Source organism: Paralichthys olivaceus, chromosome 18 (genome assembly GCF_024713975.1).
Source record: "Paralichthys olivaceus isolate ysfri-2021 chromosome 18, ASM2471397v2, whole genome shotgun sequence".
NCBI classification, from domain to species: Eukaryota; Metazoa; Chordata; class Actinopteri; order Pleuronectiformes; family Paralichthyidae; genus Paralichthys; species Paralichthys olivaceus.
In genome coordinates, this window is record NC_091110.1 from 1,329,481 (window position 1) to 1,432,512 (window position 103,032).

A 103,032-nucleotide genomic window follows, 5' to 3' on the forward strand; every position below is an offset into this window, starting at 1 on the left:
AGCTGTGTTTGTTGACACGGAGTTTGCTGCTGCAAGTTTTGCGCAACATGGCAGAATACTTATCAGGTGCATTACAGTACACTATTTTTTGTAGGAGTGTATTTATAGTAAGCTGGTCCCGCTTTGACATAAGCCTTGTAGAGAATTATTCAAAGTATATTTTACCGTTTTGAATTTTCAGATATTATACACTGATCCATATTTGCACTGGTTGCCTAAAAATCATTATACAGCTCCAAAAGAAATGCACGAGCTAAACAACACAGAGTTAGCTTGTTGCTGATGCTGCATTGTTGGCTAACAACACGACAGTTTCACAACTGAGACCTCGTGTTAGATTGAAAAGCAGGGATTTGATCGTCTCTGCCTGAGAAGCTGCTTTGTTTTCATCCAGGTTAATTTCATGTTTGTTGATTAAACAGGAAGACAACTCGCTCTCGGTTCGAGGCTGCTTGTTAGCCCGCTCAAGTCAGCTAGCTGAAGTTAGCTAGCCTTTAACCGGGTGAATACGTCTGAGCACCAGGACACAGCTGCTTTAAAAAAATACTGTACTGTAATGCACCTGATAAGTATTCTGCCATGTTGCGCAAAACTAGCAGCAGATTGTGTGTGGATCTAAAAGCGTCCGAAGGACTCCAAGTTACTCCAAACCTTTATGGGTGAGTAGATCTACATACCATATGCTGGGAATAAGGTCCAGGTTGAAAAAAACCAAACTTCTCCTTTAAGCAACATTTCTGGTGGCCCACTATGGAGATCGACACCAAAGTCTATGTCCATGCCTGTACTGCATGTGCCAGAAGCAAGGCCTCTCACCACCCTCCTGCTGGGTTGCTCCACTCTCTTCCCATTCCTGGATGTCCTTGCTCACATATTGCTCTGGACTTTGTTATTGGACTCCCTCTCTCAGAATTTAACACCAATCCACATTCCAGCCATTGTATATTGGTTCTCTAAGGATGCCCTTTTTGACCCTGTCTAAACTTCCCTCTGCACGGGAAACTGCCGACCTCCTGCTCCATCATGTTTTGTGTCTACGTGGCATCCCTTCCAATATCATCTCTGATCGGGGCCCTCAGTTCATCTCTCAAGTGTGGAGAGCTTTTTGCCAGACTTTGGGGTCAGTTTATCTTCTGGTTTCCACCCCCAGATCAATGGGCAAACTGAAAGGTTGAACCAGGATTTGGAGGCAGCCCTTCACATCCTCCTGGAGCTCCCAGCTGGGCGCCCTGACTGACAGGGGCAGCAAAAATCAGGTCAGAATTAATATAACATTTTTAAACCATCATCAAGTATATATATATATATATATATTCAAATATAATAATAAAATGAATGATCTCTTTGTTTTTAATTGTTTTTGGCAGTAAAAGTTAAATGTCCTCATTGACCAAAAAGTAAACATCCATATTGACCGACCAGCCCCCTGTATCTGCATGGAATGGTCCTGCCTTAGGGCACTTATTGGTGCAATGTTTAGTAGCAGTCAGTAGATGCGCCAGAACTACAGTGATCGCCATGCTGCATAGTAAAATAAAATCTGGTTTTCAAAAAAGGAAAGACAGAAAAGAGAAAGAGGAAAGACAAAAGAAAGGGTGTCAATCTGTAACCCAGTTTTTCTCTAAGAGAGGTGGGTAGCTTATAGTCTGTGAGTGGTATTAACCTGTTGGCTTAATGTCCATAGTAAAATAAGATAGCTAGATACAGACTAGTGTTAGCCTACATTTCACAAACATTTAATCAGTGCAGGGAAATGTTTAGCAAGATATTCCTATTAAAGCAGTGGTCCCTGCCCCTTTTAGCAGACTTAACAACAGATGAGTCAGCAGCAGCCCTGTCTCCCCATTCCTTTACCCCTCCCTGTCCCAGTGAAGAAGGTTAGCAACACTGTGTTCAATGACATGCCAGTTAGCATCATTGTGGGGAGTCTGTGGGGATTTCTCTGTCTCTCTTGCTCTTTTTACCATTACAAAAAAGAAAACTGAATATTTATTAATTAAAGAAATTCAAACATATATTATTTTCTCACATAATGATCATTATGAAATAAAAGAAAACAGCCTACTGTCTGTACTGGAGGCTGGACAGTTGGAAACAGTGAGTAGCCTACCTCAGCCTGCATGTAAATTACAGACAATATTAAAATAATCCAGTTTGATGTTTTCATTTAGATTGATTTATGGCCGTTAAATGACATCTATAGATACAGACTTTATTATTCCCGTCATGAAGAGAAATTTATTTGAGAAGCTTGCACACACACACACACACACACACACACACACACACATGTATCTATTGTATGTAATCAAGTGGTGGTGATACAGAACTGTAGGTAATTTGGGTCAGTGTTCTATAATGTTAGTGTAATTTATTGGTATATGGCATATTTTAATATATATATATACTGTATATATCACATGCATTGTGTACATCCTACAGAGCCAGGGCAAGAGGGAAAGAAAGTTACAGTGATGATGAGGATGAGAGGTGCATGGTGGAGGTCGACAGTGATGATGAGGATGAGAGCTGCATGGTGGAAGAAGACAGTGATGATGAGGATGAAAGGTGCATGGTGGAAGAAGACAGACAAAGTCATAAAAAGGATGTTGATCCAGGTTTGTTTGAGGTATCTGAACACTTGTTTCACTGTGTTAGAAGGTTCAACTGTTGGTTCAGCAAAATGTTGGGATAATTTACTGACCACAAAGCTTATATCTAGTCGAGTGCATGCTGACAAATATATCAAACTTCCCACTGCTTCTCTTTACTTTCTTGGATCTTGCGACTTTTCAGCTTTCTCTGAATATTCAAGTTTTTATTACAATCTTGCATTCCAAATCTTTTCAATATTTTGTCCACATATCTCACTTGTGACATCTTAACTTGTCCTTCTGTTTGTTCAAAATCTATCCCTAGAAAATGTCTCAATAGTCCCAAATCTTTCATTTTGAATTTCTCAGCCAGGATATCAGTCAGAACATCCTTACTGCTGGCTGCAATGATCAGGACCTCAACCCATACAATCAGTATGACTGCCTCATTGTTTTTGTCTCTGCTGTATATGTAATGGATATAAAAAGGTGCACCCAAAGAAACAATGGTTGAGACAACAGTTAAAATGCACTCTAATGTTCTTTCTTTGATGTTTTGAGAAAATGCACTTGAATAATATTTTAAATTGCTCTTTATTTCTCCAGGTTTAATTATCAGGTGTTTGAGTTATCTGTAATCCATTATTTCAGTAGAGAGATGTGATTTGATTGATTGCTCTGGTCTTCCGGGTTCTGTAGGGGGCATATTGCTGACGGCTCATTTATAACAGTTTGAGCCTGAAGCCAGCACATCGTGTCCTGCTTCATTTCTTTCTATTTCCCCTTTCAGGTGAAGAAAATTACTGAGTATACATGTTTTCCATGTTACAATGAACACTGCTGATAAAATATCTGTCGAGAGTAACTTTAGCGAGTGAATTCAGTCAGTCTAAACCAGGGTTATTATAGTTAACAAAAACTAAAACTAAAACTAAAACTAGCAATGAAAAAATAATTTAGTTAACTGAAATAAAAAAAAACGAAAATTACAAAAAAACGAAAAACTAAATAAAAACTACAATGAACAATGCAAAACTAACTAAAACTGAACTTCGTTTTCTCCCTTGATTATTTCCTGTCCTGAAGGTGATGGTTAAAGAATGAAATTAAAGGACTTGATAAACCATATTTGGTGTCACACATTGTTCCATCCTTTTTTAGCTTCTACAAGTCAAGGCTTTCTCTTAATACCTGGAAAAACTCAAACTAAGACTAAATCTAAATAAAACTAAACTGAAACTTGTCGATTCCTCAAAATAAAAACTAAACTAAAACTACACAATCACTTGTTGAACTAACTAAAACTAAACTGAAATAAAAAAGCTAATTGAAAAACTAATGAAAATTTCAAAACTATAATAACCTAGGTCTAGACAACATGAAAATGTTCATCCTGCTTTAGCATGCTTGCTAGATTGAGTCACATAGACGTGCTCAGCGTCGTTCAGTTTATATTCATTTTGTAATGTGTGAGTAAAATAACAGTGTGAATATGTTTCAGTTGTCTGTGTTTGTTAAATGTGCATATGCTTGGTTGATATGTCGGACAAAATTAAAGCAAGAGCAAAGTGTATGTATCTTTCTAATTGTGTAGTAGGGACAGTACACATTTTGAGTTGTAGTTTATTCAAGAGAAAGTATATGTATTTTCTTTATTGTTAGCTGTTAAAAGATACAGTGCATATTTTCTATTATCTATTTTGAAAGTGAGGTGTAAACATTTGGTTGTTGCGGGTTTGATAGACATGTAATGTGTGTATTGGGTGATTCATTACAGTTTGAGCCTGAAGCCAGCAACATTGTGTCCTGCTTCATTTCTTTCTATTTCCCCTCTTAGGGGAGTAACATATAGACAAGGATCAGCAGGGTTCTGTATGAAATTGTTTTTACTCAGATATGTATGCCACAAGGCATTCCAATTTCTGCCTGACTGTTTTAAACCGTAGAGAGATTTGTGCAATGTATGAGTTTTTCGCCTGATATTGACTTTTTCCATATCCTTCTGCCTGCTCTATGTAGAGCTCACAATCAATCGGTGCATGTAAATAAACAGTTTTCACATCCATCTGGTGTAAGACCAATTTTCCTGCGCTGCTTTCTGCATTGCCACTCTTACACTTGTCATGTCAGCTGTTGGTTAGAATGTTTCCTCATAGTCTTTTCCTTGTTTTTGGCTGTAACCCTTGCCAAAGTGTCCTTGGGCAAGATACTGAACCCCAAACTGCCCAATAGAACAACAAAAAAAAGTGCTAGCTATAGAAGCACTCTATGTATGAGTGTATGGGTGAATGGAAAACTGTAGAGTAAAGCGCTTTGAGTGGTCTTCAAAGCTAGAAAAGCGCTATATAAATACAACCATTTACTATCTGTTTACCTTTTGGCAACTGGGTAAGTGTAAATGTCTTATTTACCTTTAGTGACTGCATCTCGTAATTCATGGCCTCCTTCCACTGCCTCGACTTAGATGATGCTATGGCTTCTTCATAAGTTTGAGAAATATCACATACCGCTCTGTAACATGAATCCACACATATTTGCAGTTTGTCCCCTCATCCCCAGTCTCAAAGTCATCTAAATGAGCTGGTTTTCTCTGGTTTTGGTGGATTCCTTCTCGTTACAGGCTGTTGTGCTAAAACTTCAGAAACATCAATTTGATCAGGCACATTTTCAACATTCTCATAATTTTCTTCCAACTCAATATCTCTGTCATACACCTCCCCTTCAACACATTCTATACCTGGGTCAGTTTGTGTGTTTGTCTTTTGCTGTCGTGTTCACCAACCTGTGTTTTTGTATCTTTCCTGTGTCTGGATAATACACAAGATAAGCTGGGCTTGTAACGGGTATGGTTTGAATCCAAATGCAGCACAACAAGCATGGACAGTTGGTAACTGTCTTTATTCTCAGCGTAGCTCACAGCAGATCAGGCGGCAGGCATGCAGGGTGGGAGGAAGGGCCTGAAGATGCACTTAGAATTCCTCCGAGCCGGACCAGTCCATTCCCTCAGAAGGGCTGTTGGGGGAGGCCTGGGGAGGAACCCCTCATCGTCGGATGAGGAATCCCCTGAAGAGGAGAGGGAGTCTTCCACGTCTGGAGCAGAGGGCATGGACCCAGTGGGAGCACTATGACGAGTAACCCTGGACGAGACAGCCGCCTTAGTGGGCTGGTCTGGGTGTTGTCGATGGAAGGCAGCAATGAGATAGGTCCCAGGATGTAACGGGCAAGAACCCGTGACCTCTCTTCTGGCCTGTACCCCTCCCACGTCGTCGGGAACGGATCAAACGTCGCACAGTGACAGGACCTCTATCAACAAGGCGAAGAGGCAGACTCTCTTGAACAGGCTTGACCCTGGAGATGTGGAATGTAGGATGGACCCTCATGGAGCGAGGGAGCTGGAGCCGGACCGCAGCCGGGTTGATGATCTTCTGGATCTTGAAGGGACCAATAAAACTGGGCGCTAGCTTCTTAGAGTCGAACCGTAGTGGAAGGCCATTTTGCTGAACCGGTCCACAACAGTCAGGATGGTGGTATGGCCTTGAGAAGGTGGTAGACCTGTGACAAAGTCTAGAGAGATGTGGGACCAAGGGCGATGGGGCACAGGAAGAGGTTGCAGGAGTCCAGCAGGGGCCTGATGGGAGGGTTTGTGTTGGCTACAGACCGGGCAAGCCTTGACAAATTCCCATGTGTCCTGGTCCAGAGAGGCCCACCAGAACCTCCGCTGCAGTACCTCCTTGGTCCGGCGGATCCCCGGGTGGCAGGTTAGGTGAGTGCTGCGGGCCCACTGCAGAACCTCAGCAGCCGGGACGAAGAGCTGGTCGGGAGGGCAGGTGCTGGGCCCCGGTTGGTTCTCCAAAGCTGTTTTAACTCTTTTCTTGACCCCCCAGGTGAGGGCAGCAACCAGGCGATCGGACGGAAGGATGGTGTTACAACCTGAAGCTGATTCCTCCTCTTCCTTGAGGAATTGTCGAGACAAGGTGTCAGGCTTAACATTGCGGGATTCTGGGCGGTAGGAGAGAGTAAAGTTAAACCGTGTGAAGAACAAGGAACACCGAGCCTGCCTGGAATTTAGCCTCCTGGCAGACCGAATGTACTCCAGGTACTTGTGGTCGGTCCAGACCAGGAACGGCTGCTTGGCTCCCTCCAACCAATGGCGCCGTTCCTCCAGTGCCAGCTTAACCGCTAGTAGCTTGCAGTTACCAATGTCATAATTCATCTCTGCTGGAGAGAGTCGCCGAGAGAAGAAGGCACAGGGATGGAGCTTCTGGTTGTTGGCTGTCCGCTGTGAGAGGACTGCCCCTACCCGCGCGTCAGAAGCATCCACCTCCAACACAAACTGTCTGTCAGGGTCTGGCATCCAAAGGATGGGGGCAGAGGTGAAGCGGGCTTTGAGGGCTTTGAAGGCTGCAGCGGCAGGAGAAGACCAGCTGAAGGGGATCTCGGAGGAGGTAAGGGCAGTGAGTGGGGCTGTCATCGTGCTGTACCCACGGATGAAGCGGCGGTAGAAATTGGCAAAGCCAAGGAACCTCTGTAGCTGCTTCCTGGACTCAGGGATGGGCCAGGCGGTGACAGCGGAGACCTTGCTGGGATCCATCTGGATGCTCCCCTGCTGATGACGGACCCCAGGAAGGCGACCGAGGAGGCATAGAGCTTGCGCTTCTCAGCCTTTACGAAGAGGGAGTTCTGCAGAAGTCGTTGGAGGACCGCCTGGACATGCTGGATGTGATCCTCCTTGGTTCTGGGGAAGATGAGAATGTCATCCAGGTAGACAAAGACATATTTGTTGGGCATGTCACGGAGCACATCGTTTACGAGGGCCTGGAAGAGTGAAGCGTTGGTGAGGTCAAAGGGCATGACCAGATATTCATAATGCCTGGTTGGAGTGTTGAAGTCCGTCTTCCACTCGTCCCCCTCACGGATGCGGACCAGGTAGTCAGCATTGTGGAGGTCTAGTTTAGTGAAGATGGTGGCCCCCTCCAGGAGCTTGAAGGCTGATAATATGAGAGGGAGAGGGTATCGGTTCTTCACCATGATGTCATTCGGGCCCCGATAGTCAATGCAGGGTCTCAAGGTCTTGTCCTTCTTCTCTATGAAGAAAAACCCTGCACCAGCAGGAGACGAGGACGGGCGGATGATGCCTGCTGCCAGGGAGTCATTGATGTATGCCTCCATGGCCTTTCTTTCAGGTGCATACAGGGAGTACAGACGACCTCGAGGTGGACTGGTGCCAGGCTGTAGGTCAATGGCACAGTCATAGTGACGGTGAGGGGGCAGAGAGGTGGCCTTGGCCTAACTGAAGACCTCTGGGAAGTCATGGTACTCCCAGGATGGTACTGGATGGGGCTGCAGGGCAGAGGCTTGCTTCAGGCAGACTTGATGGCACCCGGGACTCCACCCTAGGATGGACCCCGTCGCCCAGTTGATGTGGGGGTTATGACAGCGGAGCCAGGGGTACCCCAGAATGAGAGGGATGTGAGGTGACTTCAGGATGTGGAAACTGATAGTCTCATAATGGTTCCCAGAGGGGAGCATCCGCACGGGTCTAGTCTGGTGGGTGACGGTCCCCACAACATGATCGGTGTAGACTCAGCACACCCCCAGTGGAATCCGGACCCCGGGAGTACTCCCCAAATACCTTGCGGAGCTCGGTGGCGAAGGCTTGGAAGGAGATGCAGGTTGGAGTCCGACGCTCCCACTCGGCAGTTCCCCACAGGCGAGCCCTCCCAGTGAGGTGGTTGATGGTAAAAGCCACCCTGGCCTCCTCAGAAGCAAAGGTGTGTGGCTGCAGGGCAAACAGGATCAAACAGTTCGTGATGAAAGGATTACAGTTCTCAGGATCCCCTGCATAGCGTTCCTCTGGTTCGGAGTCTGCCATCATCAAGCCATGCTTTTTTCTAGCTTCCTGGATCATGTGGGTCTCGCGTGTGTTTACCAAAACTACCTTTTTGATAGGACTGTCACTGAACCAACCAAAAGATGCTGACCATGCAGCCTGCCCTGAACTAAATTGAATATACATTTGAGCAGCACACAGGTAGGAAACGCCTTTTCAATCTACTGCTGCAGCTGTAAAATTAGATTATAATGTGACTGAGTGACGACTGACCACCACTGATCTAATGTGATCGTGAAGTGAAATGTTTTATTTGTGAGTTCCGTACTCGTGTAAGTGGAGTTGCGCCAGCAGCGCCCAATAATATTAAAATAATTAATTAATTACCGTCACCGTGAGCTTTACACCACCGCAGTATACTGAAATACGGTATACCTTTTCACCCCTAACTATGACCCAAATTTTTGTAGCTTGGATACATTTGGCTGTTTTCCTGTTAACAGTATTGTTAGTTTGCCTATTGTTGCACCTGTTTCTCACATAGGCTGCAGTTTGCATAGCATATTTCCAAAACGTATCTGGTAACCTGCTTTCCAATAGCAAACATCTACTCATGTCATAGAGGGTTCGCCAACCTCTGCTGTTCCATTCTGGTGTGGTGAATAAGGTGCAGATGTCTCCTGTCTGATCTTAATCTTTCTCAACATATTCCTGAAGTCATGGTTAGTAAACTCTGTGCTGGCATTTTACTTCTCCATAAGGTGCTATGTCTGCCAGAAATTTTTCTGTGGCCTGTACTGCATCACTCAACTACTTGTAAAGGTCTCTCAGCCTTTTTGTCTGGCTCCCTTTTTCTCATCTGGGTGAATTTTCCTTGTGTACACACCTCACATAACTGAATTAATTACCAGTACTTCCTCTTATCTCCATACCTTTTACTACTTTCTGCAGCTTTTGGACGTCTTCATAATAACAGTGACCCAAGATCTAGTGCCATGTTTTCATATCATGACATACTTTGCATTGATCAATATCATTCTCAATCGGTGGCAAGTAATACAATCATGAATGTCAAACCTGAGTCCATCTTTGGTGACAATGAAACTGTCCCCCTTCTTAAAGGTGATGGTTGCTCCTCCAATTGTTGCTCTTGACACTGAGAAGATGTTGTGTGGGTATGATAGCATGTAGAGTGCCTCTCGTAACTGTGCTCTACACTGGCGTCTAGAAGGTAGATCTCTGCCGTTCCTCATTGCTGTGCCATTCTGCTGCATCTGGTTCCGTCTGCATACTCCACCGAATGTGTTGGGCCTCTGTATATCGTTGACGATATGGGATCTTGCTCCTGCGTCCACCATGATGCCTTTCACCTTTATGTTGTCGGGTGGTCTCCATCTCTGTGTGTGCTTGGCCTTGAAAAGACTGTCCTATCCTTTATCTTCTTCTTCTGAAACTTTTCTGATGCCTTCAAGTCCCTTCTTTTTCTTGCATATGGACTTGTGATGTATGTTTTTCTTGCAGTAACCGCACCATACTTGTCTTGAACACTGTCTTGCTTTGAGTCCTCTCATTCCACATCTGTAGCATGTCACTGTAGCAGACTCGTGCCACTGCGGGTTCCTCGTCACAGATGACTCAGTCAGTGTTCGGTTTTACTTTCTTTATTCGTTTTTGCTACACACATCTACACATGCATATTTCAATGCTGTTTGCTGGGCTTCCCAGGTGTCCTCCAGCTTCTCCTCCTGTGTGTGTCTGTGTGTTGGAGAGTGAGCCTCAGCACGCTACTCCTGATAAAAGGGGGGAGAGAGTCATTAGCCAACACAGTACACCTGTACACAATCAGACTCTCTCCCTGGCACCAATCCCTGAGCCACCTGCCCACTCTATCCCTCTCGCACCGACACTAACCACCCCCCACTACCACAGTCAAATTAGCATCTTCTTCCTTTATTTTGCTAAAATAGCTTTCAGTAGGACCTCTGCTTTGTTTCACACGTTTTCATCACATTATCTGAACCCTCTGTTTTGTTCATTGTCTCTGCTTCTTCATAAACTTTTAATCTTTTCTTGAAGTCTGCAAATGTAACATTATCTTCGTTTTGTGTTACATGAACTGCTAATGGCTTGAAAGAATCTGGTAGGCCGTTCAGAATCATTGCTATAATGAGTCTGTCATTCATGTTCTCACCTGCAGTGGTGTGCAGATGTCCTAGGAGTCTCGTTTCCCATAAGTCATACTTATCTTCGGATCCATCAAACATCATCTGCAGTCGCCATAATACCTGTAGCTCTGTTAGTCATCTTGCTAGCTCTATATCTTTTTTAACCTCTGCGTAATACGTTGCGTTAAAACTTTTTTTGGTAAATGGGTGTATTTATATAATGTTTTTCTAGTCTTGATGACCACTCAAAGTGCTTTACACTACACTACTTTACCCATTCACACACAACACTTTTTTGTTCTATGGGGCAATTCGGGGTTCAGCATCTTGCCCAAGGACACTTTGGCATGCAGAGGGTAAGACTGGGGATCAAACGTCCAACCTTCTGGTTGGAGGACGACCGCTCTACCCCTCAGCCACAGCCACTTGTCATCAACTCGTGGAAGTTCTGTGTAATTATTAACTTCTCTAAGATATGGACTCTCACACGTTTTAGTGCCGTTTTCTCTGGCTTTCTCAGAAGTCCCATGTAGTGCGTCACAGTGCCTTCTCCCCGGAATGCTAATGCAAAGTCTCACTCCGTCTTCTTACGGTGCCTTGTATCCTGATCTGGGCCCATAACCTGTTAAGGCGAGCGTGGCGCGGCTTTAGGCTTGCAAGAGAGACAAAGAAGTGGGTCGTTGGTCCAAATGTTAAGGCGTATTTATTCAGAATAGTACAAAAGAGTATCGGTGCCTCCTCTCACACACTGGTTGCCATAAACAAAGTTTCACATGTGTCGTAAAAGTTATATACACAACAGAATACGGTAGTGTTGTGACACACTGAGTAAGAACACTCAGCCAACACTCTCCCAAAACACAGGCTCTCTAGTGGTTCCAAGAGTCTGTAAGAGTAGAGCAGGAGGTAGAACATTTAGCTATCAGGCTCCTCTCCTGTGGAACCAGCTCCCACTCTGGGTTCGGGAGGCAGACACTGTCTCAGCATTTAAAGTAAAACTAAAAACCTTCCTCTTTGACAAAGCCTATAGTTAGGGCTGGATCAGGTGAGTCCTGAACCATCCCTTAGTTGTGATGCTATAGGTTTAGACTGCTGGGGGAACTCCCATCATGCACTGAGCACTTCTTCACTTCCCTCTGTCTCTCTGTCTCTCTGCCCCCCCACACCTCTTTATTTATTTATTCATTTATTTATTAGTTTTAACATGTCATCATGTCAAAGTGTCACTTTGGTTCTGTCCTTGGACCAATACTCTTCACCCTATATATGCTCCCCTTAGGCAACATTATCAGACAGCACCACATACAATTCCACTGCTATGCAGACGACACCCAATTGTATATTTCCATGAAGCATGATGAATCTAATCGCCTAGTTCAACTTCAGGAATGTCTCAAAGATATCAAGGCGTGGATGACCCAAAATTTTCTACTTTTAAACTCAGACAAAACTGAGGTTGTTGTAATTGGCCCTAAACATCTCAGAGAAACACTGTCTGACCAGATAGTCACTTTGGATGGTGTCAGTCTGGCTTCCAGCTCCACTGTGAGGAACCTTGGAGTGTTGTTCGACCAAGACATGTCATTTGACGCCCATATTAAACTAGTGTCTAGGACGGCTTTCTTCCATCTGCGCAATATTAACAAAATTAGAAACATCCTGTCTAAGCAGGATGCTGAAAAACTAGTCCACGCGTTTGTAACCTCTAGATTAGATTACTGCAACTCTCTATTAGCAGGATGCTCCATGAAGACTGTTAAAAGTCTCCAGTTGGTCCAAAATGCTGCAGCACGAGTGCTGACAGGAACTAGAAGGAGAGATCATATCACTCCTGTCTTAGCTTCTTTACATTGGCTCCCAGTAAAATTTAGAATAGAATTTAAGATCCTGCTCCTCACTTTTAAAGCCCTCAACAATCACGCCCCCTCATATATCAAAGAGCTGATAACACCTTATTATCCAAGTAGATCACTTCGTTCCCAAAACACAGGCTCTCTAGTGGTTCCAAGAGTCTGTAAGAGTAGAGCAGGAGGTAGAACATTTAGCTATCAGGCTCCTCTCCTGTGGAACCAGCTCCCACTCTGGGTTCGGGAGGTAGACACTGTCTCAGCATTTAAAGTAAAACTAAAAACCTTCCTCTTTGACAAAGCCTATAGTTAGGGCTGGATCAGGTGAGTCCTGAACCATCCCTTAGTTGTGCTGCTATAGGTTTAGACTGCTGGGGGAACGCCCATCATGCACTGAGCACTTCTTCACTTCCCTCTGTCTCTCTGTCTCTCTGCCCCCCCACACTCATTTATTTATTTATTTATTAGTTTTAACATGTCATCATGTCAAAGTGTCACTTTGTCCTCCCATAGTCCCTCTGGCTCTTCTCTCTATCTCGTTTCAGATAACTCCGGCACCGGGACTACAGGACCACAACGACCACCATCACCATTGTCTGCATTTATTACAAGAACTCAGCAATTCATTAATATATCTAGTCATGTTGTAGATCTATACATTGTTATTGTGGTTAGCCTTGATTTTGATGGTGCCAAATTGTTACCGGTCTCTCTCTCTCCACCTCATCTCTCTTCTCTCCCCCGCTTTCCACCCATCTCTCCTTTCCTCCCCCCTTACTTTTCTTTCCTCACCCCAACCAGTCGAGGCAGATGACCGCCCACATTGAGCCTGGTTCTGCCAGAGGTTTCTCCCTGTTAATGAGGGAGTTTTTCCTCTCCACAGTCGCCTGTGCTTGCTCATTGTGGGAACTGTTGGGTTTCTCTATGTTAATATTGTTTTAAGGTCTTGACCTTTAAATGTAAAGTGCCTTGAGATAATGTAAATTATGAATTGGCGCTATATAAATAAAATTGAATTGAATTGAATTGAATTTGTCCTCCCATAGTCCCTCTGGCTCTTCTCTCTATCTCGTTTCAGATAACTCCGGCACCGGGACTACAGGACCACAACGACCACCATCACCATTGTCTTCATTTATTACAAGAACTCAGCAATTTATTAATATTTCTAGTCATGTTGTAGATCTATACATTGTTATTGTTATGGTTAGCCTTGATTTTGATGGTGCCAAATTGTTACCGGTCTCTCTCTCTCCACCTCATCTCTCTCTTCTCTCCCCCGCTTTCCACCCATCTCTCCTTTCCTCCCCCCTTATTTTTCTTTCCTCACCCCAACCGGTCGAGGCAGATGACCGCCCACATTGAGCCTGGTTCTGCCAGAGGTTTCTCCCTGTTAATGAGGGAGTTTTTGCTCTCCACAGTCGCCTGTGCTTGCTCATTGTGGGAACTGTTGGGTTTCTCTATGTTAATATTGTTTTAAGGTCTTGACCTTTAAATGTAAAGTGCCTTGAGATAATGTAAATTATGAATTGGCGCTATATAAATAAAATTGAATTGAATTGAATTAAGAGCATCATACACGTAATAATAATAACACCGTTTTCTTTTTGGGTTTTTTTAAAATTGGTTATTAGACATTATCTTCATCACTAAGGTGTAGTCTGAAGAAATGTGTCTTTAGTCTGCGATGGAAGATGTGTAGACTTTCTGCTGTCCTGGTGTCAATGAGGAGCTCATTCCACCATTTAGGAGCCAGGACAGCAAACAGTCATGATTTTGTTGAGTGGTTAGCTAGCAGTGAGGGAGCAACAAGCCGACTGGCAGATGCAGAGCGGAGTGGACGGGCTGGGGTGTAAAGTTTGATCATGTCCTGGATGTAGACTGGAACCGATTTACTGTTCACAGCAAGTACCATGTAACCAATGGTAACCAGTGAAAGGAGCAGAAGAGCAGAGTACTTCTCAATAAAACCTCACAACTTTTCATCTTAAAGGTGTTTAGATTACACTGACCCAATATAAAGCTGATCTGATTAATCCTCCAGGAGGAGCTTGATAAAGTACACTGCATGGAAATTGGGGAAAAAAAGAAAAGTAAATTACATTGAAAATGGCTGACTTTGTGTTGGTTTTAGGCTATGAGTCATAGAGGCTTTTTTGAAAGTCTGGACATTGTACATATATCTCCCAATTTTCAGAAATGTAGATGAAACATTCCGCCATGTAATTTATTGTTGCCAGTAGGGGCCGCTATGACTATTACTGTATATTGGCATGTACTTAGAACAACAAAAAGTGCTACTCATAAATGCACTTTATGTATGAATGTGTGTGTGAATGGGTGAATGGCAAACTGTAGTGTAAAGCGCTTTGAGTGGTCATCAAGACTAGAAAAGCGCTATATAAATACAACCATTTACCATTTACTTATTAAACATGTGAAGTTTAGTGCAGATTGGATAATATACAATGAAGTTACAACAACTTACTGTTTCACAGTGAAACATTTAAATTTGACGCTGTGCTACAAAAAGTCACATACAGCACAAATTTCCATCATCAAGATGTTTGGATTGCGCTGTTGATCTGATCAATCATCGAGGAGGAGTGCATTAAAGAACAATGTGTGTGAGGACTTCCGTTTTGCAATGATATAAACTAGATAAGATGCAGGGTAAACTGCACTCCCCTATTGCAATATGCCCACCAAATAACTTGAAAAAGGTGAAAGGGATAAATGCGTTGGAGAAGAAAACCCAAGAGCCAAAAGATAGAAGAATAAATGCCAAAACCTCCAGATAAAAGCGTTAATAGCATTGTGGCAGATCACACTAGCACTCAAAGCAAGAGCAGCCCTTGATTGAGCATGAACTCCGAGGACATTAACAGGGCGATAAAGGAGCTAAAAACTGAAATGAAGGGAGACAATAATGGCCTGAGACAAGTAATGAATCACCTTGGATAAGAAATCAATGGCAAACTTGACAGCCTTGTGAAGGATATGCGGGTCTTGTCAGACTGAGTTTGAAAAGCGAAGGCTAGTGTGGAACAGGTGGAGGGATGGGCAGCGGATGCAATCCATCTGTCCAGTTACTGAGCAGGTTAGCACTTTTAAATATCTGGGAATACAGCTGGACTGTAATCTGAAATGGAGTGCCCATGTAGACTTTCTGTGTGAGAATTTAGCTCAAAGGCTGCACTTCCTACGCAGACTATGACTTTTCAGTGTGAGAACCGACGTCATTGTTGATATTTATGCTGCTGTGCTTGAAAGCAGTATTAGATATGGAATGGCTGCATGGTTTGACACTCAGCTAAAAATGACGTAATTAACATCATGTTTTAAGCCTAAATGTCTGCTGATAGCTCCGACAAGGTGCATTCAAGGACCGTCAGAAATGCTAATGTCTGCTAGCTTAGCCACCTCTGGTGGACTTTTAGTCCTAAAACACCAAGACCAACGCAGTTAGCCACTTGTGTGTTCGGGACATGCGGTTTAATTTTCTATATAGGGTTTGACGGACTCATTGGATGGGAGAGTAACAGCTTTCTGAGTCATTGGTCATCCTTCCCACTGGGCCCTCTACGTGTGAGTGGCCCCACCCTCGACAGGTACGGAGGAGAAAGGGTCTTCTCCTGGTTTGGAGGTCTGTTCACTATTGTGTTCCATAGTTACTGTTCTTGTTAATATTTTGTTTTTGATTTAGTTCTTGGAGGGTACTAGCTCATGTAACATTTGGACTGTGTATGATTGAGCCACATAACTTTAATTCAATTCAATTTATTTGTATAGGGCCAAATCATAACATACATTATCTCAAGGCACTTTACATTGAAAGTAAAGATCTTATTTTTTTTTATAGAGAAACCCAACAGTTCCCACAATGAGCAAGCATCAAACACGCAATTCAAATGAATGACAAATGTCAGAGGGAAGAAAAATAATAATTCTTTCAATCAAATTTTATTTTTATAGCCCATATATATATCACAATTTCTCTCATAGTCCTTAACCTTCACGAAGAGTAAGAAAAAACTTTTATTAACAGGGGAAAAAACATAACACCCAGGAAAGAGCCACATGTGAGAGGTCCCTCTGCCGGGATGGACAGAAGTGCAATAGATGTGAGTGCCGTGTGAAACCACATGTATCAACAAAATAACTGTTCTTACAACGTTGATTAGAAGAAACAGTTTATTAACATAATGGTATTTGTTCAGCTGGTTGCAATATGAGCTTCACCACTAGAGGCTATACACACTTAAACTTTACAAGGGTTTAAATATTGATGAAATTAATATTCATGAAAATGAATTAATATTTTGTATTTTTAACAGGACTTACATAGGTTATAAATTATTAATTAATTATTAATATATAAACATGTTTGGTATTTTATAGGAGTTTTAGGGAGTGGAAAGTTTTGAGCATGAAATTGCTGAGAAGGCAGTTTCTTTTAAAGGTCCAGTGCATAAGATTTAGGTGAAAGGGATCTATTGGAAAAAAAAATATGTAGAATAATCCTCATGATGTTTTCACTAGTTCGTTTCATCTAAATTGTATGAATTGTGGTTTTCTTTAACCCAGAAAAGGCCCTTTATATTTAAATACTTTACATTTACATCGAGGGGGTCCTCTCTATGGAGGCTGTCATCTTTTTTACAGTAGTCTAGACCAGGATTATTATAGTTAGCGAAAAACTAAGACCAAAACTAAAACTAGCAATGAAAAAATAATTTAGTTAACTGAAATAAAAATAAAAACTACAATTACAAAATAACCTAAAACTAAATAAAAACTACAATGAACAATGCAAAACTAACTAAAACTAAACTGAATTGCAGATAAATTCAGCTTCGTTTTTGTTTCTTTTCTCCCTCGATTACTGCCTGTCCTGCAGGTGATGGTTAAAGAATATAATTGATAAACCATATTTGGTGTCACACATTGTTTTATCCTTTTTCAGCTTCTACAAGTCAAGGCTTTCTCTTAATACCTGGAAAAACTAAAACTAAGACTAAAACTAGTCTATTCCTCAAAATAAAAACTACACTAAAACTACAATATCACTCGTTGAACCAACTAAAACTAAACTGAAATAAAAAAGCAAACTGAAAAACTGGTCTAGACTGGACAATCTAAACACCTTTTGAGTTTTAATGACAACTGAAGTTCACCACAGGTTCTCTTACATGTTTTGATGGGGAGGTTGAGGTGAGGGGTATTCAGCTGCAACATCCAATTTCACCACTAGATATCACAAAATTCTAAACTCTGAACCTTTAAATGTGACACACACAAAAAATAACAATGATTATCTCACATAAAGAATGGGGTCTACCATTTTTTAAACTGGCATTTAAAGGGTTAAAATACTGAAAATTAATTAAAAAAAATTATTAAGCGAAAACAATTAGTATTCATTTAGATCTAGTCTTAAAAGCTGTTTTAGGGAATTGACATATTATTCCACAAATGTGCAAAATTTAGTTTTATTATTTACACAGCCCTATGGGTTAAGTCTTGATTTTATTCATACAATTTCATCATTATACACATTGCACAATATCCAAATATTGTGCCACTTACTGTAGATGACACAAGTTCATGGGTGCAAAACTGGGTGTCAGGAACAGCTGGTGTTTAGGAAGAGGTGGGGGATGGAGGGATTTCAGGGAGTAACAGGTCTCTAACCGGCCAAGTGATGGATGTCTAACAACTAAGCTCCACACTACAAAGGACCCACCAGAGCAGCTGAAGACACTAATGAGCCTATAAATAAAACCTGGCCTGGATCCACTGGACTGCACACTATGAATACAACACAATGCCACCAGCTAATAGGTAGACAAGGACATCCAGTGGATTGAGGATTCCAATGATGAATCCAATACTCTCAGTTAAATTAGTATGTTTAAATATACTCACAATTTGTCATTCAAATCTTGCATGTTTTCTGACATTTGTCTGAACTGCTGTGTGCCGAATCTTGAATACTGAGAAAGTCAAGATCTAAAGTACTGTGTCTCTAATTATTTCTCATTTTATCCATTCTCAAAATATACAATTGGTGTCTATGCATCCATTCATTTTCTGTGTCATTCTGTTTAAGGTCATGGGAGGGCTGGGGCAAGAGGAGTGTGAGGAGTAAGACACTTGAACAGGGTTAACACATATAGACAATCACAATTCACAGTTGATTACTCAAGAACTAACAGGGAAACTGGGTTTTATTAAAGTTAAATATTAAGTAAGTTTTTATCCTTTTTATCATAATTTTATATGTGAGAACAGGAATAGTTTTGGAACTGTTATATTTAATTTGATCCTGACCTATAGTGTTTTATTATAGTTTATTATACATGCTCCAATTCACAAAGAGAGATTTGTGATTTTATTTTTTTTCTTTGAAGATGAATCTATGTAGTTGGGTTGTGCTTCTTCAGTAAATGGATGTTTTAATGTAGTTGCTTTTGCCACAAGGACAGAAGGAATTCTGCGCACGGGCATTAAATTGTTAACTGTGTCACTGCTGTTACATTGACACTTAAATAATTGTCACTGATCTAATAAGCCTTAAGTATAATATAATAAGAAATACATTTAAGATTTCAAGTTAGCTTGGTTTTCAGTGTTTCAGTCAAAAATGTAGATGTTTTCCTTTAATCTATTTACTTTGGACTATGTTTCTTTTAATACTGTCTTGTGCAATTTGTCCCTTTCCTCCTTCACTTACAATATCTAATTTCCAATATTTTGGATATATATTTCAATATAAAAGGGCTTGGAGAATGAGCATTAGCATTAGCAGGTGTTAGTCCACCTCATGTTTTGTTGTTGACTCTCTGCTCTCATGGCTGATTACACTTGCTTAGTCAAGAGCAGGGAGGGCTGTCTGTTTGAGCCCAAGCATGGGCAGTACCTAGCATGCCAGCCTCTAACCACAGGGCAACATTAATATATAATTTTGTAGTCTTTCTTATACAGGATCACAGGTTTTACCATGGAGCTGAATCTGGATCTAAAGACAGTGCTGTTGACAATGATGATGTTCAAATGGGGTAAGTATAATTAACAGTTCTGTTATTTATGTTTGTGTTTAAGAGTAGTTTGAAGTTTCAATTTGGATGATCATCTCAACTGAATGAAGCACTGAAAGAAGTGTCAGATTCTAATTCCTCATAGCAAACTCTGCAATTGCTTGTTGATTCAAGTAACAATATAATCCTCATGCACAAGAGTTCTGTACCTCACATATCCTTACAGCATGCTTATAGGTAAAACTAAACAATATGTTTTTTTAATTTAAAGGATTAGGAAAAGGAGCTTTTCCAATCTGTTACTTCTAATCTTAAACAGTTAACAGAAGCATGTCTCAGGAACGTCATCAGTGCTCTCAGAGATACTGATACTCTGGTACTCGTTTTTGAATGTGCTTCATATATTTTTTCTCTCTCTATATTAAGAAAATAGATGAAGGGGGGAAATTTCCCTTTCAACAGTGATGTGGAGATTGCTGCATTTTGACACTAATGAATCATATATACACACATATATTTAAGTGTCGCACTATCTAACCAGGTACATTTTATTTTAGAATATAGGACATAATGGTGAATATCCCTTGTATATTTGAAGGTCATCTGCAAAATCTAAGTTACCATCTGCCAGTAGATGTGAGCATGTGTGTGTTAGTGGCCAGCAGTCGACGTTAGGGACATAAAGTCAGTTGTGTACCTTAGTGTCAAGTGTTTTGGCCTTGTAATCAATGATACAGGCCAAACTTGAGGGTACACTTAGGTGAATGGCAAATCTGAGTGACTACTGGCTTGTATGGCAGTACTATGAAAGCCATGTGGCCTCCTTAGCAGATCAGACATCATTACCTCTATGCACAAGATGGAGAATATATCCCTTGTATTTTCTACCTCGCTAATTAATTCCTACCACCAGTTGATGTTAGTGGATAGTTGTGACCATCAGTGGATGTGAGGGACATATCTCCAGTTGTGTTCCTTAACGTCATCAGGTATTTCTGCCTTTTAATCAAAACTCATTCTCTTCTAAGGCAGGCCCACTACAGGTTGATCAGGCCTGGTTGCATGTCCCTAGCATCTTGGGGCCCAGTTGGGATCTTTCCTCCTGATCCAGAGCTATTGGCTGCAGCGTTCTGCATTGTGTGAGGTTTATTTTATGGTCTGATGCAGGGCTTGTCTGTGGATCCCCAGATCTTTTAGCAACCCATTTGGCTGCAAGGTAGCCCCTGCAGCCAACCTCCACAGGGCAAACTATTGCTTTCCAGCCATAATGCTCTGCTCTTAAATGCAATGTCTGGACTGTAGCCTTTTCCTCTCATTCGCTTTATCAACAGCATCTTCCCAGGGTACTGTCAGCTCTATGAAGCAGACGACGCACAGGGTATTGGACCGGAGTATCAGGTCTAAGCAGGATGCTGATCCTGCTTGCTTCAAATCCCTACAGGTTAACTTTATTTATACTGAGTGAGTGTTGATAAACATTGGCAAAATGTCAAATGCTAAATACTGTAGGTAGCTGTGCTTGCTAGCTATTTATCTTGTAAAATAAAACAACTACCAGCAATGATACCTATTTAACACAACACAATTACAAACACTACAACAATTTTTTAATAAAAACAACATTTAATAGGAAGAAAAATACTAAATAAGAATACTAATAGACATCAACTGTCACATACGATTAGTCATATGCATATGCATGCAGAAAGAACAAGGAACAGTGTCTTTCATACTATATATATCATCCAACTCGCGCAGGGTATCACCACTGAATCATTCTCAGAAAACTAAAGGTGTACATTTTTCAAAACCTCTAACAACTACTGATGACGTGTCGGGTTTTCGCAATGACTACTGATGATGTAACAGCTTCTGGAAGGGCCAATTCGTAAGGGAAGATTTCAACCACTACCCCTTATGACTCCGTTTCAAGGGGCAAGATAACCCTCAAAAACAAGGGGTAGGGGTAGGGCCAAGAGGTGAAATGAGATTGGGCCTTAGTCTGGAGCGCTATCATCATTCGATTTTTGCTTAGACATTCTTCACTTTTTAAACATTCTGTGATTTCTGTGAGTGCAGACAGCATTACAGTCTCATGCCGTTATTGGCTTTGGTGGGGCATTTATCTATGCTAATTAGGAATACCTGACACATGCTTTCAACTTAGAAAGACAATGGCATTCATCAATTTAAGAACACAAGTGTGAACAATTCTGTAGTTAGAGAATAACATTTTGAGGTTAAGGTAATCCCGGTGGACCAAAAGGCATAACTTAATACTCAAAATGCCCTACTGGGGTGTTAAATGTTCCATTTTCCCCCTCATAGCTGTATCTATTCTTAATGGTTATGGAATTGAGGCCACAGAAATTGATGCAGTGGTGAAATGGCTTATCATTTTTTGTCAACAAAAAATAACCCTGCATCTAATGGTGAGGAAGAGGAACGGATGATACCTTCAGATAGACATCATTGATGTCTTGTTCCATGGATTCACATTCAGGGTGAGACAGGTTATTTCAATGGCTAGAAGGTAGTGGAACGCCAGGAAGTTAATCAACAGGTTACTAAAGACCTCACCTAGATCCTAATAGAGGTCAGGTGTTCCTGAGACTGGTGTATTCAGACTTGCTAGAGTTTCAGGGTGCACAGACTGTAAGCAAGTAGAGGGACAATCACTTTGCCAGTTTGCCATTCAATCACTGGCTTATGGGTCTGGAGCTAGGGGAGACCAAGGATGAGTGGTGCATTAGATGAGGGCATGATATGAAACTTAATCTATTCATGGTGGTTTCCTGCAAGTAGCAGATCTAAGGATTCCATTTGGTGGGTGATAGTGGCTAGTAAGTTACATTTAATGTGTTGGATTTCATGGGTGTAGTAAGGGGAGTTGTCTTAATGTTGGATTAGATGACATTAGATGACCACAGTAGAGTCCCTCAAGGATCCTGTTGGACCATTTGCTGGGGTCAATCGACTCCGACCCAGCAGGGGTCTCTCCATTGCTGGAACTGATGGGGCAGAGGGAGATGCTAAGCTGGTGTGATTCAGAAATAGCAATGGAAATTTTGATGAGGGAGATTCTGAACTGATTGTTTAATTTAATGGCTAGGGAGATCAGTTCATTGAGCGACTTCATATCATTTCGGATCTGCTTCATTCACTACCTTTAAAGAGTTGTCATTCAATACAAACTCTTCTCCAAGTTGGTAGAATTCAATGGAATACCATTCGATGCTTAAGGATCCTTGTGTGAGCCATAATAATCAACTGTCACTAGCACTAACCATGTGATCATTTCTTCATCTCAGAAATGAGACAAACCAGAATTAGCTGAACTATTTCAAATGGCCTCTCCCTAAGTCTTTGCCCTCCTCATGAGTAAGCCAATTATGCAGGCTATTATAGAACTGTTGAATGAGTAAATTCATGATTAAATGTCTAGAGAACTACGCTCTCCTAATTTACAGTCGTAATTTTCCAGTACTGGAATGTACAGTCCTAGGGATGAGGGAGTGAGAGAGTGATGGCAGGTGGTGAAGAACTGAAAGAAGGTGCAGGTGTGGCAGTGGATCTAAGCTGAGTTTTGATCTCCATCATGCTGAGGGCGAGCCCACGTAATGCCTCGTAGACTTCTCAGAAAGCCTGTTCGTGTTAGCCCAGCATAGGGCTCTGACAACTTGCAGGACAATCAAACGGTCCGTTTAGACCTCAACAGTCAGGACACTATGCTGGGTTTTGATGAGGGTGAAGTTACATAGGTTGGTATGTGGAAGTCTTTAGTGTGGTTATTGTGCTTGGCTTGGTATGCAGCATAGTGTGGATGAGCGCAGCAGAGTTGTAGGAGTTTAAACTAGTAGAGCTTCCACAGAGTGATTGGCAGGAGACAGGCAGGAAACAGGATAAAGATGGTTTGTTTTTATATAGTGTTTTTCTAGTCTTTATTGCCACTCAAAGTACTTTACAGTACAGTTTGCCATTCACCCAATCACACACACTTTCACATTCAGTGCATCTATTAGCAGCTGTTCTATGAGGGGTCAATTCGGGGTGCCCAAGGACACTTTGGCATGCAGATGGGAAGACTGGGAATTGAACTGCCCATATGGGCAGCAGACTTGACGTGCGTGCCGATGGACAAACAAGTTAGGCAGGTGACAGGTGACAGGCAGACAGGATGAACCAGCAGGTAGGATTCAGGTGGACAGGTTGGCAAACAAACTGTCTGGCTGATTAGCATCTAAGACAGGCAGAGACAAAGAGTGTTAGAACTCATGGGAGCAGGGGCGCCGTATAGGGGAGAAAAGTTAGGACAATTCCAAGGCCCCCTGACTGACAGGGGCCCCAAAAAATAGGTCGGAATTAATATAAAGTGATTAAACCTTCATCATTGAGTATATAATTATTTGTTTTCAAATATAATAATAAAATGAATGATCTCTTTGTTTTTACTTGTTTTTGGCAGTAAAAGTTAAATGTCCTCATTGACCAAAAAGTAAACATCCATATTGACCGACCACCCCCCTGTATCGGCATGGAATGGTCTGGTCCTGCCTTAGCGCACTTACCGTTGATGGTGTTAAGTAGCAGTCAGTAGACGCGCCAGAACTACAGTGATTGCCATGCTGTCTAGTAAAATAAAATCTGGTTTTCAAAAAAGGAAAGAGAGAAAAGAGAGAGAGGAAAGACAAAAAAAAGGGTGTCAATCTGTAACCCAGTTTTTCTCTAAGCGAGGTGGGTAGCCTATAGTCTGTGAGTGGTATTAACCTGTTGGCGTAATGCCCATAGTAAAATAAGATAGCTAGCTACAGCCTAGTGTTCCCACCCGGTGAGGGGAGTTACCTGACTGCTGTTCTCGCAGTTCATTTTCATGCTGTTTCTTCCTCTTTTTTTCATTCCCCGAGGGATAACTTTGCTTCATCTTGCTGGGCTGATGCACTTTTTTTTTCACAGGGCCTCTATTAGTTTGCGGGGCCCTACGCAATGTGCATAGTTTGCGTATTGGGTGACTGGGGATAGACATTGGAGACTGCAGAGGGCAAGGATATGACAATGGGGCAAACACCTTAAATCTTGTAGGTGTGTGTGCTGCACAGACAAGCCCAGAAGTAGCAACATTTTTGGGCTGCATCAATCACCTTTACTCACTATTTAGTGCCAGCCTAAAATGCTGGGCCATCTACAAAGAGAAAACTGGTTGCTCTTTGCATCGCCTCTCAGATACCCGCTGGAGTTCAAGAATCATGGCTGTTAAAACTGTAGCACAACACCTTCCCTCTGTCATCGAGGCCCTTGACAGTATATTCACGACATGTAGTCTTACCAGCAAGGCCAGATCAGAGGCTAGTGGTCTGAAAAACTACTTCATGTCATTCAATGCTATAGTCCTACTCACTGTCTGGCTCAAAGTACTGCAGTGCATTGATGACAGGAATGCAGTTATCCAGTCTGGAAAAATCTCTCATTACACAGAGGTAGCCAGTATCAGTGCCTTACCAAAAGAGATGTTGGCTCTTAGAGATGGATGGGAGTCACTCCTGTCTGAGGCAACACTGATTGCAACACGAATAGATGTTGCACCTCAGTTTAGCAAGGAACACAGTCAGCAAAAAAAAAAAGAGATTCCATGATGAGACCTCTCAAGAGGAGACAGTACAGGACAGTGCAGAAACAGTGTTTCGGAACACAATGTTTTTTACTGCTATGGACAGCATCATAAGTGATCTGGACACCAGGTTCCACACCACTGCAGAAATAGTTGAGGAATTCTCTGCTGTTTTAAAAGTTTTGCAGATTAGTGAGGATAAAGTCCCTTCTTTGTGCCAACCACTTATCATAAAGTATTCCAGAGATCTTACGTCCAAGTTTGAAAATGAAATAAGACACCTGAACACTATATGCTGCTACTTTCCCTCCTAACTTGTCCCATCTTGGTCTGCTGAATGCAATTAACAAGATGCAACTACAAAGCATTTTTAGAGAAATCTGCATTGTTTTATGTATATTTTGTACTGTGACTGTTGCTGGTGGGGAGAGAGCTTTCAGTTAGCTAAAACTGATAAAAAACTATTTGAGGTCCACTATGTAAATTACTTTGCTAGCAAGAAGGCTCAGCGCTGGGCTCTTGGTGACGGACCCGCATCCAGTGGAATTCCGGGGTCAGGCTGAGCAAGGGCCAGTGATAGCTGTCAAATGGCATGGCTATGCAGATTAGATATTACTACAAACATAATGCCAACAGCTTAAAAAAACAAACTGAGAACAAGATGTATGCCTGGACTGCCAAAAACTTGTTGAACTGTTTTTTGAGAGAAAAGTTTGGTGTGGAAATTCCAGTTTACATGTCAACTTTATTTTCTTGTTGGCATATATGTGCAGTTAAGTTAAAAAATCTGCTGTTTTCATTATTTCGAGATGATGATGTTAATTTATTTTTGATTGAAAAGTTAATGTTTATTTAAGTTTGTTTGTTTTTCTTTTTAATCTCTCATTAATGTTAAGAGAATTTTCCATTTTGAAATTTTACAATAAAAAATACATTGAGACTATAAAAGATAGCCCTTTAGCAAATTATTTATGGTGGCTTTTAATCTTGGATCAAATAGTGAATTGCATACTGTATGCAGACTGTTGCATGTACAACTCACTAGCAGTAAATATTGTGCTAGTACTAGTATTGAACTACAAAAAGCAAGACAGTTGCAAGCCTTTAAAGTTAGAGTTACAGTATGTAAAACTTTTGATGGGTCAGTTAGGTCCTAGAGATGTGGTGACAACAGCTCCTAGAGAGGTGGTGACAACAGCTGTGCAGGGGGGGCCCAATTAGATTTTTTTGTCATGGGGCCCAAAATTCCTGGCGGTGCCCCTGCATGGGAAGCTAAAAATAAACCACAGAACGTGAGCCAATACTGTATGATACTTCCATGTTATCTGGCAATGAGTGGAGTGAAGACTAGGGTTTTTATACTTATGCAGATGATTAGTGTTTATCACTTTTCAGGAACCTAAGGGATGCCACGCGTATGTCCAAACTTGCCAAACCAATCACACACTCACTCACACATACCAATCAGTGCACATTCATTCTCATTCTCTCTAATTCAAATACATAGACGAGTAAGGGCCATCCACCATGCAGACCATGACAAAAAGAGACTTTTAAATTGTGGCTCCTAAACCTTTGAACAAGACTTAAGATCTGTGGATACTATGGACACTGTTACTGGTCTCTCTCCTCTCTCCCCTCTTTGCCACCCACCTCTCCTCTCTTCCCTAATTTTCTATGCTCACCCCAACTGGTCAAGGCCGATGACCACCCAGACTGAGTCTTGCTCTGCTAGAGGTTTCTTCCAGTGAAAGAGGGAGTTTTTTGTAGACCAACTTGTTTAGGCTTTGCTTTGCATAATTGTATCCCCTTGGTGAGGCACTTTGTGATATCACTGCTCTTGGAAAGAGAGAGAACACTTGAGCACCATCAGGTATCAGATCTGACTAGTAACTAAAAGCCTAGTTTATGCTTCTGCGTCACGTCAACGCCGTTCCTACGCCGTCCACGTGACGCCATCATTGAGCATTCAAAGTTCTGTGTCAAGGGAACACGTTGCTCTGCAATTAACCGCCATGCCACTAGGGGGGTGTGGCTGTGTGTTTGTGTGGTTTCAGGGGTTATAGCCAAATCCTTGCTTTTTCTTCCATAAAGTAAACAACAGTAAAAAATGGCGGCCGAGGTGGAGCAGCTGTATTTGGAGAATGTTGAAGCGCAGGCGACAGAGAAGACGTTTGTGGAGGTGGTCTTCTGTACGACAAGGAAGAAAGACCGGAAAAAGCAACTGCCGGAACTTACGTTCTGAGTGGACCAATCACAGCGCTTGCGGTCCGCGATAACGCGACACGTAGTTAGGATTTTTTGGAGGCGCGCGTCAGGCTACGGCGTAGGGGTCCGCGTCGAGGTGACGCAGAAGCATAAACTAGGCTTAAGGGATGGTTTAGGACTCACCTGATCCAGAACTAACTAGGCTTTATCAAAAAGGAACGTTTAAGTTTTAAATGCATAGATGGTGTCTGCCTCCTGAACCAAGAGTGTGAGCTGGTTCCACAGGAGAGGAGCCTGTTAGCTGAATGCTCTACCTCCTGTTCTACTCTTACAGACTCTTGGAACCACAAGAGAGCCCGTATTTTGTGAACAAAGTGATCTATTTGGATAATACAGTGTTATGAACTCTTTGATATATAAAGGGGCTTGATTGTTAAGGGCTTTATATGTGAAGAGCAGGATCTTGAGGCTTTTTACAGTCTTCCTGGGGCATCCTGATAATAAAGAATTACAGTAATCTAGTCTAGAGGTAACAAATGCGTGGATGTAATTTTCTTAATATTGTGCAGGTGGAAGAAAGCTGTCCTAGAGACTTGTTTTATGTGTTGGTCAAATGAGATGTCCTGGTCAAACAGAACTCCATGGTTCCTCACAGTGGAGCTGGAGGCCAAACTGACACCATCAAAGGTAACTATCTGTTCGGACAGTGATTCTCTGAGATGTTTAGGGCCAATTACAATGACCTTAGTTTTGGCTCATCCAGGCCGTGATGTTCTTGAAACATTCCTGAAGTTGAACTAAGTGATTGGATTCATCACGCTTCATAGAAATGTACAGCTGGGTGACATCTGTATGGCATAATGTGTGAGAGGTATCTAAATCCTGGGAATCCAGAGGGTAAGTCTGTGAAATATGAAGTCAAATTGACAGAAGAAGTAGATGACAGAGTAGACACATGCAAAATTGAAGCTTGAATCTATCTGTAATCTGTACAGGTACCTGGGCACCAGGAGATTAGAGGAGCAAGGGGATTGGCCTAAATAGGCCAGAGGGATTACAACATGGAAAGACTCTTGAGGTCATCCTACATTCAGCCCAACTAAAATAGGGGGAACGTAGGATGAAGAGTAGACGTAGAGGGTAGAAGAAGAGGAGGTGTGAGAATTATTTTTCAGTTTCAGATTGTTTTTTTTTTTGGGGTTCAGACTTTTGTCCCTTATCTGGCATGGGGTGGTGTGGCATACATTGAGAGAGCCTGGGATCATGAATGACAGCATAACAAAGAAGGCTGTGTTGCCCTAAGGAAAAGTTGGTATTGCGAACACTTTCTATACACCATAAAACAGGGTTGGAGAACGTACAGCCTCTGTGCCATATGAGGCCCACAACACTTTTCTGATCCAGCCCATGAGGCAATTCAGAAGTACAAACAAATCTGTGTAGAGCAACTACAAAGATTCCGTGGGTGCAAAGGGGCACCTTTCATTTGTGTGGTGTGTCTGCATGTATTTTATCGAATAGTGTCCCTGGAGACTGAGTTTACACTCACACAGGCTCCGTCCCCACTCACTCGCAAAAGGAAAAACAGACAGTGGAGAGGAGAGAGAACAATTCAGTAACATGAACATGCATCTGCTGGGTCATCTACCCTCTAAGAATTTGAAAGTCAGTTCATTTTTTCAGAAGATATCAGTTGAGAAATGGTTGATAAATGAGGCCAATCCTACTTTGGCCGTACCTATATCATAATTTCCATGCACAGATCTTCTCCAAAGTCGTATTATTATTTTATTTTATTTTAGGTTAATTATGTTGATAGACATGATTCAAATTAAATGTGAACCAGGAGTTGAGAAACAAAACATTCAGTAAAAATGTTTAGTAAAATATAATAATCAGATGTTTATAGTGGATATACATCACTATAATCTGGCATATGAACTTCCAAATATAATGTACAAATGCAAACTCTGAACCTGAGGTGTTGAGTGTAGTGTTGATACCAAGTAGCGGCCTTAGAAGATATTTCAGACTGATTGCACATGAATGCAAACACAGATATATATTTTAAAATCAATTAAATCAAATAGCGCATTTGACAGTACTTATGTTTGTTATCAAGCAAGCAAAGGATCACCTCATCACTTAATTAACATGTTTATCTGTGTCCCTTTCTTAGATCAAGAGGACTTGAACCTAATCTTAAAATCCCAGGCAGCCACCTGGTTCTCTTATAGTGTACAGGTGCCTAACACTCTTCCTGCAGCCCACCATAATCTGTTGGGTTCAAACAAAGTCAGTGTCTACAGTTCAGACTCAGGCGAGGATGCACCTCATGCACAATTGGGAATGACATCAACCGTCTGCACCAAAAAGGCAATGCTGGCCCATGGTTGTAGGGCTGGCATTAACTGGCAGGTCTGAGACCTTTTTAAATGTATGACCATTTTAAACTTTGAGGGCTATACTAATTTAAAAAAAAATCCTATATCACACTAACCTCTCAAATGGGATAGTTGAAAGTTAGTCAAAACAACTTGCTCAAAAAATCCTCACCTTTGGTAGAACCATACATAAAAATATCTTGTTGGTCTGTATTTGTTACATCTGTTGTTTTCGTCACAAGCAAGAGAGAAAAACTTGACGTTTCCTGCAGTATAACATGTAGCAAATCATTAATCTGTTCTGAGACATATCTTCAGACTGACTCTGACTCACCATAAAACATGCCTGTGTAATTGTCTTTGTCTGACTCTGGTCTTGTGAAAGCAAAGAGTTTTTCCAAGGGGAATTGGGGTGGCTGTCGATTAGGGGTTTATAGCAGTCGTCCTCTAACCAGAAGGTTGGCAGTTCGATCCCAGTCTTCCCTAGTCTGCATGCCAAAGTGTCCTTGGGCAAGATACTGAACCCCAAATTGCCTCCTCTCGTATAGAAAGTGCTGCACATAGATGCACTGTATGAATGTGTGTGAATGGGTGTAAAGCATGTAAACTGTACTGTGCTTTGAGTGGTCATCAGGACTAGAAAAGAAAGTATATAAGATATAAAGTATATAAATACAGACCATTTACATATGTCCTTGTAACTTGTTCACACTGAAGATTAATCTTTTTGATAGCTGCATATTTGTCCAAGCCAACTAGACAGCAGCTGATCTTTAAGGTCAGGATCCAGAAGTGAGTAATTGAGTCTTCTTCATATCAATGAATATATGCAGGCCATATATATCCTGAAGGACAGATGCTCCCCTCACTGATGGATATTACAACAATAATAATATTGTGCCAAAGGTGTCTTCTCAGTATTGCATTTTCTCATGTTGGGATAATTTCTCATTATAATAACAATATTATCTTTTTTTCTCCCTTAGTTATGTCACAGCGGCCATTGGCCATTACATCAAATTTGTTCTTATGATAAATTAATGATGTGACAAAGGTAGAGAATGAAAGACATGAAATAAGATAATAATAAAACATTATAGCAATAAAACAAGGCTTAAAATAAAAAAAAAACATAAATCTAGCAAAAGGTATGAAAAGAAATATAAAGACAATGGTGTTAAAATAGAAGATAAAATCAATTTCATAGAAATAGGTCAGACGTAACTTGTCTGATGTGTGGTGAGAGTTTGTTCCAAACCTTTGATGCATCAAATCAAATCAAATTTTATTTGTATTGCCCAAATTCACAAAACACATTTTGCCTCAGAGGGCTTTACAATCTGTACAGGGAGTGACACCCTCTGTCCTTAGACCCTCGGTTCGAGTGAGGAAAAACTTGCCCACAAAAAACCCTTTTAACAGGGAAAAGAAGGTGGAAGAAAGAGGGAGAGCCACAGAGGAGGGATCCATCTCCCAGGACGGACAGACATGCAATGGATGTCACGTGTACAGAACAATGCAACAAAAACATATTGTACGATTACAATGAAAAACAATGATTACAGTAGCAGTGGTGGTAATATGTAACAATGCTACAATAATAAACAAGTTAATATTAATGTCATAGAATTATGACTAATAGTAATAACAACAGTGGATGTCAGGCAGGGCCATGGCAGTAGTGGGAACCACGATCAGGGAGCAGCCATGATCCATGAGAACCTGCTGAACGAGAGAGCACAGAAACTCTTGATGCATAACAACAGAAAGCTGCTTCCCCAAAAAGAGCCATTGTAAAGATGCTAAAATGTGATCTCTTTTCCTATTTTTCATTTAAACCATGAATGCTGAATTTTGTACAAGCTGGAGTTGGTCAAGTGATTTTTTCGAAAATTCTGAATATACATTACAGTAGTCCAGGTGAGAAAGTATTACCTTTTTAGTATCTTCCAGAGTGAGGTACGGTCTTACTCTTGCAATATTTCTTCAATGATAAAAGGCAATCTTTGAGACATTGTTTATGTATGGATTAAAATCTAGTTCTGAGTCAAGTGTACTCCTGAATCCTGTAACAGGATCTGGTAACACTTTAGTTTAGGGAACACAATGTTAGCCACTAATACATGAGTAATAAGTGTATGTGTTAATGATCAATAAGATCTGCATTAAGCATCTCTACATATGTATTAGGTATTTATTCAACAATTTCTTATTCTTACTGAATAGGTCATTTATTCTTGACAAATAATAAGCAGCTAGTTAGTCTTGAGGTTAAGTTGCTGATATATAGTATGGATCAAAGTAGACTCCTAATACATTGTCGCCAATATGTTGCTACTCTGTCTCAATTGGTAGTATATTAAGACAGTGTATAAGCAGTCTATAGCCTCTTTATTTTGACCCATACTAAATACTAATAACTTGCGATCATGGCCAACTTAGTGGCCTTCTAAGGATTTACCAAGAATAAACCAGTTGTTAAGCAAAAATAAGAATGTGTTCAATTAAGACCTAATACATATATGCAGACGCTTAATAAAAACCTTACTAAGCACTAATAGATATCCTTATTAGGTATGTATTAATGACTAATATTGTGTTCTCTAAACTTAAGTGTTACCCAGGATCTTTACTTTTGATTGGCTTTGATGTGCCAGACTTCCAGGTTTGCTAATAATCTTTTGTCTCTGATCATCATTACCTATTACAAGAATTTCTGTTTATTTTGCTCATATTATATTCATATTCATTTTACTACATATAGTCATATGTATTGTATTTGTATGTATGTAACTTAATTATTGAGATTATTATTATTATTAATAATAATAAATATCGTGGGACTTAATCAATAAATTGGCAATTTTTTCCCTTATTTATAAGAGTGGTGCCCCGAGGTAGCTTTGATGTCAATTAAAGTTATGATTCCATATTAATATTATTTTAATATTAATATTCAATATTTTCCGGATAGCCACATTTATTGAATGCCCAAAGGCACACAATTTAACAATATATAAACGCTAACCAGAACAATTGTCATCCCCCACCCTGATGATGTCTCCCACAGCATCCCCATATATCTTCCTCTACTTGTGTCACCCATTCTGCACATCAATGAATGGCTAGAACTGCTGTCACTCTCTATGTTACATGTAGGTGTTACATCCTATTGGATAGTTTAGTCTAAATATGCATTCCTAAATCACATTGTGTCCTTATGTCTTGCCACTGGTGTAATACGCAAAAAGAGTTGAAGATGGTGCCTCTGTGTCTGGGGCATCTGAGTTAGATATGAAAGTCCCTAAGCGTAGACACTACAATGCACTGTTCATCTATACCCTGACCTTCTGCACTGCTGCTGAAAGAGAAGGGAGTATCTGAGGAATTAGTCAGGCACTCTTCTCTTAATGGTGTACAGATATAATGCATTATACACTATATATACCTAATACCTAATACAGTATATGGTGGCGTATACAGTGATGTGTGAGGATATACAAAAACTCCTTAACATTCATTATAAAGTTGGTATGTACTGGTTATTTATTTTTAAATATGTATGTGGGGCATCATAAACTGAGAGAGGAAGAGGGCCCAAAGAGACTGCTTGTGTATAGGGCCCAGAATCTTGTTCTATGCCCCTAGGAGTGATAGTATGGCTCTCGCAGTCAGTGCACATTGGGGTGTGCAGCTGCAGTGAAGCAGCCTATAAGACACCACTGTTCTTTTCCAGTAAAGCTATGACCTGACACTGTTCTATCTCTGTGAGTGCTGATAGGTCAACAGTAGCAATATTGTCCTGCACTGAAGTAGTTACAGCTTGGGAGAGGACTGTTGCTGACTCCTTTTTCCTCAAGACCTGTAGGTGGACTTACAAGGTGGGCATCGCTCAAGCATCCTAGAAAAGTATGAGGGTACAGTACATCATGGGTCCCTACATTGACAATCAGGATGTAAACAGTATCTGAGGAGGAAAGACTCGTGGCGGCGGGGTCTGTGTTTACATCTGTGATGCGTGGTGCCGAGACGCTGTGGTGGTATGCAAACACTGTTCACCACTGGCGGAGTTTATGATTGTAAGGTGCCATCCTTTCTATCTGCCCAGGGAGTTTTCTGTGATTTTGCTGGTCGCGGTTTACATCCCTCCCACCAACAACAACAGTGACAGGAATTCTGCACTTTGTGAACTGTACCAGGCCATCAGTGAACAACAGACAGCACACCCAGACGGTTTCACCATCCTCGTTGGAGATTTCAATCATGCTGATCTCAAGACTGTCCTCCCAAAACTCACCAGCATGTTGATTTCCCAACAAGGGGGGATAACATTTTGGACCTGGTCTACACTACGTACAAAGGAGCTTACAAAGCCACCCCGCTCCCCCACATCGGACTCTCTGATCACATCACTGTTATGCTAATCCAAGCATACAGACAGAGAGTGAAAGTCACCAAACCTGTTCAGAAGCAGGTAAGAGTGTGGCCAGAGGGGGCCTCCTCTGCTCTTCAAGACTGCTTTGACATAACAGACTGGGAAATGTTTAAGCAGGCAGCCACTTACAACAACCATACAGACATTGAGGAGTACACAGACACTGTGACCTCTTACATCACCAAGTGCATTGATGATGTGACCCACACAAAAAGCATCATCACTCTGGCTAACCAGAAGCAATGGCTGACAGGAGACATCCACAGGCTGCTGAGGGCCAGAGACAACGCTTTCAGAGCTGGGGATGAATCTGGCTTGAGAACAGCAAGAGCCAACCTGTCCCGCGGCATCAGCAAAGCAAAACAGGATTACACACAAAATATAACCTCCCACTTCAAAGACAGCAGAGAGGCACAGCAGAGAGGCAGGGCATTCAGGCCATCACGGACTACAAGCCCGCACCACAGAGCTGCGAGAGCAACACCTCTCTGCTCAACAATCTGAACAGCTTCTTTGCACGCTTTGAAGCACAAAACAACACACGCCCACAGAAGACCCCACCCCCTCCTCACGATCAGACTCTGTGCCTGTCTGCCGCCAGTGTAAAGAGGACACTCTCCGCTATCAACACCCGCAAGGCCACAGGTCCAGACAACATCCCTGGTCGTGTGCTGAAGAACTGTGCAGAGGAGCTCAAGGATGTCTTCACTGACGTCTTTAACACTTCTCTAAGGCAAGCTGTTGTTCCATCGTGTTTCAAGGCCGCCACCATCATACCTGTGCCGAAGAAATCTGCTCCATCCTGCTTCAATGACTACCGTCCTGTGGCACTGACACCCATCATCATGAAGTGCTTCGAACGGCTAGTCATGTCACACATCAGATCCATCCTCCCCCCCACCCTGGACCCCTTCCAGTTTGCATACTGAGCCAAAAGATCCACAGAGGATGCAATCTGCTCTGCCCTCCACCCAGCCCTCACCCACCTGAACAAAAATGACTCTTAAGTGAGAATGCTGTTCATAGACTTCAGTTCAGCATTCAACACCATAATCCCACAACACCTCATCTGCAAACTGGATAAACTGGGGCTCAGCACCTCCCTCTGCAACTGGCTGCTGGACTTCCTCACTCAGAGGCCACAAGCAGTACGTGTCGGCAACAACACCTCGAGCAGCATCACACTGAACACAGGGGCTCCCCAAGGCTGTGTGCTCAGCCCCCTGCTCTTCACCCTGCTGACACACGACTGCACAACATCCTACAGCACCAACCACATAGTGAAGTTTGCGGACGACACATCTCTGGTGGGTCTCATCAACAAGAGCGACGAGACTCACTACAGGAAGGAGGTCAACCTTCTGACCACTTTGTGCAGAAACAACAATCCTACTGAATGTCAGCAAGACCAGGAGATTGTTGTCAACTTCCAGAGAGGCCACACTCAACACATGCCAGTGACCATCGATGTTGCTGCTCTGGAGAGAGTGAGCAGCACCAAATTCCTGGGGGTGCACATCAGTGAGGACCTCTACTTCCTGCGCAAACTGAAGCGAGCGAGTGCACTACAACCCATCATGTGCACATTCTACCAGGGCACCATTGAGAGCATCCTTTCCAGCAACATCACTGTGTGGGGCGGGAGCTGCACTGACCACAACAAGAAAGCCCTGCAGCGCATAGTAAACACAGCTGGAAGGATCATTGGTGCACCACACCCCTCCCTACAAAACATATAAACCACCCGCCTCACGCGCAAAGCGAACACAATTGTGAGCGATGCAAGCCATCCCGCACACAACCTGTTCAGCCTCCTGCCCTCTGGGAGAAGGTATAGGAGCCTCCGAAGGTATAGGAGCCTCCGTTCCAGCACCACCAGACTCACCAAGTCTGGTGGTGCCTGGTGGTTTTATCCACCAGCCTCTTAGGATGTTAAACTCCTCCTCCCTACCTGTTACATTTGCACTAAGAACTGTCATTTTTATTCATTGTCTACTTTAGTTAGGATATGTCTGTCTTCATTTGTTGTGCCTGTGCACTTTACTGTTACTTTTGTTAGGAAATGTCTCAACTTGTCTTCACCGTGGGATACACCTTTGTATGTCCGGTATATGTGGAGAAATTGACAATAAAGCTGACTTTGATCTGGATCTACATATTCACCCTTACATTCCCTTGCGAAGTGGCCAGTACATTTTATATCTAAGGGTGAAAATCTCCAGTCAAATTCTTAGGTAGTCTTTCTCTTCCAATTCTGATTAGTAAGTAAACTTTACTTAATGATTTCCCTAATAAAAATTTCAATTTCTGTTGCTACCTAGTCACTCCATATTACTTAGTCTTTCCCTAATTGAATCATTAAAATCCAAACCAAACACTTATATTGCACAGAACAATGACCATCTTTAGACCTTCACAACCTTGGGATAATAACACTTAATAATTACATCAAATAGCACTAACACTAAAATGAATTCAAACAAAAAACAAGCTCAAACATAAAGTTAGACTGGGAATTATACTGTATATTTGGACTGAATACAAATTATTATATATAATTAATCACAAAAACATAACAGTCCTGTAAATCATGTATAATGTCTTAATTATCTAGGAATTAAAGCAACAGAAAATCACTTATTAGGCTAAAGATTCACTGTCTGATTACTAGAAATCACACTTGAGGGATTTGTCTCCAGATACAAACATACATTGATGGGGGTGAAGTCGTGCTATCTCCATCATCTTCTCAGAAAGATTAATTTAATTTACCTTCACCTTTACCTATGAAACATTCAATCAGTGTCAGGCTTTAGATCGGGTATCTCATCAGCCACACTTACATACTTGGAGGTCTGTAATCAGCGTTATTAAAAAATGGGATTAAACATCAAACTCAACATATTTTAACGGATCAAGTCAAGTCTCCTTTGTTCATCTCATCCCACTAAACCATGTTGGTGTGATTATCATCAGTCATTCTGCTTAGCAGTTCATTTAGCTCTTTTTATTCTATTTGTGTGCTCTTTGAAAAGTGTTTCTTGTGTGTGGACCATTTTAGTTACCAGAACAAGTTCCTCCTCTTGAGACCACTCATTAGGAGGATGAAGAACAACTCCCTGTCTCCCTCCATGTCACCTCTTTATGGGCATCTGGGGGAAGGGCTGGCATGTATCTTGAAGCATGGATCCATTCTGCTTTACCTTGGACCTTAAGGGCTGTTCTGGTTTTTACAGCACCTGGAACAGGCCTTTCCACCTATATGAGATGGAGAAACGAGAAACTTTTCCAGATTTGAGTAGTACTTAATCTCCTACATGACAGGCATGAATAAGTTCATCCAAAAGTTTTAACAGTCTACTTGATACCTGTAAATGAAACAGGTATGGTCTAGTTTAGTTAGTTAGTACCCATCAGTCCAAAGTAGAGACAAACTATTGTGATCTTATTATCTCATTGGACCCCCCTTTTCCCACATGTGAAGGGCCATGCGTGACAGTGGGCAACTGAAACAAAAGGGATCGTGTACAGACTGGACAACCTCATTTTTAATTTACTTAAATGAACACTAATATCATATCTAGAATCGATGTAAATGATTGCAACTTTGTTCTTTTGTCTTTTCTTCATAGGAAGAAGAGTATCTGTGTTTAGAAGTGGTGTGCGCTTTAATTTTGGGTGGGGGCTTGAGAATGATCATTTAATTGTTAGATTGACAAGCTGCTGTCTTGTACTGAATAGCAGAAATGTTCAAGATATGTAAACTGAATGGGGAAAATGAACCACAATCATGATCTTTTTTTTTCTTTAAGTCTTGAGAGCAACAGCGGCTACAGCGCTGAGATAGTCAAGAAGAACAGGAGACAAGCATGACGAGTAGTATGCAACAGGACAGTAATGAGACTTGTGTTTCTGCACCAGGATGTTTCTGTGGCAAAACTGTTCTTCTCACAAAGTTACAGGCAAAATAGCTGCCTATAGTCACGGAATCCAAGGCAGGGGGTGCTGGAGAGAGCCATTCAAAAGCTTTGTCCATCTCCTCTGTTCGTTGTGCTGTGGTCATCACAGCCTGAAGCGTGGCAGTGCACATGATGGATTTCATGGCAGCTTACTTGTAGAGTCAATGTCTAGAATAGTTTGTTATTCTCAAGAAAGAGAGCATTTCCTTTTTTTGTCTTGGAGGAGGCATATCGATAAAGTCTTATATTCTCTCTGGCAAAGAAAGCCCTGTCCATCTCTTAGCATGTTTCCCAATGTAACCTCTGGCGAGCAGATCTGCAGCTTAGCCAGGGTTGCTCTGTGATCACATTCAGGAAGTCTCTGCAACAGCAAAATAGAGTAAGAGTGACAAGTGTCCTTGGACAAGGATACTTTCAACAGGTCAGCATACAGCAGGAGTGTGTTGCCACCAGGCAGGTGCAGGTCATCAGGTCACACTTTACCACTGTTGCATACAACCCCAGACCTTCTCTGAAGAAATGTAAACACAGACAGCCCCTGGGTGGAATTAATAGAAATCTGTGCTCAAATCGACAACTGTATAATAGTGGGTGGTGGCTAACTGGAAAGTCATCTATACCTTGTGCTTTGATATTGTAAACCTTAACTCTCTGAGTGGTAAAGTAGTTGAATGCTGGTAAGATTTTACACAATGAATATACAGCACTTAGAATTATGTTTTGTTGATGCTTATGTATTTTTACTAATTTAAAGGATCTAAATACTTGATTCAGCGCTTCATAGCATATTTCATTAATTCCATCAAGCATACCACACATTATCTAATGTATCTGTAATCCTTGATTGATTTTCTTAATTTGGTAAAGAGACTAGGCTCAGTCTCAGAGGAACAGTGATAACTTCCGCTGTCAGTAGTTAATTCCTCAAAAGAACACTTACATACAGGAATGTCAACACATACACATTCAAACTGTACTGCCTATTCAGAACATCAATCTTGTAGGCATTTGTAAAAATCATTGCTCATTTTATCATCATCGTGTTTTCTTCTCTCGAACATTAATTCATCATTTATCAGGAACACTTATCACTTATATTTGCTTTACAACATCAGTGGTGGCAAACTTAAAGGATTTTGAACGAAGACTCAGAAAGTATTTGTGTATACACTCTTAAAACTATCTGCGCCTAGACCCCAGGTTCAGAAATCCAAATGGAGCCTCTACTTTTCCCAAAGGACACAGAGTAGATAATCCCCGTTACTGATTTAAACAGTACAGGCCTCTTCACACTACTTCAGAAATGTATTTTTTTATAGTTTAAACCTCAGGTGGGTCCCTCTGTGTCGAATGCAGCCCGAAGCTGTTCCGGAAAACATCCCCTCCTTTTGGGGGCTGTGGGGTTCAATTAACACACCACAATCTTTTTCTTATCTTTCCCAATGGACACAGGCTCCCAGCCAAACTTCCGATTACACCAAAGTTAGGGTGTAACCAGGTGGCGGCTTTTGCCTTTGCCGGACACGACCCGAAGTCACCCCAGGACCTACAAACCACTGGTCATTCAGTTTTGATTCAGATAGATCAATTTGGAGTCCAAGGGTCCATGAACGCACCTTGTAGGAAGATATCAGAGGACCTGCTGATGCTGTGATTATTATACCTTAAGTGTGGCACCACTAAATGTTGCACATTTGGGAATTCAATAAATTTGTCAATCAGAAATATATAGAATATTAATATTTTATTATATTAATGTTCAAATTTTTTTAATTATAAATTGAATTGAGAAAAAGTTACCTTGGGGCACCACCCTTCAAAGGAAGGGAAAAGATAGCCACTTTATTGATAAAGTCTCATGAAAGCACTAACTACAAATTGGAACTCTGATTAATAACTATAACCAAAAATACCACATCAATAGCTAGCAAAGTTGAACGATGTGGAGTTCTTGAAATTGTAGAGGTTGGCAAAATTCACACTTATGCAACATTGATGAAGACAACATGTGTGTAAAAGAAGAATATTTATTATGAAAACAATAAAAGTAAAAACACACAAACTAACTAAAGGTACTTACTGTCAGGATTCGAATGGGGGGTGACATGAGAAGGGGAGGACCAAAAAGCAGAAACTAAATAAGGTTTAACAAAAAGTGTATTTTATTTAACAGGGGTAAACTTAACAAAAGAAATCTCCAAGAAACAAAAGTCACACTCATGAAACAGGAGTGGAACACAGGAAGGACAGGAAACAAACTTACGGGGAAACGTGACGAGAGCTGACAGGATACATGAACAGACAGAACCAGAATCTCGATGACGGACAGGACCAGACCAGAAATGACGATGACGAACCAACAACCACATGGGGGAAACACAAAGACTTATATACAGACTGGAACTAATGAGTAACTGGGGACAGGTGGCACAAGACAAACAGGTGAACCTGATGAGGGCAGGAAGTAAACAGGTGAAAACACACAGGGAGCAAGGACTACAAAATAAAACAGGAAGCACTGAACAAACTTATCAACGAGAACAAAATACAATAACCAAGACAGGAATCAACACAGGAGAGGGACACAGAGCAACACAGGAGAATCACCGGGTGGAACATAGCGAGAGACGAGGGGAACACAGGAGAGGGACAATGAAAATACAAAACTGTGACACTTACTTTATGCAAGTGTATGTGAATATGTGTGTGTGTGTGTGTGAGTGCTTTCAAAATAGCGGCTGGCCACTATGAAACAAATTAGCACATGCAATGGTTAAGTTTTGGCAGATGTGTGTGACGGGTTGGTGCCAGGTTAGAGAAAGTAGTTGCATGCAAAAAAAGTCTAAATCTAAGAGCATAACAGAACTAACATTAGCTTTCAAATAACGTTATGCTATATATCGCAACAACACAAAACAAATTTATAAAACATCACGAAATAGAATTTAACAGTCCTTGGCTTAGCCTAGTGTAATTATTAAGCCCAGTTATGTTACCAGTTCATGAAAAGGGGAAAAAGGTCCTTTTTGATGTGCCGTTTGATGTCCAGTGAAGTGGTCTTGCTTTTTTGTGGCTCCGGTTGTTGTGCATCTACTGGTCAGACCTTGTGTCATGGTCAGTTGGTCGTGCTGAAGTTCTTAGGCAGTCTCTCACGTCGCTGCCTTTTGGTAGGTTTAAGCAGTCTGCTCCAGGCAGGCCTGCTTGAAGGTTTGAAGAGCTTGGATAGGGAGAGGTCTCCCTGGCTGGGTGAGCATAACAACTCTCCTCCCAGAGAAGTCAGTAGAAAAAGAGATAGCAGGTTTAACACCTAGGTGTGAAGTTGAATCACCCTGGTGGACTGAGTTCTTGAAGCTGTTCTTTGTATCAGTTTTTGGCTACAGATGTAGGCACAACAATTGTTCACAAATACTAAGTCCCAACACTGACGCTTGGATGACACCACACAAGCAGTATGGAGGCATGTTATGTTGTTTTATTACATCTAAAGAAGAGGACACCATTGACTTCAATTGGATTGGATTCTGATGCAATGCTGTTTACCCCTGGAATTCCAGAAATGTTTTGGGGACTCAAACACTTCACCAACCCCTCTATTGCGGCGAGAGAGACCGGGAACACTTGTGCACCATCAGGTATCAGCTTTGACTAGTTGAAATGTAAACAATAACAGTGTAAAGAATTGTCAAGTCAAGTCAACTTTATTATCAATAATGCCATATGTGCAGGACATACAGAGAATTGAAATTGCGTTTCCCGCTTATCCGCGGTGCAAACAGCATTAAACATGAAATATAAAATATAAAAAATAAAAGTAATTAAAAGATATAAACAGGCAGGGGCAAATCTAGAGGATATAAAGAGTACAAATATGGCAGATATAGCGGGATGAACAGAATTAACAGTATAAATATAAACAGAATTATCAGTGGAATATACATATTAATATGGCAATATGGCACTATTAACAGAATAACAGTATAAATTAAGGGAGTCAATGTTAACGCGTTAACGCGTGTGATTAATCTGGAAATCTTAATGCGTTATTTATTTTTTTACACAAATTAATCACATCACCAAATCTGACCACAATCTCCTGCCGTAGTCCTCCAGCGCGGATGTTTACCTGCCTGCAGGTGAAGAAGTAGCGAAGTGATGAGTGAGGAGACGGACCCCGGTGTGCTTAACGGCAAATTTAGATTTAAAAAGCTTCCGAATGGGAGTTTAGATAAAACCAGAGTTGTTTGTACATACTGCAGTGATGAACTGTCTTTCCACCGTGGTACAACGAGTCTGAAGTACCATCTCCGTGAAAAGCACATCTTTGCTAACACAGATGCTAACACCGAGACGAGTTCAAGCCGTGCTCGTCAAGCTACGCTGGCGGAGTGCAGCAGAGCTGGCTCTGTCAACAAGACGACAACAGCTAAGCTAACTAATGCTATCGCTAAATGGGTCGCAACGGACTGCAGACCCATCAACATCGTTGAAAACAAGGGGCTTCGAGACATTATCCAGATCGCCTCAGGGGACTCATCCTACAAAACGCCTTCGAGGGGAACTATTGTCACAAGAATCCATGAACTCTATGGAAGTGAAAAGGAAATGAAAGTGGAGCAGCTGGCACGAGCTTCATTTATTGCACTGACAGGAGACCACTGGACATCAGTAAGCAACCATAACTACCTCGGCATAACAGCTCATCTAATAGATGATAATTGGCAGCTGCACTCGTTTGCGTTAGGTGTAGTGAAAACAGAGGAGAGGCATTTCGCTGAAGCATGCGCTCGCCAGTTTCTTGACGTTGCTAAAGAGTGGGGGATAACGGACAGGGTCATCACTATTGGAACAGATAGTGCTTGTAATATGGTAGCGGCAGCCAGGAGTCTACCATTCGAGCATATGCCTTGTGTAGCGCACATTATACAGCGGTCGATCACAGTGTCTCTCCGTGACAGCGGGTTTGATGGTGCATTAGCCAAGTGCCGTAAAATAGTCGGACATTTTAAACACAGTCCTGCAAACACAGCAGAGCTGAAAGTTCTGTGGTCCTGCCTGCACTCTGCCACCTTCTGCGTACAATGGAGATTTCAGATGTTGACCCTGTCTACATAGTGCGCTTCAAGGCTGCATTCAAAGGGGACCTCAACACACGAAAGGAGAACACAAACCTGTCATGGTTAAAGCTAGCAACAGCTCTAGATCCCAGATTCAAGGACCTCAGGTGCCTGCCCAAAGCAGAGAGGGAAGAGGTGTGGCAAAAGCTGAGTCAGATGCTGAAGGACAGAGAAACTGAATCACAGTCCTGCAGCGATGAAATGGAACCAGAACCACCAAAGAAGAAAGTGGCTCTCCTACTGTTGGGGTCAGAGTCAGAGTCTGAGGAGGATGCAGATTTTAATGACAAAACTCTGGACAGGTATAGGGCAGAGCCCAGTGTCAGCATAGACACATGTCCACTTCAGTGGTGGTCAGCGCACACTGGTGCCCATGGTAGGCTGGCACATCTTGCACAAAAGTACTTGGCCACACCTGCCTCAACAGTGCCATGTGAGAGACTATTTTCTTTGGCAGGCCACATTGTACAGAAGAAGAGGTCAGCTTTGTCATCTGAAAATGTCAACAAGCTAGTTTGCCTGAGTAACTGGTTAAAAGAAAAGTAAACGATGAATTGGTTGACTGAAGTTATGTCACACAACATCTTTGCACACATTTATTGTTATTGAAATAAGTGTGTAAAAAGGACTGTTCACTTTGTTTCTTTTAAGACACTTGTGACATTCACTTTATAATTCAGCTTTCAGCCCACTCAATGTAATGTTGACTTTATTTGGGTGAAATGTTACCTCAAAGTTTACAGACAAGCTGTTTATATTGTAGCAGAAGATAACAGTTTCTCATATGCTTGTCTTCTATTTAAGCAGCTCGTTATGGATGTTGTTGGCAATGCAAAGCACTCCATGAGACTTTGTATTCATTCTAATGATGAGGCCCTTTAATCAGTCAAACCTCTATGCAGTCATAGAGTAGAGCCCAATTTCAGAGGCGTGTTTACTACAGTGGCACACAGGTGCCCGTGATGAGCAGGTTAAAAAAAAACTGATTGCATTGTATGGTTTTTGTTGCTCTGTGAATTAAGATATTCTAATTGGCTGAGATGTAAAATAAAAGTTTTAGTTTTAAAAAGCCCTAACCACTTTGTCATACATTTCTTTATTCAAACACCGTAATTGTAAATAGTAGTATTTTAATTGTGTGATTAATCATGATTAATCACAGCCTATTGACGTGATTAACTTGATTAATTTTTTTAATCGATTAACAGCCCTAGTATAAATATAAATATGGCAGATAAAAACAGGATTAAGAGAAAAAAATAAGATGTATACAGTGCAAACAGTGTTGTAAATAGTTGGTGTACAGCAGTTGACTGTACACAGTGCAATTGGTTTGCAGAGTTTATATATATATATATATATATATTTGTTTTTGTTTTTTGAGTTTATAAAAGTGGCTGGTGCCCTTTGGTTTGTGCATGGTGGTAGGTGTGGTGTCAGTGTTCTGTGTTTGTGGGGGCAGAGGTCAGAGAAGGAAGGGGGGGGGGTGCTGGGAGGGAGTTCAGCATTCTGATGGCTTGGAGGATGAAGCTGTCTCTCAGTCTAGTGCTGTTCCTTTAATCCCTACATGTTGTTCTAGTCTCTGTAGCAGAATCTTATGATCTATGGTGTCAAATGCTGCTCTAAGATCTAACAGGACAAGTACAGAGACAAGTCCATCATATGATGCCATAAAAATCCTGACTGAAATTTTTCCAGTACACCGTTACTATCTTAGTAATCACACAGCTGGTTAGCACCAACGTTTTCTAGGATTTTGGAAATGAAGGACAGGTTTGATATGGGTCTGTAATTAGCTAAATCCTCTAGATCAAGCATAGGCTTTTTAATAACAGCTACCTTAAAAGCTACAAAGACATATTAATCAGATTTAATATGGAACTGTCCATTAGGGAGAAAACTTCCTTTAAAAGTCTAGTTGGGACAGAGTCTAATAGACAAGTTGTGGGTTTTTAGATGATATAACGAATAAGGTCAGTTCAGGAAGATCAATAGAAGAAAAATGGTTCAAACATAAATCTGGTGCTATGGTGTCAGGACCAGACAATGTATCTGTGCTATTCATTTGGAGGAGGTGGTGGATTTTATCCCTGATTATAATTTTAATTTTAATTTGTAAAGAAGCTCATGACAGCGTCAAGGGTTGTTTTTAAAGAGGCTGCTGTACTATTAACAAAGCTATCAACTAATGTGGGAAAAAGGTTTCGATAACTTTCTTGTATTGTTGATCTAAACCAGTTTAGGGCAGTTCCTTTAATGCCAATTATCTGTTGTTGTTGTAATTAAAAAAGGTTCAAATCAGTGTCTCTACACACACGTCTCTTGTTCTTGGGAAATGGCCACTGATGACCAGTATTTACAACAAAAGATAAGAACAACAGTCTTCCTCACTATTTACTGTTATATTCTTTCTCTTGCTGCCCCTTTCTCCCTCATAACACTGTTTGCCGTAAATAGCTTTCCCTTCAGTGTGAGTTTAGAAATAGGAGATTGATCAAAGTGTTGGGGGTTGGGAGGCTCAGAGTGGTGGATGGGGGTGTTTGGCACAGGGTATTGAGATTGGCCTAATAAAAGGAATGCAGACTGTTTCCACAGAAACCTCTAGTATTGGCTGTTATTGTGAATCTTCACCAAACTACCCCACCTCCTTTAAAAGTGGTCACATCCATTGTGTAGACTGACAGAATGGCCCTTAAAGCATAGTTAATGGCTTATTCATGGACGATCATGCACATTTCTTTAATTCAGTCTGACAACTCACATTCAAACGTTAATTGCAAAAGAACAGGTTAGTCTTTGGCGTCTAGGCTCAGACTTAATCACTCCCGCAGATATGATTACATAGATATGATGGGAGTGATGAGCAAATACTTGGAAACCCACCGTAGGAGCCTATAGGTTAATGCTGGGGTGGTGGAGGGGCTGAAGCAGTGTTTCAAGCAAAGGAAGTGATTTTCTCTGCTTAAATAGACTGCCTTATAAGGTGGGTGTTTATTATAGATGATTTGGGAGAGTGAGGTCACATGATATACAAATATGTCACATGATTGAAGCAGTGCAGCTTGAGTTGGCTGCTTGAACTAGCTTGCAGGCGTGGCCATTCTCCATAGGCACATTGGCCTGCAAGAGAATATAGTACCTAGTGAGACTGCTATGTGTGCATAATTCTCTGCTGCAATGTGGCAATTGTCTGTAGGCGCATTGGCTTGCAGGAGAATATACTGCGATGTGTGCGCCATTCATGGGCGTGGTGTGGCCATGCCTTGTAAATATAGCACAATCAGAGTTTTGTATTTATTGCACTTTTAATAAATAGTTTAACTTTGCACATAAATACCAGTTTACACTTTGAAAACAGTATTGGCAGTTTATTAGCAGGATTTGAACAGAAAATTTTGCACGTTGCATATTTGCACATTTTTCTATCAAGTCGTTATTTATTGTTTATTGAGTTTTTGTGACTTGTTGTGGAGTAGTTTGACCAGTGATTGAGCTGTGGTCTTGCAGGGGCTCCAGTGTTTAGTCGGCACTGTCTAAAAGAAGAGGGAGTTAGAATTTTTATCCGACAACGCCAGTTATATAAACAAAGTATGAAAGTAAAATGTGTGTGCATCTGTGTGAAATTATGCTGCCTGGGCCTCCCCCAGATCCTACGGCAGCGGCACAGGTGGGACTGAAAGGAGGGGACGGAAATGTCCTCCTCCTGGGAAGGAAACAAGGGGGGTTGGAAACCATATAAAACAGTCAACGATTTCATGCCTGTTGCAGATCTGGTGAGGGAGTTATGTGCGTATTCCACCCAGGCCAAGTGGGAGCTCCATGATTAGCATTAGCTCACAGATGATAATGCTCCCCTAGCGCTTGGCAAAATGCCTTCCAAACCTGGGACGTGAACTGGGGCCCTAGGTCTGACACAATGTCCAGTGGTAGATCATGTAGCTATAGAACATGCTTGGTTAGGAGCGTGGCGGTTTCCAGGGCTGCGGGGAGCTTGGGGAGGGGTATAAAGTGCACACCTTTTGAAAAATGATCCACATGATTCACAATGATTCACAAAAACAAAGTCCATGGCGAGAAGAAGAATAAATTATAACAAAATATATTCGATTCAGTTAAAAATGTTTGGACTGATGTTGTAATTGAAAATAATATCTTTAATTGTACCTTGGTGTCATCCCTTCCCTCAAGATGGCACCACGGACGGCTGCCTCAGTACTTTGCTCTCTAGTACTTTTTACGTTTTTGTGTATTTGTTGTGTCTTTTGTGCTTCTTCTCTGGCCGCATACTCCAGAACTCATAAACAGGAACAACCACCAGTAAAGTTTTTTCATCTGCATTCATCGATCCGGAAAGTTTTCCAGAGCTACTTATTGGAGGAGCAGCAGCTCTCTATGGACTCTGCCGAGGACGAGGGCACCGGAGGAAGCAAGCCGGTGCGCTCGTCAGACTGAGGCAGCGGGGGCCTAGCAATGCGCTCCCGTCTATTCACCTGACTAATGTCCGCTCTCTGGCCAACAAGATGGATGAACTGCTACTCCTCAACACACACAACACAGAGCGGACCGCGTAACAGAGCTCACAGGGAAAACGAGGGGAGGCGGAATCTGTTTTTACGTTAACGAAGGTTGGTGTACTGATGTCACGGTTATAATCAAATCATGCAGTCCTCACCTGGAGACATTATTCATAAACTGTAAACCGTTTTATTTACCGCAGGAGTTTTCCTCGTTTATTCTGGTCGGAGTCTACATCCCTCCTCAGGCCTGTGTAGCTGAGGCATTACAACAACTGGCCGACCAGATAAACAACGTAGAGAAAAAACACCCAGACTCTCTGCTCATTGTTTTGGGGGATTTTAACAGAGCAGAGCTCAGCCATGAACTGCAAAAATATAAACAGCACATAAAGTGTCCCACCAGGGACACAAACACTCTGGACCATTGTTACACTGTTTTCATGCTTCATGCTTCAAACTCTCCACAATTATCCCGGTCCCCAAGAAACCCAATATCACAGGACTAAATGACTTCAGGCCTGTCGCCCTCACGTCTGTAGTCATGAAGTCCTTCGAGAGACTGGTATTGTTGCACCTGAAGGACATTATAGACCCCCTGCTGGACCCCCTGCAGTTTGCCTACCGGGCAAACAGGTCGGCGGATGATGCTGTCAACATGGAACTGCACTACATCCTGCAACACCTCGACTCTGCAGGGACGTACGCCAGGATCCTGTTTGTGTACTTCAGTTCGGCGTTCAATACCATTGTTCCAGACATCCTCCACACCAAGCTCACCCAGCTCACTGTGCCCTCCTCCACGTGTCAGTGGATTACAAACTTCCTGACTGACAGGAAGCAGCAGGTGAGGTTATGGAGCATCACATCCAGCACCCGGACTATCAGCACTGGCGCCCCCCAGGGTTGTGTGCTCTCCCCACTGCTCTTCTCCCTTTACACCAACGACTGTACCTCTAAAGACCCGTCTATTAAACTCCTGAAATTTGCAGACGACACAACGATCATCGGCCTCATCCAGGATGGTGACAAGTCTGCTTACAGGCGGCTGGTCTGCTGGTGTGGTCAGAACAATCTGGAGCTGAAGACACTCAAAACTGTGGAGATGACAGTGGACTTTAGCAACTCTGTGACTGCTGTTGAAAACTTCAAGTTTCTGGGCTCCACAATCTCCCGGGACCTGAAGTGGGAGACCAACACAGTCACCATAATCAAAAAGGCCCAGCAGAGGTTGTACTTCCTGCACCAGCTCAGGAAGTTCAACCTACCTGAGGAGCTGCTGTCACAATTCTACTCTGCCATCATTCAGTCTGTTCTTGGCTCCTCAATCACTGTTTGGTTTGGATCGGCCACAATACAGAATGCAACGGACAATAAGGACTCCAGAGAAAATTGTTGGTGTCAGCCTGCCCTCCATCCAGGACCTGTACCTGACCAGAGTAAGGAAACGGGCAGGTAACATCTCTGCAGACCCATCACACCCTGGATACAAACTATTTAAACTTCTCCCCTCCGGTAGACGCTACAGAACACTATACGCCAAAACATCCCGTTTTAAGAACAGCTTTTCCCCTCAGGCTGTCTCTGTGTCAAACAGCTAAAACCGGACTCAAATATCAGAAACATCACCTGTAATATATCTGTACATACAATATACTGTACAAACTGTATATATATATTTATAATTTCATCCTTGCACTATGCACCGTTTGCACCAACTATTTTGCTTTTTTGTACATGTACATAGCTTTTGTTATTGTCTTTTGTCCTTGTTCATCTCTATGTTAGTTTGATGTTTTTTAACCGTTGTACTAAGAGAACAAAGGAAAACCGGAGACAAATTCCTCGTGTGTGTTCACATACCTGGTAATAAAAGCGATTCTGATTCTGATTCTGAGCAAGTTTCTCAGCCTATTAATCACAATAATGTTTGAAGAGGCTAAAGGTAAATCTGACTGGCTACTGGCTTGTATGGCAGTGCTATCAAAGCCATGTGGACCGCTCAGTAGATCGGATGTGATTAACTCTTTTATTTTATTTATTTATCTATTTATTTTTTAAGTAAACTAAATACCTACTCTCACAGGCAGCAGTCAGAAGCTGTCATATTAAAAAACTACATAAAATGGTTGCAATAAAAATGATTAGAGGAATAAAGGACTTAAAAACAACACAGTAGTACCAGAGTTACAAATCTCATGTTAAAAATGCATTTTAAGCAGTAAGCAGATTTAAAAGTAGGTAATAATAAGGTCAAGATCTTCAATTTATAGAGAAACCCAACAGTGAGTGGGCGGCCACCTGCCTCGACCGGTTGGGGTGAGCAGAGAAAAATGGGGAAGAGAGGAGGTGGGTGGCAATGAGGGAGTAGAATAGAGAGAGTGAAATGAGGTGGTGGGGTCAGGAGAGGGGAGAGAGAGCTCGGGAACATCATACATGAACTCTATAAGTCTGATTATCGTAATGAAAGTAATAACAAGTCGCGTGTTAGAAATGCTTTCCTGTAAAAATATTTTTTGGGCAGTGATTTAAAGATTGGTAGTGAGTTTGTGAGCCTAATCTCCAGAGCCTTGGGGCCCTGACAGAAAAAGCCAGGTCACCTTGAGTAGCCAGCCTTGACCTAGGGACAACCAACAGGGATAGGCTTGCCTATCTCAGGTTACGACTGGGAGTATAGGAGTCAAGAGCTGCGAAATGTAGGTTGGGGTCAGCCCATGTTGGGCTTTAAAAGTTATTAAAAGAATCTTAAAATCAATCCTGTAGTTAACTAGTAACCAATAAATTGATGCAAGAATTGGTGTAATGTGAACCCTACAATTTGTATTTGTTAAAATACGAGCAGCAGTGTTCTGAACAAGCTGCAAACCAGTAACCATGGTTTAGCTGAGGCATGTATACAGGGCGTTGCAATAATCCAGGCAAGAGAAAAAAAAGGCATGTATTAGCTTTTCTAAATCAGAGAGAGATAGAACCGATTTGATTTTAGCAATGTTTCGTAGATGGAAGTAGCAATATTTAATGATGTGATTAACATGTGTTTTGAAGTTTAGATGGGGATCGAATGTGACGCCTAGATTTTTAGCTGTTGTTTTAATATTGGCTGCCAGGGGACTGAGAAATGATAGGGGTCTACCTGCTAGCTGGTCGGGACCGAAGATAATTATTGCAGTTTTATCTTCTTAACCACCTTTTCGAGGATTTTGGATATGAAAGGAGGTTTTGAAAAAGGCCTGTAATTTTGTGGGAGTGCTTTGTCAAGATTTGGCTTTTTTAATAAAGGCGGAATGTTGTCTTTCTTGAAATAATCAGGGACTTGGCCAGAAGAAAGGGAGCATTTAATAATTCTAAGAAGGCTCGGGCCAATAGTATTGATTACTTTTTTTAGGAGTGATGTGGGTAGGACGCCGAGAGGGCTTGAAGACGAGCACATGTGCAATACACACAGGTGAGCTTTTAGTGGTTTTAAATGTTGTTTTTGGGCAATGGGAATAGGGAGTCAAACTTAACACAGAGATGGTCAGAGACAAATACATACTCTAAGGTCTAAGAATTGATGCTCAGATCAAGGGTAAAGACTAGATCTAATGTGTGGCCACGGTTATGAGTTGGACTAGTCACATGTTGGACTAGTTTGAAAAGACTCTGTGATCTTTAAAAATTCAGTTGCAAAACCATTGCTTGGGTCATAAATGTGGATGTTAAAATCACCAACAATGATAGCTCTATCATAGTTTAAAACAAAGAAAGATAATAGTGCAGAGAATTTGGGGGCAAAATTAACATTTGGTTTGGGTGTGCGATGAACTACTAGACCAAGGACTGGAGTGGAGCTGCAAACTAACCCCTTTTCTGATGAAAAGTTTTCTGACACTTTTCATTTTAACTCTGATATGCACAGTGATGTTGAATATTTGGTGCAATCTTTCAATGAACAGTGCTCTGCAACATTGGATAAAATTGCTCCTTCTAAAGCTAGGCCTTCTCCTTTGATCAAGTCTGACCCTTGGATAAGTAGCAATATCCGCTCTCTTAAGAGAGACTTTAGGAGCGTGGAATGCCTATGGAAAGCCAGCAGACTACACATCCACTATCTTTACTTCAAATAACTTTCAATGTCCTTCAATAAAGCAGTGAAGGATGCTAGAGCAACATACTTTTCTGATCTTGTGATAGTTGGTGTAATCACAAAATTTGATTTGACACCATTAGTCAAAATCAACGTCAATTTTATTTATATAGCACATTTAAAACAACTTGGTTGACCAAAGTGCTTCACAAGTACAAGGTACAACAAGAGCACCGTAACACACAATACATCAGAGTAAAAATAGAATAAGATAGAAAGTAGAATAATAAAACATTTAAATAAAGTAAAATATGAGATATACAATAAAATAAAACAAGATCAGCTGGGATAAAAACCAACTCGAGGAGAAAGCCAAGGAGAACAGATGTGTTTTTAGTAATGATTTGAAGTGTGCTAGAGAGGGGGGCAGATCTAATGTGGAGTGGTAAGTTATTCCCTAAGTTTAGGGCAGGCAAAGGCGTGATCACCTTTGGTTATGAACCTTGTTTAAAGTCCAGGAGGATATTGTAATATTGTTACTCTTGCAATGTCTGCTGTCCCGATTTTTTCAAGTGAGGACTGTAACAAATTTCTCACTTTCTTTGTGGGCAAGATAAATAACATTAGATTGAACATTGTCCCCTCACTTTCTCTACAATCCTGGACAGTTTTTCTCCTATAACACTCCAAGATCTCACTAATTTGGTCAAACGAATGAAAATCTACTCCTGTCCCCCTTGATATCTTACCAGCATCTCAGTTTAAAAATATCATTGGCTCAATTGGTCCTGCTGTCCTCTCCATAATTAACTGCTCTTTATTATCTGGTTAAGTCCCTGCTCAATTCAAATGGGCTGTTATTCAACCTCTAAAAAACTAATACTGATTCCTCTGTACCCCCAAATTACAGGCCTATCTCCAAACTGCCCTTTCTTTAACTTTTTAGGAGAAAGTGGTAGCTAAGCAGCTCATAACTGCAATCGATGAACACAATATAATTGAACTTTAAATGCTGAGCTGGTGTTTGCCTCCCGAACCCAGAGTGGGAGCTGGTTCCACAGGATAGGAGCCTCGTAGCTGAATGCTCTACCTCCTGTTCTAATCTTACAGACTCTTGGAACCACAAGAGAGCCTGTGTTTTCTGAACGAAGTGATCTATTTGGATAATACAGTGTTGTCAGGTCTTTGATATATGAAGGGGCTTGATTGTTGAGGGCTTTAAATGTGAGGAGCAGGATTTTGAATCTATTCTGAATTTTACAGGGAGCCAATGTAGAGAAGCTAAGACAGGAGTCATATGATCTCTCCTTCTAGTTCCTGTCAGCACTCGTGCTGCGCCATTTTGGACCAACTGGAGACTTTTTTACCGATTTCCTGGGGCATCCTGATAATAAGGAATTACAGTAATCTAGTCTAGAGGTAACGAATGCGTGGATTTTTTTTCAGCATCCTTCTGAGACAGGATGTTTCTAATTTTGTTAATATTGCGCAGTTGGAAGAAAGCTGTCCTGGAGATTTGTTTTATATGTGGGTCAAATGACATGTCCTGGTCAAACATAACTCCAAGGTTCCTCACAGTTGAGCTGGAGGCCAAACTGACACCATCCAAGGTGACTATCTGTTCAGACAGTGATTCTCTAAGATGCTTAGGGCCAATTACAACGACCTCAGTTCTGTCTGAATTTACAAGTAAGAAGTTTTGGGTCATCCAGGCCTTGATGTTCTTGAGACATTCCTGAAGTTGAACTAAGTGATTAGACTCATCATGCTTCATAGAAATGTACAGCTGGATGTCATCTGCGTAACAATGGTAGTGTATGGGTGCTTTCTCATGATGTTGCCTAAGGGGAGCATATATAAGGTGAAGAGTATCTGTCCAAGGACAGAACCTTGTGGAACTCCATGACTAACTTGCATGTGCATGGAGGGGTCATTGTTGACGTTAACAAATAGAAATCTATCTGATAAATATGATTTAAACCAGCCTAGTGCAGTTCCTCTGATCCCTATATGTTGTTCTATTCTCTGTAACAAGATCCTATGATCTATGGTGTCAAATGCTGCACTAAGATCCAACAGAACAGAAAGTTCTGAGTTGGTTCTGTTAGATCTCATTGAAGCTGTTGATACTGTGTACCACCATATCTTGGTTAAGAGACTTGAGCAGTGGGTGGGTATCACTGCAGTGGTTCTCCTCTTACCTCTCTAATAGGAGTTTTTCAGGATCTGTTGGCAGTTTTTTCTCCTAGTCTGAAACTCTGTTTTGTGGTGTGCCCCAAGGTTCAGTCCTTGGCCCTATCCTGTTTGCCTTGTATATGCTTTCCCTAGAACAAAGAATAAGGCACTTTAAAGGTATTTCATATCGCTGCTACACAGATGATATTCAGTTATATATCTCTTTTAAACCACAAAACATAGCTAAACTGTCAGTTTTAAATTACAGCCTGAATGCTATAAAGAACTTGACCAATCCACTGACCAATCAATTCCTATGAAACATGACATCACCGTCCTTAGAGGATCCCATGGAGTTTCCAGATGCACCAGGCACATCCTGTCACCAGGATTCTAAATGCACACAGTCATGGTGCACGAAAGTAGGTCCATATGTTTTAATTGATTAGTAGTATGTGGCCTCAGAGTCAGTGTAGTGTGTGTCAAACTAAATCCCATTATAGAGGCTACATCATGTGTTTAAGTGAAACATTTATTCTCTCATCCAAGAGGCTTCTTCAGTTCAGTTCACCAGGTCCCATTAGTAAAGAACAGATACATAGCTCATGGCCCAGAGTTATTTATTTAATTCCCAAGCATTTTTATTTCGTGGTCACGTAATATATTCTTTTCCAAATGTCTCCAGGGGCCTCCGTAACTCACACATTTAGACAATCAGATTTTTAACCAGCTGTCTTTCCTGCATTTAGCAGTTGCTCCTCATAGTGAAAGCTCTTCTGTCAGTTCACTTGTCCATGTCGGTGGTTGGTCATACGCAGTAAACACCGCCCCTTTTATTTGCATGCACTCATATTTAGAGTGGGAAAACCTGGTTAAACTAATCAGGTTGATGTGTTGTGAGACCATTTAGCCTGCGTTTGTTTTGTTGATTTCAGCCGTATAACTGAATGATCTCCTGGGTATGTTGAACTTGCTTCATCGTCTGAGACATTCAGAAGCCTAAACACAACACAGCAGCATTTTATCTCATTGCCTTATAACAGCAAAGATATACATTTTTAGAGTTGGGAGTGATTGAGTCGGAGCCTTACGCCAAACACAAACTATGTTCTAATGCTGCAATAAACAGTTGAACGTGAGTTGTCTGACTGAACTGTTTTTACTTCCAAGATGATCAAAATTCACAGTAAATGTTACAACAATATGGCCTTTAGTTGTTGATGTTTGTTGCTGAAAGTTGGATGGACAGACAGACAGACCAGCAGCAGTTATTTTTATGTCGAAAATGTTGATAATCTAACATTTTAATTCATTATTCATATCATTATTAGAATTATTATTGGTGAAGGTCATGTACGGTTAAATACATGTTAATATTTTCGGCATTTACACATGCATCCTTACTCTTTCTATCACTTATACTCACTAACAGCACAGCCGTCAGAGGCATTTTGGATTTCAGGGTTATGCCCAGTGACACTTCGACACGCAAACTGGAGGAGCAGAGAATCAAACCATCAACAAACAACTTTAACCTCTTTAAACCTATAAGGATGTTTGTTCGTGCTATATCATGTCATATTTGAACTTTATTTATGACTTTATTTAGTTAACTGAGCTAGTTGGCAACCAGCTTCCTGGAATAGGTTATCAGGGTGGCCAATGTTAGGTTCAGTGAAGTGAGATGAGGTTTGTTTAACTCGCTTTGTAGTCCAGGCCCAGTTCCAACATTGATTTCCTTGCTTGGCCTCACAGCACACCACTGTGAGATCAACATTATTTATTCATTAAGATGTTTGATGTGAACATTAACCGACAAAGCTCATAACCTTTATCTGCAGGATTTCCCTGCTACCACAGAATTGAATTAGCACATGCATGAGATGCACACAAGTGTTCTTAATAAAGTTCTCAGCAATATATATAGATATACAAATACAGTTAGGTACACTAAAACTTGTCTGTATGTTAAGGCATATCACATAGAGTTCAGACACTGGTACTGACAGGATTTATTTTAAAGTTATGATAGCTTTGATTCTTGGTCAATGCTGGTAACATGCATTATTCAAGTCCAATATTTACTGTTTTTGTTGAAGGTGCAGGTTTCATTTTGACAGGATTTTTTTATTACTAACTTTAAATCTAATACTCTTGATGCTGTATATTAAGAAAAACAATAATGTGCCATTCATGTACTGCTCACTATGGTTATCATTGTAATTAGATAGCTTCCTAATTTCCCAGACCAGTTGCCCCTAAATTTAGAATTTGTAACTGATCTATCCGTATAACACTTCATTAGAGCATATGGTCACATATAAAGTGGTGAGTTTTTCAAAAAAATATGGGTTTTCTGTAATTACTTTATTAACAGGATAAAAGTACAGAGGGTGGGTCACACAAAAATATTCATATTTTCTAAAATTATGCTGCAGCCCATACATGATGATAGTATGATTCTTTATAGCAAATGTTCTTAAAATGATTTAATTTACAATACATTTGCTTTCTGTTTCAGGAATCCTCTGCACAGCCACATCAGACAAATGTTTGTCTGCACCCTGCCAGAATGGAGCTACCTGTGTGGACACTGTGGATGACTACGCCTGTATCTGTGCCAGAGAAGGGGTCCAATACATGGGCAAAAACTGTGATGAATTCTATGATGCCTGCTCCTTTGCACCATGTGAAGTCTGTTCCAGCACCCCTGGGACCAGAGACTATAATTGCATCTGCCCAGAAGGACTTATGGGTGATAACTGCACAGAGGAGGTGGATGAGTGTCAGAGCAGCCCCTGCTCTGAACCCCGTTCAATGTGTATAGACCAGTTGAATGGTTACTTCTGCAGATGTCCTGCTGGGTTGGGAGGACAGGTCTGCAAAACACGTGTAACTGACTGCATCGATGAACCCTGCAGGAACAATGGGACTTGTGTGTTACAAGCAGAAGGCTTCGAATGCCATTGTGCACCAGGGTTCAAGGGGAACACTTGTGAGGAAGATGTGAATGAGTGTTTATCAGAGCCTTGTCATAATGGAGCCATTTGTGTAGACGGGGTTGCAGAGTTCCACTGCTTCTGCGTGCCTGGTTTTCAGGGCTACAAGTGTGAAATAGACATCAACGAGTGTGCTTCACGACCCTGTGAGAACAATGCCACGTGTATCAATGAGAAAGACCACTATAACTGTGATTGTCTGGCAGGCTTTGCAGGTACATAACAGATACCAACATGCAAAACATAACACACAACAGAAGCAAGATCTTTGATCTGTAAAAACTATTGTATCATCATGAAACTTTGGCGGGACAATTATTAGTTATGATATATACAATAATTGGAACTTGGATGGTCCTACATTGGTGGCTACCAAATCATCATAAAAAAAAGAAAACTATTTCTTTTGGTGGCAGGCAGGTTTGGCAGTATTGCTTGAAAGAATAAGACAAAAAGAAAAATGAAAAATCACAAACAAAAGTAAAACCTATGTGTGTGTGTGTGTTTGTGTAAACACTCCACACATACGAAAAATGATACATAAATGAGAAATAAGTGCGAAAGTGTGTTTTTAACTTTTACTTACACACATGCTTACACCATGTGTCAAGGCTATTCAATTACAAATTCACTTGGGCCAGATTTTTTAAACCAAAAAAATTTACTGGGCCACATTTTCAGTGGCCAATAAGCACATTTTAACCCAACACAAATGAAAAACAAGCTATGTTAATTCATTGTTTGACTTTTAAATTTGGTTGCATCTGACACAGGCACCTAAAAAAGTGCATACAAAACAAAAGAGCTGTAATATAACAGAACTTGAGGTAGCAGCAATACGATTTTTGCTCACATCTGACACAGATGTGTCACAGATGGGCACAGATGTGCCTGTGTCAAGCATTCATTCATTCATTCATTTAACAGAATAAAAAAAAAGTATCAATGCTATCAATCTATTAGTGGCCCATAACAAGTGCTTACAGTAATTAACACACATGCGCACGTCTCCTACTGCACATTGAAGGAACAGAAATATGTTCAGTTAAATCACCACATGTGATTAGGAATGCCTTTGTTACACATCATACATTATGTTCATATATAGGCTACACTTACAATGCTGACTTTCTTGGTGGGGAAAGTGATATTTTTAGTTTGGAACGAGAGCAGTAAGACAGGTGAAGAGTACTGTCAGTCAGGAAGCATCAAAAGCTGCTTTTTAGTGCGTTCATGTGCGAAAAGCTTGATTCACATGTGCATCTCGATCCTGTTATGACCAGCTCCTTTTAGTCCACAACAATTAAGGGAGGTCTACACGGAAGTCTTGAGTTAAGCAAGAGAGCATTACTACATTGCCCTGACATTCAAAGCTCACTAAGTTTGGAGGATGTAATTAATGGATTGCCATAACTTTTTCATACTGGCGGTTCAATGTGGTTGGTCTGTTGATTTTGATTGATTTATAAGTGTTAATGTATGAATTGCTTTTCATCATCATCATCATTATTTTGTCTAAGTGTTTTCTTCTCATCCTGACTTTCCATTCACCAGGAGTCAACTGTGACATTGAAATAGACGAGTGTGAGTCCAGTCCCTGCCGCAATGGAGCCACCTGCCGTGACCTGATCGGCATGTACTCATGTGAATGTCTGCCTGGGTTTGACGGCATCGACTGTGAGGTTGATGTTGACGAGTGTGCCAGTGATCCCTGTCAGAATGTAGCTGTCTGTCATGACATGGTAAACAGGTAGGTCAGTCCTCAAGCTGAATTTAATGTCTGTAGAAGCTACAACACTAAACACTGTGATTGTGAAAATTGTGATGGATATTAGACAGATGCTTAGTAAATTCCAGTCTTGGTTATCCTATATAGCTGAGTGACACAGACCTTCTACTGACCCTGTTTGACTTTTCAGACAAATTTCCCTTCAGGGACAGCAAAAGTAATCATACCAGTAAATAATTGAAAGAGGGTCAAATAGAACTAAATAAAACATTTGATTGTATCTTTGTGACATAATGGCCAAAACTATGGGAAGACAGCCAGTTCCAATGCCACATTGGAGGCTGACCGTAAACTACCAAACCAAAATCTGTTAGTTCTACCACTCTACCTCCTTTCTTATATAAAGTAGGAAATTGTCCGGGGCAGATGTGTTCACAACAACGGGCACCAAAAATGAAAAGGAATATGTTGGAATCAAGTGATCCCCTTACACTGTTAAAGAAAATTACTGGAGTTGTGAAACCACAGAGAAAGAAGTCTACTAGGAGAGCTCCCTGCAACAACAGAGCAAACTCACCAGTGCCGGAGAAGTGCCGCATCAGAGCGCAGTGCCATTACGCGCGGCCATTCACTGTGTTTTACCTTCATTAAATCACCTGGAAACTATATCAAGCTAACCATACAGTGTCTTGGGCTCTTTCTTGTGTACTGGTGGAGATTGTACACGGGGTGTTGTGGGGCTGTCCTGTGAGGTTGAAGACATGCTGAGGTTGGCCTGATAAACAGCTGCCTGTTGTAGTAGGTCTGCCATGTTTAAAAAGGGAGCGAACTTCCTTGTCAGAAGAATGGCATTGGACGGGGGTATCGGGGGGATTTTGGGCCGTACACGCATTCGCCAGTGTGTTACTGATGTCCTCATAGTTTAATATTGCTGCAACGAGATTGTGAGTGGACTAACTCATTGTCACTCACTTTTAGCTATAGCATCCACATTACACAAGATGGCCGCAGACACTGCGGTGAAGTCTGTCATCAGTCAAGTTTCATTCCATATATTCAGACTTCATTCAATATATTCAAAGTTTCATTCCATATATTCAAAGGTTCATTCCATATATTCAGACTTCATTCAATATATTCAAAGATTCATTCAATATATTCAAGGTTCATTCAATATATTCAAAGTTTCATTCCATATATTCAAAGGTTCATTCCATATATTCAGACTTCATTCAATATGTTCAAAGATTCATTCAATATATTCAAGGTTTCATTCAATATATTCAAGGTTCATTCAATATATTCAAAGTTTCATTCAATATATTCAGACTTCATTCCATACATTCAAAGTTTCATTCCATATATTCAGACTTCATTCAATATATTCAAAGGTTTAATTTCCTGAACGGCATGCCATAATACATATATATATATATATAAAAACCCTTTAAACATATAAAAACAATGTAGAAACCGATGGAGCCGCGTGTGAGGGGTCCACCTCCCAGGATGGAGAGAGGTGCAATAGGTGCCAAATTTAGCAGAGCACCACAACAAAATAACAATATTATATAACAGGTAGCTGTATCAATGTTTAAAGCAGGGGGTCCTCAAATGGCGGCCCGCAGGCCGGAGCCTTCTGTTTGTGGCCCCTGAGCTGCGTTCAAGGTTCAAAGGTTCAAAAGTTTTATTTGTCATCTGCACAACAGATACAGCGTTGTTGGCAATGAAGATCTTAAATCCCAGGCACCTCAAGCAGCTCAACATGTAATAGTGTCAGAAGATAATAAAATAAGAGTAACTAAAAATACAAAATACCAATACACTAGTGCAAATAAACAAGAAAGTACAATGTCATTAACTAGTGCAAAAAATAAAATAAACATTAAAAGCTGCCAATAAACATTACAATAAAACATTATAAGGTGCTAAGGTGAATATAAACATGTGCAGTCATGATTTAGCAGCAGTTATGGGGAGGTATGAACAGATATGAATTATTGCACTCATTTATTTTTGTGTAGCTTAGAAATATGATGAATAGAAAGATGTAGCAGAATGAGAATTATTATAGACTAAATAAGTAAATATAGTTCTTTGTGTGTATGAATATTATAATGTTTAAATGAATATGTTGCTATAAACAGATGTAGTGACTTCCACAGAGCTCAGGAGTTCAACAGTCTTATAGCCTGTAGGATAAAACTGTCCCTGAGTCTTGTTGTCTTGGTCCGGATGCTGCGGTACCGTCTACCAGACGGCAGCAGACAGAAGAGTTTGTTGCTGGGGTGATGGGGGTCTTTTAATCCTGTGAGCCTTCTTCCTACAACGCTGGGTGTAGAGGTCCTCCATGGATGGTAGCTCCGTCCTGGTGAATTGCTGGGCAGTTTTCACCACCCTCTGTAGAGTCTTACGGTTGAGGGCGGTCCAACTGCCGTTCCAGGCCGTGATGCATCCGGTCAGGATACTCTCGATGGTGCACCTGTAGAAGTTGCAGAGTATCCTGGAGTGCATGTTGAACCTCCGCAGCCTGCGGAGGAAGAAGAGCTGCTGACGAGCTGTTTTTGTGATAACCCTGGTGTGATGGCTCCATGTCAGGTCTTCAGTGATTTGAACCCAGAGGAACCTGAAGCTGCTGACTCTCTCCACAGGAGTCCCATCGATGGTGATGGGGGCGTGTCCATCTCTCTGCTTCTTCCTGTAATCCACAATCAGCTCCTTGGTTTTGCTGATGTTGAGATGGAGGTTGTTGTCCTGACACCAGGATGTCAGGGCTCTGACCTCCTCTCTGTAGGCCGTCTCGTCGCCGTCTGTGATCAGGCCGATGACGGTGGAAGAAGTTTAGTAGTAGAAGAAAAGACAGCAGCCCCTCGCAAGTTAGTGAACAGCTCGTCCATGTGTGGAATAGGATGACAGTAAATGACAATTGACTTGTTTGGCTCCCTGAGAACGACACACATGCATGTCTTTCCTCCCCCTTTGTCTGTGTCACAACAATGAGGGAGACCCATGGGGATGCATCAATGGGTTTTCTCATAGGTCTTTAGGCTGATCAGTCACAGCCTACATTACAGAGAATGGGGGCCTCCTCCCTTTGTCATGGCCGGTCTTCTTGTATCTCCTCCCATACTCTTTAGACTGTGCTGGGAGACATAGCAAACCTTATTGTGACAGCACATATGTATGTGCCATCCTGGAGGAGCTGGACTACCTGTGAAACCTGATTGGGCTGCACGTACCTCATCATTCTACCTGTAGTGATGTTGTGCACTGCTCCGAGTGGCATCAAAATAATGTTATTATTAATGACTTTGCCTTACACGGAGCACCAAAAATGTTGGTATTAATGTTGTTATTATGTACTTTCCCTCGCACAGGGTACGATTATGTACTTTCCTTCACGCGGGGCATCATTAAATGGTGTGCTTTTGGGCATTCAATAAATGAATCACTGAAATATTAAATATTAATATTAAAAAATATTAATATTAAATAATAATTCAACTAATAAAAGATAAATCGGGGCACCACCCTTCAAAGGAAGGGAAAAGATTTATTGAATAAGTCTCATGAAATTACTGACTACAAATTTGGAACTCTGATTAATAATTAAATAAATAACTATAACCAAAATTACCACATCAATAGCTAGCAAAGTTGAAGGATATGGAGTTCTTGACAGTGTAGAGGTTGGCAAAATTCACACTTATGCAACATTAACTGAGACATGTTTTGGAGAAAAACATTTATTATGAGAATAATAAAAGTATTAACACAAAAACTAACAAAAGGTGTACTTACTATATACAGGTGTGTACGCGAGTATGCATGTATGTGTGTGTGTGTGTGTGTGTGTGTGTGTGTGTGTGAGTGAGTGACTGAGATTCAAAATGGAGGCTGGCCACTATGAAGACAAAAGGCCCCCTGGAGTGGTGAGACCATGTGGCTGAGATCACATGTATGTGTTAAGTTTGTGGAGATGAGTGTGTGAGGTGTTGGTGCCAGGTTAAAGAAAGTAGTTAGATGCATGCAAAGAAAGTGATCAGCATAACAGAAGTAACATTAACTTTCAAATAACATAATAACATTTCAACAGTTATTTTATTACTGCTAGGATTTGTAAAGAAGGATATATGTGAACAGTTTTTGTTCAGGAAAATCAACATGTTTACTTTCTCAGGAAGCAGGCAGGATATCTCCTAACTGAGAGTGTCCCTAGCTGTCAAAAACATTATTTTGGACAGTGTTAAGGAAGCCTGAACACAGAGGTAGATATAGCTGTGAGAGAAGAGGTAAAGTGTCCTTCTTATCACACCACCAGAGGACAGGGTCTTCTGAGGCTGGGATGGGAGGGAAGCCTCTGCAGACTGAAGCCTAGTTTATGCTTCTGCGTCACGTCTACGCCGTACCTACGCCGTAGGTCGTTGAGCATTCGAAGTTCTGCGTCGAGGGAACGCGTTGCTCTGCAATTCACCGCCATGCCGCTAGGGGGTGTAGCGGTGTGTTTGTGTGGTTATAGCCGAATCCTCGCTTTTTCTTCCGTAAAGTAAACAACAGTTAAACAATGGCGACCGAGGTGGAGCAGCTGTATTTGTTGTTGGAGCTCATCAATATTGAAGAACAAATGCTTATATTGCAAATGTTGAAGCGCAAGCTACAAAGAAAACGTTTGCGGAGGTGTTTTTTACGACGAGGGAGAAAGACCGGAAAAGCAACCGCCGGAACTTACGTTCTGAGCGGACCAATCACAGCGCTTACGGTCTGCGTCGACGTCCGCGTAGTTAGGATTTTTGGGAGGCGCACGTCAGGCTACGGCGTAGGGGTCTGCGTCTACGCCGTAGCTACGCCGTAGCTACGGCGTCGACGTGACGCAGAAGCATAAACTAGGCTTGACACTTCACTCTTCATCTTCTTATGGAGAGTCAGTGCAGTGTGTTGCTGTTGAAAGTGGAGTCTCTTTAGCTCTCTGTCTTATTCTGCAAAGAGTTCCTCTAGTGTAGAGACTCTTTGTTTTGGAAGCTGAAATATAAAATTTACCATGCTATTGCAGTCAGTTTAATTGCTTGCTTATTAGACACAACAAAGGTATCACACAAGTATGTCTCACTTACTAAATCCTCCTCCTGCCCTTCTCCATCCTGGGTCAGCCCACACTGCTTTCCCTTCTCCGACAGCTGAGAGGGAGATTATCTCATTAAAGAAAATATACTTATTATTTACTCACCACTGTGTCAATGGAGGAGTGGGTGAAGTGTTGACTTTTGGAGGGCTTAACAGCATTGCAGCCAAATCAAATACAATTGAAGTAACTGGTGACCACTTCTTCAAACGTGAAAACTACAGTAAAAAAAACATAAATAATACTACTACTCAAAATAAATACATATAAAACTAATATATAAACCTTCACTTCCAGCAGTCATCGTGGGGAATGCAAGGTCCTTGGGGAATAATATGGACCAGCTCAGCGTGCTGATTAAGACCTAGGGGAAATACCGTGTGTAGCTTGTTGTGTTTCACAGAGACATGCCTGCACAGTGTGGCGTTACCCGGCTTCACTACTTTCAAGACAGACAGGGACATTATCCAGAGCAGTAAAAAGAAGGGAGGAGGGATTGCACTGTATGTGAGTAAAACATGGTGTAATGCCAGACATATTGATGTGAAGGAACGTCTCTGTAGCCCGGACAATTAACTCCTTGCTGTGGGAATTCAATTCAAATCAATTCAATTTTATTTGTATAGCGCCAAATCATAATATACATTATCTCAAGGCACTTTACATAATAGGTCAGGACCTTAAAATCAAAATATAGAGAAACCCAACATTTCCCACAATAAACAAGCACTTTGGCGACTGTGGAGAGGAAAAACTCCCTCATTAACAGAGAGAAACCTCTAGCAGAACCTGGCTCAATGTGGGCGGTCATCTGCCTCTACTGGTTGGGGTGAGCAAAGAAAACGGGGGAGGGAGATGAGAGATGGGTGGAAAAGAGGGGAGAGAAGATGATAGTGGGGAGGGGGAGGAGGGGGAGAGAAAGACAGCGGACACTTGAGCGCCATCAGCTAACAGATCTGATTAGTTAAAAAGTGAACAACAGTGTAAAGACTAAATTATTATGGATAACAGACACATTTGATAATGAATTACTGCGATATTGTAATTAGTAATAGGAGAAGTTGTTGTCCTGAGGTTCCGGGGGTCAGAGATATCTGAAATGGGAGAGAAAAAGAGAGAGAGAGACTATGGGAGTACAAAGTGAAATAGTCATTGACATGTATTAAAATAAATAAATGAATAATTGTGGGGGGGCAGAGAGACAGAGAGAAGTGGAGAGGTGCTCAGTGGATGATGGGAGTTCCCCCAGCAGTCTAGACCTATAGCAGCATAACTAAGTGATGGTTCAGGACTCACCTGATCCAGAACTAACTATAGGCTTTATCAAAAAGGAACGTTTTAAGTTTAACTTTAAATGCTGAGATGGAATGCATATTATTTACTGAGGGTGTTTACTGCCGCCATTGCTGTCGCTGTTTACATTCCACAGTCAGCTGATGCGACTGTAGCTATCAACACCATGGCTCACACTCAACATCCCAATGCTTTTATAGCCATCACTGGATACTTTAATCATGTCACACTAGACAAAACATTTCATTCATTTTATCAGTATATTAACTGCCCCACAAGAGACAATAAAACACTGGACCTTCTGTATGCAAATGCTCTGGATGCATAGAGTGCCTCTTTACTCCCCCACCAGTGGCGGTTCTAGACCGATTCTACTGAGGGGGCCAGGCTGGGGCCAGTTTTTTGTCAGAGGGGCACATTGAACCCGGGACAAAAGAGACAAAGACAGTGTTCAAGCTTTCAACATTTTTAGTTAAGTAGCCTATATAAACGATAATAATAATAACTTCATTTGTATAGCATTTATTTAAACAAGGTTATAAAGTGCTAGTGCACAAAAACACAACATAATTCTTTGTTACATTTACAATTTTTGAAAATTACAATATTGAAAATGAGAATTTGTAGAATAAGAGCAACTATATGTGATTTTTGGCAAAACGATCAACAAATGAGTCAAGATTCAAAACAAGGGCCAAACATAGTCAACATTTATTTAACAGGATAGACAGATAAAGTGCAAAAAGAAAACATATTTAGGTAGGCTTCATTCTTCTTTTATTTATTTTTTTAGCCAGTTCATTAATGTTTGGGGTCAGGTTTTGTGCTGTGGAAACCCTCAAGATGGAGTGAAGGTGTGCATCAGTGAGACAACTACTGTGTGGGTTTTTGTTCATCTTCATCTGTACAGACAGCAGCACACAGGAACTGGGATCTCTGGAACACTGGAAAAATAATATACTAACACCAAATACTCGGCAGGTGAGGAGGGGGCGCTAGTTCTGTGTGTGTGTAGCATTGCACACCCTGGCTTGGCCTATGGAGCTTTTTTTTTCACAAAAAAAGTCTGCGTCATATTTAAGATGGATATTATATATATTTTTGACTTGAGTTTGACACCTCTGGACTAGAATATTGAGCCACACACATCTCCCCGCCTTTTGCATCAGCGCAGTCTGCTGCACCCATCTGCTCCACCTCTCGTCTGAATAATACGAGGGATGTATTGTGAAGGCAGAAAACCTCCCGCCGTGTTGTGCATGTATGAATGACAGACTCAATTATCACCCAATTCTCCGGGTTTTACCTGGAGTCCATGTCTGAAAAACAGCTATGGGGATCGACTTTAGGGGAGAGGATGTTGGCACAGTGGAGGATTACTTACTTGGGCGTTTACATCAACAACATCCACATCAACAACAGACTGAACTGGAAGATCAACACTGATGCTGCGTACAAGAAAGGGATGAGCAGACTATTTCCTGTGGAAGCTAAGATCTTTAAATGTGTGCAGCAAGATGTTGGTAATCTTTTATCAGTCTGTTTTAGCCAGTGCACTGTACTTTGCTGTGGTCTGCTGGGGGAGCAGCATCAGAGCCGGTTACAGCAACAGAATTAACAAATTGACTGAGAAGGTTGGCTCTATCATTGGCTGCAAACCAGACTCTGTTGAAGTGGTGGTGGAGAGGAGGGCACTGAACAAACTGTTATCCATCATTGACAATCACGAGTACCCTCTCCACTACCTAGTGGACAGACAGTGGAGCACTTTCTCCAACAGCATGGTTCAGCCCTGCTGCCGCAAGGACAGATACAGGAAATCCTTCCTGCCCACAGCAATAACATTGTACAACTCCTCTCCTCTGTTAAAATGTGAACTCTCACAAACCTAAGCATCTCATAGTCACATTTTATTATGTATGTCATATTCCTACCTACCTCATTACATTTTCTTGTCAATGCAAACAACTACTGCAACTTTGCATATACTCTAGTACATAGTTTAGCAACTCTTGTATTAAGTCTCTTGTTTATAGACATATTCTTCTTCTATTGTATTCTAGTACTTTATTGTGTATCATTTACTTAGGAAGTATGCATAGTTTTAGTACATTTTATGTTTATTTCATTTTGTTTTGAGCTATTTCATTTCACTGTAACTGTTTCATTGTTTCTACGTGCAATGTCCTTGACATACTGCTGTTGTCTATTTCGATTATCCCAAGATATGAGAAGAGTCAATCCATGTGCAATCAATGAGCATTTATTATCAGACAATGAAAAGGCACTTCATAGCTATGGGCACCCAAACACGATTTTGGCTATAGGCCATACAGAGTCGTGAAGAGTCACCCCATACAGTTGGCATCACACAGTTTTTGTAACATGTGAATTAATGTGATTGGTAAATAAGGGCGGAGAATAGCCATGGTGTAGACTCAGCTATCCCTTGTTGGTGCACAGGCTCAGTCCTGGCCTCTTGGCACTTCAAACAACAAATGAGCACTAGCCGCTCCCCTCTTTGGCGATGTAGCACCATCTTTACCTTGAACCTCGTGTCTCCAACTCTACCTGACTCGTTATGTTGTTATCTCCTCTTGCATGCCATGCACAGTGTATCATCCTTAGTTTTAACACAATTACAACTCCTTATATGGTTTTGGTCAATGTGGGAGAGGCAAGAGCTCTTCCTGACCTTGACAGCAAATGTGTGTGTTTGTGCACAGCAAAAAATGTGTGTGCAGCTTTTTGTCAAGACTACGCCTGGTCTAACATTATTTTCTGTCCTTCAGAACCTGGGGCAGATGCTTGTAACTTTCCTGGGTGTTGTCTGCAATTCCTTATGAGCACATTGCAATTTTGTTCCTGTGTAATGTCTCCTAACAATGGTAAATGGTAAATGGTTAAATGGTTGTATTTATATAGCGCTTTTCTAGACTTGATGACCACTCAAAGCGCTTTACACTACAGTTTTCCATTCACCCATTCATAAACACATTCATACATACAGTGCTTCTATAGCTAGCACTTTTTTTGTTGTTCTATTGAGCAATTTGGGGATCAGCATCTTGCCCAAGGACACTTTGGCATGCAGATGGGAAGACTGGGGATCAAACTTCTGACCTTCTGGTTGGAGGACGACCGCTCTACCCCTCAGCCACAGCCACCCCAATGGTCATGTTCAAACTATGACAACTAAAGCTGTAAACAAGAGATGGCTATGGAACATGGTGCACACAGTGTTAAATGACTTTAAAGTAATATTCTTCACCAGTGGTGCACACAGTGTTTAACAACTTAAAAGAAATATTTTTCACACTGTAACACATTAATTTCCCTATTTTCTATCAATGAAATACATCTATCTATCTATCTATCAATGATTGTTGCTGACAGTACTTCTCTATTGCTTTTTATCTATCAAGGTTCCAGGTTATATGCAGTTCTAAAACACACCTACTGGTGCAACTTGGACACTTCTTCAGTGATGGACCCAGGGTCATAGGGTGTTTCAGGTCTTAAATCATCAGACAGCCTCACCTGGGGCGACCCAGCCAGGGTTGATCGGGGGCAGATTATATATCTTGTTACACATGCATATTTTAAACACAGTGGTTTGATTGATTTATATAATCCACAACAAATTAAAGCAGAAAACTGTAAGTGACTGGAGTAAAGTAAATCTGTAGGTTTAACAAAATAAAACATACAACAAACAGAGGCTATCCTGAATTTGACACAGTAGATGTCATAATGCAACAAATCCAGGCATTTTAGTAGATGTTTGGTCCTGCTATGACAGCTGTCAAAACTACCCATATGTGCTCCATTAAAGCTGCAGGTAGGATTACAAAAATATATAGAGAGAAATAGAATGTGAGAACTTCATGGCCCATTCTACCCTCTCCGCTGAGCAATGGTGGTGGCCACCTTATTTATATGAAATAAATCTTGAGGCTGAGGTGAACCTCATCACTGCTGAGATTTTTTTTACATGTATTGTTTGAATTTCTATATTTGATTTTAATAAAAACCCACTTGTCTGTTACAGCTATGAATGTGACTGCAGTGATACAGGATTCCAGGGTTACCACTGTGAAGTGGACATCCCTGAGTGTGCCTCTGATCCCTGCCATCATGGTGCCACATGTCTAGAGGAGGTCAAAGGATACACCTGCCTCTGTTGGTCAGGTACTGAACTACATACTGTACACCAAACATTTACGTCCAAATACAATAACCAGCAAGGGCTGAGAACTCTTGACCTGACTGGGCCCCTCTCCATGTGCCTCTAAGCCCACACAACGTCTTGCTTCAGTTTTTCAAAAAAACTCCAACTTAGACACAAACACATGGAATTTAATTAATTCATTACAGTAGAAAACATTTTATTCTGTGTGGAAGTAATATAGGCAACACATAGGGCATAATTACCAAGGGGGGGAGGGGTGCCACTAGGACTAGTGTGTATAGTTTTATACAAGGAAATATACTAGTCACACCAGAAACCTCACAAAGGCTTTAATCATAGGCTATTCAAAATATGTGATCTAATTAGCCCCTGGCTGCGAGGATGGAGGCCACACTATCCACCTCGACAACCCCTCATATGTGCCATCCTCCTCATCTGACATCATTCAATCATGTTGCCCCTAGAGAACTCCATGTCACTTTCCACCAGGACACTCTGCCTCACTTGAAGCAGCTGTAAACAAAATCAGTACAATCAGGACAGTTGAATGACACAATACACCTCCAAGTGTAACTGAATTATTTAATGAAAATAATCTTACCCTCTTCCTTCTCTGTCAATACCGAGCCGGTAAGGTCTGATTGGCTGTACCGAAAATGTTTCTTCTTATTGTCCCAAAGCACGTCTTACATGCATCTGGAAATCAACATCAGTAACATGTGTATATCATAAATAACTAAAATACTCACTAAATCACTTTTGATGTCCTTTGCCACACTGCATAAAAACGGACTTGCAGGGAGAGCTTCGACATAACGCCCAGTGACTGCCTTGTTGTGAGGCAAGCTCAGGCTGTGAAAACAAAATAAAAGAAATAGATCAGACAGTTTCCTACAAAAAACAATGAACTCATTGTTCTCTTTTTCTTTTAGCAACTTTCATGCTAATCTCACAGTTGTTTAAACGCTATTCAGATCTGCAAATTACTTAGCTTAGTAGTTAGCAATGGCTTTTCTGTTTAGTTTAGCTCTTACCACAATTGTGCGCCCGTCTTTTCCGCTTTGACTCCTCCACATGGGGACCTGGTGTTTTTCATTTGAGGGCTTTAATGGAATACTGGGAAAGTTTAATAACAACAATACGACAATTGATGTTAAAATTATGAGGCAATTTAAGCACAAATCAACAGCTTGGTATGCCATGTACATGTGAATATGGTGCTGAGTTTGCCAGTATTTTGGCAGGACAAACGTTTTGGACTTTGTCACGCGATGCTGATATGCTTTATGTGAAGCAGAGTGTTTTGGTGTCAGCAGAAAGACTTCTCTAAGAAAACTTTATAGTGTTGCCACTCTCTCCATCCCAACAGATTATCTTGGATGAGCTTGACAGCAATGTTGAAAATGTATCATCAGAGTGACACTGAAAATTGTATCACTGATTACACTCATTATAGCATTACTTATATAAGGCCAAATTATTCAAGTTACAATGTATGATTTTATAATTATACTAAGCCTGATGTATTTATACCAGAGATTTTCTTAAAAGGGAGTTTGTACCTTTTAGAAATAGGTGTCACCTCTGCACCACTGGTGAGTGAAAGTATCCTGATTTGCATTTGTAAAGCTCACAGCATTGTCATTTACATGTGAAAGCCCTCCCTAGACCTAGGAGCAGGGGAGTCACTTGCCAAGCTTCTCAGGCTTGTAAAACTGCCAGAAATTGGAACCCCCAGTCAATTTCCGACAGTTCCTGGTAGTTCTCTGTGCTGCCTGGAGATACCTGTGAACAGTCGTTAACCTGAAGTTTCACAGCAATTTACAGTGCTGTTTACTGAAGAAAATCCCACTTTTCATGCAGTGCATGGTACACTCGATCTGAAGTCCACAGATGAAGAAGGTTGTGTGGATTATATCCTTAACTGATACATTACTCAGTTTTGAGGATGAGGGAATGAGTCAGTTGGTAATGTCGAATGACCTGGTACCTGAAATCATTAGTGACCGGGATATAGTTGTCATTGCAAATGGGGTAACTCAGGAACATGAGACACTCACAACAACACCAGAGAACATAGTGGATCAAACTGGATCATATGTCACCCACCAGACACTACATGGCTCCTCCAGCAGCCACAGTCCAGAACATACAAGACACTAAGCATAGCACAGCCACCATCAGTCAAAATGTGGACCTGCTCCAAATAATGCATGAAGAGCTAGGCAAGATGCTACAACACTACAAAGATATGGAATCATATGGAACACAGCACATCACCGTATAGGTGAGCCCATGCTACACCAACTGAGATGTCATACCCCAGCTGAGTCTGATACTGAGAAGATAGTTTCCTTAAAGGACCTCTCCCATCTCCAGCGTAGAAAGTTTAGGATAGATGGGGAGCAGACAGGGGAGTAAAACTCTGACACCACATATAGTAGTATCTGTAAGCAGATAGACAAGGGAGTCAGGGAGGACTTCACAGGGACAGAAGTGATCCGAGCTGTGAGATAGTTAAACCAGGTGCCTATAAAGTGAATCTGTGAACTCAAGGGCTTCCTCAGGCCTCATTTTGGTGATAAGGGAACTAATGTGTGCAAAACAAAATGAACAAGAACTGCCCCAGAACCGTTTTTGTATCGCATGGTTGGACAGAAAATTCTCAGTCAAAGCAGGCCAATGCATCCAAAATCCCATCATAGCATGGAAACAGCCTCGGCTAAAGTCACTGATGAACTTCTAATAGTTACAGATAAAGGGTTTGTGTCTGTCCTTGTCCTGTTAGATCTTAGTGCAATATTCGACACTATTGATCATCAGATTTTATCACAGAGATTATAACAGTTAATTGGCATTAAAGGAACCATCCTAAACTGGTTTAAATCCTATTTTTCAGATCGATTCCAATTTGTGCAAATGAAAGATGAGTCGTCTGTGCACACCAAGGTTAACCAGTGTTCCACAGGATTCTGTGATTGGCCAAATTTTATTCTCATTATTTTTTTAATTTTTATTAATTATTGTCCCACAATCATGCACACACAGCACTACATGCAACATGGGGAAATTTGACCTCTGCATTTAACCCACCCGTGTGAACACAGCACACACGGAACACAATACACACAGTGACCACACGGAGCAGCCATAAAGGAGCCCGGGGAGCAATTGGGGGGTTCGGTGCCTTGCTTAAGGGCACCTCAGCAGTGCCCAGGAGGTGAACTGGCACCTCCATACTTCGGTCCATGCTGAACTTGAACCGGCCACCCTTGGGTTCCCAAGACAAGTCTCTATGGACTGAGCTACTGCCTCCCCATAATATTATATATATATATTATATATATGCTTCCACTTGGAAACATTATCAGGACACTGTAAATTTCCACCGCTATGCAGATGACACCCAGTTATGCTTGTCAATAAAACCAGAACAATGTAATCAATTAACCAAACTTCAAGCATGTTTCAAGGACATAAAAACCTGGATGACCCTCAATTTTCTCTTATTAAACTCAGATAAAACAGAAGTTCTAATACCTGGCCCTAAGCACCTTAGAGATACGTTGTCCAATGATATAGCTGCGCTAGATTACATTGCCCTTGCTTCTAATGAAACAGTCAGGAATTTATGAGTCATCTTTGATCCAAATTTGTCGTTTGATTCTCAGTTAAAACAAATTTCAAGGATTGCCTTCTTTCACTTACATAAGATTTAAAAAAAATGTCCTCTCCGAAAAGATGCTGAAAAACTAGTCACATCCAGAACGTATAGTTCTGGATGTGACTAGAATGTTGTGGACCTCTAGAATTATTATTAAAGATGCAGATGTATTTTTAGAGGTCCTACTGCAGTTAATGAGTCATATCCAAATGTGGCAGCAAGCATACCGCAACCTTGAATTATTTTACTGTTGTGGAAAAACAGCTGATCAATGGTCAACTTATTAATGAAGAAAGCATTCAGGAGCCCTTTGACGTCTTATGCTGAAATATTTATTGAAGCTTGGCCAAGGAGAAAATCAGAATTCATCCATTCAATATCTGTGCATGATGCTCTCTCATATTCTGAAGTCTGCTTTCCTGCAATCACACTTAAAACCCTAACAGATCATTGAATCTATGGGTCTGCTAGTTCCTAAACAATCAAATGTATTTAGTTATGGAGATAGTATTGCCTGCTTAGTCTCATATCTGTGATGTCTAGGGAGTGAAGGCTTTGACCTTCGCCAAGCTCTCGCACAACAAACACAACAGCCTGTTGCACTGTGTCCCAGAGAGGACAAGAGACAGTGTCTATGAAAATTCCATAACACTTACTAGCAAGTACTGAAACCAGCCATTCAATTCCAAATGCTGTGTTTTTATTATGCTTGAAGGATATGCTGTTTAGGCATTAGCACTCATGAACGTTTGAGCAGAAATAATCTCGTCTTAGCCCGGGTGAACGTAATGCTCGAAGGCAGCTGGACACCAGAGACCTATAGCTTTCGCTTTGGATTCATGGACCAGAGCATCAGCCGTGGTGGCAGCACCGATGCGAAAGGAATGTGAGGTGTATCGCTGGGATGGCAGTCTGCATCGTTTGCAGAGTAGGCAAAGCCGAGACTTGAACCAGGATCTTGACATGGCCTTTCCTTGGTCAGTTAGGAACAGGGGTTCATCTTGCTTTGCTCAGGGAGGTATCAGGTTATGGAAGACAGGGGACAGAAAGCAATATTAGTTTGTGATATGAGGACAGTAGAGCCTTTTTCCTCTCTATCAGATTTTGAGTGCTTAAGGTGGATTGATAACATGCAGGTTTCAAATGGTAAGATCGTGCAATGAGTCAAAAGAGTCAGAACTGGTGGTGAATTCGAAAGAGAGGGGAAGGTGCTTATCGTTGCTTCCTAGATGTTCTCTCTTAAGTTTGTTGAAGAGGAGGCGTTTGGAGGGATTCTTGAGCAGGCTAAATGCTGAAGGATCTTAAATTAAACTGAATATCTGCTACGGAAGCTTTGATGGATGAAGGTTGCATATTTCGGGATTTAAAACAATGAACAATAAAAGCTTGTTTATGGGGATGTTAATGGGAGAAGCTTTGCATAAGGCAGTGAAGTAGGACCATGCAGAGTTATATGTTTTTATTGTCACCAGACCAAGTCGCATATCCTGGGATGCAGAGTTCATGTACGATTGGAGAGTTCCTCCTAATCTAGGCCGGTTTGGGAGAAGGCTGGGCAATGCAGGCTGTGATGTGGAATTTAAATCGGGATAAAGAATCAGCTATTTTATTGTCAAGGCCAGGTAAGGCCAGGCTGGATGTAGAGTAAAATTTCCCATTATGCATGACCAAGTTAGTCGTCTGATGAATCTATTTATTTATCCTCCGTGAGGAGGAGGTTACCCATTGGGAGGAATCAGATGTTCTGGGTGGCGCCTTCTGTCCTACTCTCTGAGTCCAGATCAAGTGTCCAATCCGATCCTCATCACCAAGTTTTGTGGCAGAAATTCTTGGTGAGAGAAAATAAATAAGAACTAGGGCTGCACACCACGGGAAGGATAAATGCTTCACTTCCTGCATCTCTCACACAATGCAGAACCACACCCACCAATCACTAATAGATCTCTTCAGGCCTGAACTCCGATCATGTGACAGAATTTTTGTGCCAATGCACAGTGGAGTTAAAAAAAACATGTCCTTTTCACAGTCAATCAGTAGGTGACGTTATGACCCTGAATTAATATTGACATATGGAGCTGTTCAAGCTGGGACTGTGATCATAGGTTTTTAATTTTGGTTCTGATTGAACAATACACAGTGGAGTTACAACAACTTTGTTTTCACGCTGATCAGTAGGTGACTCTGTACCCTGAGTTAATATTGACATATCAGAATCAGAAATACTTTAATGATCCCAGGGAGAAATTGTGTTTGTTACAATTGCCCCAAATAAAAGGTAGAAATATAGCATATAAGATTAAAAATAAAATATAAAATAAAATAAAATATGAAATATATACAATATTGTACATTGAATATTTAGTGTAAATGGATATGTATTGTAATGACTCCAGTCTATTGACTCAGAGTTTTTCAGAGGGAGGAGTATAGTTGAATGGCCACAGTCAGGAATGACTTCCTGTGGCGCTTTGTGGTGCATTTTTGTGATCTCAGTCTTGCACTGTTTGACCAGCACGTCATGGAGAGGATGGGAGACATTGTCCAGGATGGCGTATAACTTATATAGCATCCACCTGTCTGACATCGCTGTCAGAGAGTCCAGCTCCACCACTACAATGTCACTGGCGTTGCGAATCAGTTTGCTGAGTCTGTTGGCGTCCGCAACATGCTGCTCCAGCACGCAACAGCAAACAGCAGAGCATTGGCCACCACAGTCTCATAAAACATCTTCAAAATAGAGGCGGCTCTGGCCCTTCTTGTAAAGGGCATCAGTGTTCTTAGCCTAGTCAAGCTTATGGTCCATGAACACTCCCAGGTATTTGTAATCCTCAACTATGTCCACACTGCCCCCCTGGTTGGAAAAAGGGGTCATTGGTGTCGTGACCCTCTTCAGATCCACAACCAGCTCCTTTGTCTTTGTCACACTCAGGCTGCAGGTGGTTCTGCTCACACCATGTGACCAAGTTACCCACTACAGCCCTGTATTCAGCATCCTCACACTTGCTGTTACATCCAACTATTGCAGAGTCATCAGAAAAATTTCTAGAGATGGCAGGACTCTGTCTGGTAGCTGAAGTGCTTGGTGTAGAGGGTTAAGAGGAAGGGAGAGATGGTCGTCCCCTATGGGGCCCTGGTTTTACTGACCACTCTGTCAGATACATAGTGGTGCAAGCACACATACTGTGGTCTGCCAGTCAGGTAGTTCACAATCCAGGACACAACAGGTGCATCCACCTGCATCACTGACTTTCTCGCCCGGTAGAGCTGGCCTGATGGTGTTGAAAGCACTGGTAAAGTTAAAAAACATGACCCTCACAGTGCTAGCCAGCTTGTCCACGTGGCCGTCGACTCAATTCAGCAGGTAGATGATCCAAGTGTGTCCTGAATATGAGACTGAGATGCTCCAGGAGGAGTCTCTCCAGGGTCATCATGATGTGGGACGTCAAGACCACTGGTCTGTAGTCCTTGGATCCACTGGGACAAACGAGGCAGGATGTCTTCCAAAGCACAGGGACCATCTGAAGACTCAGGCTCATATTGAAGACACGGTGAAGCACTCCACAGGCACAGGCTTTCCGCAGCCTTGCCTAAGTGGAGTTTCCTCAGCTGAACATATGGAGCTGTTCAGATCAACACTCTGATCATGTGACAAAACTTTGGGGCTTACTGGACAATGCACAGTGGAGTTAAAAAAAAGTCCTGTTTCACATTGAATCAGTAGGTGGCGCTATGACCCTGTATTAGTTTTGACACATGGAACTGTGGAGACTGTGATCATTGGTTTAAATTTTGGTGCTGATTAGAAAATGCACAGTGGAGGTATGACATTTTCTTCTCCTTTGGCGAAGGATCAACCTTCACCACACCTCAGGTTTGAGGAAATGTCACAATTCTGACCATGTTCTTATAGCTTCTCTGAGCTCATTTGAGCTGTATATTGTAAAGCAGCCAGCAGCAGTGCATCAAAGTATAAAACAATTCACTTCCTGTCGCCTGTTTTTTATTTTTTATTCTCAGATCGAACTGTCTTTTGTGAATTTATTGAAGCAGGAAATACAACAGAGAATCTAACAAAAAATAAAATAATTTAATTGGATTCTTCCTTTAAGGCAACCAGTACTTCCATTTGTGCAATAAGTACTGGATCAAAGCCAACGATTGTATTCAGTAAAGTAATACTAACTAGGGGCAGAATTTCCTTCACTTTGTAAGAATGGGATCTAAGCTACAAGTTGTAGGTTTAGACAATGAGATAACTGAGGTCAGCTGATCAATGGTGATCAGAGAGAAGCTGTCTAAATCATTAATAGGATTCTCAGCTGTTCCTGAGATGTATGTGCTTGATGATGTATTAGCCTTTATTGAGAGCAGGAGATAGATTTTATTTGTAATAGTTAGAAATGTATCATTGCAGAAGGTCATAAAAACAATGCTATTTAGGGATGGAGGGATACTGGGTTCGATGGAGGTGTGACTCTGTCAGCCTGACTATAATGCTGAAGAGAAACCTGGGGTTGTTCTTTTCCCCTATATTAATGTAGAGTAGTAAGCAGTTCTTGTTTTGTGGAGGCCCTCCTTATATGCTCTAACACTAACTTTAAAGGCTAGATAATTTTCAGCACAGTTGTTGGTGCACCACTTCCTTTCTAGTTTTCTAAAGCTTGTTTTAATTCTTGTGTGTTGGAATTATACCAGGGAGCTGGGATCTTTTTCAGAGGCACTCTGGAGTCTAATGTTACTCGTAGTGAGTCTGTGGTGCTTTCGACAAGATAGTCAATCTCAGTGGGACTAAGGTTTTAAAAGAATTTGTCAGTTATATTGAGGGATGATACTGAGTTAAAAGTAAACAGAACTATTTCCTTAAAATCAGATAGACATCTAGAAAATTAGTTTTTGATTAATGGCATGTAGTCTGGTAGAAAGAAGGGTTATTGAAGTATAGTCTCATAGAATAGGGTTATGTGCAAGTACAGACTAGATTTATTAGAGGTGTCTGTGGTCTTGTTGCCTTCAACCGGAGAGAGGGCAATGTTGAATCTTACCGTTCTTGCGATCCTCACACAGCCATCCTCCAGAGCTTTATTAAATGATTTACGTTATGGAGACTCACTTTTTGTCCCCATAATGTATGAGATTTTGGTCCCAACTAAATATACCTTGATTACACACACGCAAACGCAAACACACACACACACACACACACACACACACACACACACACATACACACACACATACACACACATACACACACACACACACACACACAGTGACCATGGAAACAGTTATTGTTTGCCACAGCAGACATTACAATGTTACTGACAGACAGGTATATTTATGGAATTCCAGGACTAACTATTCAGTTCAGTTTAATTTTATTTGTATCACGGCAAATCATAATATACATTATCTCTTTAAATAGACGGTCAAAGCCTTAAAAAACCCAACAGTTCCCACAATGAGCAGCACTTTGGCGACTGTGGAGGAAAAACTCCCTCATTAACAGGGAGAAACCTCTAGCAGAACCAGACTCAATGTGGGCGGTCATCTGCCTCGACTGGTTGGGGTGAGCAGAGAAAAATGGGGAGGAGAGGAGAGAGAAGGGAGAGAGATAGTGGGGAGGGGGAGAGAGAGGCGAGAGAGACCGGGAACATTTGAGCAACATCAGGTATCAGCTCTGTCTAGTTAAAATGTAAATAACAGTGTAAAGAAGTTATTGATTATGAATAATAGCAGCAACAATTAATAGAATAATTAATCACTGAAGTATTGTTGTTAATAATAATAGTAATATTAATAATAATAGTTGTTCTCCTGCAGTTCTGGAGTCAGAGATACCTGCAATGAGAGAGAGAAAAAGAGAGAGGGACTATGGGAGAAAAAAAACATCTTTCCTCCTACTTGTTTTACATCAAGACACAATGGGATTCTGATCATTTCAGTTGCAAACATTGGATTCGAGGGATAGGGTGTATTTTATTCCAAAAGACTAAAAAAATACACATCCATACCAATTTTTTTATTCAGTATGTATTAATATATGTTTAATAAACCAAATTATGCTGTTACACTTACTATGTTTACTCTCTTTGACTGTGTTTTTATTAAAAAAAATAAATAAATGTACATTAAAGATTTTTACTTCTTGATTCTTGTTCTGATTTCTAAAATCAGTCAAATGCTGCTGTACCAAGAAGAGCTGCTAAAACAATTTTTATTGTTTTAATGTTAATGTTGAACATTCACAATAAAGGATTCTGATTCTGATTCAAATGAGGAGGCACAAATGTTATGGTGAATAAGGGTTAAAGAAACCATATGGATTATTGTTATTTATTGTAAGTGAAATCAAACCAACCTAAATCCTGTGTTTTGTTTTCTTTAGGTTATGAAGGACCAAACTGTGAAAATGACATAGATGAGTGTGCAGAGCAGCCTTGTGAGAATGGTGGGGAGTGTTTTGAGCGTTCAGATCCTTCTCACTGGGAGATGGAGTGGGAGCTCAGCTTTGCAGATGCAGCTGGATATATTTGTCAGTGTCAGTCTGGGTTTGCAGGTAAGTAAAACTAAAGAAAACAATGAGCTAAACTTCTCACACTCCTTTTTTAAGAATCTGACACTAATTTTGTTTATTTCACATCACAGGAGAGAACTGCTCTGTCAACATTGATGAGTGTGAGTCTGAACCCTGTCAGAATGGAGGCAGTTGTGAGGATAAGATCAATGGCTACATCTGTACATGTTCAGCAGGATTTCTAGGTAAGTCTTAGAAAATGCTATCATCAATTGTTTCTGCCACAATCCCAGAAATTCTCTAATTTCTGAAGCTTTTGTGTGAGCATGTTTGTGTCATGTGATGGTTTCTGATGCTCTCCAGACACAAACTGACAATTAAATGTATTTAGTTATTAATTGATGGTGTGTGATCATGAATCTGGATCATTACTTTTACTTTAACCCCAACATCTTGGTGGTGCGCATTTTGTGTTGTTTGTGTTTTAGTTACTTAAACCCTGATGTCCTGGCTGTGCCAGTCATGTCTCATATTGTGTGTGGCAGTTTAACTGTATTGGCGCAAAATGTTGGGCCTTTTTTCCAATGTTTTTAAATACATATTACAATACTGCATGAACATTGACTTGAAGTAAAAAGCAGCCGATGTATGACAATGTAATGTTCATAAATCTGCCCCTCTTTGTCCATGCAGTGCGCACACATGCATACACACAGTGCACTTTTACAGGGTATATTTGGATTATTGTAAATATTTAGGATAATTATTATATTATTATTTAAATTCACAATAAACAATAAGTACTTATAATCATTAGATCCAGCTTCAGGAAAGTGCGTGTGTGTGTGTGTGTGTGTGTGTGTGTGTGTGTGTGTGTGTGTGTGTGTGTGTGTGTGTGTGCCAAAGCATAAACAATACAAATGAAGAGTTCCACCACCTAATTTTCATTTTTGGTTCTATGTGTTCTTTGCCCTCAAGGGTTCTTTTTCTTTGTATACATTGTGGCTCTCATACAAGAATTAACTGTGTCTCTTTGAGCAATTTGAATTATTATAAGGTGACTGAATAAAGACAAGAAATCCAGTTAAGGCACACAAAGAGAGAAGAAGGCATGCTCACTGACGCCCCTATTTTGTACTGATCCAGTGATGAAGATAGTAAAAAATAGTACCCAAGAAATGATCCTCCTGTCTGAGTAATGTAAACCTAAAGTTCTGTGAAATTACAGAGCCTTTTAAAATGAATACAAAATTTAAAAAAAATAATATTATGGAACAGCACATTGTTAGTTTTGTTTGGTCCAGGGGATCTTTTGACAGTAAGAAAAATCTCTCCATGCGCATACAAAAAACAAATAAACCATAGTATTATTCTCCTATTTTCTTCCAGTAAATCCACTAGTAGTCAGCAATATATATATCTAGCTGTTATCTCTTTCCAGGTGAGCTGTGTGACATTGACATTGATGAATGTGCAAGCCAACCCTGTCAGAATGGTGGCTGGTGTGAAGACAGCAGAGCGTCCTACATCTGCCACTGTCCTGAGGCAGAACCAGGTGAACTTCCTTGGGGAGGATATCACTGCGATGTGAGACTCCATGGCTGTGTGGACCATGAATGCCAGAATGGAGCCACCTGTCATCCACGGCTGGAGAGTGGAGAACACAATCACATATGCTTGTGTCCTCATGGCTTCTATGATGAGCAGTGCTCCACAAGTACAACATTCTCCTTCTCCACTCCAGGATTCATTCACATTCAGATTGCTCTAAAAGAAAGGAGCCGAAGGGAAGTTGAGCACCATGTTCAAATAGGTTTCGAGGTACAGCTACGTTTTAGGACCACTATACCCAATATGTTGTTCATCTACAGAGGGGATGTGGACAACCACCTTATCCTAGAGATTGTGAATGGTGGTCTTAGGGCTAAAGCTTTTTCTGAGGAATCGTATCTGGATGTGACATTTCCAGGCTTGGTTAATGACGGGGCCTGGTGGGATGCTCATGTTCGTCTTGATAATCAAGGTCTAATTCTGATTATAAAAGGCCCTGGATGTGACAATGATGGGTGTAGGGTTATGGATAGCACACATGAATTACCTTTCCAGCCCTCTGAAGCCTTCACTAACATTTATATAGGTGGAGCACCAAAGGAGCTTTTGGAGGGCTTTGCAAGTGATGTGGGATTCATTGGATGTATGGAAGACCTAATGATAGACTCTAAGCTTATCCTACCCCAAACACTACCAGAGGACCAAGGCCACGAGCTGGGCTGCAGTAAGAATGAATGGTGTAAGCCTGATCCCTGCTATGGGCATGGACGTTGTGTGGACCTGTGGACCAGCTACCAGTGTGAGTGTTACCGTCCCTTCCACAGTGAGAGCTGCTCTAAAGGTAAGCACTGGTACAACCACCAAATTCTTTAAAACCTTAAAGTTACTTAAAAGTTATATATATATAAAAGCCAAAAACTATTTTCTGTGTAAACATATAGTGGCATAATGGCATCATGAAAAGAGAATTAAGTGTTTGAAAACAAGCTTGAAAACAAGCTCCTAGAACTTCCTTGAACCTATTAGCTCTATAGTGTGTGGACTCTATGGTAATTCAAGATTTAATTGAATTTGTCCTGTTCCTATCTGTAAGAAAAAGTAAACATTTCAATTTTAACTATAATGTGCATTATATCTACTCAATCCTCTATTTTGGTCCTCTGTCTACAGCCAATTTTATGCTTATGGCTTTTTCAGTTTTCCGTTACCCTAAATATGTATTTGTCCCTAATGCTTAACAGTCTTTTGTCTATCTTAGACCATTATATTGCCTCAAATGTCAGTAAGTCAATATATTTTCTTAAAACATACATACAGCCTTCTTCATACATTTGACTAGTTAAACAGGGAGGAGGTTAAACAAATGTTAATTGAGGGGCAATCCCAGTCCTGTGTAATCTCCAACAATTTATATCTTGGTATTTTTTCTACAATATATTTATCCCAAAATAAAGGGCGTTTTGATTTTCACTGTTGTTAATTAATCTCTTCCCATTCATCTTCTGACAGTTTAATATTTGCCTCAAACCCATTATTTCCTTTTAGATTTTCTACATCTGCAAATTATTTTGAAATCAACTTCCTACTTTAATTTGGATAACTCAATCCCCTCTAAAGTCTCCCTCCTTAATACTTACTCTATAGGGTTAGGGCTCATTTGCAAGTATCTATAAAACCTTTAATTTTATTTTATTTTTCCAAGATTTGAATGATTTTTTATACATTTTATTCAGAGTGACTTCAGAATAATATGCATTACATCTTAAGACAATGTGTTTTCAAAGAGTTCTTAGATACAATTTAAAATGTTCTAGATTAATACCTTATAGAAATTAAATCATTCCAGCACTCTATAGAAAGTTCCACCTCCACCAGAACAAAAAATTCAGAAGTGTGACAAACTCCTCAAGAATCCCCTATCCAATATCTCCCCTCTTTGTTTACAATTTAATCTGAAACATAAAGGTTTCACCATTATGGATGTCAGCGCTTCTTTTGGGGGTCGTGAAACCCATATCCAATGAACTCTTTCATGTTGGGATTAAATGACTGTGGTAAATCTGATTTCACCCAGAAGAGATTTTGTATAGTAACTGTGTGACCCTAAAGTTAAAACCATAATGTTTTTGCTACGGTAGAATGAGCCTTATATATTATCAAATATCTGCATGTACCACGGGTCGCCTTACCATGCCCATCGCCATCTTGCGTCATCATATTGCTATAGTCGCCCGGAGCTGACAAACAAAGAGGTGGCATTCAAAGCAGCATTTATTCAACAGACTAAGAAGAGCTTGTAACAAAACAAAGAAGAAGTTGGACCTGGGGGTTATTTTAAGTTTGCTAAAAGAAATTATGTTTAATGAAGGATAATGCTTCTACTATAACAACACACAAAACAAGAGAGCCTACACTGAAGTCTTCAAAGAAGCAAAAATGCAAGGACTTGAAATGAAAAGGGGACATGATAACAGAAACAAGGATAAACAAGATTTCTGCTGAGAGAAAGAGTTTCCGATGCTGATATCTCAATTTTTTTTTCTGAACAGGTAATTTACTAACATAAATTCAATTTGTTGTTTGATTTGAGCTTTACCACGATGCACCAGAAGTACAATGTTTGTATACAGTTGGTTGCTGTAGTAACATTTACATTGTTAGAGATTCCATATTCTTAGGGTTCAGCCCAGAACTACTTGTTGGAACTTGTTAATGATCTCAGGACAGCTGGGACAACAGTCACCAAGAAAACCATTAGTAACACACTACGCCATAAAGGATTAAAATCCTGCTGTGCCTTCAAGGTCCCCCTGCTCATGAAGTCACATGTACAGGCCCGTCTGAAGTTTGCCAATGAAGATCTGAATGATTCAGAGAAGGCTTTGGAGAAGTTTATGTGGTCAGATGAGACCAAAATGAAGCTCTATGGCATCAACTCAACTTCGCCGTGTTTGGAGAAAGAGAAATGCTGACTATAACCCCAAGAACACCATCCCCACCGTCAAGCATGGAGTTGGGAAACATTATGCTTTGGGGGTGTTTCTCTGCTAAGTGGACAGGACTACTTCACCGCATCAAGGGGAGGATGGACAGGGCCATGTACCATGAAATCTTGGGCGACAACCTCCTTCCCTCAGCCAGGACACTGAAAATGGGTCATGGATGGGCCTTCCAGCACGACAATGACCCAAAACATATGGAGCACATTAAGGTCATGGACAGACAGGCCTAGCTAGTCTCCGGACCTTAATCCCATAGAAAATCAGTGGAGGGAGCTGAAGCTTCGAGTTGCCAAGCGACAGCCTCGAAACCATAAGGATTTGGAGAGGATCTGCAAAGAGGAGTGGACCTCCTGAGATTTACACAAACCTGGTTACCAACATCAAGAAACGTCTGACCTCTGTGCTTGCCAACAACGGTTTCTCCACCAAGTACTAAATCATGTTTTGCTAGGGGATCAAATATGTATTTCACACAATCAAATGCAAATCAATTTATAACTATGATGTGATATTCTGGATTTAGTTTTTTGAAATTCTATCTCTCACTGTTACAATATACCTACTATTACAATTATAGACCATTCATTTCTTTTTTAGTGGGCAAACTTACAAAATCGACAAGGGATCAAATAATTATTTCCTTCACTGTACATATTAACATTTTTGAATGGGGATTGTGCATGTAAATAATAATTTGTAGGTGCATTTTTAAGCTATGGAAAAATAATATTATAAAACTGTAGGTATAACTTTTTTCACAGATATGGTAAAATAACGGTAAATTACATGTGTTTTATCAAGAAAGATGATATATTCTTGGGGGAGGATTCACAATCTCCTTATTAAGATTAAGATAAAATTTCCTTTATTAATCCCAGGAATATGTAATAGGATATAATTCTAACGAGCAGTGGGTTGACGTAAGAGGGAAGATCAAGCAGTTCTTTTGCCAAAACTGCTCATTATTGTAGATCCCCCAAAACTGATGGAGGGAGCAGCATCAGAAAAGAATCTGATGGCGAGTGATGTCTCTACTTGTTGTAGAGAAAAAGAAAAAAAAAATCTAAATGTATGTTATATGTGTTATATGTACATATGCTGTTCTGCCGTGCTCACAGCGAAAACACCAGACGGCCCTGGATGTGGTGTTGAAGTTTATGTGCCGCGATCAGTGAGGATGACATCATTTTAAAGGGATCGCTTTGGTGAGAGAATGGGCTGTGATTGGTGGGTGGCTGATAAGCACCCATAAACCTATTGGTAGCTGACAGCTGAGCACATGACTCCGTGTCCTGCATGAACTAACGCAATGCTTAATTTATTTTACATCCTGAGGCAGTGAGAAGTTCACTAAACAAAATAAATAAAAACAGATAAATCTAAGGTGTCCCAACAATCACAACTATGATTTTGGACATGAATAGATAGAATAGAATACAGAACATTATACATCTGTAACAATGTAAATGTTACTATACCAGCAACCAACTGAAAACAAGCATTGCATTTCTGGTGCATAGTAATAAAACTGATCTTTTAAACAACAAAATTGAATCTATATTGGTAAATTACCTGTTCAGAAAAACAAAACTGGAAACCGTTTTCGCCTCTTTGATGACGTGTTATTATATATTAAGTATTATCCACCATTCAACCTAATTTCAATAAGCAAATGTCCAACAAACTTTATTTATAGATATTTTCCCATTTAACAGACAAAAAATAATTTAAAGCACAATGCTAGTGTGGAAAAAAAGCCTAGAGCACAACAGCGACAACAACACAGAAAGATGATAGGAAGAAAAAACAAACAAAAAAGTGCATCACAGTATGTATTCAAGCAAATATTCAAGCACAGATAGGACACATCATGCAAGTTCATAGCACACATAGTTTAGAAATGGATCCCAGGTCAAATCTCTTTAGGGTGCCATTGAGGTTGCATCTCATTTTTTAAAGCTTTATTATGTGCTTAATGTATCTGATCTATTGAATAGAATTGAGTGTCTAGTTAATAAAGAAGGAAAGTCAATTACCTTCTGTAAGTGAGTTGGGAGATTGGAATCATTAGCTGAGAATACACCAAAAACATCAACTAAAGAAGCCTGAATGTCATAGTCACATGAGATCAAAAAAGTATGACCAAAAGGGAACAAGTTTTGGGCAAACTATAACATGTGGTAGATGGTTGCTGGGGTCTCCTGAAGTAGCACTTTAAACTGTATTAATCAATCAATCAATCAACATTTATTTATATAGCACCTTACAACAACCAAGGATTGACCAAAGTGCTTCACAATTGCAAATCCAACATACACAAACAGCAAACACAAGACAAGAACAACAGTTTCATTTGAAGGCTTGCTAGAACAAGTATGTTTTTAGCTTGGTTTTGAACAGAGGCAGGTCAGTGGTGGTGCATAGCTCAGAGGGCAGTGCATTCCAAAGTTTGGGACCTGCTACTGCAAATGATCGGTCACCCCACTGTGTGCTCCTGGATCGGGGGACCTCTAGCAGGTGCTGACCAGCAGAGCGGAGAGCTCTGCCGGGTTGGTGGAGCTTCAGGGTTTTGCTTCTGTAGGTGGGTGCAAGGCCATTTATTGAGTTGAATATGAATAATAAAGTTTTAAACTGGATCCTAAATTGTACAGGTAGCCAGTGAAGGGAGTAAAGTACGGGTGTGATGTGATCTCGTTTACGGGTGTTAGTTAGGAGCCTGGCAGCAGCATTTTGTACCAGTTGTAGGCGGTGGAGAGATGCTTGTCTAAGTCCAATGTACAGTATATTGCAATAATCCAGCCTTGAGCTAATAAAGGCATGGATGGCTCTTTCCAGTTCACAGCAGCTCAGAAACGGCTTAACTTTTGCAAGTAGGCGAAGCTGAAAGCTTAAGGCATGCCTTGAACATATACTGTAGAAGAGGAATGAACCCTTGCAAGGGCCATGTCCCATTCCTCATCTGACAGCAGGGACCCTATGTAATTTTCCCAATGTTCTCTAAAATGAAATATAGATAAATCATTGAGAATCTGCCCTTATCTACCATATTAACGCATAACAAAGAATCCAGGCAGGATAAAGGAGGGGTACTTGAAAAACGAATACCTGATTTGTAAGTAGCGGAAGTAATGACTACTAGTCACTTCGAATTTTTGGGAAAGTTATTCAAAGCTCTAAAGTCCCCAATACTACGTATACCCTTGACATGCCAAGCCTGGAAGCCTTTGTCTAACAAAGATGGCTGAAAAAGGTGATTATTAATTATAGGTGAGTAAATAGAAATTGCTAGTGAGGCCATGCCATTCCAATCCTTAACCACAGGGAGATTGCATTAAGAATATCACCTAGTAATATGAATGGAGTGTCAGGATTGGAGGTGTGTGTGGGGGGGGGACGTGGAAGGTAAAAGGGAAAGGGAAGGACCAAGACGCAGAAACTAAATACTGTTCAACAAAAGGTTTCCTTTATTTAAAATGTAAAAGTAACAAAAGCTATCTTCTATAAACAAAAGTCACACTCAAAAAACAGAGGAGTGGAACATGAAAGGACATGAAACAACTTACGGGGAAACATGGCGAGAGGAGACAGGACACATGACCATGACGAGGAATGACAAGAAACACGAACATGACGAGTATCGACGATGTACCAACAACCACATGGGGGAAACAACATAACTTAAATACACACTTGAACTAATGAGTAACTGGGGACAGGTAGCACAAGACAAACAGGTGAACATGATGACGGCAGGAAGTCAAAGGGAGAAAACACACCGGTAGCAGGGACTATAAAATAAAACAGGAAACAGAGGAACACTGAACAAACTTAAAACATAAATACAAAACGTAACAAAAACACTGTTGAGACATGAACTGAAAACTCTCTTCATAAACGGGAACAAAATACAATAACCAAGACAGGGATGAACACAGGAGAAGCACAGGGTGGAACATAAAGGAACGCAGAAGGGAACATGAGAGAACACAGGATGGGGCACAGAGGAACACAGAAAGGAACACGAGAGGAACACAGAGATGAACGTGGCGAGGGACAAAGAGGAGAACACAGGAGAGGGACACAAAGAGGGACGCAGGAAAAACAGGGTGGAACACAGAAGAGAACTTGAGAGGAGCACAGAAGGGAGACACAAGTGAGGGACAAAGGGGACAACAAACTTAAAACATGAATTCCAAACGTAACAAAAATGCAATGTAAACTAGAAATGAAAACGCTCTTTCTAAAAGAGGACAAAATACCATAACCATGACAGAAAACACCATACCCGTGACAAAATACAATACCTGTGAAAGAAAATACCATAACGTGACAAAATACAATACCCGTGACAGAAAATACCATAACTTGACAAAATACCACCATAACCGTGACATGGAGGTCTGAAAGGGACAATCCACCTAAGGTTTTTGGTCTTCCCATAAATTGTATCCTTAAACATTTTAATTTATAATTACAAATAAAGGAAGGGATCATCTTGTTGTATGAAAAGATTGTGGTATTGCTTGAAATAGATATAAAAATTTGGCACAATGCTCACTTTCCAACCACCATTGCATATTGAACATTTGGATCTGAGATAATGTTTGATGCACTAAATGGAACCTGGAAAGTATAGCTGCCCCCCAGCTTTTACAATCAAATTTTGAATAAAAGAGCTGACTCACCTTGTCTTTTATGAATCCTAGAATGGTCTTTATTTCTAAGGTGAGTTTTCTGTATCAATACTTTGGCTACCCCAAGGTGTTGTAAATTGGATAGAACCATCTTTCTTTTGACCACATGGTTAAGACATTTTACATTCTAAATGATTATATTTACTTCTCCATTATCTGAGTTTGAATAGTAATTATTAAGTGGCATTAGAACTAATCATTTAAAATATATCAGAAAATATCATTTGAAATATATCAGAAAATATCATTTAAAATGAATCATCCAATCTGTGTTGGAAAGAATATTAATGAATGCACAAACAAAACAAAAAAACATACACAATATATGTACTGCTATATTTAACAAGTAATTAACAAAACATATATCCCTGTGCCTTGAGATGACCTTTAAACAGGTTAAGCATTTGCAAACTCTCATTTGCACCCTTCCTGCTTTTAAACAAATATTCTTTCTAACACTGGGAACCTCTATAAGAATATGATGCCTCAAACGTTAAATCATATTTTGATGCAACGTGACTTGTGTTGCCTAATGAAACGTTTTCTCAGAACTGTTTGGGCATGTACAAATTATGCTTGATTTTTCTTGTAAAATTGTGGTGTGCAGAACTGTTATTTAGAGTTGCCAATAACTACAGCTGTGAAATGTAATAGAGTACAAATTTAATATTTTACCCTGGGTTTTGGGAATTTACTACAAACTGTAAAGACTGTCCAATACTTAAAAAATTACTATGTTCTGATTTTGTGATTTTCATGTGATTAATCCTATCTTCCAATTCTCCTCTGACAGAATTCCCTTCATGGACATATGGCTATGAGGAAACTGTGAGTTTCAGTGCCTACACTGTAAGTAAGAGCCTTGGGAACAACTTCAATGTGTCCTTTTTCCTGAGGTCATTAAAGCCAGATGGACTGCTGTTCCAGCTGAGGAGACCTACAGAGGAGGAGGGGGAAAAGATCTACTTCTCAATCCATCTGGGGATGGGCAGAATTCTGGTTAGCTCTCTGCCTAACAGTGTCCCACTGACAGCACCAGTATTTGTGACCACTGGCCAGAGGCAACTTTTGCAGGTGGAAGTCCAACATAGACAAGTGATCTTTGAGCATGCAGGCCTTCGCTATGGAATAGGAGAGATCCCTGAAGTGAATATTAACAGTGGAGATCAGGCCTATGTAGGAGGGCTTCCAGGAGACTTGGACTCAGATGTGTGGGGGGGCTATTACAAAGGTTGCCTGCAGGACCTTCGTTTAGATTCTGTGCATTTGGATGCAGATGCCTGGAACATTTTGGATGAAGAGAAACTGCTTTTACCAAGTGATGCTGAAAATGTAAAGGAGGGGTGTGTCAGTGATGATACTTGCAAGGTAAGAAATACTTCCTCGCTCAGCTCCATGACCCATGCAGTTCTGTGGGCTGTCTCCTTCATGTTCACACTGTACAGACCAGGGAGATCTGGTACCCCCCACCTCTTCCCAAAGCCCCTCGACAGACATTTCATCATGGTGTCATAAGATAATTTTTGTTCCTAGTCAAATTCATACACAAAAAATGGGCCTGCTGTATACTGTATCGTTAAACATTCATTAGCATTTCTTGGCCACATTTTTACAGATATACAAATAACATCCATATAGTGGAGCCTTTCGAAAGGGATAACAACACTGTAAAGTATACAGTTTTATTTGCTCTTGAGTTCTTTGTGTATAGATGATATATGTAATGTATACCAAAATGCTTCCTTATGCAGATGAAGCCTTGTCAAAACGGAGGAGAATGCACCATCACATTCAACGATTTTACATGCTCCTGTCTGGCAGAATACACCGGAAAGACCTGCAAAAAACGTGTTTGGTGTATAAGTGGTCCTTGTGTCAATGGTGGCCATTGTGTGGACCTCCCTGATGGATATGAATGTAAGAACATCTGCATCATTTTAAAACTGTCATTGTTTGGGCAATAACAGGCCCATATGGCATATTCACGGCCTTCAGGAAGTGTTTACTTCCCCTTTACTTTTTGCACAAAGACAATTTTGTTGAGTTAATTTTGTTAATCTGCAAAATTGTCAGTTTTGTCCATTTACAATTAATCAATCAATCAAATTTTATTTGTATTGCCCATATTCACAAATCACAAACTCTCAACAAGAGTGAGGAAAAACTACCAAAAGAAAACTTTTAACAGGGGAAAAATAACGTAGAAACCTCAGAGAGAGCCACATGTGAGGGATCCGTCCCCCAGGATGGACAGAGGCGCATAGATGCCATGTGCAATGGAGAACATCAGATAAATAAGAGTAATTACAGCATTGGTTAGAGTAAACAGTTAGAAGCATATTGGAAGGTAAATGAATTGAGGGATTATTATTATAGAGGAGACATATTAAATTAAATGAACAAAACTGACAATTTTGCAGATCAATCTTATCAAAACTGAAAGTTGTATTGTGACCGATTACCTTGATGAATCTTGAAGATTTAGTGGACAATTGCATTGGTTGTTCACCTTTTGAAAGTAATCTTTTAAATATGCAGTAACTATGCCAATTAAATAATGTTGCATTCACATTACCATGACATGGGACTATGAAAAATAGATCCCAAGTTCAAAAGACACTGAACTTTACAGAGCAGTAAAGTAAAGTAGCCACAGTAGTTCCTAACCCATTAACAGTGTAGGAAACATTTGTGAATGATAATTTCAAAGTACAACATTTTTTGAAGAAAAAAAACAAGATGAGCATAAATATATCTGTAGATTGTATAGAGGAAAGTTGAAAGCCCAACATGGATACATTCTTGTCTGCTTTAACCTACAGTATATGTCCTGGCAGTGCGTGTCTTGTGTTGTGTGAGGCAGGTGAAATACGTGCCTACAAAATGTTGGGACTTTTTTAATGTGTTGATAGGAAATGCATTCCTCAGAAATTGTAGAGGAATCAAACAAATACAAAGTAAAATTCTAGTTCTAAAGTGCATTATGAGCGCAGGCGAGTGGGGAGGGAGGACACTCCAGCACAGTACAAGGCAACTGGGCCTATGCATCTGATTTAATCCTGAATCATTAGCTTCAATATAAGCATTTTTCAACAGCTGGGCCAGTGGTGCAAACCTGCATTGTTTGGACAGATAACCAGTTGAGGCATTATTGAGGAGAAAAAGGTTAGTGAAAGCAAGACAGCATTGCACAAAAATGCATAATAATACAAATATTTCTCCATGTTGAACCCTAGGTCTACACAATGCCACATTTGAGAACAATCCTCTGCAATACAGCGCCGGAGGCTCCCTGACTGAACCTGTCTCCAATATATACATGGAGCTGCGGACTCGATCAGAGAATGCTGTGCTTCTGAGGGCCTCTTGGGGCTCTGACCTGTTTATGGTGGGTCTTCTGGACTCCTCAGTACGAGTAGAAATCCACATTGGCAACAGTGTAGAGACACTGACCTTCACAGGAGTTCGCAGAGTAGCTGATGGGAGCTGGCATCGTGTGAACGTCTCAATGGCTGAGAAGGAGCGCAAACCTGCTCCCTGGGTCATCACTGTGGATGGAATCATAGATACCAGCAGCTTGCCAGAGCGCACAAAAAGCCTGCAATTTATCAATGAGCAGGGGGCCATGTTGGCCATTGCAGAGAGCTTCACTGGCTGCTTGGGTGCAGTGAGAGTTGGTGGAGTCCACCTTCCTTTTATTGATAACTATAAAGCACCACAGCAATCCCAGTTCCATTTTATAGGAAAACCAAAGCTTAATTTAGGCTGCACTAGTACCCCTGTTTGTGATTCAGGCCCTTGTCTAAATGGAGCCACATGTGAGGACCTCTTCAATAAATTTGGCTGTGTGTGTGACTCTGGCTGGGAGGGAGATCAGTGTGAGACTGACACTGATGACTGTGCATCTCAGCTCTGTGTTCATGGAACCTGCAAGGACTACTTAGCTGGTTTTGAGTGCTATTGCCACCAAGGATATACTGGCACACTCTGTGATGAAGATCTCAATGAGTGTGAACATCACGCTTGTGAACATGGAGGCACCTGTCAGGATGGACCTAATATGTACACCTGTATATGTCCCAAAGACTACAGTGGTCCTCTCTGCCAGTGAGCATGCACTCATTCATCAGTTTATAAGTTTTGACATACAGCAATATCTACTTTAGTATACGGTGCACAAAGTAACACTAATTTATTTTCCGACAGGTGGGACTATCCCCCAATACAGTGTGGTGATAATGTCCAGTGTGAAAATGATGGGATCTGCAATGATGGGCTTTGGGGAGCTAACTGTTCATGCATGCCAGGTTTTACAGGCACCAGGTAAGCTTAGTTTGTACACTCCTTATGTGAACTTACAAAAATATTGGATGATAAAATATATATAAAATATAGTATAAATAGTATTCTAATTCCATTGTCTTTTTTTTCTCAATGCTAAAATGTCATTTTCTCAAACTACAATATTGGAAAACCAAACATTGAGAATCTAAGAATCATAGCCACATCATAGGCACATTTTGCAGGTGAATACACATTTATCATTTTACTCAATATTTAATATATCATTAATATTTAAATGTTTTGAGCCACACAAATAACATTCCATTTAGGGTAGAAAAATTCAAAATCTTGGACAAATAAAAGTCAAAGACTTTTGACAAGTGGTACAGGTACGTTGTAACTGTATATATATGTTCTGCTAATATGAAATGTACATTTGACATGTACTTTGTGTCTTGCAGATGTGAAACAGAGATTGATGAATGTGAGTCTAACCCCTGTCGAAATGGTGGATCCTGTTTGGATCGGTTCCACATGTTTGTGTGCGAGTGCCCCCCTGGCTACAGTGGTCCAGTGTGTGACACTAACGTATGTTTACCAAGTTTTATAACATATTATAAGAGTTTTCTTATTAATCATTAATTGGTCAAAAGATGTAACTTGTTTATGTATTGCCTTTCAATATTCTCATTTCTTTTTAATAATGGAATTTTTAAAAATCTAAGAAATTGTGGATGACCGTTTTTACAAGCTTTTACGTCCATGTGTTTTAGGATTAAGGGCCTGCCCCAATTTCTCTCCCTCAGCCCTAACCCTAGATATAAAGTGCTCATTGCTGGGTAGTGTCCCCTAAAAACGGAGCCACAAGGGGTAGAGCTAGAAAATCTTCCCCTCGTAATTGGGACACTACTTGCTACGTCATCAGCAGCCAACCAACGTTATTACAGTGACAAAGAATATCAGCTAACGTGATTATATTAACAATCATTATCAACAGACATTATAATAGTGACACATCTGACCACTTTGCAGCACAGATTGATCTGATGATCTATACACAGTCAGTCAGCAATTTAGAGCTGCTATTTCAATGTAACGTTAGTCCTGCCCACAGAAAGTTCTCCACAAAGAAAACATTTTAACGTGAGTGGGAAAGTTTGACAAATTGTTCAAACTTCATATAGGTTACTCATCACTCTCACTCAGACTGTGTACATGCTTGTTTCGATGGTGTGAATAGCGATTTTCTTGGAACGCTTGTCACAATGATTCAATTACATTTTTGTTTACTACTGAATTAAAATAACATATTCCGGTGGAAAATTTACATGGTTATTTTGTTAAATTCCATGTTTACATTTATGAGCATTTTACTGGCAGTGGTTGCCACGTTGATTTGCTTTATCCGTTATTTAAGCATTCAGGAATATTACTCTACCCCTTTGTTTTTTTTAGGGTGGTCCTGAATATACTACAGTTAAAGGGGTGTTAAAAGGGCTAGATGACCTCAACTCCTAGATTACATTGGGAAACACTACCCCTTTACGGCCACAAGCAAAACGAAGGGGTAGGGCCAAGGAGCAGGGCTATGGGGTGAGTTGAGACAGGCCCTTAGGATGCATGAAAAGTCAGACCACAAATGCAATTAAAGCTGCAAGCAGCGTTGAACACATTCCTCGCCCCCCTGCACGTATGGGGTACAGGCAGGACGCAGGTTGACATTGTGGTGTACTGTCATTACCATTAAACATAGCATAATGAGTTAGAGCATGCCCCAAACATGCACTTTGTTGCCATGTAAAACTTGCAGACCAGAAACATAATGATCATTGGGATGATAATGAGTATAAATACATGTAAGTTCCTGTTGTGTGGGCTATAACTTACACTGAATATTGACACGTAGATGTCTTCATTCTAGCACTCTTATCAAGATAGCATCATTTGGAGGAGATGGGACAATTTATATGAGTTAAAACCATTCATTGTTAATGGCAAAGCTTCGAAATACGCCATGCCACCATTACTTTGAGATATAAAAAATATGAGAGAAGTTAGGGGAAGATGGACAATTTATATGTGATTTAGAGCAAAATACCTTTTTAATGGTGAAACATCGAAATTCACCATGCCACTATAATCATGGAGTTTAATAAAAATTCACAACTTTCACAATGAGTAATGATCAACGTTTTAAGGTTGTTCTGGCCAAGTTAGAAGTGGATATGATCAACCTGCTTTGAGAAATAAAATGTCATGTAATTTCTTTTACCAGTAGGCGACGCTATGACTATAACTGGCAAGTAGATGTCGTCAGACTAGGACGCTTGTCTAAAATACAGAATTGAAGTGAGTTACAAACATTAATTTGTGAAGGCAAAACATTTAACTTAGGCATACTGCCACCAATGCTGGTTTAATTAAAAAGTTTTTTTTTTTCAATTGTCTTGAGGCTTTTCTTACCAGGTTATGATGGATGTGTTCAACCTGCAAGGAAAAGCAATTCAAACCAATATAAAAATGTCATCTCCTTTTGCCAGTAGATTTAGAGTTTATATGAGAACTAGAACAACTTCCTATCATGTCAAGACAATGAAATCTGCCACACCGCCACAGACACTAGGGGGTGCCCTTGAGTAATTTGTTCACACCCATGCTCAACAACATTTTTAGAAATTAAGTTAAACCAATCTTGATGAATGTGCAAAGTTATTTCATATGCCTTGCCATTGATAAATGCTAAAAGTAATTAGGGGGCACTATGGCCAACTGTCACATTAAATCAAATCATTTATTAATTAAAACATCTTTGCAATGTTTCATGAGTTTTTATGCATGCTATAGGCATCAAAAACAATATCGTTAAATGAAAAGTGACACAGGAAATTCAAAATGGCAGACTTCCTGTCCATTCCAAAAATAAATTAATATTATTTAAAATTTCAATATGAGTTAAAGAATCTCACCCAATTTCATTTATATCCAAGCATCTTCCATTTGGCCAATTATGTGGTCCAGGGGCATTCTGGAGCCCCCTGACCATGCCCAAGCCTAATCACTCAAGTACTTTGCAATTTTCATCAGTGCTCGGGTCCTAATGATGAAATTATGTCTACATCAGTAAGGCACAATCTCTATCTTCTGTTTCTTTGCAGAAACAAGCTCATAAAGAAGGCCTCTCCTGGCTGGTGGTAGCTATCCCGCTGCTCTGTTTCTCCATTCTAACACTGATCATCAGCTTGACCTTCATGGTGCTCATGGCCAGAAAGAAACGCCAGTCGGAGGGTGTATACAGCCCCAGTGCTCAGGAGCTGGCAGGTGCCCGGCTGGAGATGGACAGCATGCTCAAAGTCCCACCAGAGGAAAGACTCATCTGACAAAAAGGCTGAGAAACTAAGGGTGTTAGAGGTGATACTAGCACTATGAGTTTGTGTGCAGGATTAACTGAAACTTTTATTGAATACCTGGGCTGGTGTGAAGGACAGATATTGTAGGATAATGTCCTCTTTGTATGAAGGAACACCGGTGAAGATCAAGTACTGACTAGTGTTGCTCCTCTGTAATTTACTTGAAACAGTGACTTGCTACAAAAAACAGTCAGACTTGACTGGACTGGTTGGAAAAATGTTCAAACCTTTTAAATTAAATGTTCTACTTGAATGGTGTGTTGAGGATATTTTGACAATTGCTGTTCTACTTAGAAGACATTGGGCCTCATTCATTAATTTAAGATGAAATTTCTTCTTTAGACCCACCTCTGCAGCTTTTGCAAAGATCCTGACACTCACCTGTGTTTTCTTATCTGTAATTTTTTCTTATGTAATAACAGAATCTATGCTCACTTACACATACACTTGACTACTGAAATGCTTGTGCAAAACAATGAGGTATTGTGTTCAATTGTGAAGTTGTATTATTGGATTTAAATCACAATAAATAACCATATTATTTTATAAATTTTTAAAAATGTCTATAAATGTGTGTAAGTATAAGTGAGATTTTAAACACAAGCACGTGTTGAAGAGGAGAAAATGCATCCCATGTATCATTTTATAGCCACTGCTGACATGACTTAAAGGTACAGTGTGTAGAATTTAGTGATATTTAGTGGTGAAGTTGCATGTTGCAGCTGAATACCCCTCACCGCACACTCTCCTTCCAAACATGAAAAAGAACCTGTGCTAGCTTCAGTTGTCATAAAAACTCAAAAAAACATGGCGGCCTCCGTAGAAAGGACCCCCTCCATGTAAATATAAAGTATTTAAATATAAAGGGCCTTTTCTGGGGTAAAGAATACTACAATTCATACAATTTAGATGAAACGAACTAGTGAAAACATCATGAAACATCATTAATTTTTTTGCCAATAGATCCCTTTCACCTAAATCTTACAGACTGGACCTTTAACATATGAGCTTTATTATAGTTTGAGATCGGTGCTCCATCCTCTTAAGGTTTTTGTTAATGCATTCTTGACTCCTTAAACTTTCCTTTCAGTTTCTGTGTGCACACAGCAGTGCAATTAACGAAGAAAATGGCATTCAACGATATAAGATCACAGGTGTGAAAAATTCTGCAGTTCATGAACATGTCATAAATCTGATGGAGAATTTTCTTTGGAACATTTTCAAGAACAAATGTAAGAAAAACAAAATATTGGTATATGAGGCCCATTCTTGTCTTAAATACAGTTAAGTCCTTATATCCACATAACATTAATGGACATAAAAGTGCATTAATTTCGATTTTGGTTTTATATTTTCTGGAAACTAGGTTAAAATGTGGACTTGACTATTTACCAGTGGGGTGCTGTAAGCAGTGCTTAAATTATATCAGTTAGAAAATACCAACGTGTAACAATACTCTATCGATTCAATAACTGTTATCAACAGCATTATGTCCCATACAGAATTACAATTTACATCCAATTTAAATCCAATCTATTGATGCATATTTAAAATGTAAAACAAAAATGTATTTTTAATTTAAGAAGTAGTTGTGTTACTAGCACACTCTTTGGCTCTACATGTTGTGTATTTATGTTTATTCTGAGTTTTAACTGGTTTTGAGAATTATTGTTAACAGCTCACATGCACAAAGGGAGTATATTTATCTCAGCCTCTTCTCTAGCAACCTCATATTTGTTTGCAATCAATGACGAATATGTGAAACCCAGGCAAATTCAAGTTTGTTTTCTGGATGATGAAAACACAATTTTTGTAGAAATTAAGCTCTCAGTGTGATCAACATGAACAAAAGATTTTTTATATATATGGTTGAAATATTGCAGCAAACATAATAAATAAGGAAAATAAATAATCTTTAAGTTTTGCAGGACAAAACATTTAACACAGTTTAATGTAAAGTAATGTAAAGTACAGTATTAGTATCAGTTATGTTTTTAGACAAACATGTTCTCATGTCACTGTTTTCTGCTTTCTTTCTCTTTGTTTTCTTTATTTGATGTAAAAAATGCAGATGTTTTATTCATTATGTATCATCAACATGCATTGAAGGGAAATGTTCTGATTTGTCATTTCATCAAACACATTTGAGTAATAAATCTATAGCTTGCATGTATTTGGACTGTGTGGAAACTGAAACGACAGTGAACAAATGTCTCTTGTCAACCCTGAAGCTCAGCCACAAGATTGTGCTGTTGGAAAGGATATTGAAAAGGAAAAAATGATTATTAAACATACAGCTTAAGGCTTGGAACTGTTGATTGAGGACTGTTGCAGCAGCTTGATATTCAAACAAGCTATACGGTTAATGTAAACAATAAAAGGGCCTAGGTAATCAAATGAAAATGCAAAAAAAGATACAATCGTATTTGAGTGAATACTGTGAAAAAGCAAAAAAGGAGTTGTGGTGAGTTTTTCCTCCACAGTCTCCAAAGTGCTGCTCATTGTGGGAACTGTTGGGTTTCTCTATATTAAATAAGATTTTAAGGTTTTAAGTTGACTTTACAGACCAATCTTTCTTAATGTGGACTCGGTTTATTCACTATTTGCACCAGGTTACATGCATTTGTTAAAGCTTTCAACTTCACGTTAAGTGAACAGTGGAATATATTCAAATCAATATTTAAATCTCTTCAATAATACATTTCATTATGAAGATCACAGAGTTTATCCAACATTTCACAAATTTTATCAAAATAAACTTGGCATTTGGAGGCTTTGTGGCTTTCAGATATTGCTAAACAATTAATACCACATAGTATATCTATTATCTCAACTACTTTATTCCTGAGGCTGCCAATATTTATATGAGCCAATTTCAAACCTTTCTTGGCCACCTAGTTGAAATAATGATGGCATTCTAAATCTTCCTGTTAATTTGATAGCTTGAATTAAACATAAATTGAACCCATTCATGACACAAATTATCCCATATGTAAACCACCCCCCACTCACACAAGGTTTGCAATACATGCGTTTTACTCAATACACTTAACACAAAAGAGCATGCTGCTAGCCCCTCACACAATAACATATCAATGACTATTCGTATTGAATTCAGGTTACATTTTACAAAGCCAGACAGTTTAATCAAAATAATACCTTTCATTTGTTTTAGGGGATTTTTTTAACCATCAGGGTCTCCGTCCCTTCTTGGTTTTTTCTACCTTAAATTCTGCACAGTACATATAGTGTACCTTGGGATGCACCATTATCCCAACACACTTTGGTTGCTCTCATTGCTAAATTGGTAACTGCGGTATATGATAAACTCTCCTCTCCTCCAGTAACTAGAAGATGGGAAAGAGTTTAAGTCTCTTAATCTCAGTTGGAATTGGTCTACAATCTGGAATCACTATTTTCTAATCATCTAAAAACATGGCTCATCAAGTACTCGATTATAAATGTGTGCACATATTTTATTTTACAGTTGAGTGCAGATTCACACTAAAATTGGTTAACAGTGACATATGAACTAAATGTCCTGGATCTGAAAGGGTAGATTACTTACACATGTTCTGGGATTGCTCCACCATCAAAACCTTTTGGGAATATGTTAAAATGATAGTTGGTAAGATCACTGAAAAAAACCTTCCCACCTGTCCTTCCGACACTTTTATCTAAAGCAAATTACAATAAGTCAGTCGTCAATTGTAAACAATCCCCTTGTTTACAATCCCAACATCCTGTAAACGTGCCAGGAGAAAAGGATTATATTGGCTGCCTCAACTGCAGCGAAGAAAACTATAATTAAGAATTGGTTTGAACCCACCATATTCATGAATATTCATGAAGAGCACCTGGCTCACTTTGTTTTCAGATGTCTGTTACCTTGAGAGGTCCACTGTTAGAATGAATGGTGCCAGTCCACACTGTAACTAATTGGCCAGACTCTTGCCATTTGGTCATTTCATCCTTTCTATTCAGTACTATGGGCCATGTACTTGCACCTTTTATGGTCATATGTGTACTTTTAAAATATATTATGCAACATTATTAGCTATTTTGCCCAAGTGGTTATTACTGAGGACCAGTGTTGAGATAATTACGTAGGTAGTGTAATAAAATACTTTTTACTTAGTTACTCCTTTAGAAATTAATATTGTTACTTCACTCATGGCTTGGAATCAGGAGTAGTTAGTTACTTCACTCTTTATAATATTAGACCATCTTCATCCCCTGTAATTTATTTGCCCTATTGCACTCTAAAGTTGCTGTTCCAGTAAAGTGTTTACCACTCTGGTAAGTGTTTACACCTCTGTTGTTAGCTGTCCAGACAGCAGCTGTGAGTTACTTGGATAAGTAACAATTACATAATTACTCTTTTGCAAATTGAAATTCTTCACAATAATCGTTTCTAGGTAAAGTTAAAATATTATATTATACACAAAACACAACAGTAATGAGAATTGTTTTACTGAATAATACTGCTCAATACTCATTATTGTACTCTGTTTCATTTTGTCTATTAGTGCATTTACATTGTGCCCTTGTTTTCCTCTTTTTTGTATATTATTCATATTGTGTCCGCGTTCTGATCTATTCGCACCAACCTTATTCTTTTTTTTTTAATGTTTAAATACCATTTTTCTTTGCATTTTGTCAATAAATAATTGATAACAAAAAAAAAAAACTAAGATTGTGAGGAAGGGACAGTGATTTACAAGTTATAATATTTAAGAAAATATTTTGCAGGGACAATGAATATTTATATAAAATGTCATTGGAATATGGACATTGGATAAGATACCCGTGCATCCAGAAAGTTTTCAGACTCTTTCAAGATTTCCACATTTTGTTATGTTTCGGACTCATCTTAAAATTAATTTAATTCATTCCTTTTTCTCATCAATCTACACACAATGCTCCACAATGACAAAGCAAAAACAAGTTTTTGGAGTGTTTTGTACATTTCTTAAAAATAAAAGAGTAAAACACCCTGTTTACATAAGTATTCAGACCCTTCACTTAGTGCACCTTTAGAAGCATTGACAGACTCAAGTTTTATTGGGAGTGATCCTACAAGTTTGGCACACCTTTCTTTAAGACATTTCTCCCATTCTTCTTAGCATCATCTTTAAGCTCAACCAAGTTGAATGGGATCGTCGGTGCAAAGCCATTTTCAGGTCTCTCCAGATATGCTTTATTGGGTTCAGGTCTGGACTATAATGTAAGACCCCTGGAGTGGCTGAACCATTGCGTACACACAGAACGGGGCCTGAAACGTGCGTATGCCACTTCTGATAACTGAAGCCGATTATTGATCCACTTCATCATTAACATTAAAACCAACAGCTTTAGACTGTGTGTATAATCAAGGATGAGTGTGTGTAAAATTGCTGCAGTCAACGTGACTGTGCCATCAGGTGCACAGAGCGTACTGGAGATCACAAAAAAAAAACGATTTACTTTCAAACTTCTATTTTCAAATAATATCCCAGAGTGGAGGTTAGGATCCACTGATGTTTGAAGTAATCAGTCTGATGGCTCTACATATATAAATACTGTAGTGACACTGGTGCATAATGCTGCGTGATGGATGCACAAAAATGAATTGGATCTTTTTTTATTTCAGAACCTGTTCTCTCTATCGTCCTCACTCTCACTGTATTAACCACAGCAGCAGTATATCACTGTATTTTACTTTATTAGTGACATCACTACTGTCCCACACTTTTAGTATGAATCCCACACACTGTTTTATAAATGAGACCCCAGGGCTATCATAGTTTTCCTGAAGCCACTCCTGTGTTGTCTTGGCAGCATGCTTTGGGTCATTGCCTTGTTTAAATGTATAACTTTCGCCCCAGCCTGAGATCAACAGCACTCTGGAAAAGGTTTTCACTCAGGACATTTTCCTGCATCTATCTTTATCCTGACTAGTCTACCAGTCCGTGTTGAAGAAAAGCATCCCCACAACATGATGCTGCCACAACGATATTTGACTTTAGGTATGGTATTAATGTAGTGATGCTCAGTGCCTGGTTTCCTCCACACACGCCTTTGGGAATTGTGGCCAAATAGTAAAAATTTTTGTTTCATCAGACCAGAGGTCCTTGTGGTCTGAGTCGTTAAGTTGCTTTTTGGCAAACTCCCAGCATGCTGTCATATGCCTTTTAGTAAGGAATGGCTTCCATCCTGCACAAACGAACTCTGTATCTTATCATTAGTGACTATTGGTTCTTGGTTACCCATCTGACCAAGGCCCTTCGTCCCCAATTACTCAGTTGGGCTGGATGGCCAGATCTAGGAAGACATTTGGTGGTTCCAAATCTCTTCCATTTGAGAATGATCAAGGCTACCATGCTCTTGGGCACTTTCAATGCTACCAAAGTGGTCTTGTATCCTTCCCAGATCTGTCTTGACACAATTCTGTCTCACAGGTCCACAGACAACTCTCTCGACCTCATGGCTATGCTTTCACTCTGACATATACCACCAACTGTGAGACTTTATACAAACAGGTGTGGGCCTTTCCTAATTAAGTCCAATGAATTCAATAAGGGACCCAATCAAGATATAGAAGCATCTCAATGACCACTGATAGAAGTAGGAGGCACCAGAGCTCAGTTGAAAGTGTCATAACAAAGGG

At 40.5% G+C, this 103,032-nt stretch overlaps 1 protein-coding gene across 1 annotated transcript; it reads left to right on the forward strand.

The window, feature by feature from the left end:
* Positions 1-19,313: 19,313 nt before the first annotated feature.
* crb2a (crumbs cell polarity complex component 2a) lies at positions 19,314-98,556 on the forward strand. Its single transcript, XM_069514416.1, has 13 exons — positions 19,314-19,497; positions 56,458-57,150; positions 58,490-58,685; positions 69,128-69,267; positions 79,317-79,487; positions 79,577-79,690; positions 80,887-81,837; positions 89,486-90,060; positions 90,444-90,609; positions 91,929-92,799; positions 92,899-93,015; positions 93,438-93,564; positions 96,132-98,556. The coding sequence occupies exons 1-13, from the start codon at positions 19,440-19,442 to the stop codon at positions 96,351-96,353; spliced, it is 4,401 nt and encodes a 1,466-aa protein (XP_069370517.1). The 5' UTR covers positions 19,314-19,439; the 3' UTR covers positions 96,354-98,556.
* Positions 98,557-103,032: the final 4,476 nt, after the last annotated feature.

Bases quoted from the DNA above. Each gene is read 5' to 3' on its own strand.
- crb2a (XM_069514416.1), top strand. From the start codon at position 19,440: ATGGAGCTGAATCTGGATCTAAAGACAGTGCTGTTGACAATGATGATG. The intron at 90,610-91,928 runs GTAAGAACATCT...GTTGAACCCTAG, and splicing joins CCTCCCTGATGGATATGAAT to GTCTACACAATGCCACATTT. The intron at 93,565-96,131 runs GTATGTTTACCA...GTTTCTTTGCAG, and splicing joins GTCCAGTGTGTGACACTAAC to AAACAAGCTCATAAAGAAGG.